General features: G+C 39.0%; 2 protein-coding genes across 5 annotated transcripts; one reads left to right on the forward strand and one right to left on the reverse strand.

The window, feature by feature from the left end:
* Nucleotides 1–308: 308 nt before the first annotated feature.
* Nucleotides 309–67,638, forward strand: DCBLD1 (discoidin, CUB and LCCL domain containing 1). 3 transcript variants are annotated; one of them, XM_032157659.2, is made up of 15 exons: nucleotides 309–528; nucleotides 21,043–21,255; nucleotides 37,277–37,411; nucleotides 38,987–39,038; nucleotides 42,820–42,892; nucleotides 50,000–50,133; nucleotides 54,993–55,033; nucleotides 56,428–56,643; nucleotides 57,063–57,187; nucleotides 58,476–58,623; nucleotides 58,726–58,833; nucleotides 60,926–61,013; nucleotides 62,330–62,379; nucleotides 63,275–63,394; nucleotides 65,741–67,638. In XM_032157659.2, exons 2-15 carry the CDS (start codon nucleotides 21,087–21,089, stop codon nucleotides 66,271–66,273), a joined length of 1,992 nt encoding a protein of 663 aa, XP_032013550.2. In that variant the 5' UTR covers nucleotides 309–528; nucleotides 21,043–21,086; the 3' UTR covers nucleotides 66,274–67,638. The 3 variants fall into 3 exon arrangements, with proteins under 3 accessions (XP_032013550.2, XP_058291495.1, XP_058291496.1); XM_058435512.1 differs by lacking the exon at nucleotides 309–528 and adding an exon at nucleotides 2,617–2,648 and having other exon boundaries at nucleotides 65,741–67,624; XM_058435513.1 differs by lacking the exon at nucleotides 309–528 and adding an exon at nucleotides 21,595–21,751 and having other exon boundaries at nucleotides 21,211–21,255; nucleotides 65,741–67,624.
* A 10,366-nt stretch (nucleotides 67,639–78,004) lies between these two features.
* Nucleotides 78,005–120,380, reverse strand: GOPC (golgi associated PDZ and coiled-coil motif containing). Of its 2 annotated transcripts, XM_032157691.2 has the most exons (9): nucleotides 119,853–120,380; nucleotides 97,030–97,194; nucleotides 95,577–95,600; nucleotides 93,108–93,283; nucleotides 91,392–91,557; nucleotides 88,804–88,899; nucleotides 87,334–87,498; nucleotides 84,617–84,797; nucleotides 78,005–81,127 (listed from the first exon to the last, which is right to left on the reverse strand). In XM_032157691.2, the coding sequence occupies exons 1-9, from the start codon at nucleotides 120,135–120,137 to the stop codon at nucleotides 80,997–80,999; spliced, it is 1,389 nt and encodes a 462-aa protein (XP_032013582.1). In that variant the 5' UTR covers nucleotides 120,138–120,380; the 3' UTR covers nucleotides 78,005–80,996. The 2 variants fall into 2 exon arrangements, with proteins under 2 accessions (XP_032013582.1, XP_032013590.1); XM_032157699.2 differs by lacking the exon at nucleotides 95,577–95,600.
* Between the last annotated feature and the right edge of the window lie 7,136 nt (nucleotides 120,381–127,516).

Here is a 127,516-nt window from a genome sequence, read left to right on the forward strand (position 1 = left end):
CCCGCACCATGCGGCGAGGGGCGGGTCCGGCGGCGAGGTGTCCTGCTGCCTAGCAGGTTCACGTGTACTGGTGCAGGTGGGGAGGAAGGGAAGGAAAGAGCGCAGCAGGGAGCGCCAGATACTTGGAGGGGAGCGCGGGCGGCGCCTGGCTTGCCTCCGGCCTCGCCGTCGGTCACTGCCTGCGAACGCGACTTCCTCCTCTGGGGGCCGACGTGCGGGGCGGGGCGGGGCCGGGCGGGAAACGCCCCCGCAGGGCTGGGCTCAAAGCCGCCCCAATGGGATTCGGTGCGGGGCAGCGACTGCGACCCGTCCCGGCGCCGCGCTCGTCCGCGGAGGAGGCGGCCCGGCCCTGGCAGCTGCGGCTCGGGGTCCGTCGAGGGGAGGCCGAGCCTGCCAAGCTGGCGCCCAGCGGGGTCACCGTGCCCGGCGCCCGCGGCGGCGGCGCGCTGGCGCAGGCTGCCGGGCCGGGCCTCCTGGCCCTGCTGCTCGCGGTCTCCGCCCCTCTCCGGCTGCAGGCGGAGGAGCTGGGTGAGTGGAGCGCGTCCGGCTGGCGGCGGGACCCGGGGCGCCGGGGGCGGGCTGAGGGCTGCGGCGTGGGCCGGGCCTGGGGCCACGGAGCGCGGGAGGAAGTCGGGCTCGCCGCCTGCCACCCGCGGAGTCCGGCTCTACCCGCGGGGCTGGGGGTGAAGTAGGTTACTGCATTCCGTGTCGCACCCCCACCAAACTCCTTCCTTCCCCCAAAACCAGAGAATTAACCTGGCGTCTCTGCACTTTCTCTCCGCCGCCCCCCAGCCCATTTCACTTAGTTTCCAGACTTCCTGACTCTGCTGGCCCCGTGAGAAGTGACCTGACCCCGAGGGTCGCCTTAGAGGACAGCCGTGTGCAGGGCCGGTTCTCTCCAGCCGCCTTTTGACAAAGCCGCTCCTCGGCCGGCGCTGGGCCCTGCCCTCCCTGCCGCCGCTCCTCCCGCGCGGAGTTGGAATCCCGGCGTGTGCGTTCGGGGCTCGTGCGGAATGGCCGGGGCACGTTTGCCGAGGTTGGCCTTGGACGCGGGCGAGCAGGAGGTGCTGCCACCTCCTCCCGAGTGTCCTGCTGGCGCCGCAAGTTGGAATCGTGTGGCTTCCTGTGTATTTGAGCGGGTAGACTCTCAACCAGGCTGCTTTTTCTCTGGAGCTGGTCTTTGACTTGGAGTTAGACCTAATTAACCCACAATCGAGTTTACCCTCTGCCTGTCCAGCAGATTAAAGCAGCAATCCCCTTTACCAGCCCTGGGTGTCCCTATTTCATTCGTCCTCATTAATTAGTGCTTTTTTTTTTTTTTTTTTAATAGCAAGGGCCAGCTTTCTGCCGAGTTGTTTCAGTGTTTCCTCTCCTCCCTTGCTCCTGGCCCTATATGCCTGAGCTTATTTAATGGCGCTGAGTCTATCCGGAGTACTTTGACAGCTCCCCCAACCACTATGCTTTCTGGTGAAACAGGAATCAAAACTAAAATCAATGCTGGCATTTTTTTTCACTGAACTATGCCTCCATTCTGAAACATTGATACTCGAGATGTTGATGGTGGTTCCTAAGTTTATATTACATACCAATTTGTTTAAAAAAACAAAATCCCCAAAACTCTAAAGTTATTTTGTCTGGTACTGTAGCACAATACTAGGCAGATTGTAAAATTGTAATAAATACGTAAGATTTTGTTAAATGCGTAGGACTTTTATAATGGATGTTTTAAATATTTTTACTTTTTTCTCAACTCACTGTTTGAAGGTGCACCTTTAATACTATACGTCTGTGAGAATCAGTCCATCAGTATGTTCCTGTACTAATCTGGCCAAAGCTGTCACTTATCTTTCCCAATAAAGATTTAGATTTTGTATGGTCATCTAGGCTGTTAACTGGGCACTTTGTGAGAGCAGCTCTCTAGGAACAAGTGTGATTGCTTAGATTCTTTTTAAAAAACTATTATCATTATTATTATTATTGAGACAGGGTCTCACTCTGTCGCCCAGGCTGCATTGCAGTGGCACAATCTCAGCTCCCTGCAGCCTCAACCTCCTGGGCTCAAGCAATCCTCCCACCTTAGCCTCCTGAGTAGCTGAGACTACAGGTGCATCCCACCACACCTGGCTAATTTTTGTATATTTTGTAGAGACAGGGTTTAGGCATATTACGCAGGCTGGTTTTGAACTCCTGAGCTCAGGTGATCCGCCCACCCCGGCCTCCCAGAGTGCTGGGACTACAGGCATGTGTGGTTGCTTAGATTCTTAGTGGGCTTCAAATCTTTATAATTTTATAATGTTAGGGTTGTGATAAAATGCTACCATCTGTGTTATAGGCAATTTCGTATTAGACTTTTATTTATTGTGTGGTTTTAGGAAACAAATGTCATAACCGGAATGTTTATAAGCCTAATCAATACAATTAATTAAATTTTTTTGTCAGAGTCTGGTGACCCCATAAAGCTATACTGGGTCCTTTGTAGGGCAACTGCTTGCCTATCTGGTGTTTTTCTTGAATTAAATTTTTTAAAAAGTATCCACCCCTCCCGTTGTTTGCAGCCAGCCAGGTCCCAGGCATTTGGGTTTAGTGGCCAGAGCTTGGGATTATTTCGGCTCCTTATGCCCTGTTCTTCTGGATCCACTTAACTAAAGGTACATATTTACATAGACTGTTTAACATAATTTTGACCTTTCATACTAAGACATCAAGTTGATCATTAGTTTTTATTCCACTTGTATAAATTCATAGGTTTGGATTTAGTCCAGATTTATTACCTTGATATACATTTTTGTAGAATAAAATACCCTTCATTTGTGTAATGAATTTTTGCAACCTAAAACTCCCTGCTTCTCTCTCCACCACAAGATTTGCAAATGGTTATTAGCTAAAGTTTTCCCCCTTGTGATTTAAGTGAAGAATCAAAATGAGCGCTTGATCTCTGAGGAAACTTCTAAGTGTAGATTCAAATCTCGCATACTTAAAAATTGCTTCAAAACCCTCTGCCCAACTCTCAATTTGTTATTTAGAAGGTCTGCTGTTAAAGACATTTATTTTGGGTTAGACATAGGATCAGCTGATAGGTGATGTTTTAGGTGAGTGGCTTTTTTAAAAGTCAGCACAAGTTTATTCTGCCACCTTCTGTACGAGTGTGTGCACTCATCCTTCTCTTGTCTCATCTGAACAGCCAGCCTTGTAGACTGTAAGATCCTGAAGGCAGAGACTGGGACTATATAGTCTTTGTCTTCCTAGTATCTGACAAAGGTACTCAGTGTTCCTTGAGTTGAACTGAGCAATCTCTTTGTGTTTAGGATATATTTTCAAATTACTTCCTAACTAGTGGAAACCAAGTAATAAAGAGCCTACTGACATTCTTTATAAAGGTGTACATCTGCTGCTTCTACTAATTAATTTTGTTTATCAAGCCCAGCTCTCTTGGCATGCGTATTTCTATATGTAAGGATGCCTTTTAAATGAAAATACAGCAGAAAGAAGGGAACATGCCAGCAGAACAATATGTACAATATCTTTTGGCTCTAGTAGATATAATTTGTAACACTCAGAAACAGTAAGTTGTATATTAATATTTCAGAGAAGAAAGAGGTTATGTTAAAAAATTCATTAAACAAATCAAATGATATGTTTAAAGCAGAACTTGAACTCTGAATAATGTCCCAAACTGCTTCTATTAACTTACATGTTACAATTTGAACTCTTTAACCTTGTGGAACTGACACAGACTTGAAAATCATTTGTAAAAACCACAACTTGGAAATTAGTAAGGCATCTGACATTTATGAGGAATTATGTCTTATTTTTAACACACATGGGGGCATTAATTTAATTGCAGCATTTAGCAAAGGTTTTAGTTGTGTTAAAGCAGGAAAAAAAAGTTTGTTCTGGGAAATACACCCCATAGCGTTTACACCTATTTCTACGTGTGTCTTAAAGCATAAAGTCAACTCTGTACATATTAGAGCAATTAGTTGTTTTTCTTCATTAAAACAAATCAATAAATGTTAGCTATCTTAGTATTCATTAATGTTTATTACTATTGATTTGACAAATATTGAGGCCTCTTTGTTCTGTCTCCTCCACTGCCTCTCCGACCTCATTCCCTGAAATGCTCCCCCATACTCAGGCCTCTCTAGCCGTTTGGTTTTTTTGCTATTTCTCCAAAATGACAGGCACTGTTCTACCTCAGAACCTTTGCACATGCTGTTCTCTGCCTGGAATAGTCTTGCCCCAAATATCCACAAAGCTTGCTCCTCCTTCAGTGTTTGTTTAGATGTTGCCCTCTCAGGGAGAACTTTCCTAACCACTTGAAACCCTCTCTTCATTCCCAGAACTCCATATTCCCCTTCTTAGCTTTCAGTTTTCTCTAGAGCAGGGAACCCTAAGCCCTGGGCTGCAGACTGGTACCTGTCAGTGGCCCGTTAGGAGCCGGGCCACACAGCAGGGTGTGAGCAACAGGTGATGGAGCATTACCGCCTGAGCTCGCCTGCTATCAGATCAGCTGGGCATTAGATTCTCATTGGAGCTTGAACTCTATTGAGAACTGCATGTTTGAGGCATCTAGGTTGCCACGCTCCTTATGAGAATCTAATGCCTGATGATCTGAGGTGGAGCAGTTTCATCTGGAAACCATCCCCCTCTAACCCAGCCCCATACACGGAAAAATTGTCCTTCATGAAACCGGTCCCTGTTGCCAAAACGGTTGGGGACCACTGCTCTGGAGCACTTACCCTCTTCCAACAAAGTGTATAATTTACACTTTAAATTGTCTGCCTTCCTCCTACTAGATTATAAGGTCCATGAGTTTTGTGCCTTGAACAGTGGCCATATTGGGAGCTCAACAGGCGATGGGTGCTTAGTGAGGATGGGGTGAGAAGGCAGTGAAAACACAATTCCTGCCCTGTAAGACTCAACCTCACTCTAGTTAAGAAATCAAAACTGGCCAGAGGTGGCTCACACCTGTAATCCCAGCACTTTGGGAGGTTGAGGCAGGCGGATCACTTGAGCTCAGGAGTTTGAGACAGCCTGAGCAACATAGCGAAAACCCATCTATAGCGAAAATACAATAAAACTAGCCAGGTGTGGTGGTGTCCTGTGGTCCTGGCTACTCGGGATGCTGAGGTGGGAGGATCTCTTGAGCCTGGGAGACAGTGGTTGCAGTGAGCTGAGATTGGGCCACTGTACTCCAGCCTGGGTGACAGAGCAAGACCTAGTCTCAAATAAAAAAAGAAAATTAAAACCTGGACATGGCAAAGTAATGAACTTGTATGTCTAATCCAATGTTGAATGTAAAAGTCTGTAACTATGTATGTAAAATAGAGAAATTCATTCTAGCATATTAGAAATTTGGCATTGAGGGTGAAGGGAAAAATATAGCCAGAATTTCAGATTATTTTTTTCATTAGACTGAGGAGTAGTTTTGCCATTTTGCAAACTGAGGAGTCACGTGGATGTCATCTTCCAGATGTTCATTGTCTGCTTTGTACGTTAAAAAAATAGTTGTTTGCCTTACTGGGTGAGGGAGACTTAGTTTATGGGAAAAATAAAACAAACGCACGTGATGACTTCTTACCCGATGTGGAAATAGAGTCGTGACTGTGAGCCCTGGTATGCTGAACCTAGAACCAACCGCCAAACTTGCCTTTCAGTGGGAGTTGAAGAGGAGGGGTTTTGGGGGATTGTGGGGTAAGCATTGGAGGATTCCCTAAGATCCATGAAAGCAGAGATGAATCTCAGCCTCTTCTTTCACCACCCAGTACGGTGCCTGGCACATAGCAGGCTCCAGATAACTACTAGTTCCTGAGTCAGCATATGAATGCTGTGGTTGAGGTTTGAAAGAATTGAAAGGAGAGTAATATTCATGTTATTTTAAACAGAAATTGTATATATGACTATTGTGGAGCATTGGGAAACACTGCACGTATGTAAGAAAATAACTAGGCTGGGCAGGGCGGCTAACTCCTGTAATCCCAGCAGTTTGGGAGGCGGAGGTGGACAGATCACTTGAGTCCAGGAGTTCCAGACCAGCCTGGGCAACATGGCGAAACCCCGGTCTCTACAAAAAATACAAAAATTTGCCGGGCGTGGTGGCACACGCCTGTAGTCCCAGCTACTCGGGAAGCTGAGGTGGGAGGATCCCTTGAACCCAGGAGGCAGCTGTTGCAGTGAGCTGTGATGGTGCCACCGTACTCCAGCCTGGGCAACAGAGTGAGACCTTGTCTCAAAAAGAAAATAACTAAATTCAACTCTGAAAAGAACCGGGAATCTCTGAGACGCTTTTACAGGCAACAGCAGGAAAACTGCCATGAGTGAGGGGCCGGCAGTCTTGAGATTAGAGGGGGGAGCAAATGATCCACTGATTTAGACCAGGGATCCCCTATGGTCTGCTAATGCTTACACATTTAGGGTATCAGGGGCCTACTTCACCTCAAAGATCATTTGGGGACAGTGTCTAGGCATTTGTGACATCAGCACTGTGTTAAGTCATATTGTCGTGTATGACTTTACTGCCATTTCTACTTGATTTATTAATCTGGTTCTTATTAGCTATTTCTTCAGGAGCTACATGCTGTGTAATAATATACCCAATATTTGCAGAAATGTCTTGTGTCTTGTGTATAATTATATATGATTGTATTAGTTTGTTCCGTGTTGCTATAAGGGAATATCTGAGGCTGGGAAATTTATAAAGAAAATAGGTGTATTTGGCTCAAGTTTCTGCAGGCTGTACAGGCATAGCATAAGCATCTGCTCGGCCTCTGGTGAGGGCCTCAGGAAGCTTGCAATCATGACAGAAGGTGAAGGAGAAGCATGTGCATCACACAGTGAGAGACAGAGAAAGAGAGATGCTCTTAACCATCCAGCTCTTGTGTGAAGTAATAGCAAGAACTCACTCATCAGCAAGGGGATGGAGCCAAGCCATTCACGAGGGATCTGTCCCTATGATCCAATACCTCTCACCAGGCCCCACCTCCAGCATTGGGGATCATATTCCAACATGAGATCTGGAGGGGACAAAACATCCAAATCATATCAACAATAATTTTAGGCTAGGTAGATTTTTTTGTAGGAAAAGCTGCAAAGGATAATACTGAAATAAGGTAACAGCTTAAGTAGCTCTGTGTTACCCCCATACCACCCCCCTTTTAAAAATAGAGTTGTGCTTGAGCTTCTTTTTTAAAAAACAAAAAAGAATAAATTTCTCTTAGGTTGGAGCTTTCTTCCCTACCTTCCCTAATGCTTACAACAGAAGCAGAACAGTTGTGAAACAAAGTAGGATGTCAATAAATAACATTGCCCTGATATATCATAATCATGGAAAATGTTACACATAGAACCATTGAGGACATGTTTTGATTCTATATATTTTTATGTAAACGCGCACACACACACACACACACACCCCCCTATAGCAAATATATGTGTGTACACACACATTTACTATTTTTATTAAATATTGTGTAGACACAAAATTATAGACTATAAATAAAGGTATAAAGAACAACAATAAAACTAATACCTGGGTTCCCCCCTCTGCTACCTAGTCTGTGTGTGCTTTTATATTCTGCTTTTTTAAACCTATGTTTTATTAAAAGTTTTTTATTATATTACTTGGAAAAATTCCATGTTTATATTTATTTTAGAATGTGCCTTGAAGTAAACCAAAAACTTATTTCTAAGTCATTTATTTGCTACTGAGAAATATCTAATGGGAAAGTGGAATTTTTGTCCAGGCCAACTTATAATTGATGTGTCTTGTCAATGTTTTTGTTTTATATTATTCAAATTACTCTCTCTTACTAATGGAGTCAAATAATTTGCCTATTCATACTTTATTTGAGAAAAGTACATAAGTTTAAATATACTAAGTATCAGAAAGGTAAGGTGTATTTTTTTAATCCTTCTTTGGTGAGATTCTTAATTTGTATTGAATGGATCAGGCTTGTTCATTATTAGACTATTTGGAGTTTATTGAGACCCACGTTAGTTTTTATAGTCAGCATCTTCAAACTCATTATAACTGCTATTGTAGCCTTTTTATTCAGTGTTCAACATATTTACATTTACTGAAAAAGAATAGTCTTTGTTTTCTTTCATCACAAAATTAAAATCCTTGAAAACTAATAATATATATATAGCTCCCTTTTTGCATTTGAGCATGTTTAGTGGTTGTGCTTAAAGGCTGTGTGTAAATGATTTTTATGAAGCACGGTATTCTTGAAAAACAAAGGAAACAAAAACTTTCTTTCACTATTATTTCTGACAAAAAAACAAGACAAAAGGATATTAAAAGTGTGATGTCCAGTTAAATTTGAATTACCAAGGCATAAAATTTCCTACAGGGAAAATAGATAAACATCTATGCGTTTGTTGCCTAACTTTTAAATGGCTGAGTGGTTTTAATTCAGCCTTTTTATTGCTTTTCACAAAAGCAAGTTTACCTCATATTAAAATGTGGTTGATTGCAGCCCAAAAGAGAAAACTGTAGGGGCTTAATGACCCATGGGACCACTGGAACATGAGATTCATGTATTGAATTGCTTCCATTCTGAGGATTTTAGAATGGAGGCTGCTTGTTTTGAGAATAAAATGAACCAAGGTTTGCCCCCACCCCGCCCACCATTTTTTTGGGATCCCTGGAAAGCTCCTGCTTTGCCAAGAGACTAAAATAGGAGATGGCCTATTGCAGACAGAAAAATGGCCCTGTACCTACTGTCGCTGCCAGCTCAGAAGGGTCTACAAGTCTTTTGAGACTTCAAAATCTATTAATAAACTAAAAATTTATTAAGGATTTCTTGACTTTTTTCCTATTTCATTTGAATCTCTAAATATTTTCTTACATAGCCACAATGTTATGAGCACACCTAAGAACACTAATAGTTTTTCTTCAATATCATCTAATACTCAAGTCATATTCAAATTTCCAAAGCTATCCTAAACATGTCTTTTAACCTTTGGTTTGTACAAACAAGGATCCAAATAAGGCCTACATATTACTTATTATGTCTCTTTAGTCACTTTTAATCTATCACTGACCCCCACCCACATACTTTTTCTTTTCCTGCGAGGAAACCAGGTTCAGTTGTTCTGTGCCACAGCTCACGTCCTAAAGTGTACTCATCGCTTCGGAGTAGTTTATCTTTTACTTGGTGCGCTATACCTGTATTTCTGTATAAGCCCGAAATTTGACCTAAAGACTCGATTAGATTCAGACTCAGTGTTTTTGGTAAAAGTACTCAAAGGTGCTGTGTACTTCTAACTGTATCACAATAGGACGCATATGTTATTATTGTTGTGATTATTGCTCTACTTTTAGTGATGCTCAGAATCACCAGTGACTTTAGGAAGTGATACATTGATCTCTCCATTATAAAACCGCTGTTTCTCTATGACTTACAAGTAATCTTTGGAATGTTAGTTTCTTACTCAGTAAAAGTATTTCCTCGTCAACAATTCACTGTATGGTTTAAGCATCCAGTTACTGTTGTTGCTTGTCAAGTCTGATTTTTCATATAGACAAATTTTAAACTTCTATCTTCGTATGTATTTTGAATCGTTGTATGTTTTTTACATCGAATTTAATCCCAACAATTCTGAGAGCTATTGAGGGAACTGAGATTCAGAGAAACAATTATTTACCTAAGACACATTTACTTTGTGTGCCCAAAGTGGGACCCAGGCACATATCTTACAATTCTGAATGCCTTGAAATGGTTTCCTGCCCTTTGTCTCCAAGGATACCCATCATATGTTCCTATCCAGGGGAGAAAAAGTTAGAAAAGAAGTCATGGGGGAACACAGTTTGAGGGGGTTACTTATGCAATTAAGCCTGAAATTCATAGTCTTTGGTTTATATTTGAGGTGATCACATTTGCCATAGAAATATTAAGATTTTTTAAAGTCCTAACTGGTAGCTAACCATTGCTTTTATAGCATTGCAATACATCCAGCAGTGCAGAATATGGAATGTGCAAAAGCAGTACGATTTTCAGGACTGGACTGTGATATGAGTTTTATGAGGTTTATTTTTTCTCTCAACTCTCATGTTTCATACCTTATTAGATGTATGATAAGATACCATCTGTCACCCCACTGAGATTTGCTATTTTCTTGTCAGGAAACATTGATTGCTTGTTCCGTGGATATGGTGCATAAACCTACGCTTGCACAAACCTTCCCATCCTATTTCTTTGTTTATTTTCCACAGTATGCTGAAGTAATTCCTGAATTGACACTTTTATCCAGGTTTCAGAAATGCCATTTTGGCTTAACTATAGATCCTGGAACTTATTGTTGCCTGTCCTAGACTTATAAATGAAATCTGGAGTGAAAATAAGCATCAGATACAGATGTGTTCTAATTTTAGGAATAGATATTAAAATTAAGCCATACAAAATTTTTATCTTGAGGATTTTCTTTCACTTTAAAAAATATTCATGGCAATATCCTTCTTAATAATGAGGGCTTTTTAAGCCTGTTGCTACTCAGAATATATCTTACAGGATCCAATAGAATAGTCACTAATAAGAGCTTTTTGGAAATGTAGAATTTCCAGACCCTGCATTTTGACAAGATCCCCAGGTGATTAGTTTGCATACTGAAGTGTGAGAAGCAGCACTTTAATACACTGACATCTTCTTTTACAAAGCATCTTTCAGGAGCTAAGCAAAGTGAACAACCTTTGTTGGAAGTAGAATAGGCACCTCTCATTAGACCTTTCCCTTAATAGTCTAGTAAAGAGTACTTCGATAATTAAAAAAGGGGGATGGCAGAACTTCTCATATCATAGTTTTTACAAAAAAAAAAACTCCTAATTAAACATGACTATATTTCTCATGTTAATTTTGAGACAAAAAGAGTATGACTACAAAAAACTAAATATCAGTTATGCTGCTCAGCAGTAATGTGAGGTTGGGCAGTGTCTTAAATATCGCTCCCTCAGTTTTGTCAACTCTAAAATGGGTGACTTAGGCAGTAGTGGCATTAGAGCACGTGATTCCATTCCATCGTCTTTGAAGTCAGACTAGCTTCAGGTTAGGATCTGATCCCAGCCCAGCCACATGGGCTGAGTTATGCTGCATCTCAGAGCCTTGACTCCTTCACACACAGAATAGAGATAATAAGAGGGATGTGTGGTGAAGAAAGGGTATTGTGGGCTTCAGTTTTGTTGTATAGGAGATGTCCTATCTTATAAGCTACTGGGTATACACTTTGATGTTTGTGAAATTACTCTTTGTATATGTATATCTCTATATATGTGTGTGTATATATGTGAAATAATTTGTAATCAATTTTTAAAAACTATCATTATCAGATATGGTTGTCATGAAGGCTAAATAAGGTAATATAAAGTCCTTAGAACACTGTATCTGCTACTTTTTACAATGAATGTTTGGTAAATGCTAGTTTTTAGTAAGGGCCCTTTCATAATTTTATTTTTTTCCTTTCCCAATAACTTTTTGGCTCTCAATTTTTAAAAAACTATTATCTGTGAAAGTGAAAGCTCACATCTATGTGCGAAGGAGAAATGTTTACAGTTTTAATTTATAAAACTCAGTTTAACTTTGTCTTTACTTGGTAATATTGGATTTTCTGGGCTCCAGAGAGAAAAGTCAGTATCAGTATTACACTTTATCTGAATATTGGCAGTATGCATGTTTAACATGAAACCAAGGTGAGAGAAAGCTAGCATGTTCTAGTGGCAGGAAAGATTTCTTGACTTATCTTCAACTGAAGCAGTGGCAGCTTGGATATTACATCAGCATCCTGACATTATTAACAAAGGTCAGCAGCCTCTTTTCTCTGACTTCCTTATTCTAAGCGTCTATTCAACAGAGATAAAACAGTTGTCTTAGAATTGTTTTACTGTACAGACAAGTTTTTTTTTTCTTAAAAATCTTCTTTGAAATTAAGAAATTTAACCAATGTGTCCAATTTGTTGTAGATGCCCACAAAGTTCTTGTAACTTAATAACAACAGTGAGAAAAGTCTTGCTTTTGAATCAAGTCACATTATATAATTTCAGTATCATTTTTAGAACTCCAGAGGCCAAAGTCCACTTCTCCACATAACATCTTTAATCCCAGAAGCGCTATCATGGGATCTCTCTGTGTGTCCCACTTGTGAGAGTCTAACCTAGGAGTTCACCAGTAGTATGTCTCACATCCCGGGAGATGCCCCAAGAGGAAAGAGTTTTCTGGGAAATGCTGTAAACTGCAACACGCATCAGAGCTTCACTATGCACTGTAAGGGCTTTGAGATGTTCTGTGGTAAAGAAAAAAGTGGGATTCTGCGAGCTTACTGACCTTGCAGCTCTTTTGAGGAGGTTCAAAGCATAACCTCCTGGTAAACCGCCCAGACTAGTACCACAGTGTCTACTTCAGGACATGCTGACATAGCAGTAAGTGGGCATTAGATAAATACTGGGAAATGCATTCTAATTAGACTTTCTCAGCCGATTAAAGCACACACACACAGCCTTATTCATCTTCACCACACCCAGTTATGGTTGGTAATTTTACAGATGAGGAAAATTGATACACACTAAATGGGGGATTTCTTAGGATCATACAGCCAATGGGTGATGGAATTTGGACAAAGTCAGCTAATTCAAAGCAATATTTTTGATACTTTAATAATGTGTAGAATTTTAAGATAAAAATAGTAGCAGTTAATATATTGAATTTTTACTATATGGTTGCCTCTTTGCTTGATACTTTGTTTTTATTAGCATTCTCCCGTTTAATGCTCATGAAATTAGGCACTATTGTTGTCTTTGTATTACAGATGATGGAATTCAGTTTTACCTTAGAGAGGTAAAAAGACTCACCCAAGGCCACAAAGCCAGTGTTAGGCAGGGCTGTGCCAGAATCAAGGTTGTAACCATTATGCTCTGTCACCTCCCAAGTTTATGGAAATAATTTATGAATTAGGAAATGATAGGTGTGTCAACTCTCCTCCCCCACATCCACAAGCCTTCTAATGATCTTTTGCTTTTCAGCGGAAGTCTCAAGACTGGAGAGTGACCAAGAACTGCAGTGTTCACTGATTTTATGTATAGCACATTAAAGAATAGCATTGGCTAGATTTTGAGATTTTTTTCCATTGGCAGCAAATTATGAATCTTTTAAATATCTTAACATGGTAATTATTGATGTCTTTGGACACTGATGGAAGTAATCCCACATTATATAGGAATCATAGAGGAATCATAGGATCTCTTGAAATGATTTGGTTCATTTTCATACATTCAGACTGATTTATTTTAAGTGGTACTTTTAGCTGATAGGAATGTTGAAAGTTTCCACAGAGAGACTTTTGACATATTCCTTGTGTTTCCTTTTATTTTACTTTCAAATGTTTCATCTGCTGAGTCAACAGCATTATCATCCTTATTAGATCACTAGTCATATCATTAGCATCTATTTTATATGTGGTGAGAATAAAGTTGAGAGAGATTGTCCAACAGTTTTATAAAACATGGTCATGTGTTTCTAGTCGATAGCTGTAACTTCTTTCAGCATAGTATTATCATCAGTATTCCTTTCAGAAAAACTAAAGATTTTGAATATTTTGTTTTATCATTACAAGTTCTGTTTTGCCTTTGTTCATTCTCACATAGCAACTGAGGCCCTTTTACTCCTGTTTTTCTTTTGCTTCTGGCAGCCTACAAGGTAAAAAGCTAAGCACAATTGAAGAAGAGCAAAGCTGCTAAGAGAATAAGGCTGAGAGTGGAATTAATGATATCTTGGAAAATCGGTTTGCCTTACCATCAGACAAAACTGTAATAATTGCAGGCTCTCCTTTGTGGTTGAAAAGATTGTAGTCATCAAGAGCTCACTTGATCTTAGACATGGGAAGAAATTTTCTCACACCCACACATGGATGATTGTATATGTGTTGAGACCTGTTGTAACTTGAATATTAGAAGAGCAAGGATACAACTAATGAAATCACGTTTCTAGAAATGGCTTTACTCTTGTGATATTTTAGAGCACTCTTTCCCAAGTTGCAGGTTAGGACCCCTTAATAGGTAATGAAATCACTTCAATAGACACAACCAGTATGCTTTAACAAAGACAAAAATGAAACTGAATAGAATAGGAAATAATCACAATGCATTACATGTAATAAAGTAATTGTATCATTTAACTTCTGTTCATTGTTTATGCATGTGTATGCATATGTGATTACTTGGGGTGTGATAAAAAAATCTGTGTTCTAACTATAGGCCATAATAATAATTTTAAAAAAGCTTGAGGTTTCTGTCTTGCTCTAAGGACTAGTTAATAATCAATCTAAAAAGTATATTTGATTAGCCGGGCTTGTTGGTGCATGCCTGTAATCCCAGCTAATCGGGAGGCTGAGGCAGGAGAATTGCTTGAACCTAGGAGGCGGAGGTTGCAGTAAGCCGAGATCGCGCCACTGCACTCCAGCCTGGGTGACAGAGCAAGACTCCATCTCAAAAAAAGAATTTAAAAAAAAGTATATTTGCACTATTCATTTTACTCCACCCAGATCATTTTCCAACAAGTGCAGTTCAGTTACAAGTTTTCTTTTAAAGTCTAATCATGCTTTCTAGTATTGCAGAACTTAGTCCATACCAGGTATATCTTATTTTGCTTTTCTTTTAGTGGAACATGATTTCTTATCAAAGGGAAATAGTCTTTTAAGGAAGTTATTGTTTTCCTTTCGTAGTGGATGGAATTAAAGTAGACTAAATAAAGGATTGGCTTGTGTATACAAGCATCTAGGATTTGTTCTAAGCTTATTTAGAAAGTAGCTTGTATATCGACAACTCCTGAATAGCTAATGTTAAAGGCTAAAAGGTAGAGACCTATCCATTAATTTCAGGCATTTGGAGAATAGATACTGAGTCCATATCTCTGTTTTTGTAAGTGTCAAGAATTTACTTGTTAATATATCTTTCTTCTCTTGACTGTGGACTTCTTGAAGTGAGAACTACAGTGTACTGAGTTCCTAGTTGTTTGTTTCCTGAATTTTTAATGACAGTCTGAGACTTCTTCCTATCTGTGTTATGAGGCTGATGTTAAAGTAGCCTTTAGTGTTACAAAGAATGTTAGGTGAATTTGGTAGTTTCAATTATATTATTTTTCTCCTTTATATGTATTCATATTGTAGAATGTTTAGAAGAAAAATGTATAAATAAAATGAAAATCATTTGTAAACTTACACCATAGAAGTAAACACTTTAAATATTACACATCTATGTGTGTACAATATATTCTGTATTAAAGTGTTTTCATGTTAAATATTCTTCTAAAACATGAGTAACTTCCTTAACATCACACTGCTTGGAGATAACAGTTTGGCTATTCTTTTCTAATTTAGATTGTTTCCAGATGTTCAGAATTAAAATCTGTATACTTAAATTCTGTACATAGATCACTTTGGGAGTTCCGAAATATTCATGAATACTGGCACCTTTTTCCAGAATCTAAGCTTCATGCATCTAGTTTTGTTCTTGTAAATTGTTTTGAGGAAGTGGTGGTCAGTGTCACAAACCAGCTGTGGCTCCAAACAGACACCAGGATTTAGGCCCATTACAGAGAGACCACCCTGGAAATATTCTACAGTCAAGAGGAGCTTTCAGTCTAGAAGAGGAGGAAGTGATACTTAGTTTAGTCATCATGTGCTTTGGCAAGAAATTACAGTCGAAAGGAAGGAACAGATAAACATTGTGTAGTAGCCACTTTGAAGAGTGGTCAAATTCCCTATGGCAAAACTTCCTCCTCCCCTCCTCATTCCCCATTCCCCCTATTTTGATGTTAGATAGGTGGCACTTTACTGTGTTACTCCCCGCCTATCCTCCCCACAACATTACTTGGAGTTTAATCATAAGATCGTGGTTTTATTTTTTTCCCTTAAAGATGGATCTTTATTTCTTTTAATTTTTAATATTCTTAGAACTGTGAGCCCTTATCATCCAGCTATAGCAACCATCAACATTTCTCCATATTTTTTCATTTATTCTGCATCTCCTCTTTTTTGCCAGGTATTTTAAGGCAAATCCCAGACCTTATGTCATTTCAGCCCTACATATGTCAATAGGCATCCCTCAAAAAAATGGCATTTTCTTATGTAGCCTCGATGCCATTGTCTCACCTAATAAAATTAATAATTATCTGAAATTATTTAATATCCCAATTATCTATTTAAGAGATTTTATAAGGTTGGTTTTTCAAATCAGGTTTCAAGCAAGTCTCACTTGTTATGGCACATAAGTGTCTTTTAAATCTAAAATAAACACTTTTTTATGTATGCCCCTTCATTTAATTCATTGCTGAAGAAACTAGGTCAACTGTATTTCACAGAGATCTTTTTATTGCAGATCTGTTTAAATGCTTTAATTAAAAGAATTTTAGGCTAGGTGCAGTGGCGCACACCTGTAATCCCAGCATTTGGGAGGCCAAGGCAAGAGGATCACTTGAGCCTAGGAGTTCCAGACCAGCCTGGGCAACATAGTGTGGCCCCCATCTCTACCAAAAAAAAAAAAAAAATCAGCCAGGTGTGGTGGTGTGGGCCTGTAGTTCCAGCTACTTGGGAGGCTGATGTGGGAAGATTGCTGGAGCCTCAGAGGTCGAGGGTGCAGCGAGCTGTGATCGTGCCACTGTATTCCAGCCTGGGTGACAGAATGAGACCCTGTCTCAAAAAGAAAAAGAAAAAAAAAATTAAGAGAAAAAGCGTACAGGATAACAAAATGCAAAGAGTATAAAAAAGTACAAAATAGAAAAAGTAAAAGCCTCCTCACTTCCATCCCCACCCAGACAAACTTGATTGACATTATTTTTTCAATTCTTTAATTAACCTTTTTATTTTCAGATCATTGTAGATCACATGCAATTGGAAGAACTAATACAGAGAGATATTGTATGCCTTTTACCTAGTTTCCCTCAATTATAACATCTTTGCAAACTACAATACCATATCACAACCAGGATACTGACATTGATACATGAGACAAAGAAGATAAACTGATAGTTTTTTAAGTAACTTTTGTCTTCTTTGTCAGTGATTGTTAATTAGAGAGTCAGGCTGTGAGAGGTAGGCTACCTGAGTGTCAGAATGAGGTAATAAGAATAATGCTTCTCCTCATCTCTACTAAAAATACAAAATTAGTTGGGTGTGGTAGCGCATGCCTGTAATTGCAGCTACTCAGGAGGCTGAGGCAGGACAATCGCTTGAACCTGGGAGGCGGAGGTTGCGGTGAGCTGAGATCATGCCACTGCACTCCAGCCTGGGCAACAAAAGCGAAAGTCCGTCTCAAAAATAAATAATACTTGTCTATTTTCATGTGTATGCATCTGCCTTCTTCAACACATGACATTGTAGGCGTTTTCTCTCCCTAGCAGTTTTTCATTTTACCCTTTGGCATCTTTCTACTTAATCCTTTGAAATCACCCAAACTGTGGAAGCACAAGAGAGTGAAAATTCCTGATGTAGTTAATACCCATGGAATAAACTTACTATATTAGTCTTGCCACAGAAAACTCCATAGTCTACTTCCATAGGTTAGAGTGATATTAGAACTTCTGATGACAGTTTGCTTTTTAATAAATTAGTACTCAGCACTTCCTTTGCAATTCAGATTCTTTGGCAGAACAAAGACTCATGGGGTTTTGTTCTGATAGTTAATGGAAGAGAGAAATTTCCCCAAGGAGGTACAGATCCCCAGGCAAAGTAACGATGGGAATGTTGACGATTTGAACTTGCCTGCATTGTGCCAGCATTGCTGGGTGAAAGAAGTTTCCTCTTGGGCCTTAGAGTGGAAGTGGTCGGAAAGAAATACAATTAAAGGGCTGAATAAAAGTGATACCCTGGCCGAGTGCGGTGGCTCATGCCTGTAATCCCAGCACTTTGGGAGGCTGAGGTGGGTGGATCATGAGGTCAGGAGATCGAGACCATCCTGGCTAACACGGTGAAACCCCATCTCTACTAAAAATACAAAAAATTAGCCGGACGTAAATGCACCTGTCGTCCCACCTACTTGGGAGGCTGAGGCAGGAGAATCGCTTGAACCCAGGAGGCAGAGGTTGCAGTGAGCTGAGATCCTGCCACTGCACTCCAGCCTGGGCGACAGAGCGAGACTTCGTCTCAAAAAAAAAAAGTGACACCCTAAGATTTTCCTTTGCTGACACATGTCACTTTAAAAAAAAATAAAATTTAGAATATGATAGTCACATGTAGGCTGACTCATATAATTGCTCCTTATTTTATATTTAACTGTGTTTTCTGAAAAAAAAAATGTTTTTCTCTTCCTTTTCTTTTATGAAAGGAGAATTTCATAGTCCTAAGAAAAGTGACATTTAAATATTTGACCAGGAGATTTCTTGGTGGCTTGGAGAGGTTGTGTTGTGTTTATATTTAGATGCATATTTGTCTGTACTAATTACCCTAGGATTGCTTTATGAGGGTGCTCAAAATAAATGCTTACAAAGGTAGGGCAGGTAACAGAAATGAGTAACAAGGACCTGGTGAAGAACTAGGATGTTTGGCTCCTTTCAAGGGACAGCCACTGTATCACTAGCCCTGTGAGAATGCCTGATCATGTGGTTGTCAACGTCTTTCAGTTGTTGTTGTTGTTGTTGTTGTTGAGATGGAATCTCACTCTCTTGCCCAGGCTGGAGTTCAGTGGCATGATCTCAGCTCACTGCAACCTCTGCCTCCTGGGTTCAAGTGATTCTCCTGCCTCAGCTTCCCGAGTAGCTGAGATTACAGGCTCGCGCTACCACGCCCACCTAATTTTTGTATTTTTAGTAGACACAGGGTTTCACCATGTTGGTCAGGCTGGTCTCGAACTCCTGACTTCAGGTGATCCGCCCGCCTTGGCCTCCCAAAATGCTGGGATTAGAGGCATGAGCCACTGCTCCCAGTTTGTCCTTCAGTTTTAAAGAGAAACTATAAATTGGATTTTTTATTAAAGCCCTTTAAAGCCGACAAACCAGATTTTAAATCAAAGCCCTGTGCACTGTGTGCTCCTGCACACTGTGCTTCTCTCTAATATCATTTTCATTTAATTCTTGGCAATTTTGTGTTTACCAACTGCCAGGGAGCCCAAGGAATTTAGTTGTCACCTCAAACTTAACCAACCTTACAACCTTTGTCCCCAAACCTCCTCCCTCTCTGGACTCTTTTCGCTGTCTATATTGGCCTCTGTGTTGCAATCATTTCTCGACTGAACAAGGCCTTGGTGTTTTCTCTCCTTTGTTCTTCCCACTATAGTTCCCCCAAACCTGAGTCTGTTGATTTTGTCTCAAGAATTTGCCTGTTTTCTGTTCCCTTCCTTCCTGTTCCAGCTACCCCCATTGCTAGCCTGCCTACTGCTCCTGTGATCCAGATTCTGTCCCCATTCTAGTTCCTGTAGCATGGTCCAGCCAGGTTGATCATCTTTTTCTAATACCTCTTTCGTTATCTTCCTACTCAAAAAATTCTATGTGTCCTTGTTGCCTACCACGTAAATTTCACTAATTCTGCCTGGATCTCAGGGCTTCATAGTAGTTTTATCTTGGCTGTCTGAAGTTCCCCCCGGCACTCCTTAACCCATTGGTCCATTAAAGCCAGCTCTATTTCCCCAATTCAGCCCCCTGTCAGGGGCTGCCAGGAATCTTGTGGGAGTTTCTGGATAATGGGTAGATCCTTTCCCTAGGTCTTGGCTGTTGAAATGATGTAGATTCTAGAGTTTTCAAATCTTTTTCTTTTTTTTTTTTTAATAAACCTCTATTACCATTTGGCCCTGACACCTCAAGGCAAGAAGGAAGTGGAATAAAGGAAGACTCCTCAATCCAACTCTAACTGGGGAAGAGGCTGGGAGGGAAGAGGGCTGCTTTGAGGTCCTCAGATTCACAGTATACCCAAGTTGAGGCTTCTCCATCAGAGACTTTGGGATGGAGAGGCCTTCTTTTACTACCTTTGAGAGTTCCTTCTTCAACAGCTTTCTGCTTCTCTCCCTCCAGCTGAGACCAGAAATTTTTGCTTTGTTTATGTGAAGCTGTACTAACCATAGACATTTTGCAATCTGAATGCAACGTATGCTCATTCTCCTTGCAGCCCACCCAGTTGTGCATGTCCTTAGATAGTTGTGTGATTGACTAAGTCACTTTAATCAACTAGAGCAACCTGTAGGTTAATAGGTAAACTTCCCTATTCAGAAAAGTCTTCAGATAATTTCTTGTTTTGATGAAATGCTGGTAATTCGCTGAAACATTCTTTCTTGCCTCTCTCCTTTGCATTTTGTTTAGACCCCTGATGTATATATAACACATAGCACCTAGAATTATAGTTATTTGAATGTGTGACTATTTGCCATTTTACTCTGAGTTCTATGAGACAGCAAGTGCTGCTTTTGTGTTTCCAGCTTTTAATACCATGTCTGGTTATGAAAAGCACTCAACATAGTAGATCCTTGACATTTTCTGATTGTACATCCCAAGTCTATGAAGAACCTTAGAATCTGTGACTGTCATTAACTAAGACATACATTTCAAATGATTATTAGGTTCAGTCCCCAGCTAAGTGACTTGTAGCTAAACAAAGTTATGTCAGCTTAAGCCTCAGATTCTAACAGGAGCATTTTCTATACATTATCTCATTTAATCAGCACAACCACCTTCTAAAGTGAGTAATATTTTTTCTCCATTGTGAATTATTACATGACACTGACTTTGGGAGTGGCTTGGCAAATGCATGCAAGGCCTGCTGAGCAAGTTTGGACGGGTGAATAGATAGATGATTAGAAAAAATAATGATTAAATGATTTGTTTCCTAAGGGCTTTCCGTTCTAATATGTGAAACATTTTGGTCAACAAGAAGATAAAACTGGAAAACAAGAGATGAAATAACCTGAAACAATAGATATTGTTTAATAATTCAATCTTCTTCTTTTGTTTTTTGGTTTTCCTTCTCCCCAAAAACAGTAAAATATGTAACTTGGCGATTGTATTGGACTCTCAGTCCTCAGTAAGAATTAATTACCCCTTCTTCTTTTATTCTTCCCTTCTTTTTTTTTTTTACCAGGTGATGGCTGTGGACACCTAGTGACTTATCAGGATAGTGGCACAATGACGTCTAAGAATTATCCCGGGACCTACCCCAATCACACTGTTTGTGAAAAGACAATTACAGTACCAAAGGGGAAAAGACTGATTCTGAGGTTGGGAGATTTGGATATCGAATCCCAGACCTGTGCTTCTGACTATCTTCTCTTCACCAGCTCTTCAGATCAATATGGTAAGAAAAGAGAACTAGGTTTCTCTGAGCATCAAAATTTTCGATATTTTCAGAGAAGGGCAAGTGGTGTGTTAATTATGCTATATCCTGAGAAGATTAGAAGAGAAACTTGCTTGTGTAAACTCTGGGGGTAACTTAGAAGGATACATTTGCTTCATAAGCTGAAACAGCAAAAGACATCTAAGGAGATGTGAGCCTTGTGTGTGTGTCTCAGAACCTTTGTTAGAGTTTCAGTGCTGCTGGGAAGAGAATTAGAGATACGTGACATTTGGTAAACCATCTACAGTTCATTATTCATTTGACAAATATTTATTGAATAGAACAGTGACTATGTTTCAGGTACTCTGTCAGGAACTGGGATGTAACAGTGAAAAAACAAAGTTCCTCTATGAAACTTGCATCTGCGGGGAGAGGAAGGCAGAAAATAAGCAAATGCGTCTGTAGTATGAGAGATGGTGAGAAAGCAAAGGAATAATGAAAACGAAGGCATCCAAAGGTGAGGTAGAGCCTGTTTGAGTGTTTTTGTGCCACTTCAAATGGGATGGTAGGGAGGCATCATCAGTAAGTGGACATTTGAGCAGAGACCCAAAACGAGGTAAGGGAATGGACTGTTCCGGTATGACTGAGGTCAGAATTTTCTGGGGAAGAAAACAGCAAGTGCAAAGGTTACTTTCCTAAATAGCCTTTGAAATTTAGTGTTTTATGCTTTGAGATGTGCCGTTAGCGCACTGGAACCTGAAATCAGAGTAACAATGACCCTTTGATCCTAAGCACAAGGAAATAGCTCGGGTTGGACAACTTGAAAACGATAACAAAATCTTACATACATTTTTTGAGTATAGAGATTTTCTGAAATTCTCTGTGCACACAACTTTAAAAATGATATAGGTTTTAGGTAAAATCCTGTCTGCCTGCTAGCTCTACTGATAATTTCTCAAACACACACAGCTTTCTCACCTGTCTTGACCTTTGCACCCAGAGTTGCTTCCTCACTCCTGCTGCCTCTTCCCACAGTTTAGAAGCCCAGATCAGCCCTGAGACGATTCAGAAACCTAAACTAGCTCCCATGGGATAAAAAGATCTAAGATTGTTTTTTAATCCCTAGGAGCATTGTCTATTTAATGATGGTTGAGTTACTCCGACAAAGTCAAGATGGTAGTTTCCATATAATTGTTGGTAACTTTTTAACTGTAGTTTGACTCAAATGGGCAGGATGACACTTCCAGGGATGCTGAAGGCCCCTGAGAACACTTATTGTTCCATTACCTCTGGTAATCTAATGTGTATTAACTTATGGAGGCATTTGTCAGGAAGACCCTCATTAGCCAGGAGATTTCTTTGAGATTCTGAGGAGGGGATGAGTGTCAGAGCTGCAGTGTGAAAAGTGATGCAAAGTGCTGCAGGGCCGGAAGCAGCTTTTCCACACGGGTCTCTTGGGGGAAGCATGTGCCTTGCCCGGAAGATGAGCATTTCATTCCACCTGCTGATATAACAGTGGAGGAATCATTTTGTTGCATAAGACTGTCATGTCAGAGGCTAAAGTGAGAGCAACTAAGGGAAGCAAATCCTCCCAAAGCAGGATGTGGCTTTCCCACACCAGGGAGTTTCCTCCATCATCTTTGAGGTATATTCATAAATATACACAAAGGCAGAAAAGGTCAGGGGCGGTGGCTTATGCCTGTAATCCTAACACTGGGAGGCATAGGAGGAATGATCACTTGAGCTCAGGAGTTCAAGCGATCCAGCCTGGGCACCACAGTGAGACCGCCATCTCTACATTATAAGAGAAAAAAGGCAGAAAAGAATGGAATTAACTACGCATCTCAAGCTAGCTTGCAAGGTGATCATGGTCTGCCTCAGGGTGTTATCCTCCCCATTTCTAGATTCTTGAGCTGTCAAGCTTATATGCATCACTAGAAGATGAATAATGAATTGCAATTCATTTGCAGCAATAAAGCCAATTAATTTTTCTCCTTGAATTTTTTTCTGTATAAATTGAACGTTTGTCTTTTGAAAATAAAATGTATGCTCATCTTTATTATAATTATCATTCATTATTATAGAAATAAACATATTCAGTGCCTATTGTATGCCAGGCACCTGCTTGGCTCTTACATATATTTTCTAGAATCCCCTAATCCACCTTCCAAGGTAAATATTATCAGTGCCTTTCCACAGATAGGGAAACTGAGGCACGGTGTGATTAGGTGAACATGCCCAAGATCCCAAGAGTGTACAATTAGGGGTGAAAGAGAGATTTATATCTGTGTCTCTGTAGCTGCAAGATACCTACTCCCACTGCTGTTGTCTCCTGGTTAAAACCACATTGCACTATCATCCTTCCCGGGTGGACTGGCCCATTATTACATTATACAGCAATTTCGTCTAAAACACAAGAAGTGGGTAGTATTTTTTATTGAGGATGTGCTTAAGATAAACTATGTAATGATGCTCAGAATTTCTGTTGTGGCTACCTTAAAGATTTCCTTTGACCAAAAACACTAACCAGACCTATATTTTAACTTAGTTAAATAAACTCCTGGTCTGTTTGAACATCCTCCAGGAATGCAGAAGGAGGAGGAGACAGAAGTGCTTTGTCTTTCAGTGGCTGGCGCTCAGAGAGTGGACATTGCTGTGCAGCTGTTGCCCAGCTTCCTGGAAGGGTGGAAGGGTGGGAGGCATCTCTGCAAGCTGATGTGACCACAGGATCTGGCATGGCTGCAGAGGCAAGGCCCTAGTGCCATTGCAGGGTCCCAAGGATCCAGAGCTATATTGCCTGAAGCAATAAAAGAAGGGAATGTCTGCTGAAATTCAGCAGGGAGAGAATGCATGTTCTGGAATACCACCTTTAATTCCAAAATATGGTGGCTTCTAATGATTATATGTGTGGCTGAAACAGAAGAATCGTTTTAGTTTATCCTGCCCGATATTTTTTATTAACCAACTAATTGTTAAAACCCACTGCCAAAGGATTTTAAAACTTAAAACTATCAGAATTTGAATATGGAGTTAATATTTTGAAAAAGAATAATGTTTTCTGGCATTAATGTTTGCAATGTCTGCCAAGAGTGGACATACTTGGAATGTGATTACATTAACCATTGTGAATATGCTAAAGTTGTATAGTGTTCATCATTATGCAGTCAATTTTTAATGGTTCCCCACCGTGTCAATTTTGTTTTAAATATTTGGTTTATATACTTTGGGTATTTTGATAATTCACATTCTTGCTAACAAAAATGCATTGTAAACAAGTGTAAACACCCACAACAACTTTCACAGTAATCCAGCAAAATATGCACTTGATCTCACTGTTTCCTAATACAGACAAAATGGGATTATTCTTCTTCTGTTTGTCATGTATTATAATTACGGCTGATCTTTCAGATTCAAGAATCCATTAGAAGAATGTACTTGTATGCCTATGGCTGAATTAAGACACTGAGATATGTGTGCTATTAATATTATCCTGGCCAAAACAAAACAAAAAATCTTTAAGAAGTATCATACTTTTCTTAGTAGACTTCATTTTCACTATAGCTAAGGGAATTCTAGGTTTTTGTTTAACAGACCAAAGTAACTGAGACTCCCTTTGAAAAAATGCTAATATCGCTTTTCCAGTCTGTGATCCAGTTCAGGATTATAAAGCAGTTAATTGTCCTGACTTCTCAGTCTTCCTTTATCTTTTGAGAATACTGACCAGTTATTTTACAGAATGTCTGTCAATTGAGTTGATTTGATGTTTCCTCGTGATTGAATTCAGATTATATATTGTGGGCAGACATAATACTACTACATTTTAAAGTAATATTTAAAAGGCTTGCTTATAACAGTTTCTAACGTTAGAAATTATGAGGTCATGTGTCCCTTCAAGAATGAGAACTAAATCTGCGTTACATTTCTTTGCTTCCCTCTTGACTATTTGATTAAATGACTCTTCTTTTTTTCAATCAAAACTGCATTGATTTTTAGGTTATTTCAAGCTGAAGTGTCTTCCTGGAGCAGTTCTTTGTTCTTCAAAGAGGCCTATGTAATATGAAACTTTGAAAGGACTCAAATATAAGGTGTTGCCTTTTTGTAGAAGACAATTTTGGAGAAATTTGGGCACGTGAGATAATAGAAAGTTGATTAAGGTAACCTACCCAGGCTGTTCTAGGATTGAACACACTTTGAAACCTGGACTTTGGAGATTCAGACAAGTGGTTTATTAAATAACATCTCTTTAAATTTAAACATATTGTGTAAGACATTTAAGATGACTGCCTTGGTCTTGTTCTCAGTTCCCCCCTCCCTCATTTTACATATATGTGGTAAAATAACAGGAGGTTAGTTATATAAAACACTGAAATATCTTACACTTTGAGGAAAAATAGCTGCTGATTCAGGCATTGTGTCACACTAATACACACAAATTTAAAATATTAACTATATAATGTTTATTTATAACACCGAAGAGGGAAGGCTTTGCATTCATACTGAAGATACTACTCTTAACTTTACAGCTCTTTAGTGACCGTGTAACCTTGACTTGCCCTCTGGGTAAATTCCATTTCCAGTCTTGCTGACCAGAATGGACTTAGAGATTTGAATTCACTCAGAGGTTTGTTCCCCCCGCCCCAGCTCCGCCTGTAGGGACTCAGAGGAGGTCATTTCTGTTTTCCTGGTCTTTCAAGAAGGTTGGGTCCGAGTTTTCCCTTGAAAGGTGACCTCCACACTGGATGGAGTTTGGGGTGGTTCCGGGACTGCCTGAAGAGCTGTTGGAGCAGTCTTGGCAGGAACCAGACACTGGCCAGTCCTCACAGGCATCTCAGGGTCTCAAAGGAGGTTGTTCTGATGGAGACTTCTAGACTTTACCACCTGGATCAGTGTAGATCAATAAAACCAGGCTGGCCTTGAAAATGGATTGAAACTTTTGTTGCTGCCTAGATATTACACGTGTGTTTAAGAGCAAAAACTCTGTAATTAGACTCCCTTGCCTCAAATTCCTGCCTACTCACAGGTGTGAGCCGCTGCGCCTGGCCCTGACTGCTTATTTCTAAATTGCTTGACCTTGAGCAAATTATTTAAACTTTCTGTGTCTCTATTCCCTCATATTTAAAATGGGCAGGCCAGGTGCGACATCTCGTACCTGTAATCTCAGCACTTTGAGAGGCCGAGGCGGACGAATCACTTGAGCTTAGGAGTTTGAGACTAGGCTGGACAACATGGCAACCCCCCGTCTCTACAAAAAATACAAAGATTACCTGGGCGTGGTGATACATGCCCATAGTCCCAGCTACTTGGGAGGTTGAGGCAAGAGGATCACTTGAATTCAGACGGTCAAGGCTACAGTGAGCCATGTCGTGCCACAACACTCTAACCTGAGTGACAGACGGAGACACTGTCTCAAAATAAAACAAAATGGGCAAAATAATAGTATCTACCACATATAGGTGACTGGCACACTTACATATGACTTTAAAGGATGATACCTGGTACACAGTAAGCAGTTAGTAAACGTTAGCCATTATTTTTCCTCCTCCTCCCCTATCCTCTGCCCCTCTACTCTTCCCCTCCCTCTTCCCAGCCCCCTCTTCTTCCTCCTCCTCCTGAGGTGTCTTGCATACTGTTAATATTGTTTGTCTAAGATGTGCCCTTGTTCCCCTCGTAATATCCTGAGCACTCTGTTCACCAGGCAGAGGCTGAGCTCCAGCAGCACACCCTACCCTACTCCTCCTGGTGGATTCCTGGTAATCCAAGAGTTTGCCCAAATCATGCCAAGCTGGTGGCAAGGGTTCACTGAGCCAGAACTAGCTCCATATACAGATTTTCTCCAGCCTCATGGGATGAACAGAGAACACATATTCTCCAAGCCACAGTATATTCAGTTTGGTTGTTTTATTTACTTCACTGCCACTGCCAGTCTACATCGTCTTTGCATCTTTTTCTCCTTGAAGAACCTCTTGATTTTTCTCCTCTCGCCTTTCACCAGTCTCAATTCCTTCCAGGCCATCTAATGTTGTGTAATTAAAAATAGTTGCAATAATTTCTTTCCTTAGTTCAAAAATTGTTAATTGTGCCCCACTGTCTACAGAAACTTGCTAGCTTAGCGTTGACGCATCGTCTTGCTTTCTTCTTCACTCATTTCTAGCCTCATCTCTGAGTCCTTCATCTCCATGCCGTTTCCCAAATGCATCATACAGTTTCATGGCCTAGTACGTTTTTACAGTCGCTGATGTTATTCCTTCCACGTCCCCCTCTTTTTCTTCTTTTCCTGCTTTTTCTGTCCCTTCTAACACACACAGACACACACACACACACACACACACACACACACGTAAAAGTAAACCCTTCAAGTTTCAAATTCAGGGCTGCCTACCCTAGAACCTTTTCTGATGTTCATCAGTTTGTCCCTTTTCTGTGCGCATGTTCTCTTTCTAAAGTTTCAGTAGAGCATCAGTTTCGGGTTGCGATAATTATTTTAGCTTCTCTGTCAGATACGGGGTGCCCTGAGCCAGGAATTACATTTATTCATCCTCTTTTATTCACCTAATATTTAGTATAGTCTTACAATTGCAGATGTTCAGTCAGTGTTTAAGGACTGAGATTATAAGTAGCTTGATTTTGGCAAACATACTTAAAAATCTGGATTTTTACAAAAGATAAATTGGTGTGTCATTATTCACACTGTAGGGAAATTTACACTAAGATTCCTCTGTAAACATTCCCTCTGCATTTAAAGAAAGCTTTGGTTTACATAAAATTTTAAAACTATGCTTATTGTGTGGAAAAGACCATGTAATAATGTGGAAGGTGCCTGTGAGTGAGCATTCAACTATGTGCAATGCACTGGGCTTAGTACCTTAGCGTTACTAACTCATTTAACCCTTATAACAGCCCTGTGAGATAGGTCCTGTTACCAACCTTTACACATAAAGAAACTGAAGCTCAAAAAAGGCCAACTAACATGCTTATAAGATCACTTAGCGGGACCTGGGATTCAAGTCTGGGCATTTGAGGCCCTGCTCTTCAGCACTGCACCATCCGATTCAGTGTTTGTGTTGAAAGCCATCTGTTCCTGTGGCTTGTGCATAGGAAGACCTGAGGTGTAGTTCTTGTTCGTCACTTGCTGGAAGAAATGGAAACTTCTCCAGGCCTCTCTGCAGGAGTATCCGGAGAATAAAGTGGGAGTCTGAGAAATCACTTACATAGAGTTCCAGTATAAGTTTAAAGTTCAAAAAATGTTTCTTAGTCAAAATGCTAAGAGGAGGCATGGTGGCCAGTGATAGAAAGAAACTCTTTACTATAGGATCCTAATTGTAGTCAATTAAATTGGTTGTGTTCTGCATAATGATTTACACCAGGAAGTTCAAAAATTGTTCTCCTACGTTTTATGTACTTCCACTTCCAATCACAGTATTTTTTTAAGCATTGTCAGTGACTTAGAAGTACAATCATGTGAAGTCAACCGTTAATGTTTATGTAACACTAGGAACGAGAGAAATAGGAATAGTTGGAAATAATACTAAGTGGTTAGACTCATCATCACAACAGGTGTCTGCATGTCATTTTTTAGAATGATACATATCTGACATATTGCAATGAGATCTAATAATTATATCTCATCTGTTGAAGTTTTTTAAATCCCAAAGAGGGAAAAGCACAAGATTGACAGTCTCTGTTTTACAAATGGTTTGTATGTCTCTCAGACGTATTATGAAGTAGAATGAAAAATTTTTATGGCTTTTAAAGATAAAACAAATAGACTTCAAAGAAATTTCCAGCTCACAGAGAGCTGTTTTGGGCTGCAAACACCCTAGAAGTGCGTCCTCCTCTATGGTTGAGGCTACTTTGGTGGAAATTATTGAGAAGGACTTTTTCTTTGTTTGTTTTGTTTTGCCTTTTATGCCAAGATAGAATTCAGAAAGAATCTTTTTTTTTTTTTTTTTTTTTTTTTTTTTGAGACGGAGTCTCGCTCTGTCGCCCAGGCTGGAGTGCGGTGGCGCAATCTCGGCTCACTGCAAGCTCCGCCTCCCAGGTTCACGCCATTCTCCTGCCTCAGCCTCTCCGAGTAGCTGGGACTACAGGCGCCCGCCACCACGCCCGGCTAATTTTTTGTATTTTTAGTAGAGACGGGGTTTCACTGTGGTCTCGATCTCCTGACCTCGTGATCCGCCCGCCTCGGCCTCCCAAAGTGCTGGGATTACAAGCGTGAGCCACCACGCCCGGCCTCAGAAAGAATCTTGAACATATAAAATGTTATATCAGCCAGAATGCTTTACTCTAGGTATTTTTTTTAACACAACCATAAGCCTCAAGGAGAAAAAGCTATTGGGTTCCTCCTCCTCTTTCCCCATAAATACTTCCCTGGAGACTCACTGTGATTCAGTTTCAGTAATTGCCATCTTTCATTGGGAGAGAAGTAATGGCTTAAGTGGGTAGTGAACTCCCAGCGTTGACACACTTCTTGACCTGGGTCCTGTAGCCCCAAGGAAAGCCACACCTTTGTCTAAGAATTCGCCTGCTTCATTTATCATCTGTCACTGATTTTTGTGTGGGAATAAGCGACAAAAATTCTCCAGGGATACCACTTACTGTTACGTGACTATGCTTTTAATGGCACAGTCCAGGAGTATCCCTTTTTTATGCTAATTTCTCTCCTTTTCAAATAAAATGGCCTTGAAAATTCTGTAATGTTGTACAATGACCCTACTGCAATTAGCAAGCAAGGACAAATCTGCGATTTGACTGCATCAAAAACAAATCGAAAATGGACACAAATCTAATGGTGTTTGCAGCTTCAGCATTTCTGGAGATTGTTTTATCAGCATACCTCTGAGCACAGATCTGGGCCACAAGGAGTACCACTCGCCTGGCAGCCAAATTTCCATGTGGCTGGCTCCACCCACATGTACTCCCAAGGAGGGTCACTTAGGTCAATCAGGCATGTTTTTATCTGTCATAAGAAAGAATGATGTGCTTCAGATGATGCTCCAGAAGGTTAATGAGGGTTTTTTGGAGGTTTCGTGTTGTTGTTGTCGATTTATGACAGACCTTTCAGGAGTTAGGTTTTTATTTGATCTCTCAGTGGTTTTTACCACTGACAGTATGGTAGTTAAAAAAAAATCAGAAGTAATACTACTAAGGGAAAGAGGTTTCTTTGTTTCTCTAATGACATGCATACTATTTTTTAAACACGTCCCTTCTATATATAAAACAATAAATTAGTTTTATCAGTTTTAAGATCAAAACCTTATACCCATCTCAAGTGACTTGGAACAAACAACTTTTAACCAAACCATCATTGTCTTGTAATTCCTGGAGTCTTGGGCACACAGTCCAGGAGAATAGAGAAGTGCTATACATTGCTTACAAATTGTCAGATTGCCAGAGAATCAAGAGGATTTCAGACTTGGCTTGTAGCAGACAGTTTATTCTTCCTTATTGGACAGCTTTCTTTTATTCACACATGGAAAGATAAAGGGTTTCCCTTGCAGCTACTAATGAAATAGTAGCCCCAAACAGGGAATGTGCTGAGAGGAACTGGCCTACTGTGCTCAAAGAAGGCAACTCCTACAGTTCCTGGCCCTTTATTCCCTTTGTCCAAGGAATCAGCCCATTGTCTGCTGGAGTCTCATGTCTGGTGCCAAATGCCACAGTGCTGTTCCATTTGGTATCTCTGATAGCTCTTCCCACAATATAGGGCCGCCAGTTACATTCCACAAAAGATAAAAGTTTTTCTTTTTTCCTGATTTTTCTGCCTACTTGATTAACTGCTGTGCCCCGGTGTGATGGGAATTTGTGACTGCAAAGTAAGATGGAACCTGCCTTGCAGACAGGGATAGATAGAAGTGAGAGAATGTAGGAAGTTAGGTGGCAAGTCCAAGTGCTATAAAACACGTAGCACTGCTGGTTCTGAAGCAAACATCCATGCAAAACTGTGCGTCCTATTTTTAGGGAGGGGTTGGATTTCAGTCTGACTGAATTGAAGTATGTTTGCCAATCCAAGAACACTGCCTGAGCCCAAGAATATAACCACAATCAAAGTTAGAAGTCACCGAGCTCTCATGTGGGTATCCAATGAAATTGTCTTTGTAAACATTTAAATGTAGGTGTTGATCCTTTTTAAAAGTCAGGAGACCTTTGGAGAGTACCAACAGTGAAGTATATCACGTGGGCAGGGGTGAGTGGAGAAGGATTTTCTTTCATAAGACAAGAGATTATCCTTGAAGGAGTCTGGCGGAGCACTGAGGACATTGCTTAGGACAGACTCCCAGGGTCTTTCCATGGTTTCCCATTAATTATTTTTCCCTCTCACTGCTATCATATTTTTCCGTTTTTCTCTCTTGCCTTTTAACTCTAGGAATGTAATTATTAACTTCTAGTCTATGAAAGGAATTTTCATCTGTCAGACCTTGAGACAGGCAATAATTTGGATGCTTTGCCATAGGCAATACTACAGCCAGTATTCAACTGTTATCCCCCACCCTGAATTAAAACTCATTCTTGCCATTCTGATGTTTGTGATTATGATGAAATGATCAAAATAACTCTTCAGACCAGGCACTGTGGCCCATGTTTGTAATCCCAGCACTGTGAGGAGGCTGACACGGGAGGATTGCTTAAAGCCAGGAGCTTGAGACCAACCTGGGCAACTTAGTGAGACCTCATCTCTACAGAAAAAACCAAAAAATTAGTTGGACATGGTGGCACACACCTGTAATCCAGCTTCTTGGAAGGCTGAGGTGGAAGGATTGTTTGAGCCCAGGAGGAGCCATGATCACACCACTGCACTCCAACATTGGTGACAGAGAAAGATCCTGTCTCAAAAAAAAAGAAAAAAATCCTCTCAATGATGATATTTATAGAGAGAGAGTATCTCCTACCCCTCTAGTTACAATTTTGCAGCACAGTAATAAAAATATGAAGGGGATTGATGTCTGTGTGGTAAGGGTAATTAAAGGGGTATGTGTTTACATTTTCCTTCTTTGATCTGCGAAATAGTTACATGCCTATCATAACTGGGAGGATGAAACCAAATTAGAGTTTTACTCTATTTATATGTTTTTGGTCTAGGAAATCATATATATTGCACAACAACTTAGTATGATGGTATACACTCTTATTTGTGTAAAATATGTATACTTTTTGCAACTTTTCCTTTCAACTGTTTCATAAAATCTAAAAAAAAAACTAAACAAGTTCTCACTGGTAATCAATTTAGACTTGCTTACCTTACAGTTTTGGGGTTTTGTTTGTTTGTTTGTTTGTTTGTTTTGAGATGGAGTCTTGTTCTGTCACCCAGGCTGGAATGCAGTGGTGGGATCGTGGCTCACTGCAACCTCCACCCCCCAGGTTCAAGCAATTCTCCTGTCTCAGCCTCCTGAGTAGCTGGGATTACAGGCACCCACCACCATGCTCGGCTAATTTTTTTTTTGTATTTTTAGTAAAGATGGGGTTTCACCACGTTGACCAGGCTAGTCTTGAACTCCTGACCTCCTGACTCCACTCACCTTGGTCTCCCACAGTGCTGGGATTACAGGCGTGAGCCACCGTGCCTGGCCACCTACAGCTTTCATTAGAACTCATTGGAATGCTATAGAAATTTAAGGAGAGATTACTATCATCATCACCGTTTGGGGAGGGGTGTATTAGTGGGTTAATATAAAAAATGTGATTTGAAAACATTCTAACTTATTAAAAGCAACAAGTTACTAGTTACGTCACAATATTCATCCTTAGGTTTACAAAGCAAGTGTCTTCACCCCTCTTATCTGTGCAAAGAACAGAAGAATTTCAAACAACTAAAACAAACAGAATTAGTTGGAAAAGGCAAGTATAGCAATCTGACTCACCTTAACTTTGCAAAAATGCTTATCATTCTACTTATTTAGTCTGAATTGCCTATCTGCTGTGCTTGTGAAAAAGAGTAAAGTTTATAAAAATCCGTATTATTCATTACACAAATTTTTTTCTTGCTTCTTTATACTTCGCTTCCTGACTTCTCCATAGTATTTAAAAGTGACAAGATTAAAAATATTTTATGAATCTCTTAGTTGGATTTGGCTTTTAGAAACTGTTGTAAAAAGAGCATTTCAGTTAATTCAAGCAGTTTTTGGGAGGCCGTCACCTGCCAGGTACTATGCAGTCTGTTGGAGATAAAGGGATGGATATAAAAGTTCCTTGCACTATGGAACACAGTCTGAAGAGAAAATAGGTATTACTTATTTTTTAATGTATTCATTTTTAACAAGCACTTATATAGCTCTTACTATGTGCTAGGTACTATTCTAAGTAATTTGAAAGTATTGGCCAGGCGTGATGGCTCATGCCTGTAATCCCAGCACTTTGGGAGGCTGAGGCGGGCAGATCACGAGGTCAGGAGATCGAGACTATCCTGGCTAACATGGTGAAACCCCATCTCTAATAAAAAAAAAAATACAAAAAATTAGCCAGGCATGGTGGCAGGCGCCTGTAGTCCCAGCTACTCAGGAGGCTGAGGCAGGAGAATGGTGTGAACCCGGGAGGCGGAGCTTGTAGTGAGCCACGATCGTGCCACTGCACTCCAGCCTGGGGACAGAGCGGGACTCCATCTCAAAACAACAACAACAACAAAAAGAAAGTATTAACTCATGTAAGTAATTGCATATTATTTACATGAGTGTTTCTAAAGAGGGAAGTGAACATTTTTTATTTAGATTTCACTATAATTTATTAATAGGAAATGCTAGAAATTTGGCATGTGAGGGTAAGCATATAGCATTTCTTTCTTATTCTGTCACATGTTCAGTATGTGAAACTTGGAACAGAGAGAAATTGGATCCTTTATACCAGAAGGGCAATGCTTAGTTGTGTCATGATCGTCTGACTCTTTAGCATGTGTATTAGTCCATTTTCATGCTGCTGATAAGGACATACCTGAGACTGGGCAATTTACAAAAGGTTTAATTGGACTTAACAGTTCCGTGTAGCTGGGGATGCCTCAAATCATGGTGGAAGGCAAAAGGCATGTCTCACCTGGTGGCAGACAAGAGAAAAGAGCTTGTGCCGGGAACTCCTTTTTTTAAAACCATCAGATCTCATGAGACTTATTCACTATCATGAGAACAGCATGGGAAAGACCTTCCTCCATGATTCAGTTACCTCCCACCGGGTCCCTCCCACAACACATGGGAATTCAAGATGAGATTTGGGTGGGGACACCCAAACCATATCATTTCGACCCTGGCCCCTCCCAAGTCTCATGTCCTCATATTTCAAAACCAATCATGCCTTCCCAACAGTCCCCCAAAGTCTTAACTCATTTCAGCATTAACTCAAAAGTCCACAGTCCAAATCTCATCTGAGACAAGGCAAGTCCCTTCTGCCTATGAGCCTGTAAAATCAAAAGCAAGTTAGTTACTTCCTAGATACAATGTGGGTACTGGCATTGGGTAAATACAGCCATTCCAAATGGGAGAAATTAGCCAAAGGGGCTGAGGCCCCATGAAAGTCCGAAATCCAGTGGGGCAGTCAAATTTTAAAGCTCCAAAATGATCTCCTTTGACTCCATGTCTCACATGCAGGTCATGCTGATGCAAGAGGTGAGTTCCCATGCTTGGGCAGCTCCACCCCTGTGGCTTTTCAGGGTACAGACTCCCTCCCCACTGCTTCCACAGGCTGACATTGAGTGTCTGCAGCTTTTTCAGGTGCAATGGATCTACCATTCCGGGGTCTGGTGGCCCCCTTCTCACAGCTGCACAGGATGGTGCCCCAGTAGGTACTCTGTGTGGGGGCTCTGACCCCACATTTCCCTTCTGCACTGCCCAAGCAGAGGTTCTCTATGAGGGCCTCTGCAGCAAACATCTGCCTGGGCATCCAGACATTTCCATACATCTTCTGAAATCTAGGTGGAGGTTCCCAAACCCCAATTCTTGACTTCCATGCACCCGCAGGCTCAACACCACATGGAAGCTGCCAAAGCTTGGGGCTTGCACCCTCTGAAGTCATGGCCCGAGTTCTACGTTGTCCCCTTCCAGCCATAGCTGGAGCAGCTGAGACACAAGACACCAAGTTCCTAGGCTGCACATAGCACAGGGACGCTAGGCCTGGCCCAGGAAACCACTTTTTCCTCCTAGGCCTCTGGGTCTGTGATGGGAGAGTTTGCCTTGAAGACCTCTGACATGCCCTGGAGACATTTTCCACATTGTCTTGGGGATTAACATTCGGTTCTTCATTGCTTATGTAAATTTCTGCAGCTGGCTTGAATTTCTCCTCAGAAAATGGGATATTCTTTTCTATCGCACTGTCAGGCTGCAAATTTTCTGAACTTTTATGCTCTGCTTCCCTTATAAAACTGAATGCCTTTAACAGCACCCAAGTTATCTCTTGAATGCTTTCCTATTTAGAAATGTTTTCCACGTGATACCCTAAATCATCTCTTTCAAGTTCAAAGTTACACAAATCTCTAGGGCAGGGGCAAAATGCCACCAGTCTCTTTGCTAAAACATAACAAGAGTCACCTTTGCTCCAGTTCCCAACAAGTTCTTCATTTACATCTGAGACCACCTCAGCCTGGACATTATTGTCCATATCGCTATCAGCATTTTGGGGAAAGCCATTCAACAAACCTCTAGGAAGCTCCAAGCTTTCCCACATTTTCCTGTCTTCTTAGCCCTCCAAACTGTTCCAACCTCTGCCTGTTACCCAGTTCCAAAGTCACGTCCACATCTTCGGGTATCTTTTCAGCAGTGCCCCACTCTACTGGCACCAACTTACTGTATTAGTCCGTTTTTATGCTGCTGATAAGGACATACCTGAGACTGGGCAATTTACAAAGAAAGGTTTAATTGGACTTGCAGTCCCACATGGCTAGGAAAGCCTCAAATCATGGTGGAAGGCAAAAGGCATGTCTCACATGGTGGTAGACAAGAGAAACGAGCTTGTGCAGGGGAACTCCTTTTTTAAAAAACCATGAGATCTCATGAGACTTATTCACTATCATGAGAACAGCATGGGAAACACCTTCCCCCATGATTCAATTACCTCCCACTAGGTCCTTCCCACAACACATGGGAATTTGAGATGAGATTTAGGTGGGGACACAGCAAAACCATATCAAGCAGTTTTGTCCCTATTGGTTCTGGTTAATATAACCCCAGTTTTATTCATATTGACTTGGAGCAGTCTTTTTCTTTGATTCTTCTTCCTTGATCATGATTGTTGTTGCCACTGACTATTTCCATACTGTTTTGAGAGAAGTTAATAAATAATACCTCTCTTCAAAATTTGCTAATCCCCATTTCATAGAGATTGTCTTGCGTATGTTACTTCAAAATGACAATTTAAAAGCTAAACTTTAGTTTGAGTAGTCTTAGGAAGAGTTTTTGTTATTTTAAGCTCCAAATGTAATTTTGCCCTTTGAAAGTTCATTGAGATCCCTATTGCTTTTCAAGCAACTTATTTTAGAAACAATGTTTTACCCTTAATTGTCTAATTTTGTACTATAATATTTCAAAATGTTTTAGAAGTTTTTCTGCTTTTGTACACATTTTATAAATCAAAATGAATTTGGGGGATTAACCAGAAGTTACTGTGAAGGAAAATCAATGTGTATGCTGCATGTGAATACAATTCTTACCATGCTTTGCAAAGTCTTTTAACCTTAAAACTTCCCTGAAAAAAAATGATTTTTTTAGTTTATTTGAACAAATTTAGGAGGCCCCTAGAATAACATTTTTGTAATAAAATTTTCTTTACTACCTAATGTGTTTGACCTTTGTCTTCTTTTTAAAAAAAACAAAAGCTATCTCTTGGGTTGCTCACAGTTAACTAGTTCCAGCCTATTGCTTGTCTAGAGTAAGCCACTTTCCCCCTTGGCTTAGTTCACAATCAGTCAGAAATTATCAGTCTGAGCGTCAAGCTAAATTTCAGTTGGTAAAGATTATAATCATACATATGTATTGTCTAGTAAATTTGGCCTTTCAAGGAAAAAAATGCCATATACCAATCATTCGTGCTAGTATAAATTTTGAAATGTGCCACAAGTGTGCTTTGTTTTTAGGTCCATACTGTGGAAGTATGACTGTTCCCAAAGAACTCTTGTTGAACACAAGTGAAGTAACCGTCCGCTTTGAGAGTGGATCCCACATTTCTGGCCGGGGTTTTTTGCTGACCTATGCAAGCAGCGACCATCCAGGTATAACAGAAGAATCAACACAAATCTCTAAACGTTATCTAAGAATTCCTCTTGCCACTTATCCCCATCCCTGGACATAATTGTGGACTCAGATGCAGAATTAAGATATGAGGAAGAAGAGGAACATTGTATCTTTGTAAATGGTTAGGTCTGAACTGAATCATATTGTGACACAGGTGTGTCCAATCTTTTGGCTTCCCTGGGCCACATTAGAAGAAGAATTGTCTTGGGGCCACACATAAAATACACTAACAATAGCTGATGAGCTAAAAAAAAAAAAAATTGCAAAAAAAATTTATAATTATGTTTTACAAAACTTTAGGAATTTGTGTTGGGCTGCATCCAAGGCCATCCTGGGCTGCATGTGGCCCAAGGGGCATGGGTTGGACAAGCTTGTTAGCATGTTAGATTGATCAGTTGACTTATATGGGATAGGATTCATCTCATTTTTCCTAAAAACCTTGGATAGCACACCTTTGTGTTCCCCTCCTGACCCTTCGAAGTCCTCACTATTCTCTGGAGCCCTCCCCCATCCTCCTTCCTAGCTCAGGGGCAAGGCTTTTCACCAGTGAGCCCCTCCCCAACACACACCAGTACACCAGCACGGGAGGCATGCACAGTGTGTGCAGGATGAGGAAGTCAGTGTCACACAGTGTAATAACTGTAAAGCTGAAACTCATATGGGAGAGAAGGGAAGGGAAACACGAACACTGATGAGAGAGAGAAGCATGGGCTCCTGTCCTGGGCTCTTGTGCTTCAGAGTAATTACTGTGCAGCCCATACCATGTCTGGCTATGGTCGTAGAGGTTTCTGCTCTCAGTCCTCTCTGGCAGAAAAGCTCTGGGAATGAGGTGCGCCATTCATTTTCCTCTTAGCCAATCAGCTCTGACTAATCACAGCAGATGCCTGCATGGCCAGTGTTCACCATATACTGCTCCCAAAGAACTATTACAGTAAGTGTGCAATATTTTGGAAACCATCTTATGTTGATCTAAATGCATCAAGATTCACCGTATCTTAGCCTTTATTGCTGAATATTACTTTGGTTCTGTAAATTACTCCAGAGAGCACCTTCTTTTTTAAAATGCTTTATCCTGGTTGATGAAAGCTTATGTGCTGTAGGTTTTCTTGGTAAAGATGTGCTTCTCTGTCATCAGATGCCACTGGCTAAATTGTTGAATTAAAATGTTTGTGGGAACCTTCCCTATGAACTATGTTGGGCTTTTGAAATTATTTTCTTCCTGCCGGGGAACATTATACACCTGGTCTTTGTAGGCATATAGTGGATAGCAACTAGAGTATTGTTTTTTTCTGTTAACTACAGACTCTGCTATCATTTACTAGATGATTATGTTGAAAAACTATCATTGGTGGCAGAAAAAAGAAATGAAAGGAACTCATTAAATACTGGAGACAGTGATTCTCAGTGTTTATTTTTAAAAGGAAAATTCTGAAAACTACATAGTGAATAAATGCTTTTTTAAAACTCTCTTTTATTTTAAAAGAAAGCTTTGCAGCATGAGTGTCCTAGTTTTTATTCATTCTGTTAATTGCAATTATCTTTATTTATGACAGATTTAATAACGTGTTTGGAACGAGCTAGCCATTATTTGAAGACAGAATACAGGTAAATATAGGTATCCTAACTGTGTTGTAGTCGTGTATTGCTGAACATTTTGTTTTCCTTCACGTTAAACTAGATACATTTGTACTTAAAGCTCTTTTTACCATTCATGTTGTAACTAATGAGGAATATCTGAAATAGTTTCTTATATAGCAGGAAGTCAGCAAACATTTTCTGTTAAGGGGTAGATAATAAATATTTCAGGTTTTCCAGGCCATACAATCTCTGTTGCATTTATTCATGTAATCTCTGTTGCTGTTGTAGCAAGAAAGCAGCCATAGACACTATGTATACACTAACAGACATGCTGTGTTTCAATAAAACTGTATTTACCAAAACATCAGTAGGGCGGATTTGGCTCACAGGCCATAGTTTGCTGACCCCTGAGTTCCACTATAGGGCCAATGAATCATTACCAAGTCTAGACTGTACTTTTTTTCCTGGCTGGTATTTGGGAGTGACTTTTAAAATTCTTTCATTTGGGAGGAGGTGCATTTTGTCTTTACCACTAGAGAAAAACCTACTGCAAATAAGAAGATGAAAGTTTTCAACCCAGCTTTAACTGGAAAAACTACGTAGCCACTTTGATGTACATTTCCTCATCTATCAAGTAAACAGTCTAAAGCAGAATTTCTTAGCCTTGGCACTATTGATATTTTGGGTCAATAATTCTTTATATTGCAGGGCTGTCCTGTGCGTTGTTAGATATTTAGCAGCATCCCTGGACTCTATGTCCTAGATGTCAGTTGTGATAACCAAGAATGTCTCCAGACATTGCCAAATGTCTCATGGTGGGCAGAATCGCCCCCAGTGGAGAACCGCTAGTCTAGAGATCATTGTCAACAACACTAACAAAAACTATGACTGTTTTTTTTTTCTCTCTTTTTATGAAAGAGGGTCTTGCTCTCTTGCCCAGGCTGGAGTGCAGTGGTACAATTATAGCTCACTATAGCCTCAAACTCCAGGACTCAAAGTATGCTCCTGCCTCAGCCTCCCAAGTAGCTGGGACAACAGATGTGCACCATCATACCTGGCTAATTTTTAGATTTTTTTAGAAATGGGTGTCTTTCTATATTGTCCAAGCTGATCTCTAACTTCTGGACTCAGCTTCCCAAAGTGCTGGGATTACAGGTGTGAATCATGGCACCCAGCTATGACTCTCTAGAGTGCTTTCCTAGTGCCCAGTATAGCTCTCTGCACTTAGCACAGAGTAAGTAGCTCTTGTGAACGTTTCAACATGTCTGCAAGGAAGGTTCTGTTACATCCTAAAAACCAAAGTACAAACCAGTTAAGACTTGCTGAGGGCTACACACCTCATAAGTGTAGCCAGGAAGTCAGGCTTAAGAGCCCGTGGTCCTATCTCAGACATTTGGACATTCTAATGAATGAAATTATTTTATGTGCAGAAACAACTCTAGTATTAACTAATATTATGTCTAATGGGGGAAAAATGAAAATGAGCAATAATTAAATATTGCTTTTAAAGTTACTGTTCATCCAATATACACATATGCCAGTATTATCTATTCTAGCTATACCTCTACAGTCCCAGTTGGTGATAGGGCCTCTGGACATCAAATGGTCATTTCCTCTTCTCCTAAAGAAAGGGAATATATCCAAGCTTACAGGGTGTCATTATGGTGCCAGATTATCTCAGCTTTAGCCCAGCCATTTTGTAGTGTTTAGATTAAAGATAAGGCCTGGTGACTAATAAAGGTCCACAAGCCCTCATCCATAATTATGAAGTATAGAAAGTTTTGAAAGCCTTTTGTAACTCATTTGGTGGTGATTCTTGATTAATGTGACCTTAAATTCGTTTGACAGCAAAATTGGACTAGATTAACATGTCTTTACATATGTTGTTTAATATGACTATTAAGGCATTTGACACAAGTATTTTAATGTTTTTTATTAATGTGTGCAGACCCCACCAGCATATTACATCATATACATCATTAGAACTGTTTTACTTTTCTAGAATCCAAGAAATTCTGAATTCTGAAATACAGCTGATTGTAAGGGAATTGGCTCTAGGGAATTGTTACCCTGTAATGGGAATTCCCATTATTTTTATTTCCTAATTCCATGAGTACTGCTGCAATGCAGGGACTCCAAAAGGTCAATGGGAAAAAATTATGGAATATTTATTTGGATAGTTTTGATAATTAGTTGTTACATATATAATTTGCCAAGTCAGCAAGAGGACACTGAGAGGAAATGAAATAAAAACAACTTCTATTCTGGAATCTGTTTGGGCTGGTACATTCTTTTTAAACAAACCAAGTAAACATTATGTAAAGTGGTGTATATATAGAAGTAAGGGCACATGGCATGCATCTTCAAAGCTGACAACATTTTTATAATACTTTGGCTTCCTTTTTGTGTGTTTTTTATAGATGTTTATAGCTGTCTTCATATCTTGTTGGTATGTTGACACTTGAAGGGACTCGAGATGAAGAAACAATCTAAGAGAGATTATATGCAATATCAGGGTCTCACTGCTAGCTAGGTAGTGCCGGAGCCTGTGTCACTCTGCTCCTAGCACTGACACCCTTCAGCTGCACCACATGCTGTGACATGTTTCTGGAAAGTTTCTTGAAAGATGACTGTTAAGTAAATTGAATCCTATTTTTTTTTTTTTTTTTCTTTTTTGAGATGGAGTTTTGCTCTTGGTCCCCAGGCTGGAGTACAGTGGCATGATCTAGTCTCACTGCAAACTCCGCCTCCCAGGTTCAACCGATTCTCCTGCCTCAGCCTCACAAGCAGCTGGGATTACAGGCATCCGCCACCACACCAGGCTAATTATTTTTGTATTTTTAGTAGAGACGGGGTTTCACCATGTTGGCCAGTCTGGTCTCAAACTCCTGACCTCAGGTTATCCACCCGCCTTGGCCTCCCAAAGTGCTGAGATTACAGGCGTGAGTCACTGTGCCCGGCCTTGGAATCCTAATTTAAAAATATATCCTTTTTTTCTGATTACAAAAGTATTTCATAACTAATGTAGACCAGACCATCTAATATGGTAGCCACTAGCCACGGGTGGCTAATGAGCACTTGAACTGTGGTGAGTGCAAATTGAGGTGTGTTGTATAAAATGCACCCCAGATTTTGGAAGTTAACAAAAGAGAAAATATCTTATTGGTATTTATTTCTGTTTATTACATTTAGAAATGATAAAATTTGAACATGCTGGATTAAATAGAATATATTATTAATTTTGCATATTTCTTTTTACTTTTTAAAAATGTGACTACTAGAATATTTAAATTTGTATATGTGGCTCCCATTCTATTTCTATCAGACAGTGCTAATATAATGGCAATATTACAGTATGTATAACACGGAAAGTGAAAGTTCCTCACAGTCCTACTCCCAGAGAGAATCTAGGGATATTCTTCTTTGTCTTTTTTATCCATAGAAAACAAAACTGTTACATATTTTAAACATTTCTTAAAGAAACAAGATTATATAATGTTTAGAAATGTTCCTATTTCTGAAAAATATTTATTGGAAGTCTTAGAAACAAGTACAATGCATTAGGGAAGCTCACTGTTTAATAGACTTTATGGTGAATCCTTATATAAAACAAATAATTATTGTGTAAAAGTTGCCTTCAGATGAACATTGTAGATCAATCTGTATTTTCACAAATCAGGTTTCTAATTTGCTATTAAAGCAAGATATTATATGGAGGGCAGAAAATACTTTAAAAATTTAAGTACAGTTTAATTTTTTTGGTTGTGTAATTTAATAAAATATAAATTATTTATTTTTCTTTTTCCAGCAAATTCTGCCCAGCTGGTTGTAGAGACGTAGCAGGAGACATATCTGGGAATATGGTAGATGGATATAGAGATGTAAGTAATTGAGGGTAATGGCAGAGAATGAATTAAAAGGAGTAAGTGCTTTACTCTGCCTAAATTAATTACTGAGTAATTAAATGAGATATAAAACTCTAGATAGATGCATGAGTCTCTCTCCTCTGAGAATAAATGAAATAAGTATAAAAACCAAGGTTACCCATGCATTCATTCCTATTTCTAGCATTTCCAGCTAAGCTTACTATAAATGAAATGAAAAACAAAAGTTCACCATCTGAGAGTATCATTCCATCCACTTTTTGCAAGAGGTTATAGATTTGCATCCTTTTTGTCATGGTTTATTTCTTTAACATTCCACCTGGTTCCTGTAATACAGCAAAGAACATGAATATTCATATCATAGAATAGTGACATTGTGTCTGGGGCCAGTGAAGCCATCCACCCTGCTCTTATTCCCCACTCTCTTTGCAAACCAAGTTCTTATGTCTAGTAAGACTACCTGGGTTCTGTAGTAATACATTGTTCCTGCATGTCCTATCTCAGATACATAATCCTCCACTTGTTTCTATTTACAGATTTCTGTCCTGGAAATCTAGTGTCTGATTTTTTTAAAATTTACATTGCTATTTGAAGTAGTTGGGTTTATAGCCTAGTTTTTGGGAAGTACCTGAGTTATTAGAAATCTATAGCAAAAACCTATTGTTGTGAAACTGTTCTTAAAGTTATTAACGTGGGAAAACAACCTTTATCTACTTGTTCTAGGTGATTGATAAATCCTCTGTGGCATGAGGAAAAAGTTTGACTGTGATTTTTTCTTTTAGCACATTCTGATTCTGGGAACAGCAGATTTTGTTGTTATTTTGCCTTTCGTTCCCCTTTTCTGTATTTTCATTTACAAGATTGACACAGGATACTCATTTGACCTATAAATGGACTCTTAAAATGTTTTACACTGTTTCAGTTTGAAGATTTACCTGGCTTAGGCAATTCTTAAATGACTACAGGGAATTAAGAGAAATAAAAAGTTGACATTTTTTCCCAGCAATAGAAAGTTTTTATTTATTATTTTCCTGTTCTATGCAAGAAATGTAAGAATTATGTACAATAAGAGAAATAGCATAGTTTTTTCTTACTGTAGATGTTTATCTTACCTCCTCCTGACAGAGCTATATTTTTTAGCGTAACAGGTAAATGGTTTCCTGCATGGTAGATGGGAGTACATGATCCCTAAGTGCTGGCAAACAGGTTTCCTATTTGACTCACTAACTGATGGTGCACTATTCGCTTTTAGAATGATTTTATCTGCAAGGAAATTTTGTGTTTTGAAAACTACTCTCTTCAAAGAACTCGGATTAGTGCCTTTTTTGTATATGTCAATGTCGTGGATGTATTAGATATTTATTGCTGCATAATAATATTACCATAAACGTAGAGGCTTAAAGTGGCACATATTTATTATCTCATTTTCTGTGGGTTAGGAGATTGGACATGGTTTAGCTTGGTTCTCTGCATCAGGGTCTTATTAGGGTGCAACAAAGGTGTCAGCTGGGTCTGCAATCTCATTGGAGGCTCAGCTGGGGAAGGATCTGCTTCTAAGCTCATGTGGTGTTGACAGCATTCAGTTGCTTGTGGGTTATTGGAATGAGGGCCTTGGTTTCTTCCTGGATTTTGGCTGGAGGCCATCCTCAGTTCTTGCCATGTAGACCTTCCCAACGTGGCCACTTGCATCCTCAAAGCAAACAAGAGAGAGTCTTTGAGCAAAGGGATCTCCTCGCAAGATAGATTACACTCTTATATAATGTTATCATGGGAGTGGTATCCCATCACTTTTGCCATAGTCTTATAGACTTAGAAGAAAATCTCAGCCCCCACCCACACTCGGGGATTCAGAGGGATTCCACAAGAGGGGATACAGGGAGCAGGGATCATGGGGGTTATCTTAGAGTCTGCCTCCACAGTGCTTCATCTTGAGAAATGTGTTCAGTTGTAGCAAGTCTTTTCAGAAGAATCTTTGCAAAACCAAAGCATATCCTGTAGGTCAGGATAACAGAATATGTAAAATAAATAACTGGAGGAGCTGTTGAAGAAGGAGGTACCCTGTCTCAGGGAAGAATATGTTGTCTTACAGAGCTATTGTAGAAAAGGCATTGGTTTATTCTGTGTTGCTCCAAAAGGCAGAACTGGGATCAGTGGATAAAAGTTATAGGGCTGCCAATTTCAGCTGCATATAAGGAATAATTGAACAATGCAAAATGGGATAGGCTGTCTCGAGAAACAGTGATTTCCTAGTCACTGGAAATGTCAGGTGTAGATGTTAAAACCATTTGTCAGGGATAGACTGTCTTTGTGTGGGAAGGGTGCTGTGGAGTGGAGACGGGGGTGGTCTGTCAAGAGGTATGAGGGGAGAACTTTAAAGTCCTTTTTGAATTTTTGAGATTCTGTAGTTCTGTCTCCTACTGACAAATTAAGGCATCCAAATTGGTGTATATTTCCAATGCCAGTGAAGGAATATGGGCTTCTCTTAAGATCTGCCTCACCTGCCCCCAGAACAGTTTTTCTCTTGGCACCTTCTCCCCAGCCTGCTAACTAAACCATCTGTTTTTAAACAGAACACATCACTTAATTAATTTGTTTCAGCAATTCTCCTCGCCCCAAAATGTTCAAGAAGTACTGTAAAATAGAGACAGTAAACATGTAGTGCGCTGCAGTTTAGGAGAAGGGGAGAAACTGGGCCTCTTGTACACACCCAGAAAAAGCCAGAAGGAGATACATTATAATGGCAAGTGATTATCTCTGGGTAATGACAATATGAGTGATTTTTTTTCATTATTTCCAACATTTCTATAAAGAATGCACATTTTATGAAGAAAACATTATTGACATGCTAATTAGGAGGACTGTAACAGCACAGAAATAATTCATATGATGGAAAGGGACATACATTTGATAATTTAACATTTTGCTATCATTCCACCAACATTTTTAAGCATGTGCTTTATTCTACCTTACTGGTTTTGGTTCATGTTTTATTAAATGCAAACTAAAATGTTTACTTTTTTATTACACTTCCTTTTAAAACATTGTCAACACTGTTTTAGTACAAGTTGATTTTTCCTAAACGAAGAGTTAAGAAAATTCTGGGATGATTTGATAGTTGCTTGAAAGTTTTTTAGCCTTACTTCACACTAATCTGTTTGGCCATCATTTGTGGCTTAGTGAACTTCAGAAATGTTTATTATAGATAATGCCATCCACCTGCAATTGCCTGAGCCATGAAGGTATTCTCTTCAGCTGGCCATTGCATTCCCTTTCCTAAAGAATTATTACATTTACATTATTCTGTTTAAGTATATTTTGTTTAAGATAATTTACTAATTAAAACCATTTGTCAGGGACAGCTGAACGTCTTAGAATCAAGTAAAATGTATTAGGGAAGCTCGTTGTTTTTTGTTTGTTTGTTTGTTTTTTGAGACGGAGTCTCATTCTGTCGCCCAGGCTGGAGTGCAGTGGTGTGATCTTGGCTCACTGCAAGCTCCACTTCCTGGGCGACAGAATGGTTCACGCCATTCTCCTGCCTCAGCCTCCCGAGTAGCTGGGACTACAGGCGCCCGCCACCACGCCTGGCTAATTTTTTGTATTTTTAGTAGAGACGGGGTTTCACCGTGTTAGCCAGGATGGTCTCGATCTCCTGACCTTGTATCCACCTGCCTTGGCCTCCCAAAGTGCTGGGATTACAGGTGTGAGCCACTGTGCCTAGCCAGGAAGCTCATTGTTTAATAGACTTTATGGTGAATCCTTATATAAAACAAATAATTATTATGTAAAGTTGCCTTCAGATGAACATTGTAGATCAATCTATATTTACACAAATCAGGTTTCTAATTTGCCATTAAAGCAAGATATTATATGAAGGGCAGAAAATACTTTAAAAATTTAAGTACAGTTTAATATTTTTTGGTTGTGTAATTTAGTAAAATATAAATTATTTTTCTTTTCCAGCAAATTCTGCCCAGCTGGTTGTAGAGACATTCTGCTCTACAGAGCAGAATGTGCATAGGCTAGGTACATTTGCTAGGTAATATGTACCCATGTACATAGGCTAGGTAATATGGCTTTCCAATATTTACATTTCAGTGAGACTTAGACTTCAAAATAGCTAGAAAATAAAAGTAAAAATTGTACCATCTGTTCAAAAGAGAATTTTCAAAAATCAGGTTCAATAAATGTGAATTTAAAAAATCAATACCAAAAAAGTGACAAATAAACATCAATTTCCTTTAAGTTGGATGGATGAGGGAGTGACTATTTGAAAGAAAATAATCCTGGAAAATGTTGGTAATTGTATCATAATAATGTGACAGACTTGATGGGTAGTCTTTTGGAGATGTATCCTATAGCCTACAATTAATATTAAAAGAAATGGCAAAAACCGCAATTACTTTTGCATCAACCTATTATGGAAAGCCATAGCTGCAATTAAATAAAAATTTTATAAAAAGGGTATTCATCATTGAATTCCTTCAATACTGGGTACTGTGAGAAATGAGAATATTTGTTGGCCAATGATACTGTTAGATCCTGTTGCTCGTTGGCCTGTGAACCTGTCGTCTTACAGCCAAGGAGGCCCTGGGACATGCCAAGTCCAGTGAGAGCTCTCAATAGGCAGGGTTCCTAGAATGAAGACCAGTGATCCCAAGGACAGTGGGAATAGCTGCTCAGCAGACCACTGAACTGATTTGGTTTTCATTCTGGGGTTTAGCGAGGGAGACAGGCCTGCATGGGTCCTATAAAATGTGCACTGGGTACCCTTTAGAATCACAAGGTGACAGACCTTCAGAAAAGACACTAGACCAGCAGTCCCCAACCTTTTCCACAGACAGGGTGGGGGATGGTTTCAGGATGAAAGTGTTCCACCTCAGATCACCAGGAATTAGATTCTCATAAGGAGCACACAGCCTAGATTCCTCACATGCGCAGCTGTCGTAGGATTTGCACCCCTGTGAGAATCTAATACCTTGGCTGATCTGACAGGAGGTAGAGCTCAGGCCGTAATGTGTGCTCGCCCACCGCTCATCTCCTGCTGTGTGGCCCAGTTCCTAACAGGCCACTGACCAGTACCAGTCCACAGCCTGGGGGCTTGGGGACCCATGCACTAGACAACATCCAGTCCAGGCTTGTCATTGTACAGAGGAATGGGAAGTCAGATCAAGAGCAGTGGAATGACTTGCATATACTTTGTGGAGTTAGAGGCAAAGCCAGGATGACAAGACAAGTTGCTAAATTTAAATTCAGGACTTTTCCTCTTCAACTGGCTTCTCCATTTTGTTTGGACCCAAGAGTCCAAACTGATGATAAGAAAGCTTTTTAATGAGGCTGGGCGCGGTAGCTCATGCCTGTAATCCCAGCACTTTGGGAGGCCGAGGTGGGTGGATCATGAGGTCAGGAGATCGATTCTGTCCTGGCTAACACGGTGAAACCCGATCTCTACTAAAAATATTTAAAAAATTAGCTGGGTGTGGTGGCAGGCGCCTGTGGTCCCAGCTGCTCGGGAGGCTGAGGCAGGAGAATGGCGTGAACCCAGGAGGCGGAGCTTGCAGTGAACTGAGATCGTGCCACTGCACTCCCGCCTGGGCGACAGAGCGAGACTCTGTCTCAAAAAAAAAAAAAAAAAAGCTTTTTAATGAAAGAAAATTCAGGAACAATATACAGAAAATTCAGGAAAGATAAAAATGCAACCTGCATTCTTATTAAAGAGTACGATCTTTTTCTCTTCTAATTTTAATTCTTTTTTTCCTCCAAAATTAGGGGGGTAGTATTTGCATCTCTATTTCAGCATTCTCATTTTTTTCTTTCTGTCGTGAAATCTTTCCTCTCTTTTGTTATGATAGCAGTTATTGCAAAACTGACTCACTTTGCCAAACCTAATCTAGTTTGGGAAATATGAACTCTCTAAATTGAAGATCACAAAGTTCTCAACTTTATTGCAACTATATTGCAAAATATTATTTGTCTCATTAGTCCTTACACTGTTGTAACTTAAGTCTAAGGGAACTTTTCCATTGTAAATAAGGTAAGCGGCATTGTCATTAACAAAAAGAGAAATTCTTGAGTCCAGTTATTGAGACACAATTTCATGAGCTGCCTTTCTATGTTGGCATTAATAGTCATGAAGAAGTGGAGCATAGCTAAGGTTTATTTAGGAAATTATGTTTCTTATCCCCTCACTCCTGGGTCTGAGTGCCTTATCACCCTTCCACAGAGGTCTGTACTTGGGGACCTACAGGCCTGGGCACCCCATAGAAAGTTATAGTCTTTTCTGTAGCCCCACTTCCTGACAGAGCCGATTCCAATCCCACAACAGCCTGTAAATCAGAGCCAGTCTGCTGCTCCTGCTGCATCTGTCAGAACAGCCAGCAGCCTGCTGACACCTCACACTGAACATCGCAGGGCTGAGCTGGCACTGGCTTTTTGATGCCTCCTGAGGGGATTCAGGAAGTGAGATGGAGGCTGTCAGCCCTGAGTTGCTCATCATCCCTCTAGGAACTTCGTTAAGCTTTCTGTTCCATTTAATGTTCTGTGGCTGTCATTACTATTGTGGTTTTGGTACCTTGATAAATCTCTAATTTAAAAATGAACATGTGGAATTGAAAGTTCAGCTTCTTAAATGATAACTTGGCATGTGTGTCTAACAGCCTAAGTATAAGAAACTGGATCTGTTATCAATTTCTGCTTAACAAGCCACTCCAAAACTTAGTGGCTTAAAGTAGCAGACATTTTATTTGCTGGTGAGTTTGAGGGTGAGCAATTTGTCTCCACCCACACTGGATTGGATTAGTAAGCTCCCTTAGCCTGGAATCACTCTTGTGGCGGCCATGATATGGCAGGTTAACTGGGGCTCAAGAGTCTAAGGTGGCTTCACTCACATATGTAGCAGTTGGCTAGGCCCTGTTATCTGTAGCAGAACAAAGCAAGCCACATGGTCCAGAGTCAGTGAGGGAGGTGACCACTCCAGGGCATGGCCATTGGAAGGCTTTATTCACTGGGGCCACTACTATAAATTACCACAGAAACAAAACAGAAAACTCCAACTATATTTTAACTGTGTTCTTTTAAGTTCTGCATAATGATGTTGCTGTGTTTCAGACCTCTTTATTGTGCAAAGCTGCCATCCATGCAGGAATAATTGCTGATGAACTGGGTGGCCAGATCAGTGTGCTTCAGCGCAAAGGGATCAGTCGATATGAAGGGATTCTGGCCAATGGTGTGCTTTCAAGGGAGTAAGTACTTTTTTTCGGTACCGTTTGTTCTGAGTAGAAGGTAATCCTGAAGGATAATTAACCAGCTCACAACTTTGAAAAGACAGCAGGGATGTGATAGCAAGGGTTTGTCAACTGGAAAAATATGCATGAGTGCTTAGAGCAGCATTTCTGGTCTCTGCATGGATGATAAATGTAGCAATCAGAAAGCTCACTGGTTATGCTGACATGTAAATTAAAATGGCGCACTCTGAAGCCCTGGGGCAGAGGAGTGTTTTTACTCTCAGGTGCTTTTGTGGGAGAAGATAAAGGCTTAATCCTTTTTGGGTTTTTACAACTTCTGTAAATTACTGGTTGTCTCCAATATTACCATCATCTGAAACTCTTACAGAACCACTGAGCTCCCTAGAAGACTCCTAGAGACAATCGTTTAGTGATGAGTTTGGGAAGTGAAGAAAGATGGCCTTTGTTAACACTGTGTAAAAATATGGCCTTTGTTAACATTATATTCTTCGTTTGTTTTTATCCTGTGCTCTTTTAGCTTCATGAGAAAAAAAAATGTGTTAAGTGCTTTAAATGGTTCAACTTAAGCTTTTCATATTTTCAGATTTCCTCAGCCACTAGAAGGTGTAAAACTAGAGCTGTGTAGAACTCAGTGTCAGCCTACCCTGTGGTCCAGACGTCCACATATATAAACAGGCAGCTCAGAATGGCCAAGTGGGAGACACTCCTGGAGTGGAAACCTAGTGAGAGAAAAGTGCTCCTCAAGCCACTGTATTTCTCTCTCTCATTCTCTCCTTCTGCCTTCTGCAACTCTGTTTTTTGGACAGGTTTTCACATGGCCTGGGTTCCAAGAATAAGGCACAAGACAGAGGTTTTAGGCATTTTGGGATCCAGAAGTGGGGAAAAAAATGTCAGGACCTATATATTCTATCACTCATTAATCTGTATGACATTCTTCCCCTGCCCCTGCTATTTTGTCCTAGCCCCCTCTTGCATCAGAAAGAACATGGTCATATTTTGCTGTTCCATTTTCACAATGGATGGTGGGCCATCTTGTCTTGGATAGGTTCTCAAGTTAGTCAGCATAGATATGGTGACTCTGATGTTATTTTGATAATTGTATAGTAGTATTTTCCTTCCCCCTCCTACTTTTTATTTCAGTGTATTATAGTTAGCAATGTCATAGGTCAAATAGGTATCCTGACAACAAGTTATAACATTGCTTTTATTGGAAAATGTGTCTTAAGTTCTGAAGAACCAACTTGTGAACTCACATATAAACTTTGGGACTAACACCCATTTTGTGATTGAGGCTGTTGGCCCGTGTTCATAGGCAGTGGCATTTAGAAGCAGTAACTGAAGTTAAGGGAGAGGTGGTTAGGTCATCTTCACGAAGGAGGTGAATCTTGTGTTTGATGGAAGGCAGGAACGATGCTTAGAGGGATTACAAGGGTAGAGTCAAGACTGCGGAGCAATGTTAGAGAGGGGTGGTGGTGGCCATCGGCACACCATGCTCACAGCCAGGAGGCTGGCTGGTGGGTGTCTGTGGAGAAAAGGCAGAGCCTCTCACTGGCAACTCTGAGTTCAGGGGTCGGGGTGGGGGTAACTAGAGAAGATGTTCCAACATAACTCTTTCATAAGCAATGCAAGTAGTACTGTACGTAATCCACAAAAGACTTCCATCCACCAAGGACAGCAGTGCATGCCGTGCACTTGGGCATGCAGGCTTACCTCATGATATTTGTGTTCTCTGCCTACCATGACCCTCCCATTTCCTTTCCCCTTCTGGATAGATTTTTAGCTATGAGAGGACACAAAGTGTTTTTTTCATATTACCTGAACATTCAAAGACAAATTAGTCTCTAAATTTGTGCCAAGGTTTAAGATCCAAAAGTTTAGTAACAGTATGCTATTAGAAATTAAAATCTTTACTCAAATGAATAAAATTATACATATATACACACACATACATATAACATTTTTCACATAAATATTTGCCACATTTTCAGAACATCAAATTTTATTTTAAAGTTTACATCCTGATTTATAGTAAAAGGGATCACTTATGCACAGTAAACCTTTAAATGCCAACTTGACCTTGACTTTTGTGTTTTTTGATGGTTTCTTCTGTTGATACGAGGGTGCTACTTCAGGAAGATAACAGGCTCTAGCCTGAATGTGTTAGGTGCTACCACCTCCAAACAGGAACAAAGAACTTCCCTTCGGCTTTCAATCTGTTTTTTGGAATCATTTGTCTGTATTTGTATACATTTGAATGCTCCTTTTGTAGGAAAACAGGGTAACAAAAAGCTTAACTTGGATTTTGTCTTACTTTAGAACAAACATTATTGAAACTATTGAATAAATGAGACTGTGTTCTCAGTTAACTTCTGCTACATCAACTGGACTTAATATATACATATATAATATATTTTATATAATTTGAAAAGTATATATTATATATTTTATATAATTTGACGTTAAACTTCCATGCAAAAAGTAGAGTACAGAAATCTAAACCATTAGTGAATTAGAAAGGGTTTTGCTTCATATTCCATATAGTTATTTGTACTAATTGTCTGATTTTTATTTTGGGGGGAGTAGATAGAAAGTTCAGAATTATATCAAGATCTCTTCTTATTTCTAGATCTGTGATTTTGCACTGAGCAAATAGTTAACTGTATGTTCACACAGCCTCTTCCACTCATTTAGATTTGAAATCTTCAGGGAGCAGTTGTTTTTGTCTGTGTTGTTTTACTCTTGGGGAAACACTGTACATGCGGTCATTGAACTTATGTTCCCACACATGATTGTTTGGCATTCAGGAAAAACCAGAGAAGGAAGTATTGCAGCTGAGGAAGAAGGAGTCCCTAAAGTAAATATCCAGGGCTCTTCTGGGATTCATCTCCGGTCAGGTCATTTCCTTGATTTGAAGAGACCAGAATGGCATCAGGAAGAGGGACTGACCTCATACAGAGGACGATGGTGCTAACCATCAGAAGCGAAAACCTTCTTTCTGTTTCCATCAGATTATTCTTGATTGCTTCTGTAGCCCTCTGGGAAGGCTCCTTATTCGTGTAATCTGATTGAATTCATTCACTCTAATGTGTGAATGCTTCAGAACCCTAACCTCCCTAGGGTGTTTTTATTTTCAAAAGAGTAGGCTTATTAACCTGTAGAATTCTTTAAGTGGTCTGTAGTTAATTCCTTCAATGGAATGAAATGGAAAAACATTTTCCAGTTGATAACAGAGGAAAGCCAGGCAGAGAGCTGTTAGAAGCAGAGCTTTTCCTGGTGTCTTCTCAGGATTAACTCCAAAGTTATCCTTTCCATACTTTTTGGTCAACAACAAAACTAATGTTTCGTGGCAATGGGAGTGAGCTTAGTTTCTTAGGATTGCCGCAGCATTATTTAGGCTTATTTGAGTCACATTTCAAATTTAACAGCATAGGAACATTAGAGAAAATGGAAAAAGAGACAAAAGAGAGGCTCTACATAAATCTTAATACAATTTTAATGTGATTAGCGCCTTTCTTTAAGTGTCGGGAGAGTTGAGTTCTCATCCAAGCTTTTTTTGCTAACTGTGAACTTAGGCAAGTCCCAGGACCCATGTGGGTCTGAGTTTTCTCACGTAAGTAATGATTGGTGCCTGCATTATATTCAGTTCAGAGATCATAGAAGAAACTATATGTGGAATACCAGGGTTTATGGAGTCTGCCAAGCATAGACAATGTGAAAGAGAAAATCTATTCTAGAGAGTTTTACTACCCATTACTTCTAAAAAGAGCTTTTGATGGGAAGGTACTTATACTCTTGGCCAGAATACTTTGGGGTTCTTTGTGGATTTCATGTTTTAGTACTCTCTGTGTCCATTATTCCCATCTATAATTCAGAATTAAACATTTAAAATAATAAGCAGCACTCTGAGATTGTAAAATAGTTGTAAAAAGTTGGACACAACAGGGGCATCTACCTTTTGGTGTTTACCTCTAGTATCTAATACTGTGCACATAAAGCTAATGTTGAGGCCCCCAAATTTTCCATTCGTTCTCTGTATTTTTCATACCACTGACTTTGTGAGGGATTATTTTAAAGGTTGATCTGGTCTTCAAAGGTAGATAAGGACATTCCTGTGGCCTTAGGAATCTCTTCTGCACTGAAGGAGACAACTGCAGAATGAGGCTGATGCGATCATTTCTCCTGTGATAGCGATAGAAGCGGCAGTAAGGCCAGCTCACTGACATGCTGTGTGTTTTCTCCAGCTGTACCTTGTCATCCAGAAGCAGGAGCTGGTTCAAGGCTTGGTGCTGGTTGCTACAGTAGGTTAGGAGTGTGGCCGTGGAGAGACAGGGCAGAGACTGTCCCCAGAGTAACACTGCTGAAACATCCTCAATGAGAGTCGAGAGATCTGTGGGGAAGGCAGATGGAAATGAGTGGGACACTTTAAGGTGACTGCTGAAACAAAGGGAGATTTCAGGGCAGTCATCTTTCCTGTCTTCATCATCTTGCAATAATTAATTGAGATGTAAGGTTATTCCTGAGACTGTGTATCTGTACATTCCTTTCCAATAAATTCAGCATGGTGGAAATAGCACGGGATTCAGATTCAAAAGCAGTATCTCAGAGTTCTAGCCCCTTTCCTAGCCCTTTGTCACTTATATGAATTTAGGGAAGTTGCTTACCTTCCGTGGGCCTAAGTTTCCTGTTCTATAATATACTGATGATGAGGATAATAGCAGTAGGTTTGCAGGGGTGTTGTGAGGATCATATAAGGAAGCACAGGTGGGAAAGCTCTGTGAGCCCTGGGATGTAGCTATATTAGTCATTAAGATCTACGTAAGCAACTCACCTTCTCATGTTTGTCTTTATTGTTTCAGTGGTTCCCTGTCAGACAAGCGATTTCTGTTTACCTCCAATGGTAAGGATCATGCTTTCCTTAAGAATTTGATATTTTCGGTGGCTCACGCCTGTAATCCCAGCACTTTGGGAGGCCGAGGCAGGCGGATCACGAGGTCAGGAGATCGAGACCATCCTGGCTAACACAGTGAAACCCCGTCTCTACTAAAAATACAAAAAATTAGCTGGGCGTGGTGAGGGGGTGCCTGTAGTCCCAGCTACTCGGGAGGCTAAGGCAGGAGAATGGCGTGAACCTGGGAAGCAGAGCTTGCAGTGAGCTGAGATTGTGCCACTGCACTCCAGCCTGGGTGACAGAGCGAGATTCCATCTCAAAAAAAAAGAATTTGACATTTTAAAAGTCTTCGGTAGTAGTTTATTCCTCCATACCTTCAGATTATATAGTTTAAAAGGTTGGGGTTTTTTTTCTTTTTTCTCAGGTTACATAGCACCTTTTTTTTTTTTTTTTTTTTTTTTTTTTTTTTAAGGAGGCAGAGTCTCATTATGTTGCCCAGGCTGGTCTCAAACTCCTGGGCTTACGCGATCTTCTTGCTTCAGCCACCCACACCAAATCTTCTTGACTTAACCATCCACAGGACAATAAGCCTAATTAACATTAAGCAGAAAATATGTTTCTTTATAATCTAAACTCTCTCAAACTTTTGCCAAAAAGAATAAAAAGTGAAATATTTATTTTAAAATAAATCCCTTTATCTTAGATTTTAAGAGAAAAAGCTTTCAAATATTGCAATTTTTGGCTTGTTATTATTTTGAATAAAGTTACTGAAAATGAGTATATAAAATAAAGGCATTTTAGCTTCTCCATCATGGAATGTATTCTATGTAAATATTCTCCCTTAGCATAAACCATTTCAAGGAAAACACTACAAATATTTCTTCTTTGCCTTTATTTCCTGCCTTCACATTGGTATATTGGGCATGGTATAGTTAAGGTCCTTTGGATGAATATTGGGTACAACTTACTGATGTTCAGAGGACTTAGACACATCTGCTTTACAAGTATGTGGAAAAAATGGGGTTCCCCTCTGATTCTAAATCTTTTAAAGTGAGAAGGAACACAGCATTTTAAACCTTTAACACAGATTGCACTTTGTTGAAATCAGGATGAATTTAGAAAGTTAGAAAGTAAAATCTACAGTGGGAACGAAGAGATGTCACTTATAAAGGATGTGACTTGGTCTATTAAAAAGAAAAGCAGTAACGGCTTCAAGGCATGTTAGTACAAATGAGTGAAATGCAAGTCAGGACCATTTAAAAGCTGGTAATTAAACACTTGATTCCATATCAGAATAAAAGTCAATCAGTTGAATATTTCTAGGTGAGATGTGGTACTACTTTTTTTTTTTTGCTGTTATTTTATGTCTGTATCTAAAATATCTTACTGCACTCTTTTTTCAGGTTGCAGCAGATCCTTGAGTTTGGAACCTGACGGGCAAATCAGAGCTTCTTCCTCATGGCAGTCAGTCAATGAGAGTGGAGACCAAGTTCACTGGTCTCCTGGCCAAGCTCGACTTCAGGACCAAGGCCCATCATGGGCTTCGGGTGACAGTAGCAACAACCACAAATCACGAGAGTGGCTGGAGATCGATTTGGGGGAGAAAAAGAAAATAACAGGTGCAGAAAATAACACAAATGCAAAGTGCAGGAGTAGTTTCATGACTGTAAATGACTCGCAGTTGAGAATATGCTTATTGTTTACATAGGTGCCTTTCTACCTACCTCCAAGTTCTTGAAATATTCGAAAATGTAACAAATCTTTACAATCTTTCTGTGAAAAGAATCTGTATGCAAGTCGTAAATATGGATATATGGATTAGAGAGATAATTCTTCAATGGTGAAATCTTTATATGGTGTACTGTTAGTGTGAAAACATTAATCTGTGAAGAGATTTTTAAATGCAACTAATATAAGTTGGCTTGTGAGATGATTTGAGGTTTCAGATGAGGGAGAAAAAAATGAAACTTGAAATTATAATAGATGTTATATTTAACAAACTTTTAAAAATGGCCTGTAAATATTATTTTCTTACAAGGAATTAGGACCACAGGATCTACACAGTCGAACTTCAACTTTTATGTTAAGAGTTTTGTGATGAACTTCAAAAACAATAATTCTAAGTGGAAGACCTATAAAGGAATTGTGAATAATGAAGAAAAGGTAAGAGGTAACCCTAGAGGCAAGAGAACTCAGTAGGAGAACAGGCCTCTATATATTTTCGTCAGTGTGTTTACATTAAATATCTCATTAATAAAAGACAGTGAGGCCAGGCATGGTGGTGGTTCATGCCTGTAATCCCCAAGCTTTGGGAGGCCAAGGCAGGAGGATCATTTGAGACCATCCTGGGCAACATAGCAAGACCCCACCATTACAAAAAAAATTTTTTTTTAATTACCCAAATGTGGTGGTGCACACTTGTAGTCCTAGATACTTGGAAGGCTGAGGCAGGAAGATCACTTGAGACCAGGAGTTCAAGGTTATAGTGAATTATGATTGTGCGATTGCACTACAGCCTGGGCAACAGAGTAAGAGCCTGTCTCTAAAATAAAATAAAATTTTTAAAAAGATGATGATGGGCTAGTCGCGCTGGCTCACACTTATAATCTCAGCACTTTGGGAGGCTAAGGCAGGTGGATCACCTGAGGTCAGGAGTTCGAGACCAGCCTGGCCAACATAGTGAAACTCCATCTCTACTAAAAATACAAAAACTAGCCGGGCGTGGTGACTGGTGCCTATAATCCCAGCTACTTGGGAGGCTGAGGCAGGAGAATCGTTTGAACCTGGGAGGCGGAGGTTGCAGTGAGCCGAGATTGCACCACTGCACTCCAGCCTGGGTGACAAGAGCGAGATTCCATCTCAAAAAAAAAAAAAAAAAAAAAAAAAAGATGGGGCTTTCTTGGCATCCAAGAATAAGAAATGTGTCAATAAAAACCTTGAGAGATCTTTGTGATTTAATTCTTTTCTACTTCAGGAATGAAATACTTGTGATTTTCTTGGGAAGTGAAAATTGGCCGTTTGAAATGGCTGCTTCAGTATAAGTATGGTGGATGTTTGAATTGGACATTTGTCTTGGGATCCTGTTAGTGGCAATGAGAATTCGGAAGGAAGTTGCAAAAGTGAGAGAGCTGAAGCCTTGTGCTCTTGAGGTTGCTTGTTTGTAGCACCAGTTGAATGTAGAAATATTAAGGTCAAATAATACAACAAGGCATTTTTAGCTTCTTTATCCAAAATGAAATTTAAATCAGTAAACAGATGAGCAGCACCACCTTAGTTAGATAAATTGGCCCTTGTTTGCAAAGCCTCATATGTTCAATATCAAGAGTGTCTAGAAAAATGCAATAGACATAGAATCCTTGCCTCGATTTCATATAACCAGGTATAAGTGGGATGATAAACAGCTAAAAACTCACTAATAGAATCTTAAGTTAAAAATAACTTCTTTCTGTAGGTGTTTCAGGGTAACTCTAACTTTCGGGACCCAGTGCAAAACAATTTCATCCCTCCCATCGTGGCCAGATATGTGCGGGTTGTCCCCCAGACATGGCACCAGAGGATAGCCTTGAAGGTGGAGCTCATTGGTTGCCAGATTACACAAGGTAGGGCTCAGGGCAAGCCAGTGAGTTACTCAAGTTTGGTCATATTTTTTTTCGCCTATCATTGTTACTAATGTGGTTTTCCCGATGTTCCTCCTCTCTCAGGTAATGATTCATTGGTGTGGCGCAAGACAAGTCAAAGCACCAGTGTTTCAACTAAGAAAGAAGATGAGACAATCACAAGGCCCGTCCCCTCGGAAGAAACATCCACAGGTAGAGCAGTGATTGTTTTGTGGTTTCCAAAGAGCATAACTGGTAACCCACCCAATATCAGTAACTTCAACAAAATTTCTTTTTCTCTGTCATATAAATACTGGAGGCAGATGATCCAGTGGTATTGGCACATATATAAAATGATGTATGTTTACAGCTTTTCATTGCAGTATTATAAATAGAAAAAAATTAGGAATTAACTTATGTGCCCTTCAAACACTAGGTACATATTTTGGGGAAAAATAAAATATTAGCACATCCATGCAGTGGAACACTCTGCAGCCATACAAAAAAAATTGGTAATATAGAAATTGGTAATATAGAAAGCTCTCTGAGATATAGTGGCAACTTAAAAAATATAAGCAAAATACAGAACTATCAAAGTAGCATGCCACCTTTTCTGCAAAAAGGAGAAATAAAGAATAAATATTCATTCCAGTATCTCTAGAAAAATTTCAAGAAACATAATGCGGCTTTCTGTGAAGGAGGAACAGAGGTAGGAGGGACACATTCCATTCCATACTTTTGTATACTTTTTGCGTTTTGAACATGTAAGTGTATAATCTATTCAAATAACATTAAAAGTACATTTTTTCAGAATATTAAATAATTTGCATATCAATTTTATAAGAATTTGGAAAGACTAGGAAAACACAAATAAGAAAACAAAAATTAGTCATAAATCAGTGTCCACAGATAATCACCAAATCTCACTGTTTCTAGTCAACTATATTTATATTTCTAACTTTAAGACAAAAATGGTAGCGTATCATATTATTCTGTTCTGTAGCATATATTTTTCATTTAACATTGTGTTATGTGCATTTTCCAATGTTATTGGAAGGTTGAAAACCCCAATTATTAATGTCTTTATAGTATTTTTTCACATGGATAAACCATTATTTACTTGACCATTCCCCTGCTGTTGGATGCTTAAGTTGTTTGATTTTCCCCAAATTTTCACTCTTAAAAATAACACCGCTGCCGGGCACATTGGCTCACACCTGTAATCCTAGCACTTTGGGAGGCCGAGGCGGGCAGATTGCCTGAGCTCAGGAGTTTGAGACCAGCCTGGGCAACATGGTGAAACCCCATCTCTAATGAAATACAAAAAATTAGCTGGGCGTGGCAGCATGCGCCTGTAGTCCCAGCTACTCGGGAGGCTGAGGCAGGAGAATTGCTTGAACCCAGAAGGCGAAGGTTGCCCAAGCTGAGATCACAGCACTGCACTCCAGCCTGGGTGACAGAGCGAGACTCCATCTCTAAAAAAAAAAAAAAGAAAAAAAATAATAATAACACTTCTGTTACTTATACACAAATTTTGTTTTCATCTAAGTCCGTTTTCCCCTTCTTCATGAATTGCGTTTTTCCACTCTTAAGCGTCCCTTTATTTTCTTCCCAGGGATCATAGAAGAGAAAGATGAAGAGCAAATATTTTTCCTTTACTTTGTGTATTTTCTACAAACTTGGGGCCTGCCTTGGTGGCTGTCAAAGTGTCCTTTTTTTAGAGCAGAAAGAGTTGCAGGAAAACATGATGTGGTGTTTCATGCAACATAGTGGAAATGCTGTTTGAGGTCATCAGCCTGCACTTCCTCTCAGTCCGCAGCCCCAGAGCTCTGTAACGAGGATCCCAGTTTTCCAGGCTGTTGTTATGGTACAGGTCCAAACCCACCTGCCATCTGGGGAAACGCGTTGCTTGAGCCAAAGTAGGAGCTCCACACTGTGCTTAAATCATTTACCTGTCTCAATAGTTCTCACCTGAGGGGTGGGGGAGGGGTTAAACTCCCCCCTCATTTCAGATTTTTGGAGTTTAATATGGGCTAAGCAACAAGCCCAGTGTACCTGTTAGTCCCTGAGGAACATTGGAAACTGTCTCTGGGGGGCTGGGGGAGAAATTTTATTTTCCCAAACTTTAGCCAGGATTTTGAATCCTTTCTTTTTGCTTTCCAATATCAGTAAATACCTAACATGTATTCATTTTCCCCCCATATTAAATACTTAAAGACTTTTCAATTCCATGTTCAGTTTTAGATCATGAAAAGTGGTTGTTGGTCATTTATGTTGTAACGTGATGGCTTTCCCTCTTCTTTAGGAATAAACATTACAACGGTGGCTATTCCATTGGTGCTCCTTGTTGTCCTGGTGTTTGCTGGAATGGGGATCTTTGCAGCCTTTAGAAAGTATGGTGACTTTACATGTTTAAATTTCTTCTCTAATTATGCAAACAATAAAAAACCAAAAAGTTTATTCTTCAGAAATGCATATGTACAAAAGCAGCATGACTTCTTTCAAAATAAAATGTTAACTTATATTTTGCAAACCAGTTAGATAAAAGTAGAAATGATCAAGTATTACTTTATTAATCTGTTTTTATAGACAGGGTCTCCCTGTGTCTCCCAGGCTGGAGTGCAGTGGTGACATTGCTCAAACTCCTGGGCTCAAGCAAACCCCCTGCCTCAACCTCCTGAGTAGTTAGGATTTCAAGCATGTGCCACCATGCCCAGCTAATTTTTTTATGTTTTGTAAAGATGGGATCTTGCTTTCTCACCCAGGCTGATCTCAAACTTCTGGTCTCATTTGATCCTCCCAAAGCACTGGGATTACAGGCATGAGCCACCGCACCCCACCATGTATTACTTTATAAGCAGTTCTTGTGATTTAGAGACCTTTGATAAAGACTTAACCTTTGAGTATTGTAGAAGTATCCTGAAACTGATATATTGCTTTAGAAGTATCTGTGCTTCTCCTCCCTGAAGAGTAAAAGAAATATTAAATAGGCTGCTTGGGGTATCACCAAGCTGCCCTGTAACTCACCCTCCCCAAGCCTGTTTCCTTATGTATAAAATATAGTTTACCCAGATGAGTTCTGAATCTCTTCCAGAACCCTAAGATCTATGTTTATTTTAACAAATGTTAGATGTTGGATCTAAACAAAAAATGGAAAGTATTCTGAAGTTTTCTCTTTTTATATTTTAAGCAACTTCAGAATCTATAATGTGTATATTAGTACAAATAGAATGAAGAATAGTTTCTGCCATCATGAGAGAAGGTACAAAAGTCTCTGGTTCAGGTAGATATTCATAAGTTAAAGCATGCCTTAGTGTAATGTGCTTGTATGAAATGCTTTTAAAGACACCCACAGTTTTGGACTGGAGTATAGTAGAGATGAAGTGAGACCATGTGGTCATAAGGAATTGCTTCAGGATGACTGCATGAGCTAGTGATAAACTAAGTAAGGCACTGATTTCTAATATGCAAAACAAGATTAGTATATATTCTTCCAGTGAAATCTTGTGACTTTTCTTATAAATGAGATACATTTATAGATAATTCTACATATTTGTATGATTTTCTAAAGCACATGGCAGCTGCCATCTCATTTAATTCTCACATCAACCCTATGAGGTAAGTACTATTATGATCCTTATTTTATATAGGGAGAGAGAGGCAGATACATTGGCTTATAAATATTCAGTAGAACTTTTTGTCTTGATAGGAAGAAGAAGAAAGGAAGTCCATATGGATCAGCAGAGGCTCAGAAAACAGGTTGGTTGAAAAGTCTATCTACAATTTTATCTGTCTTTGAGGAAGGGACAGGATCTGCTGATTGAAAGCATAAGGAGGCCAGTGGCCCACATTTATTTGATTAAAAGACATAAACCCTGTAGCCTTTAAAGTAGAATATCTATAAGGAAGGAATTTATTGTGTCCTGTCTCTTTATTTTAATGGCCACTTTACTTTTGTTCAATGTCCTCCCCTATCATTTGTCAACATCCTTTTTTTCTTGGCCACTGGAGTTTAGGCCACGACACTGTCTGCCATCAAGGAGGTATGACAAAAGCCTTATCAGTGAACTGAAGTAGGCCCGTGTTGTTAGCATCTGCAGGCCTGTACTTTCCACCCTGAGAAAGTGAGAAAAAGACCAGGCAGGGCTGGTGTGCAGGTTTCAGATAATCCTGCACACCAGCCCTGTCTGGTCTTTTTCTCACTTTCCCAGACACAGGCGCCCATGCAATGAGTTAGCCATGGTCCAGAGAGAGAGAGCAGTGGGGCAGGACCCCTCAGAAAGCTCAGGGACCATTTGAGACTCCACCTCCCCAGGGTCTAAACACCAGCTGCAGTGTCTCCTCTGCATCACAGATGCCATGCCAGTGCAGACTGTGGGAGACCATACCCAGATGATCTCACAAAGGGAGAATCTGGGACCTGATGAGGGCAAAATACCTTTTAAAGGCACAGTGGAAAGCATGGTTAGAGTAGTGTTTGCTGTTGTGGTTAATGACCTTGGCATGCTGTTCTTAGCACACACACCTGAGGAGGACATTTATCACTGTCAGCTGTCAGAGGCAGCCTGACCTCTGACTCATCAAGGAACATGTTCTGGAGGACGCGCATTACATTTCTGACATATTCATTTGTTTTATGTTACCTTTTTTCCAGACTGTTGGAAGCAGATTAAATATCCCTTTGCCAGACATCAGTCAGCTGAGTTTACCATCAGCTATGATAATGAGAAGGAGATGACACAAAAGTTAGATCTCATCACAAGTGATATGGCAGGTAAGGGTCATATTTCTAGGACTGTGCTGTTAGATTGGAGGTGCTGCTTGTGGGGGAGGGAGACAGGAGAGAAATAAGGCAAAATCCTTTTCTATTTAGATAGGGTCCAGTAAATCTGAAATGTGTTTTTTCTGCATTCTGCACAGAATTACAAACTGACACTGAGATGTTACTTAAAAGCCCTATTCAGCCAGTCTTTTCACCTGCAGGGGATATAGTGACATCCATAGTGATAGCCCTGATGTACTACTTGTATCTGGAAGCCCGGAATCTATTTTTGTTACCAAAGCTTTGATTAAGGTACTGGTAAAGAGGGACTAGAAGGAGGAATTAAATACAGTTCCTGCCCTGAGGAAGGTGAGATAGGAAATAAAGGAACTCTCTCAGTATGAGAAGGGCCTCAGTGTCCCTGACAAGCCACATCAAGAGTCGAGCTTCCCAAACCATCTATGGGGAAATGCTTTTTGTTTCTTTTTTTAAAATTTCTACTCCGTCATGAATGAGTACACTGTAAAATGCAATATAAAATACTAGTAATAAGGAAATTTTAAAGATACAAAATACAAAGCTCTAATTTTTTATTATTAGATTCAACAGGCATAAAATTACTCTAAGAGTAATAAAGAATAACTAAGAGTAGTTTCTTGACACTTAATCTCAATTTCTGCACCTGTCTCTATGGCGCTGCTAAAAACAGTTCTCAGATACATAGGACTCTGTGGGGCATGCTCTGAGTAGCACTGCGCTCTGGCTTCTCCCTCCTCACATGCAGCCTGAGGACCCGCAGTATAGGCATCACCTGGGGGCTTGTTAGAAAGGGAGGCCATAGAACTGGAAGCTCCCAGGTGACGCATGTGCACATCAGTGACTGGGAGTTGTCAGTGTAAGGGTTGGTTGAGCCACTTTGTGGACAAGGAGAGCATCCTCTGCAACCAAAATCCATCCTCTTGTTCCTTGGAAGTGACATGAAGGGAGAACCTATTTTCTGTTCTCTTATGCCGTTCATTCTCCTTCAGCTTCTAATTCAGTCTCTCCTCCTTCTTCCCTGAATGGTCCTTCTCAGGCTCCTTAAATGTGCAATGACCCGGGTTCTGTCTCACCCCCACTCACCACAGTCTCTCCCCTAAACAGTCCCACACCCTCCCCAACTTCCAGCAGTGCCCTTCCCTGCATGTTTGTCCATGCTGCTTCTCACACCCAGACTTCCCTCTCAGTCCCCAGTCCATAATTCTCAGCAGCCTGCTGGATGCCTCCACCTACAGATGTCACCCGTTCCTCAGCACCATCAGGAACAATCGAATCCATTGTTCCTAACCCTCACCACACATGGTCTGTGCATTCCTTGTCTAATGGCTTCTCGACTGCACATCCTAGCCTTATCCAGGCTTACCCTCTGGAAAGGGTCCTTGCCTCCCATCTTTCCTCACACCCCACCTCTCATTGGTAACAAATTCCTGATTCCTGTCCCAAAGGGTCACTTTTCCTCTTTCCTAGTTTGTGACCTCTATGTGCATTTCTCTTTGCTTTTTTACCTCTCACTTTTTGATCTTTTCTTCTTCAGTCAACCTCCACAGTTACCTCTGAAAGTGCCAGTCTGTCGTTTCCCATAGAATTAAACCAGACTTCCTAGCAAGACAATCAACGCTTTTCCATGTTCTAACGCGTGGCTAACAGCATATACTCAGGATGTGCGTTTGAATCCTACTCCATCGCCCCATTGTGTGACCTAGGAAAAGTTAGTCTCTCTCTGCCTTGGTTTCCCATTTGTAAAATGGAGTAACAGTCCCTTCCTCAGGGGATTTTTTTGGAAGATTATTAACATCTGGCTGTTGGAATAGCGCCTGGCAAAGAGTAGGAGCTCTAGAAGTGTGAGCTCCTGGCATCATCCTCACTGTCACCACTAGGCCCTGACCTATTGCTTTGGTCCTCATATCCTATGAAACAAACTGCTCTGTGTCCCTCATACTCTGGCCATATCAAACTCTATTTTCGGGGCTGTTTTTTTCTCCATTTCCACACTGTGTGACTTCCACTTCCATAGCTTCTCCAAAGCCAGTTTCAGAGCCACTTCCTCCCTGAAGTATTTCCCCATGCCCCAGGACGTCGTCATCGCCCCCATCTCTGAGAAGACCCTGCGAGGCTTCCTGAGCAGGCGGTGCGGTTGTGTACTGCCTGTGGATGGCTTCTGTGGCTTTCACATCAGGGTTTTCCGCAGTGCCTGGGACACCTGAGGGCACTCGCGGGGAGAGTCAGTCACCACAGCCTGAAGCAGAGTATCCCCGTCTGCCACTGACAGGCCGGCCCGTGTGTGGTGCCCGCTAGCTGCCATCTGTCTTGTGGTTTCAGATTACCAGCAGCCCCTCATGCTTGGCACCGGGACAGTCACGAGGAAGGGCTCCACCTTCCGGCCCATGGACACGGACGCCGAGGAGGCAGGGGTGAGCACTGACGCCGGCGGCCACTATGACTGCCCACAGCGGGCCGGCCGCCACGAGTACGCGCTGCCCCTGGCACCCCCGGAGCCCGAGTACGCCACGCCCATCGTGGAGCGGCACCTGCTGCGCGCCCACACGTTCTCCGCGCAGAGCGGCTACCGCGTCCCGGGGCCCCAGCCCGGCCACAAACACTCCCTCTCCTCGGGCGGCTTCTCCCCCGTGGCGGGTGTGGGCGCCCAGGACGGAGACTATCAAAGGCCACACAGCGCACAGCCTGCGGACAGGGGCTACGACCGGCCCAAAGCTGCCAGCACCCTCGCCACCGAAAGCGGGCACCCTGACTCTCAGAAGCCCCCAACGCATCCCGGGACGAGTGACAGCTATTCTGCCCCCAGAGACTGCCTCACACCCCTCAACCAGACGGCCATGACTGCCCTTTTGTGAACACAATGTGAAAGAAGCCTGCTGTGGTACTGAGCGTCGGGCTGTCGCAAGCCACTGGAAGAAGGGAGCCTGTTGGTCCAGAATGTGCGTGTGTATCGGTGTGTGTGTACACTTGCGTGTGTGTATGTGTGATCCAGTAGGATCCTAGAGACAACCTGTCATACTGTTTACAAAATTGTGCAGCTGGTTTCGTGCTGACCCTTAGGGTGCGCCTATTGGGTTTCGTTGAGCTAGAAAAATGAAAATTTTCAGATGGCGTTTTCATTCCTCTGACTGTGATATTGAGCTGCTTTGGTATTAAAGGTGTAATCTGTACAGAGTTGTATTTAACAATAATAAAAGTAATAAGTTTGCTCTATCAGATTTTAGTTCTGCACAGACGTTAAGTGGGAAAATGCAGCTGTTGCAAAACGTATATAAATAGTAGGTTCATTTTTTTCAGTATATTATCTGATACTGTGTTAGCAGCAGGTCTGCTTAAACCTAATCTTGTTGTTATTGAGTCATTTCCTCTCCTTTGATAACTAGAACTAAAAGCATTTTTAACATTCTTCTCCTGGAAGAGATGAATTACTTGAAGCATGAAAAGCACACCAGGGTGGTTGTTTATTTAGCAATTATGACTGTAGATTTAGAAACAAGCAAAGAAACAACACCTCAGCAGCTGCCCGTTTCCTTAGTCTCCACTTCAGAGGAGGATGCGAAGAGGTCGGCCCAGCTCCCGTGACCATGAAGGTGGCACAGGAATTACAGTGTGAATGGCTGTGTCAGATGTTTTCGTACCTCAGATTAAAAATATTGCTGAAGTCAGATGCCACACTTTTCATGACTTTCTTCAGAAGTAGCACATTTTCGTGACTTCCATTGTCCTCTGAAAAACAAAGTTATTTGGAACATGTTCATACAAAAGTGACTCTGACCAAGTCTAAATCGAGCTTCTCTACTGAGATGAAACTGTTGGAAACTGATCTCATTTTATAAGAAATGATTTTCCCCTCAAGGAGGTGTCTGTAATTCCAGAACAGTCCAGACCTCAGCTGTACCTCATGTTCAGTAGTTTTTATTTGGGTTTTTTTTGTGAGTTAACTATGGGAGATTTAACCTCTTTTGCCAAAGAGGAAAGTGTGTGTGTGTGTGTTTTTAATAGAAAATATGGGCCAAAAATTTTTTTCCCTGAAGAATGTATTATAACCCTATTTGTATGGTTATTACATCCTGTGAAATGTATATATGTTAAAATAATGGGGGGTGCTGGAAGGTCATGGCTGACTAGCTGCTGGTTAGTGTGGAGGGGAAATGGTTTACTTTGTGGAGTTTACATGGTTTTATGTGCACACTAATTGTAATAAACTATGCCAAACCAAACTGCCCCTGACTCTCACTGGTCAGTCCTGCTCACTGGGGTGTTAGAGGCACTCAAGGCTCAGCCTCCATAAAAAGGCAGGTGCCACAGTGGAAAGAGCAAGAGCTTGGTGCCAGATTAGGCCAGACCCCAATCTACCACAGAAGAGAAGTCTGGCTGCTTATATAATGATGAGACTCAGTTTCCTCATGCTTGAAAATGGTGTTGTCGTGTTTTCTTCCTCCAAAACTTACTGATAAAAATTAGTTGAAACATTTATCAAAGTGTTGTCTATAGTAGGTCGTTTTTTCTAATGTAAGCCTTCAGTGGGCTGTTTACAGGATTTTAATATTGGAATATTAGACCATAAGTATAGGCTTAGATCTACAGCCCTTCTTTACAATAGAGCTGTCTTCATCTATCACGGTTCTTCCGCGGCGCTAGTGATCTAATCATGACCAGTGGGAGAACAGGACTTTTTTTTTGGATGATCACTTCCTCAGGGTAGACTCTGTAGAACAGGTTGGATGAGTGGAAAGGTCTGATAAGCCCTACACAGCTAAACCTAAACTAGAGGATAAGGGCAGAAAAATACTACATCCTTCTTTTTTGGTGTTTTGCAATATCAGCACATATGATAAGGCGTGAATGAGACAATTCTAATTGTCTGATTTATGTTATCAAATCCTACTGGGAGGCAAAGATTGTATTTTGCCACTTCTTACATTTGTGGTTGAAACACATTCGCTATGACAAGCAAGACTACACTTATACAGGCTCCTGAAGCTTTGCTCTGGGTTTTATTATTGTTATTTAAATTTTCATTAACATTTATCATCAGCCTAGAAAATAGAAAGGATGTGAGAGATTGTTTTGTGTTATTTTGTACTGCTTTGGATTCTTAACATGAAATCACATTTATAGGCACAACTGTATATACCATGAATAGCTACGAGGCCTTTCCCCACTGACCAGTCACAGCAGTCCAAGTGTGGCCACCAGGTTGACCTCACTATTCCTAAAATGCTTATCTTGCTTTCATGCACGTACCAAATAGTTACTGAGGTTCTGAGAGCAGTGTTTACCCTGTACTTTCTTGAGATGAAAGAGAGGATGCCTAGTCTCTCCCCAGATATGACAGCAGTTGAATCCTTCCAATGAGAAGCTAGGGTGAATACAAACACCCCAACCTGCAAGTATTTCCTGCCCAAAACACAGCCCATGCAGTCACCCCATGCCATGTTGCACACCCACCCACACTGCTGTGTTCACATGCCACTACAGATCCCGTCTCCCACTGATCTCGCTCCCAGCCTCTCCTTGTTCTGGGATAAATTCTTCTAGAGGCTTTAAAGATTTGTATTTAGTGTTTGGTATTCTGCAATTTTACTACTATGTGTTGAGCTATGAATTTGTTTCTGTTCACATTGCTCAGGACTTGTGCCTCTTGAATCTTAGGATTTATCAGCTATGAAAATGATCAGCCCTCTTTTTTGGTTTATTTTCTCCTGGAAATCCTATTGGATGCTCATTAGAGCTTCTCATCCTATCTTTGATTCTGATACCTGAGTATTTCCATTATTTATTTTTTATTTATTTATTTTTTTAGACGGAGTCTGGCTCTGTCGCCCAGGCTGGACTGCAATGGCACTGTCTCAGCTCACTGCAAGCTCCACCTCCCAGGTTCACGCCATTCTGCTGCCTCAGCCTCCCGAGTAGCTAGGACTACAGGCGCCCACCATGATGCCCAGCTAATTTTTTCTATTTTTAGTAGAGATGGGGTTTCACCGTGTTAGCCAGGATGGTCTCGATCTCCTGACCTCGTGATCCACCCGCCTCGGCCTCCCAAAGTGCTGGGATTATAGGCGTGAGCCACCTCACGCAGCTTCCCTTTATTTCTTAAGAGATTAGCTAGGCCTTCTGAAGAATTCTGATTTATTTGGTCTGACATTCCTAGGAATTCATAACAGACAGGTTTTCTTCTTATTTAGTCTGCCATCTTGCTGGAATGATGCCTCCCCAACAGGAACAAGAAAGCATATTTATTAAAATAGCAGGCCAGGCACGGTGTCTCACACATCCCAGCACTTTAAGAGTCTGAGGTAGGTTGATAGCTTGAGCCCAGGAGTTCGGGGCCAACCTGGGCAATGTAGTGAGACCTCCTCTCTACAAAAAAATTTAAATTAGCCAGTTGTAGTGGTGCAAGCCTGTAGTCCTAGTTACTGGGGAAGCGGGAGGATCGCTTGAGCCCAGAAGGTGGAGGTTGCAGTAAGCCAAGATCACGCCACTGCACTCCAGCCTGGGCAACAGAGCAACACTATGTTTTTGTTGTTGTTTTGTTTAAAAAAAAAAAAAAAATAGCACAGGTTTAGAACCGTATAGAACTTGAGTTTAACTGGAGATTTAATCTTTATAACTATGTGATTGCAAGCATATTACTGGTGCTTTCTAAATCTACTTCTTTATTCCCAGAGTGGAAATTATTGTAAAAGGGCTGTTGTGCAGACTGTATTATAGTGTTTTGTATACATTAGATGATCAATCAATATTAGCTCATTTTCTCTCTGCCCAATCTGAAGTCATCCAACACCATTTGCCTTAGAGTCCTTTTTATTTTTCAAGTGGAGGCTGCCTGTCCTCCCAACCAATGCACTTAACTGAGGCACACACCCTCCTTCCAACAGACCACTTTCATGTCCTTTTTTACTTTTTCACCGCCATTCAAAGCTCTCCCTTTTTTCTCACCTAGCTCTACCACCTTTTCCTTTTTGCTGTGACACCTAATATCTTCTAGGCCACTTTTTTCCATTCATTGAGGACATTCACCTAGTTCTAGGTCTTCTTCATTCCTCCTTTGTAATCATGCTAGAGAATGAAGTGCCCAACATGGTCATTTTTATGGTTTCTTGACTTCCACTCTAGTAACCTCCTTTCCATTTAAACCACTCCCACACATGTCCACATTCTTGTCATCAGCAAGAACCCCAGCACTGTAAACCTAATCTCCAGCAATTCTCTCTCAGCTCAAAACCCCCTGAGTTCTTCAGCTTTCCACCTACTTAGTCACTGATCTCATTTAGATACCAAACCCCTAGATCCCATCATTTTCCTCTAGTTGTTAATCCTTTTAGGTTGCATTTCCTTCCCTATCCATCATTGAACTGTTTTGTCTCAGCATTTTCACTCCGTTTTCTTTCCAGGAGCCCCAAACCATGAGACCCCAACAACATAATTCCCCTTGAGAATACCATCTCTTCATCTTCGCAGCAGGGGAACATTGCAAAACTATTCACACTGTAGCTGTTACAAAAGCTCGGTTTCCAATTTACTGGGAGCCCATCACTCCTCAACGCTTTTATTTGTCTTTGATCCCTTTTTCCATACCCCTCAGCAATTATTCCAAAGCAGTGCCACTTTTCACACTCTCCCTTACTCTGATCTTGCCACTTCCTTCACCTAAAAATGAAAGTTATTAAAATCAGAACTAACAACTTCCTGCTGATTCCTCTTCTCACAAAACCTGTATCCACTTCATTCCTTTCCTCCTTCCTTCCTGTGTCAATGGAAAAAGTGTTATAAACCTTCACCTGTGATCTTAAATCCCACTGCCTTCCCCTTATCTCTTTGCTCCTATTATCCCTTTTTCCTTTATCTTCTTCCTTTTATTGGAGGTGTCCGCCTCAGCCTTTAAACTTCCTCAAATCTCTCCCAAGTATAAAGAATTCTCCCTTAATATCCTAAGCCCTTCTAATTACCTGTTGTCTTTCTTCGAAGAGTGATCTCTTCTTGGAATTTTCGTATGCCTTATTTCCCATTCATTCTTTTTCTAATGTAGTTTTTAGTCAGTTATATGGGTACACAAAACATAGTATCCCTTTCCATTTGTTCAAGCCCCTTTTGCATCCTTTCAGGGGATTTTAAAGGGTGCTCACATAAGTACTGCACATTTTTTGGTTAATTTATACTTAGGTGTTTTTTGTTGTTGCTGCCATTGTAAATTGTCCCCACCTCCTCTTTTATGTATCAAGAACCAGTATGGCCTAGGGGTAAAAAGCATGGATTCTGGGGCTTAGGCTGCTTGGGCTGAAATTCTGCCTTAGTTGTGACCAAGAAGGACTTACTTTCTATGACTCCATTTCCTTATTTCTAAATGGAGATAATAATGGTATATACCTTAGAGGCTTGTGGTGAAGATTACAAGGATTAATATATATAAAACCCTTGCAACAGTGTCTGACCCATGATAAGTGCCACGTGGTGTTAGCTATTATATGCAGTCTTCCTGTTTGATTTCTGTGACTAATTTGTACGCTGCTCCTTTACTAAATGTCCTTATTATTCCTAGTAGCTTTTAGTTGATTCTCTTAGGTTTTTCTGGAATTTGATCACTTTTGCAAATAGTGCTAGTGCTATCTCCTTTCCAATATTTATGTGTACATTTAATTCTATTGGCAATACTTCCAGTACCATATTAAATACTTCTAGTAGCTCCCACCTTAGCATGATGCTGGCTTTTAGGCAGAGATAGATTTATTATGTTGAGGTAAACCTTATTATGTTAAGAAAGCATCTATTTATTCCTTTTTTTTTCCCCTCACAAGGAATGTGCTTAATTTTGACCAAAGCCTTTTCAGCATCTATGGAAAATATGATTTTCCTCCATAGGACTCTTCCCTAGAGCCAGTCAGATGATTAGTTACATAATTAGATGTCCCAATGTTAAACATCTGGTTATAGTATATGAATCCATTACTGTATTAAATTTGCATGGATAGGATTTTACTTAGGATTTTTACATTAATATTCATTTGTGGGCCAGGCACAGTGGCTCACGCCTGTAATCTCAGCACTTTGGGAGGCTGAGGCGGGCAGATCATGAGGTCAAGAGATCGAGACTGTCCTGGCCAACATGGTGAAACCCTCTCTCTACTAAAAATATAAAAATTAGCTGGGCGTGGTGGCCTGTGCCTGTAGTCCCAGCTACTCGGCAGGCTGAGGCAGGAGAATCGCTTGAGCCTGGGAGGCGGAGGTGCAGTGAGCCGAGATCCAGTCACTGCACTCCAGCCTGGCAACAGAGCGAGACTCAGTTGCAAAAAAAGAAAAAAAATCTTTTGTGAATCAGGGCTTTTCTTTCTTTGTGGCAATCTTGATCAGATATTAGCCTGACAGAAACAATTTAGAATTTTTATTCCGTTTTTTGGTTCTCTTGCTAGGCGTTAGAATTAGCTGTTGTTTAAAAGTTTAGTAGCATTGCCCTGTGAAATCATGTATTTTGGTAATTTGTGGGGAGAGCACTTTGACAATTTCTTCTATTTTTCCTATGGAAATTGGTTTGTTTAGATTTTAAAACTTCCTTGGGAACAGTTTTGGTAAATTACATTTTCCTAGAAAAGTTCTCAAATTTATTCCTATAGAATTGAAAAAAGTAGTCCATTATTATCCTTTTAGTTTTCTCTTTTATGGGTATTTGTCTCTTATTTCTTGTTTTGTATATTTGCATTTACTCCCTTTTTTCATGACTAGTTTAGTCAGCAGTTTACCTTTTTCCTCTGAAAAATCAGGGGTTTTTTTTTGTAGTTACTTCTACTGTTTCAGAAGCCAACAACTCATTTGTTACTACCTTAGGCAGAGGTTAAAAATGCCCTCAACCATGGTGAACATGACAGTAGAGGGAACCTAGTGAGCATGACACATCCTCAAATGTCACAAAAGGACACAAATATCCTTGTTGCAGTATTGCTTCCTAAAGAATATGGGGACAGTATGCACACAAGCAAGAGATAACTTATTCTGTACGTATTTGGTGGGGACAGGGGAATGCTATAGTCTTGACAATCTAGAATTCTACTATGTAACTCAAGGAGTTCTCTCATTCTATAGTCACTCCACTACAGCCAAACAGTTTCTTGTGAAATTCAAACCCAGCACAATTATCATTTTTGGAAATCAAAATTGTATCAAGCCAAGGGTCCATCAAACCTTGCACCTTTTAAGAAAAATTTTTTAAAATTCTACTGCAGTTGGCAAGCATGGAAAAAATAAAAATAACTGTTGGAACAGGAAGACTGAAAGCTGACAATTTTATCTATATTTCCCCTTTCCTTGTTTGTGGCCTATTAAAGTAGAATTAAGAGAGGGATTTGAGTCTTGGCTCAGACACTTAACTAGCTGTGTGATCCTGGAAAAATCAGCCTTCAATTTATTGATCTTCATAGGAGTATTTTATTTGATGACTTTCAAAAAGCCTTACACCGCTAATAAAAGTAAAATTAATAATGCATCTGGAATCTGCTGCCCCCTGCTGGCAATTTACCAAATTGCAGATTCTACCTTTCCAACGCATAGAATCCAAGTTTTAGTGTCGGCCTATATTTTATCTAATTTTCCTTGTTATAGTCCATTACCTATCTTCCTTTTTTAAAATATATTTTTATTTTTATACGTTTAGGGGGTAGAAGTGCAGGTTTCGTACATGCATATATTGCGTAGTGGTGGAGTTTGGGCTTTTAGTGTAACTATCACCTGAATACTGAACATTATACCCAAGAGGTAATTTTTCAACCCTCGCCCTCCTCCCACCCTCCTATCTTCTGTAGTCTCCAACGTCCATTATTCCACTCTATATAAGTCCATGCGTACCCTTTATTTAGCTCCCAGTTATAAGTGAGAACATGTGGTATTAAACTTTGTTTCTGAGTTAGTTCACTTAAGATAATGGTCTTCAGTTCCATCCATGTTGCTGCAAGACATGATTTCATTCTTTTTTTTCATGGCTGAATAGTATTCAATGGTATATATTTACCACATTTTCTTTATCCAGTCATCCATTGATGGACACTTAGGTTGATTCCATACATATCTTTGCTATTGTGAATAGTGCTGTGATAAACATACGAGTGCCAGTATCTTTTCAATATAATTTCTTTCTTTGGGTATATGCCCAGTAGTGGGATTGCTGGATCAAATGGTAGTTCTATTTTTAGTTCTTTGAGAAATCTCTGTACTGTTTTCCATAAAGGTTGTACTAATTTACATTCCCACCAACAGTGTAAGTGCTCCCTTTACTCTGTAGCCTCCCCAACATCTGTTTCTTGACTTTTTAATAATGGCCACTCCGATTCGTGTAAGATGGTATCTCATTGTGGTTTCAATTTGCATTTCTCTGATTAGTGATGTTGAACATTTTTTTCATGTTTATCGTCCACTTGTATGTTTTCTTTTGAAAAATCTGTTTTTTGCTCACTTTTTATCTTCTTACTTAGATGCCAGAGGTATTTCTTTTACAACCAAATGCCCTCTTAAAACTTTAAATCAAGCTTGTTGTTCAAATCTTCCTTCTTTCCTAATTTCCCTGAAAGTTTTGTTGCAATCTCCCACTATGATGATAGATTTAACATTGTAGCAAATTGATTCTTTAAGAATTTAAGTAACCTTTATCCCTAATGATTTTTTTCTTAAAGTCCGTTTTTAAAAAATGTAACTGTATCCATGTTCTTTTGGAGAAAGTATGCCCAGTGTATATTCTTTCTCCTTTCACTTTCAAATATTTTATGTCCTTATGTTTTAGGTATGTTCCTTTTAAACAACATATTGCTGGATTTTTTCCAATTTAAATCAAATGTTTTCCAATTTCAGTTCTTTCTTTTAATGAGTTTAGACCCTGATCAAGCACTCTCAAAATTCAATTCTAGACTGGGTGCGGTGGCTCATGCCTGTAATCCCAGCACTTTGGGAGGCGGTGGATCACCTGAGGTCAGAAAGTTCAAGACCAGCCTGGCCAACATGGTGAAACACCGTCTCTACTAAAAATACAGGCACCTGTAATCCCAGCTACTTGTGAGGCTGAGGCAGAAGAATCACTTGAACCCAGAAGGTGGAAGTTGCAGTGAGCCAAGATTGCACCATTCAAGGTGAAATCCATCTCAAAAAAAAAAAAAAAAATATAATATATATATTACAAAATTCAATTCTAGGAGTACTCCTTTGGCTTTTGCCAGAATATGCTAGCTAATTCTTACACTTTTTGTGTAGTTTCTTCTCTCCTTTATCAGGCTCAGCACATCTCCCATCCTGGCTTTACTAGGATTTAGCCCTAGTTACAGGCCTGGCAGCAGACTAGGTAGGGGCAGGTATTGCCTTAGGGATGTGGTTGGTAGCAGCCTCCGTAACATCTTGGAGCATAGACAAGGTACAAGGTCTTATTAGAGAAGCATGGGCTACTTCTTAAGACCAACGGTCCAGTAGAGACTGCAAAGCCTCTCAGGTGCATCCATCCAGATCTCCCCATGGTTCTAGGTTTTCCTCACCAGGGCCTTGACTTTTACAAAACAGAAGGGGTTTGGCTGAACATTCAAGTGTCTGAAACTCAGCAACTCTAACACTTAGGTGTTCAGCCTGAAGCTCAGCTGTTTCAATCCCTCCATTGTAGGAGGTAAGGCCTCCTTGGGAGCCACCCCACCCCATCCATTTCTGTAGGTCATCAATACAATCCTGCTGTAACCGGCCAACTCTGCTATTCTTGTAGATGTTGTTCTCCCCATATTTTTCAAATGTCTGCATCATTGACCCTCCTGGAGAGTTCTCCTCTCCATAAGCTACTATCTGTGTCCCAATTCTCCAAAACTCCCCCCAAGTTGAGTGGTTTGCTAGGACTCATCAGACTAAGCAAAAAGTTTTATTCACAATTATGATTTATTACAGAGAATACAAAGCAAAATGAGGAAAGGGAAAAGGCATATGGGCAAAGTCCCAAGAAAATCAGGTACAAGCTCCAAGATTCATTTCCCAATGGAGTCACACAGGACATGCTTAATTCCTCTAGCAATAACGTGTAACAATACATCAAGTGTTGTCCACCTAGGAAGCTTGCCTGACTGAACCTAGGAGTCAAGGTTTTAGGGGAGTCAGTGTAGGTAACCTCTGCGTAGCATGTACCAAAATTCTAGATTCCCAGAGGAAAGTAAGTGTTCAACAAAAATCCTATTGTTTGTACAAATATTTCAGGCACAGTAAACCATACTTACCAGCAAGGGGATAATGGGAATACTCCTGATATCCAAGTTGCTGGATGCTAGCCAAGTTCCAACCTTGCAAGCAGACCTAAAGCCAACAGGTTCAGGCCTGTTCTGTTAACTCTTTTCTGCACACCATTTGTGAAATAGCCACTGAGCCATGATTTTGTGCCAAGGACTAGATAAACCACACTTACCAACCAGACGTCATTGTCTTTACCCTTTGGGTGGGTTCCTAATGCCCATCTTATTACCTGTTTCCTCAAATCTCACTCATGGTCACTTGTGTTAGTCTAGCCTCTCTAAGAAGCAGACACCAACACCAAAAAGGGATCTGCTGTGCCATGGATTTATTAAGGGCAATGCCAGTGAGGAAAAACAGGTAGGGAGCTGGAGCTGATGGGAGGCTGGAAGGCAATGAGATCACAATGGAGTGAAGACCCAAGGTGAATGAAAGGAGGAAGGAAGGTTGGGTGAAAGCAACTTGGACTACAATGTAATCCTAAGGGAGTTTGGCAAGACCATCATGGAGTGCTCCAGCTAAAGTTGAGGAGTCATCATATAATATCCCTGTCATAATCAGTCATTGACTGGCAGCAGCGTGGAGAAGCATAGCCTCACCATGTACACAGGGATGGATTTCAGACCACAGCAGCTGAGCCTTCAGTAAGCTATGCTCCCTCCTGCACGAGAACTGACAGATGCATTCTCATGGCTGCCGCCATGGTGGTTATAGCTCTCAAAACACACCTGAAAAAGGTTCATTATTAAATATTCAGCGCCAACAGTATACGGTAATTTGCAATACTTTTAAAGTTTTTTTTTAAGGTTACAGTTATAAAACCACCTAAAATAAAATACTGATTAACAATGAAAATGCAAGTTCTCTTTAAAATTTCATAAACTGACCAAAAAAAATTCATAAATTGACCAATATCCTATGGGGTTGTATTCTGAGGAAAAGACTTCTTTTCAAATCACTTGGTGAATTGGGAGCTTAAATCAACACATAGAAAGCATATATGTATTAGCACTAAATCAAGGTTAGTCAGTGACAAAAATGTGTTTCTAATGTTCATAACATTTCTAAATGTTCATAATTCAAGTAATTCATTTACAAGTATTTTCCAAATATTATTTTACATATAACTTAGGAACTTCTAAATTATATATACTTAGATGTCAAAATGGAAGAATATCCTTTTAAATAGTATCTTAAAAACAGGATTGATTTTCTAACTTTTATCAATGTTTTCCTCATAGATAACAACAGCTGGCGATATTTATAACACAAAATTAAGCCAAGTCCTTTGCACAGACTTTATGACATGTTGGTACAAATAATAGAAGTACTAGAAATAAATAATAAGCCAAAATATTTAATGTCAAGGAAACAAAATGTTTATTTAAAAAAATGAGATCAATATCACTTTAATGTAGAAGATGCCATCTTTATTTACAGGCTAATAAAAAAATATTAAACTCAACTAGATATACTACAGTATCATAAATGTAGTAGATTTGAGGCCAACCATAAGTGTAAGACTGGATAGATGGAATAGGGATTACATAATCAGGTTGTCAAATACTGTGCATCTTACACATGAATCACATTAAACCTTTTTGTTTCTAAACATGAAAACAGCATAAGTCCACTGTGGTGGGGAGAAAAACAGCACCACAGACAAGTTGTGCTAACTTTCGATAGCTGTTGACTTGTAATTATCAAGACTCACAAAATTTTCATCTTTCTCAAATTTATTTTAACAATAGTCTCACCACCAAAATGTTGCTTTTCCATCATATTCATAATAGAGATACTGTAGAAGAGAATTTTAGAGGTTAAGTGTAAATATATACACGCACACATACAACCCTCACTTTCTATTAAAATATTTTCTCAACCATTCTGTTTGTGTATACATGTGTGTATTTCTCCTTCTGTCCCTTTCTCGATGAAATGGCTTTGCAACATTTCCCTCCTTACTTGTTTGGTTTTGTCCTAGAAGTTTCAGGAACATATGAATTTCTTTCCTACAAATGTGAAAATATTAAAATTCGTTCTCAGTCCTTTGGAACTAATAACTAATTCTTAGTTCATCCCCAAAAACCATACATTCTAAAATGAACTTTTAACTAGTTACTTTCTAACACCGGACAGGAAGCTCACAGTAGCATCTGAGCAACGATGCTCTCCCGTAGGCTTACAAACCACAGTGAAGCAGGAATGAAAAGGAAACTGACCTGTGGAGTTTTCAACTACCTGGAAACTTTTCATTCTATTTATCAGTCCTTAAAAGGAATTTATATCATAACAATCTCATACAATTCTTCAAATTACACAGTAACCTCATAAAAATTCCAACTTGAAGTTTTAAAAAACCACCTCTTCATACGCTTATTCGGTAGTTCTTGAAAATCAAAGGGTTATTATAGCTTACATTTCCAAAGGATTCAGTCATAGCAGATAAAGGATGTTCTCTGAAAAAAATGCCATGGCCATTCCATCCCAGGCTGTTTTAAGAAGATAAGAATAACATGGTTTCATGTCACAGCAAAAAGGTTTTCGGGTCTGCTACAATGGACAATTTTTTTGACTAAATAAATACGGTGGCTAAAATCCAGTTTGCAGATCTCATGTCATGCATGGAAGGTATGTGTTTGGCATAGGGGATTCATAAGAAAAAAATAAGTTGTTTTTTTTTCTTTTAAGAGGCCTACCCTGTCAAGAGCAAACAATAACATGTGACTTGCTTATTCATTTGTACAATTAAATACCAGCTTTTGCTCAGAGACAATGCTATAAAGTATTTTAATGTCAGTAACAATATACACTATGAAGTGCACTTCTATTACAAATTAACATGGTGATATACAGATGAACAACACCACCCAAAACAAACCATAAATGAGCAACAGTTAAAACATTAAATTTATAAATAGCAAAACTACAAAATAAAGTATATACATTTCATAGATTTACCCTTGAACAAATATATAGTGTATCTGGGAAAGACAAAAAAAAATGTGTTTTATCACATAACATCTGAATACCAGAAATGAAGATAATCATAATACTCTAAAAGCCTTGTAGGCTTTCTCTCACTTAATATTCCTTTAACTGTACATCCTTTAAAACAGTGATATTAGCAAAACTATCACCTCTTTAATGCAATGTTTTGACTTTGCCTAGCAGGTTACAATGACCTGAAGAATATTAAATCAGAGAGGAGGCACTCCATGTTTAATCATGGGACAAGAGACCTAATAAATTTATAAACCTGCATATGAAGAGAGCTTCAGTCAAACATAAACTGACATGAAAACCCAACCAAAACAATTACTGTATCAAAATGTCTTTATCTCATCTTGCCCACCTTTTAGATGATTGGAAATCATTTACTTAGAAAACTGATGTTTGATTTGAATGAATGTACTGTGTTTCATGACATAGTAATAAATCTGAACTTTTACTACCAGAAAAATTTATCTTTAAGTGCCAGGACGATCACAAGACAAACTTTATGAACAACTCAAAATGTATAAAACTGTCTTTTGTGGACCCCAGAAAACAAGCATTTGAGACTCAACATGAATGGGTAAATGCTCCAGTACTGTGCACACAGATCAACATAATTGAGAACAGATGTTTTACACTCATCTGCATTTCTTTTAAAAAACAAAAAAAGTAAAATGTTTAGTAACTTTTGAGAATCTATTTCTAGTGCAGCATTGATTGATAAAGGACTGCTTAAAGAAAACTATTTCGTACTGCATTGAATAAAGCTGAAATGCAAACTCATTACAATAAATGATCATTAATAATTGGTTTAGATTTCAGGATGCACAATAAATTTTTTTACGTCTAAAGCCTTTCTTTCAGTTACAAAAATTAAGTCAAGCATATATTTCTACAATTCATTGAGTCAAGCTCTGTCTTCTGAAACACCACAGTTAACATTCTAGAATATAAAATATGAATTCACTTACTCTCTGTATTTTAAAGGGTACTCCTTATAAAATTCCAGTTAGCACTGTCCTCCTACTAAAGGGAAAAGGAAGCAAATAAAACACTAGGGTTTCATTTGGTACTTAAGAGCCCAGTAATACCCCTTTGGGAAACACATGCTTTGGTGCTTACAAGTTCAAGAAAATCAAAATTGCTTTACATGCAATAGCTAATTATGGTCTACCACAGAAAACAGGGTGTTTTATGCATTTAGAATTGTTCACATGAAGCCCTGAGGTACCAGCCTTTCAGTTAGGCAACAAACAGCCTCCCCAGATTTTGTAGTCTTTGTCACCATCTTCCCCAGTGCCCCAAATTCAGAATAGTCTGATTAACAATCTTGTCTGGAGATATGGTCAATTTAATAAGATTTTTTATGATACAGAGTGTGCAGATCATCTAATTTTGAAGCACCATCATCTAGTGGAGTTTCACTTGCAGTGCCCAGGTCTCCATTTTCATGTGTGTCAGTTACTGCCTTCTTATTAAATCCTGAAAGAAAGGAGAAAAAAAAAGCAGATACTTTCTGGTTTAAAAAGTTAGTTTTGGCCAGGTACAGTGGCTCACGCCTGTAATCCCAGCACTTTGAGAGGCCAAGGTGGGTGGATAACCTGAGGTTAGGGGTTCGAGACCAGCCTGGCCAACGTGGTGAAACCACGTCTCTATTAAAAATACAAAAATTAGACGGGCATGGTGGCACATGCCTGTAATCCCAGCTATTTGGGAGACTGAGGCAGGAGAATCACTTGAAGCCAGGAAGAGGAGGGTGCCGTGAGCTGAGATTGTACCACTGCACTCCAGCCTGGGCGACAGAGTGAAACTCTGTCTCAATTAAAAAAATTAAAAAAAAAAAAGTTAGTTGTGTAAGTTTATTGAGTGAAAAACAAAGGAATGCCCACTGTAATTAACTTTAGTAATCTGAGGCAAAAACAATGCCTTATATTAATCAAATCAGTAATTCCTAACAGGGGAATTCTTCCCCCTTATGGCAGGTATCGAATATTATACAGATTTAAAAATACTATATTGGACTTATCTAAAAATTGTATTAAGTTTCCTATCAAGTTTTCTTTTCCTTTTTTTTTTCTTTTTTCTGAGATAGGGTCTCACTCTATTGCCCAGGCTGGATTGCAGTGGCATGATTACAGCTCACTGCTGCCTTGACCTCCTAGGCTCAAGCAATCCTCCCACCTCAGCCTCCTGAGTAGCTGGAGCTACAAGCATGTGCCACCATGTCCAGCTATATTTTAAGAATTTGTTTGAAGAGACAGGGTTCACTATGTTGCCCAGGTTGGTAACTCCTGGCTTCAAGGGATCCTCCTGCCTTGGCCTCCCAAAGTGCTGGAATTACAGGCATGAGCCACCATCAAGTTGTCTGTAAGACTTAGAAGTAATATATATAATTGTAAAATTCAGTCAATTCTACTTATATAAATATCTACTGAACTGTGAATTATATTTTTATTTTTCATTGTTGCTTTCATATTATATTAACATCAGTTAACTGAGGCATATACTAGTTAATTCCTTAAAATGTAATTTGTTGGCAAGATGATGTCTAGCTAAAATTTAAAATGAATTCTGATCATCCATAAAATAAATAACAGGCTTATAAATAAATAAGTGTTGACTATATCACCTATTTATTGAGCTATAAAGTATAGATGTGTGTGAAACAATAACCAATAGATACTTTTTTTAAGTGAGTCAGTTAAAAGTAATATATACACACAAATTTTTAGTTATTTGAGTCACATTTTAAGTGTCTGCAATTTGCATAAGTGACAGAGAAGCCTTCTAGCCACAGTTACAAAAAAAGGAAGAGACAGGCCTTCTAATCCCGACAGAAAACAATAAGAAGTGTGAAATACAATGAAACCATATGGAAAGCAGCCCAACAGTGTGAGGTTTTGACATATTGCCACAATAGTTTTGCTCAAGATGCACAGTGAAAACAGTAACTGCTACTGCTATCTTTGTGCAGACAGTTTACAACACACAAGTTTATCAAAAGTGCAACAGTTTATCAGTTCACCATAAAACTCCATGCCAGGAATTCAACATTTTGGTCTCAGGAGGCCTTTATACTAAGCATTGAGGACTTCAAGAAGCTTCTATTTATGTGGATTATAGCTACTGATGTTTCCCATATTAGTAAGCAAAACTGAAAAATCTAAAAAAAAATTCATTTATTTGTTAAAAATGACAATAAATCCAGAATGTTAATATAAATAACATTTGTCTAATGACAAATAACTATGTTCCAAACAAAAAAATTCTAGTTAGAAGAGTAGCATTATTTTACAATTTTACAAATCTCTTCAATGGCTTTATAGATGATAGCTGTATTTTCATATATCTGCTTTCATTCAATCTGTTACAAGTATATGAAGAAAGTTCAGACTCACACAGATATGTAGTTGCTAAATGGAAGAGTATTTTAATAGCCTTTTCAGATAACTGTCAGTATTGTTCTCTGATATTATACAAAAATTTGACAATGTGGAATTTGAAACCTTATCAGTGAACTTTTCACACTCTGTTATATTAAAATCCATGTGCCTATCTTGCATTTTGAATGGATCTTTTACCCATGCAAAATTTTATAACATCATTTACTGGTGATTTGAAAAATATTGGACCATGAAGTTATGTAGCAATTCCAAAAGTTGACACATTTCACTTCACTGTATCAAAAAATCACATTCATTAATATCATCATCAATCTCATCAGAAAAGCTTAAGTGTTAGGAAGCTGTCAAGCTCATGGTGATCAATGTATGTTTTACAAAGTTCTAACTTTCACTTGAGAGCTCACATTTTATCACTGGCAATAAATATTATCAGTTGTCTTTCTTGAAGTGTTGGACTTTGTTCATTTTTAAGAAAATGGCTTCCAAATAGTCTGAAAACCCATACTTTGTTAGTCATTCTTTCAAGTAAAAATTGTCTTCCATGAAGAAAAATGGCTAGTTCAGTCACTTATGTACTTTCCCTTGAGACCAGCATCTTTGTTCAGTATGCAGAGTAATGCTGCATACTTCCTATCTCATCACATATGCATACTTCCCATCTCATCACAAAGAATATTAAAAACACAGGTACTCAAAGGTCAATATTTAAAAATTAACTGTTACTGCCATTTCATCAAAGATATTTTTAAGCAAAATTGTTATCTTCTTCTTCTTCTTTTACTATGAATGGATGGCAAGGAAGAAAACAATGATTACTAGTACAGTTACGAGTATTAGCAACACTGCCTTGATTAGTGCTAAGGCACCAGCAGTTTTACCCCAACTGCTTTTGCATCAACCCAATACCATCAATGCAAATACCAACATAGCAAAAAAAGACAAATGATGTCTTAGTATTATTTTGAAAAGCTTTGACCTCATGAACTCTGCTAAAATATCTCAGAGACCCTCAGAGATCCACAGATCACAATTTGAGGACCACTGCCCTATGTAAAAGGAAGTGCTAGAGTTTTTCCTTAAAATATGTGTAAATGATAGCAAAGGAACTAAACCAAACATCCCCAAGATAATATAAGTTGATTCTAATAGCAATCATAAGGTTGACAGTATACTTCATACTTACTCATAATTAGCTTAAAATTAATTGTGAGCAATGAATTTGCATCAAGACAGAGAGACAATGTAGTCTACAAGATAGATCTACTGAAAATAGTATGTTGGTCTTTGTTTCAGAGTCTAGAAAAAATTTTATTTATTTTTCAAGGATCACTTGCAGTAGAGTAACTGGTAATGTACTTGTCTTAACAGTCCAAGATGAATATAGAATAACATATATGGTAAATAAACTGTTAGCAAGTGTACAATAAAACAATAAACAAGGGGAAAGCTCTTCATTCCTTTGATTTCCTCACAATTAAAACAGTTTTACTGAAGAAATTCTGAGGGCTTCACATTTTAAACATTTAATAATAATGAATATGTTAATAATTTTTAGAGTGATTTTTACCTTGTAATACTTTGATTTCCCCACTTGTGTCTTTGCAACTAGCACCAGGGTTACCACCTCCTTCTAACTCATCAAGGTACAAACGGTAACGATGTCCACTCTCATCTTCATACTCTACGTTTTCATCATCAGAATCCACTTCAGGAGCCACATAAACTACTTCAAATTCAATCTCTCCTCTCTAAAACAGGAAATGAAAATGAGAAAGTCAAGTTATTGTAATTGTAATTTAAAAAGGATTTCCAAATTCTTTGTGGGAAGGCTTAGGGGTAGAGAGATCTAAGAGATAGCTGATTTCCAGAAAACAAATAATAAAATTCTAGAATCTAAAGAGGTAGTGAGGCCATCATGTCTAGATCAGCCTCGTGAATCCTCTCTATAGTTCCTTTAAACATTATAGTAGCTCTTTCTATTGACCATAATCTTTTTGCTAATAGATCTAAAATTTAAGAGGATGCTTAATTATTAAATTTACAGCATTTTGGAACAAGTATTCGGTTTTAAAGTTATTTGCTATTTTGTACTGCACACAGCAATTCAGCAAATACATCTAAATAGTCAGATATTAAATAAGGATATCATACGAACCTTTCCTTAACTAATTCAAGAAACCCCTACAAAATGATTTTTGTACACTGCCATAAGGACATCATATAAATCTTTCCTTAACTAATTCAAGAAACTCCTACAAAATGATTTTTTGTTTCTTATTCAATAGGTCTTGAGTAAGAACTTACACTGAGTACCAGACATAGACATAGTGTTAATCAAGGTATTCTGTCTTGTACTAATAGTAATTACTATATTTATATATTTACTATAAATTATAGCCTTCAATCCTCAGAATAATGCTATTATAGTCTCTTTTACATGAATGAGAAAGCTGAGTGAGTCCTGGAGAAAGCAGATAACTTTCCCTACATAATGAACAAGAATAAAGAAAGACAAAAGTTTGACTCTGAAGTCCTTAATCTTTATATTATGCTAGACTAACTGTGTAATATTTGTACTGTCATTCTTTAACAATGAAACATTCAAGTAAAAAGTTACAGATCATGCCAGGCACAGTGGCTTACACCTGTAATCCCAGCACTTTGGGAGGCTGAGGCAGGTGGATCGCTTGAGCTCAGGAATTTGAGACCAGCCTGGGCAACATGGCAAAACCCATCTCTACAAAAAAAAAAAAAAAATTAGCTGGCCATGGTGGCAGGCATCTGTAGTCTTAGCTACTTGGGGGGCTGAGGTCGGAGGATCTGTTTGAGCCTGGGAGGTTGAGGCTGCAGTGATCCGTGATTGTGCCACTGCACTCCAGCCTGGGTGACAGAGTGAGATCCTGGCTCCAAAAAAGAAAAAAAAAGTTACAGATCATTTTATGTTAAAAAAAAAATTCCAAGCTATAATTGTCATTTAATAAGAGACTCCAACCACTACATATAAGTGTGGTGTTGGCAATTCTGAAAATTATGGCTTGCCTTTGCTCAAAAGAAAACACGCCATTTTTGACTGCTACTCACTAAGTTAGTCTCTTTGGTGCTCTTCTTTCCCAGCAGTTTGTTATACCTCAGAATTTTAATATGTGCTTAGTTAGCATTTCCTTAAAACTTATGACTGCCCATTGATAGCTCCTTCACCAGTTATCCCACTCTTTTGCTACTGGATGACAGTCAAGATGGATTGATAAAACACTAACTTAAGAGAATAGCGTAGCATTCTTAGATCTCTCTTGTCAGCTAATGCTTTAAAAATACCATTTTGCAGAAAGAGACAGATGATGCAGTGGTCTTCAGCAAAGTTTTAGATGACAGAATTAGATATATGAGTAGCTGTCATGGAGACATAGATTTCAGGCTTAATATGAGAAAAAGCTTTCTAAAAATCAGTACTGTATAACACTGGAATGGACTGGTTGATATCTGCAAGTCTTCCCTGTAATATAATTATTGAAGTAGTGATGTTGCAAAGATTTATGCATCATATAGAATTGAACCAATGAACTATATTCACTTTCAACTCTGAGATTCAATTCTACAGAGGCATACCACACTGATAACCCAAGAAACATCTCAATGTACTACCAATGCCTCTAATTCCCTCAACTCTATTCTTGAAAGAAATAAACAAAATAAAAAAACATTTTAAGTACAACTGTATGACAAATATGACTCCTGAATATGAATCTCAATTCTATAATTTATTTGCTCGGCAACTTTGAGTAAATCCTTTCACCTCTAAGAACTTTAGTTTACTCATTTGAAGAAAGAGAGTTGGGCTAGATAGTTTCTATGTGTGATTTCAATTTTAATATTCCATGACTAAAATCAATCTACTTCTAGCACTGTCTTTTCTGTAATACCTTATATATAGTGTTCTAGGCATTAAAGAGGTTGTTTTTTCAGTCTCAGGTCCTGTTCTGAGTACTTTATATGTATTAACATACTTAATCCTCATAGCTTTCTTTCAATCCCTCCCACACGGGTGAGGACACTGAGGGAGAGAGGACTTAAGTAACTTGCTCAAAGTTATGAAGTAAACAAAATGGAATGGTCCATTTTCAGTAAATCTGACTGAATGTCATCTATAAAAGCATTAAATCAAAGGAAACAAGAACTATGTGTAAACACTTTACTACTTTAGAAACTTCATAGGGAAGTATACAGTGTTCAATAGATTCATAACCAATTGATAGATCCAGTTCTAATTATATGAAGGGAATTTACCTGCTGAGAAAGAATGGTTACAGCTTCTTTATGCTTTGTGTCCCTTAGGTTAACTCCGTTGACTGCCAAAATAGCATCCCCAACGTGCAGCCCTCCGCATCTATCAGCAGGTTGCCCCGGATGGATCTCAGAGATGAGGATTGGAACACCATGTTCTTTCCCACCCTAACAACGACAACAAAGGGGAGTAAATTAAAGTATTCTTTGTAAGGTACAGTTACAGATTAATCTAGAGATAAAATATTTTCTTAAAAATATATTTCATTAAACAACTATGCTGGCTCTATAAATGCTGGGTAAAATTTTATTTGCTACTTAAGTAATGGTAAAAATTATCAAAGAGTATTGAACAGAAATTGGCTAAATTCTTAAATGAAAAAAACTTAAATTAGCTGGGCGTGGTGGCAGGCGCCTGTAGTCCCAGCTACTCGGAGACGCTGAGGCAGGAGAATGGCGTGAACCCGGCAGGCGGAGCTTGCAGTGAGCCAAGATTGCGCCACTGCACTCCAGCCTGGGCGACAGAGCGAGAGTTCGTCTCAAAAAAAAAAAAAAAAAAAACAAACAAAAAAAAATTATGTGTTAGTACTCCATAGCACCATTACATTTTATCAGGTCTAAATCACCATGAATGACAAGACCAATTATTTTAGGTGCCACAAAAATAATTTTAAGATTATAAGATAAATTTCAATTTCAGAGAAGTTAAAATATGAAAATATATGCAATGTAGAATTGAAAAAATGCAGTATGTGGTACCTATCACTCTCTAGCTTATATCATTGTTGCGTGTGTGTGGGTGTGTGTGTGTATCTTATTTGTCCTGCTAAAATGTATGCTCTTCGAAGGCAGCACATTAAAAAAGGTAAGTATTCAAGAAATTAGATTAGATGCTTTTTATTATAAGAAACATTTCTACATTAAGCAATACTAAAAAAACAAATGAACTTGCTCAGTGCCTAAGTATTACCAAATGAAAATTAAAGCCACCTTATTCATTAAAGCACTGAGACTACAACAAAATGACTCCTAAAGGCATCGAATTTAAAAAAAGAATATATAACATTTGGACCCAAGAGCCAGTGAAATCTGACAGCTAATAAATGAGACAAGAGAAAGATACACGTACTCCGAGAGAGAACAATACAATTTGAAGCCATTTAACATAGAAGAAAACAGCCATATCTATTCCCAAGGGCCCCTAGAGGCATCACAGTATATGGCACAGAACTATTAAGTGAGTCATAATAAAAATGTTAAACTATGCTTACTAAAGGTACACTTAATAGTTGCTAGGAATATTTATTTCTTAAAAAAATATTTACACAAAAGCAAACATTTATCCCCATGGGGATAAATTTTAGTTATTTAAAAAATATATCCAGAATATTCTGTTCCCCAGTGATGTCCAACAAAGGAGCATGATTATACTAGAAAACTGTAGAAAAGGATACTGGAAGCACTACTTCTTACTGTAATTGAAATGCCAAGGCCTTCGTGATCTTCCTTAAGGAGGAGAACTTTTCTAATTGGACCAACACCTTGGCTTTTCTTTAGGGAATCTTGATCCTTATTCGGAGGAAAAAAGAAGAAAAAGTAGTATCATATAAATAACATACCAAATAGAGTAAACTCATACTATATAACTTGCTTTTAGAAATCTGTATTAACTTCCTGGAAGGGATAAACAGTATAGGGTTAAGAAAGTAACAGATAAAATGGAAAAATGAAAATAGCTATTCTGTTGATGCAAAATTTATAGATGATGTTCTCACCCTTTTGCCAATAATGTTTAAAATATTGATACATTTCTTTTTAAATTGTAGGGCATTATAAAAGAAATTATTTCCAGGAATTAATTGAGGAACAAATATCCTCAAAAAATAAAAGTGTCTACCTTCACTGGATATCTTTAAGATATACATTCATTTTAGCTGAGTTGTAGAGTTGAAAAACAAATTTCCAATTGGACCATTAATTACTTATACATTCCTTGGTGCTCTGGAGTCTGCCTCTTAAATAAAGGGCCTTGATCCACTAATAATCTTCTCTCTGGTACCCTTACTCGTTCTGTCTCTACTAAGCTGTTTTCCTACTCAGCAGATAAATGAATCACAAGCCTCTTCCAGTTTTAAAATACTGATCATGTGCAAAGGCAAAACAAAACAAAAAATCTTTCAATCCTTCACTATCTTCCTTAGCAACTATCATCCTCCCCCTTTCCTTAACCTCCACACGAAGTTCATCCTCATCATATCTGCTTCCTTGCCACTCACATTCAGTCCTCTGGTCTCTGTAATTAGAGTTTTGCCCCTACATGCACAACTGGAATTTTCTTTTCTGTGGTCACCAGTAATCAATATTGTTACACACAATTAATACTTTTTGTCACTACCCTACTTCAAACTTGCAGAAAGTTGATACTGTTCACCAACCCCTCCTTGAAACCCACTCTTTCAGTTGGTTTTTATTACACTGCTTTCCTAGATGGCCTGTATCTGACAGCTCCATCCCAGGCTCCTTCCTTTAGTGATCCTTTTCCTTCTCCTACTCCATAAGTTTCTATCCTTGGCCTCCTATTCTTTTTACTACATATATACTTGGAACTGGCTTAATCAATTCCAAGGTTTCAAGTATAATAGAAGGATAGTTTCCCTAGTATTTCTTCAAATCAGATTTCTCTCCTGAAATCCAGAGTCATATATCCAATTGGATGTATCTTGGACATCCCATTGTCACCTCAAACACTACTTGTCTAAAACTGATCTCATCATCTTTTCCCCAAATCCTTCCTTTTCTTCTATTACCCTTCCCAGTGAATGCTAGACCTCACTCAGTTGCTCAAACTAAAAGCCCAGACTCTTCTTTTCCACTAATTAACCAAAAGCAGTTAGTCACCAATCAAGCCCTCCTGATTATAATCCTCTCAAATCTGTCCTTCTTCTCAAATGCCACTTCTCCTGTCCTCATCACTTTCTCCTTGGATGACCATAGTATCTTTCTAATATATCTCCTTGACTCCAACTTGGTCCTCTTCACTATACCATAATAACTATTAAAAAATGTAAATTTTATGAAGTCTGCCATTTTATTTAAAACTTCCATGATTATCAGGTTAAAGTTAAAATTCCTCTATTTAGTATAAAATAATTTCTATAATCCAGCCACTACCTAAAACCCCAACCTCATATTTAGCTAATTTAACAAGCATGCTTTTATCACTCAGACACATCTGATACAAACTACTTTGTCTTCCTCCTAACCGCTCCATTTCCCAAATCTACTGGACCTAGAAGTTAATGGGGACCACCAGTGTCCTAGAAAACAATGGCATAAGTGCTTATCGCTATCCCCACTTCTCTTCCACCAACTCTATGTACATACCAATTATTCTTACAAAAATCTTTGCAGAGGCAACAAACTATTTTACTATTTAAGGCCATACATTAGCTGGTACTAAGATATGTGAACCCCTGGGAGACATGCTTTCATATATTAAGGTCTATATTATCAAGCAGCTGTTATGATAAAATTCAATAAAGATTTATCCAGATATAAGCTTTTATATAATGGTGGCCACAGAAGCAGACAACTGGCTACAGATCTCAAATTCCATCTTAATCCAAGACCAAACAGGTGTAAATGTTAGTTCAGAATCTACATTTGGATTCAGTTACTAAAAGTTCCCTTAAAGAACTACCCCAAAATATTTGCCAAATTATTAATATGACCACACACTCTAAGCTAAGATTAAAACAAATTTAAGCATGCCCAATCATGATCCAGGAAAAACTGGAAATATGATCCAACATACTAGCAATATGGATTTGCTAACAATGGCTCACTGTCTGCAGCACTCTCAGGGCATTAGTAAGTCTGTGAAGAGCTACTGAAATTTCTATGGGTGTTGAAACTTCATCTACTTTCAATAAGTTGAATCCCATTTTCACTTTTAAATAAAGGTGTCAAACAATAATAGAATAAAGGAAAGAATGGAAAGCAATTGTGATTAAAGAAAGAAAGAAGAGGCTGGGTGGGAAGCAGCAGCAAAGCAAACATACATGGCCTGGTGGTGCTTGCATTGGTCGTTTCAAGTCATTACGTCCTCTGCAGGCTCGGATCACAGTTTTGTGACGATGCAAATGTATTTCAGCTTCTAATTGGTTCCAAAGCTTATCATGAGCAGGTCCCTTCATATCTCGTCCTAGCAATTGTATTTGTTGGACCCTTAATATTGGGAAAAAAGTACAGTGATTTTTCATTATATTCACTATAGTGAGAATTCAGGAAAATTACTGAACATAAGTAGCTTTTGCATGAATCCCAAATTAGTGATAAAACTAATACTCAGGAACTTCATGTCTTTCAGCTATAAAAAAATATGAAAACTCTGAAAAGAACAGGTATCTTCAAGAGAAAGACCAGTAAAAAAATTTTTTAAAGGAATTAATGTGAACTCCTTTAGTCATATACTTAATTCAAATAAATCTAAAAAAAAATTTATGAGATTAATGTCAATCTGTTTTATGTCTTTGCATGCAGTCATTGAACTCAGATACTATTAAATGTTAGCTTTTAGATGAGATTAATGGACAAAAATATTTCTTCTAATTAGAGTTTCTTTTCACAAAATGATTATTTTAAATGTGGTTAAAAGTTACTGGAACCAGCCAGGGCAACATGGCAAAACCTTAAAAACAATTAACCAGGCATGGTGGTGTGCCTGTGGTCTCAGCTACTTGGAAGGCTGAGGTGGGAGGATCACTTGAGCCTGAAAGGTGGACGCTGTAGTGAGCCAACATTGCACCACTGCACTCCAACCTGAGTCACAGAGTGAGACCCCATCTCACAAAATTAAAAAAAAAAAAAGTTACTAGAAAATTTGTACTTTAAGATGATATAAATTATTTTTTCTTTGTTCCATGTTTTTAATGTGACATTAAAAGAATATGCACAAAATGATTTAGTACTAATGATAAGTCACCAAAGTTTGTTAATAATTTACTTAATAAATACAAGCAGAATTCTGTGTATGATTACGATAAAATCATTGTCATTAACTAAATACCAACACGTTTTTTTGAAGGGCAAGAAAGACTGAGTTTCAGTGATCATAAAAAGAATTCCTTATGGAAGTTCTGCTATGCATGTGAATATTGGCTGTACTGGTCTCAAGGCACAAAACAGTTGAAAAGTGCTGCTCTACAGAGTTGTTAGCATTTCACAGTAAGATACTATCAGTGTTTGTGTGTGTAAACTAAACATATTTAGTATGGATAAATAGATCTGCAATACATAATGCTGTCAGTATTAATTTAACAACAGTAAGTTAAAACCAACTGTAAAATAATTCTGAGGAAAAAGATTAATGCTTCATTTACCATAAGAAAAAAGAGTCGGCCAGGTGCGGTGGCTCAGGCCTGTAATCCCAGCACTTTGGGAGGCCAAGGTGGATGGATCACAAGGTCAGGAGTTTGAGACCAGCCTGGCCAACATCGTGAAACCCCATCTCTACTAAAAATACAAAATTTAGCTGGCCGTGGTGGCAGGCACCTGTAATCCCAGCTACTCAGGAGGCTGAGGTAGGAGAATCGCTTGAACCCAGGAGGCAGAGGTTGCAGTGAGTAGAGATCATGCCACTGCACTCCAGCCTGGGCAACAGAGCAAGACTTCCATCTCAAAAAAAATAAAAAAAAAAAAGGAAAGAAATAAGAGTTAACCTCATTAAATATCCAATTTGTCACTTAAGAGTACAATAATACCCATTTTTTACACACCTTCCTGCCAGTTCCTTATCCAAGTACTTGGCAGCTAGTCTCGCCCCATATACTTCAGCCTGGAGAACAGCTATATGTCTACGAAGGGCTTCATTCTCTTTTCTCAAAAATTTCACTTCAGCTTCAAGTTGTGCTTCTTTCATTTTTTCTTTTTTGTTTGCCTCAAGCTCTCTTTCCTATGTAATTTTTAAAAGCATATAATTTAATGAAAATAAAAACTCGTTAGCACTAGACCACGTTCCTGAAAATGCACAAAAGCCTACAGTTCAACAATGTATCATCTCTATAAAATGGAACACAAAATCTGGATCTAGTTCTTTTGAACTAGTACCATAACATCTTGGAACTACTTCTAGATAAAATAATTGCACGCCATGGGTTACCCTGATATGGAGTATAGTAAGAAAAGTAGTCTACTCTAAGCTCATGTTATCACATATTAGTAAAAGTGGCTTCAATGGATAGTTGAATCTGCTATTTACTTCTAAAACTGACTTAGAAAACTGGACTAATATAAAAATAATCATTTTGGTGGTTGTTCCCAAACATTTAATTAACTTTAATGCAACAAGTCTATAAAGTAGACTTGTCAGAACTTGCATATACACTTTATAGCTAATTTATCTTGGAGGACCACAAGAAACTTATAACACACACAAAACTATATGGCCAGATAAAACCCTTTTGAGAGTTAAATAAGGACCCCGATAGACATTTTAACTGTTATTTACAGATCAAAAAAACCACCTAAACACTGAAAACTTGCACTTATCCTGAGCAGAACTGCTTTTACAGAATCCACAAATCCTATGAAAACATGGCATTTGTTCACGATATGTGGAAGACATTATTCCCTATACCACCTTTGTCCCTTTTGTGAGGACGTAAATAAAAACCTACCTTAGCACCAGAGAAATTGTTTCTCTTGAGGAAATGATGAATAGTATTGTTTCTATTGTATGGGCACTGATTATTTTACATAATTATTTCTCTTTTTATTTTGGATATTGAGAAGCTAAGAAACAAATTTAAGCAAATTTTCAGCAATTCATGGAATATATTTTGGAACTAATTTAATGTGTCTCCTTTGGTCTACTGTTTTGAACAACATCAAAATAGATATATTTGAATACTAGTCAATAAATACCATAATCCTAAAAAAATATATATTTACATACACACACACACACATACAAGCTAAAACTAACGACAACTACCAAATGCTAGATATATTTATCACTTCTTTGATTAAAAATATTTGTTATATATATGACAAACAGATGAAAGATTAGCAGACTCTTTCAATTTCTGGGAAAAAAAAGATTAGAACGTAATTTCTAGATACTAGTTTTAAAGGATTCGAAAAACTCAATCTAGAATCCTCCTTTTAACATAATTTTGGAATTATTAAAATCTTTATTTCAGAACCTATGTCCTAAAAAGGCAAGTATCTGTTTCAAAAGAAACCAGTTTGGAGATACGAACAAAAATCTTTCTTATGACATTTTAAAGTTGATGCAACTTTTGAAAAAGCATTCCTAGAAGACCAAGATTTCTTTGCTTATGGGCTAAATAAACTTTAGTTGACGATTACCTACTTTCAATTACTTTAATGAGCTATTTATACTACATTAATGAAATGTGGGAGACATACTAAGCTACTACTCACTGGGGTTTTAATGATTCAAATCCCTAATGAATCTGACCAACTCTTGGGCCTGAAATTAACAGAAGTAAGCAAGAATAAGACGAAGAAAACTGAAGTTAACCATTTCTAGATTTCCAGAAAAAAATTTTCTTGGTTCTTAGTTAACCTGTTTGTTACTAGGTAACACCCAAGATGTTCATTTTACATTTAGATACCAAAGATTATATCTTCAAAAGAGGTAAAGTCATAAGACAAATTGGAACTTGATTAGGTTAGGGTAATGAGAAAAATATTAAAAATGTATTGTTATTTTCTAAAATAACTTCTGCTAAAGCATTTCAAAATTCAATTGTTTCAAAGGCCACATGATTATTCTCAAGACTCTTGAAAAGTTGTAACACATGCAGTAGATGAAGAAGAAACCAACATGCACATTCTTTTCTGGAAATAATTTCAAATAGAAACTTAAGGGGGTTAAAAACTAAGCCTGCTTGATATATCTTCAATACCCTGAAGTGGGAAAACCAATTGCTCTTTGAAGTAGAGGTATGAGCAAGTTACAAGGCTCAAAAATTGTCAAAAATTGACAGGCTCTGCAAATAATGGCTATAAATCACTAACAAAAGAAAAATGTTTAACAACATGCAGTGAGAAAAGAGCAATGGGCCATCCACTGAACTTTTCAGGTACTGGAACATTAAAAAATTGCCATCATTAATGCTATTTTCAAATACAATGAGTGACAACATATAGTATGCAAATAAAACACTAAGAACACTTCAGCGTGACATATTAAAGCAAAACAGAAACAATATACTTACCAGCTCCTCCACAGAGGGGCCAGACTTCAGATATAAGAAAAAAGTTTTATAATTAGAAAAAGATCAAACAAATGATTTTATTTAGTGGTATAATCATTATAAGGAAAAATCCCACATGTTGAATATCATTTGGGTAAAGTTCATTAGAACAAATATATTTGCAATCTATAAACAATAGTAACTGTAATAGCATTAGATTAAAATTTTTTGTTTTATCAAAATTAGTCAACATAACTGGTACAGTGTTCTTTTCATCATACTCTTTCAAATTCTAATATTAAAACTTCAGGTAAATTCTTTTCTAGAGAAAATTTAGATTGTTTCTGAATGTTAATGTCAAATAGCTCGAAGAAGCAGTTATGAGCTTTTATTTCAGTTAAATAAAACCCTTCTAACACAGATTCACAGACTTTGAAAACTTAAGAGTTTAACTTAAAATTATTTTCATGAATTTTAACACATCAGTACTAGGAACTAATTAACCAAATGAAATTAACTGTAAACAAGTAAAACTTATAAATGTATTACTCTCATTATATCATCAACATCATTTCATGTCCTGCCTCTGCCAAGCAATAGCTGTCTTATTTATTGCTGTGTCCCATATAGGAACAAAATATCTGCTATCTCTTACACACTCAAAACATATGTGGTACACAGTGGCAGGAAAAATGCTTACAATATATTAAGAGCAAAAGAAAAGAATGTGCTACTGGTTGGTACCCAATTCCATTTCTTACTTCTTCCTTATTAACAGACTCCGGTTTTACTGGAAGTGGCCATATGGCCAATAGGAGACTGACATGCAGCTGGGGATGGTCAATGAAATGCTGGCAAAAATTACTGAGAAAGATTTAATAATAAGTTCTTTAAAGAAGGCTAACACAATGGAGAAGCATCTTTTTGCCCTTTCCTTAGATTAATCCTTCTTCCTGACTGAAATGCAGACATGAAAAAATCCTAAGGATGGAAACCATGAGCTAAAAATGGCAAAGCACAGTGATGGAAGGAATCTGGATCTCTAATATCTGTGGAGCTGCCGTTATCAACTCTAGACTGCCGGTCTCAGATTTCATTTCAGAGAAAAATAAGCACTATTCAAGAATAATCCCAATGTTACTTGGGATTTCTGTTATATACAACTGAATTTAATCCAACTGATACAGTAGGGCAAAAAAAAAATCTTATATGTTATAATCACAAGCATCTTTTAAACATATTTATACATATATTTTAAATAGGAAAATTCTATCAGTTGATTGTTGATATCACTGGTTATCTATAGGTGATGAGATTGTAGATTACCATAATGATCATAAACTTTATATTTCTTATATTTTCTAAATTTCCCACAATAAGCACATATATTTTATAATTTAAAAGTCTCGTTCAAAATTGTCCTCTACACCCTGTAAAATACATGCAAGGGCATGTCACTCTCTAAACTACTTACCAATTTTGCCTTAATGGTACCAGAGTCAACACTTTGACCAGTTTTAGCATGAAGCTGAAGCTGAATAGAGTGCAGCTGTAAAAGTTGATCATGTACTTCTTTCTCCAAAACAACTTTCTCTGCTTGGGTTTCTGTCAGTTCAGATTTCAGATCCACCAACTGTGCCTTATAAAGAAAACAACAGAAGAAATTAAAGATGCTTAATTATCTCTTTCTTTTGACTAATAATTGTTATTCAAGAATGACAACAGAGAGACTACCTTTGAAATAAATACATAAACATTAGAATAATATTATCTAAGATACAAGACATCCATCTAAACTGACAGAAAATCAATAGTATAAGTCAGATATTTCGGTAGCAAGAGAAATCTACTATAAGCTGTATCTTCTAATAATACAGAATGCTACTTCCATTTTACTTTGCTTACTTTAAGAAACCTTTTTACTGTTTCACCTTTATCTTCAAAGCTTATGAAAACACAAAACTATGAGGTGGTTCACCATGTGGTAGAGACAATGTGTGCTGCGGTGGATCACTAACATTAACAGTATTAGAGAAGATGTCAGTAAGTGAGTTGTGTTCTGTCTTCAATCCAACGAATACTAGCCCAAATCATCCCAATCATTATCTAGTAAAGTTATTTTAGGTGCTAAGGTATCAACTTCTGAGACTATGGTAAGCCTAAAGATCAGAGTTAACTGTAATCTTCAGCTTTAGCATAGCAGAGCAACTCATCAGGACCACTTACCAATTCAGTTTGAAGTTTTCATTTTTGCACAATTGATATATTGTTTTACAACTGTGCACAGGATGTGTCCCTTGTGTTTTTGGTTTTCCCAGCTAGCCAGTAGATTAAAGATCAAGACATGCCTTTGTTTCCTATTCAACTCAACATAATTTTGCTAAGCATCTAAGGGCCCAGAACTATGCCAGCACAATGAGAAAAAAAATTGTGGATAATATTTTTAAAAATCATAGATCATAATTTATGCCCTTGACAAGTTTTCATATCAACTGGGCTAATAAATACACATGTGGACCAACAAAAATAATGTGGCAAGTTATATATAGAGAGAGAACTGACCCAGTCCCAAGGAATTCAAACTAAAGGAAGGCTTAAAGAAAGGAAATAAGAAAAAGATTCATATTGAAAGTGAGTTTAGAAGGGCTTTGAAGGAAAACAACAACATGGACAAAATAGAAGCAGTAATGAAATACCGACATGGGAGGACTAGCAAAGGCAAAGTGGCAGAGAGACTAGAAGCCTCTCTGAGTATAGATAGGAATCAGATAATTGGAATATGTCTCTATATCCCAATTGCACCAACCAGTGCTTAGTGCATAAAAGATGCTCAAATTTAAGTATCTGTAAAGTTGAAATAAAGTCTAATACTAGCCCTGTGATTCTAGATAAAACATTCTGTTTCAAGTTTCCTCAGTTTAAAACAGTGATAATATCCATGGCTTTGACTATTCTCATAAGATTATTAATCTTATATACAAAAGAACTTATTAGAATAGGAAAATGTTATTATTGAGGAGACTAAACTACCTCAAGGGATGGTATACTGACAGACTGGATATGACCCAATAGGAGAAATGAAGCTGAACACAATGAATGGCTTTGGATGATAAACTAAAACTGATATTCACTCTAATAGGAAATCATTCTATGCCCTAAGTGACATTTTTTTGTTTTTATTTTTAATAACACCTTTATTGAGATATAATTTAGCATCATAAAATTCACTTTTAAAATATATAATATAGTGGTTTTTAGTATATTCATGAAGTTGTACAACCATAGTTACTATGTAATTTTGAAGCATTTTCTCTCAATGGCATTTTAGCAACATTACTAAGGAAGTGAAGACAAGGACACAGTAGCAACATCCTATTTGTAGCTTATCAAATGACATGTTATCATGGTAACTTTGTAAATGAAAATAAAGGATTTTACAATGCTGAAAAGAAATTGTTAGCAATACTTAGTTACACTGTGGTCTAGTACAGTGGATGTGCAATGGAAGATTAGGTCAAGAATAATGCAAGTATTTCAAGTTTTGAGAATAATGAAGCCATTGATGGAAATAGTAAGATTAGGATGACAGCTTATACAGACATGAGAGAGAGAAAAAGATAAATTTAAGTTTTAGGCATGCTGATTTTGTGTCAACCATGATATAATCAACAGGAAATATTCCACAGAATGTAGGAAATAAAGAAAATAAATAAGTGAAAAGGTGGGATCTGGATTAACACTAGGAGCACAGAGATGTGAATTCATACCATGAGTTACAGGGAGAACAGAGTATCAAGGACTGGGATGGCCCAAGAGGTAGAAGAAAAGAAGTAGCATGCTATAAATTAACCAAGACGTGGCATAATATAAATAGTGGGCTGCCTCTTGCTTTTTTACTTCCTGGAGATCACTTCCTATTAATAAAGCTTCTTCATTCCTTATTTTTAATAACTTTTTAATTCATATATAAACTTATATCAGGGAAGTACACAAGTAACACATTACAAAAAATACCTATTTAACTATCACTCAGATCTCGAAAAAAAAAAAGGGCAGTGCTAGTTCCCCAGGATCCTTCTTTTGACCCCTCCAATCACTACCTCCACCTTCATCCACAAAGGTAACCATCAGAGTATACACTGACTTCTAACACCATAAATAGTTTTGCCAGTTTTTGAATGTTTGAGTATGCTTATAAGATTTGTTCATAGCTTGTTTTGCATAGCTGCACTTCATTTTCAGTAATACTGTATTCACTAAATAAATATATGACATTACTATTTTTCATTCATTCTACTTTCCCTCAACTTAATTCTACTTCTCATTCTATTTCATTCTACTTTGGATGGGCATTGTGTTGTTTTGAATTTTTGACATTAAAATGATGTTGCTATGAATCTATCTTTTGATACATATTGCATGTATTTCTCTTGAGTATATATCTAGGAGGGAAGCTTCTGGGTTACAGAGTATGTATGTGAGACTTCAGGAGAAGAGGTCAAACACTTTTCCAAGTGATTGTAGCAACTGACATACCCACCATGTATAAGAACTCTGAGAGCTTCATATCCTTGCCTTCACTTGGCATTGTCAGTATTTTTCATTTTAGCAATTCTGGTAGGGATGCAGTGGTATTTTGTTGTGGTTTTAATTAAAATTTCCTCATTGCTAATAAGGTTTAACTGCCTTTTCATATGTTTACTGACCATTTGAATACCCTCTTTTGTGAAGTACCTGTGTTAGTCTCTTGCCTATTTTTCTAGAGTTGTCCATATTTTTCTTACTGTTTTGTAAGTTCTCTCTCTCTCTCACTCTCTCCCTCCCTCCCTCTGCCTCCCTCCCTACACACACACACACACACACACACACACACAAGACTCAGCCAGTAGAGATGAGAAGCAGCTGGACTTCGGGCACAGGCAGCGTGACTTCAGAGATGGTAGCTGGACATCGGAGAGAGGCAACTTGACTTCAGGGGAGAGCGACATGCCCTTCCCATCCCCTTTCCAGCTCCCCTCTCTGCTGAGAGCCACTTTCATCACTCCATAAAATTCTCTGCATTCACCATCCTTCAATTCATGGATGAAGGATGGTCAATGCAGAGAATTTTATTGAGTGAATGAAAGTGGCTCTCAGCATGAATTCATATTACCTCATTCTTCTTGGGCACCAGACAAGAATTCGGGACCCACCAAGTGCAGGTACCCAAAAAGGCTATCACACTGGCCCTCTGCCCTTACTGGTGGAGGGCAGCTGCCCCACAAAAGGCAAAAGGTGCAGTGAGCTGATAATACACTTCTGTCCAGCAGAGCTAAGAGAACCTTGTAACATGCCCTCTGGAGCCTTGGGATCGCAGGCACCCGGACCTGGATGCTGCCAAAGGGCCTGCATGGAGTTTGCTCCTGCAGGTACTAAAGCAGCTAGCCAGTTCCTACACCTGCTTGCCTACACACTCCCTCCCATGAGGGGTGGAGTGCAGCGGACCCAAGTGAACCAAGTTTGCTCCTGCCAGTGCCAAAGTGGCCAGCCAGTTCTCACACTTGTTTGCTCGTGTGCTCCCTCCTGCCAGGAGTTGAGCAGGGTGGGCTGAGTAAATAGGGCACCCCTGTCGTGAGTACCATGAAGGGGTCAAGAAAATATCCTGCATCAATATGAACTCCTTTATTGGGTATGAGTTACAAATACCTTCTTCCATCCTGTGGCTTCTTTTCACTTTATAAATGTGTATTTCAGTGAACAGAGTGCTTAATTTTAATGCAGCTCATTATGTTAATAGTTTCCTCCCCAACAGTAAATGCTTTTTTGGCATGAGTTCTACCTCATCTGTTATCAAGTTTGCAACTCCTGGTTTCATTTTATTTGCAATTTACTCAGTATAATTTTGTCTGATCTTTTATTTTTAGCCTTTCATCCTATTTGTCATGTTATATTTGTATATAACATAACACACATGTAAAGTCTTCATTGCTGTCTCTGGTGGCTTTTAAAATGTACCTTTTTTAAATCTTCTGGAAGCTCTGTATCTTTGTTCTAATGACTACTGTGACTTCATATCCTAATTTCCTCTTTTGACTGTATTTTAAGGTATTATCTTTAAGGTATTATCCCTTCATGAGCACTCATGAAATTAGCTAGTTAACATCTCACTTCCCTCACTCTTCTCAAACATTTAACAAAGTGTTATCCTTCTATTTCCAGCTAATAACTATGAGCGATCATCAAGCTTATTTCACATTTTCAGAATACTCTTCTCCCATTTTGAGAATTGAAAACAAAATCTATATTGCAGCGCATATAGCATTCAATATTATTCCATCATCTTTAACTCCAATAGTCTTCGTTCTGCTATTAAATATATTCTATGCTCAGTACCAGACTTTAATCAAAGCTACTCCAATGATTTCACCTCATTCCCGGGAATAGATTTATCAGAAAGGTTTCTTTGGATGAGTGGGAAAACAACCACAACCTCAAAGTGTTTTTCCTATTCTCTCATTCCACAATAATCATCACAGAAACTTCTGTGACCGAATGTGGGGGATTTCACCCCACCAACAAACAAGCAATCAATTTTGCAGCAGACATCAGTTGGGTGTCCTCCAATTCAATTTTGACACTATCTACCTGGAGATACTGTCAGATCCCACAGACTGAGGGCTCTGTCCCACAAGACTGCCCCATTCTTTTCAGACACTAGTTGCAAGCCTATGCTTCCAGAACTTCTGACTGAATGGCTTTAAGTTGGGGTTCCTACATTTCCCTTTTTAGGTTCAATTAGTTTGCTGCAGCAGCTCACAGAACTCATGGAAGCACATTTACCATTTTATTATGAAGGATGTTACAAAGGATACTGATAAAGCGATGCACAGGATAAGGACTGGGGTAAGGGACACAGAGCCTCCATGCCTTCCCTGGGGGCACCAGCCTCCATGAACTTCCATGTGTTCATCTATCCAGAAGCTTTCCTAACCCTGTCCTTTTAGGTTTTTATGGAGGCTTCACTACACAGGTGATATGGTTTGGATGCCTGTCCCCTCCAAATCTCATGTTGAAATATGATTCCCAATGTTAGAGATGGGGCCTGGTGAGAAGTGACTGGATGGATCATGGGGCAAATTCCTCATGAATGGTTTAGCACCATCCCCTTGGTGGTAACTGAATTCTCACTCAGTTCATATAAGATCTGGTTGTTGGAAAGTCTGTGACCTCCCCCACCTTACTCTTGCTTCTTTTCTTGCATGTGATCCATCTGCTCCCGCCTTCACCTTTCACTGACTGTTGGCTCACTGAGGACCTCACCAGAAGATGCTGGCATCATGCTGCCTGTACAGCCTGCAGAACTGTGAGTGAATTAAAATTTTTATAAATTATCCCCATTTGATATTTCTTTATAGTGACACAAAAACAAATTAACACAAGAGGCATAACTGGTTAAAACACTGGCTACTGGTGATCAACTTAATTCTAAGCCTCCTTCACTCTCTGGAGGCCAGGCACCAAAATCAAAGTAATTTTTTTATTCACAGTTTCCTTTTAATCCACTTGCCTAAACTTTAATCCTCTACCTATATTATTTTCTAAGAATACACAACAACTGCACAATTTTCATTTTAAATATAAGCAGGTTCTTATTTTTTCAACTGTCTTATGGATAAATACTCCAATTATTTTACCTTAAGCACCCCTCAAAAGCCTCATGTTTTGAAGGAGGAGCAAACTAAGCCAAGAAATTTGTGAACATCAAGTTGCACAGCAGGAAAATTGGATGCAGCTCAATCATAACTTTTAGCATGCCATAGAGCTCTTTTGATAAAGTTTTAGAAGGTCCAAGCTAACAACCTAAAACATCTTTATTTTACACATGAAGAAACTGAAACCTAAGCGATTATGTGAGATGCCCCAAATTACAAATTGCATGGTATTAAAACTCAGACCTCCTCCTGACATCCTTTGTAATTCTGGCAATAATAGAAAAAATGGGGAAGATGTAGTCCATGAGCTCCAAATGAGAGCATATTCCCCAAATATCAGAACTAGACAAAGCTTTAACTAAACAGGAGATTCTGAACCCCATACACACACCCCATACCCATACACATGCACAAAGACAGGCACTGGTACTCATGAGCATACACAGGTATGAATACACAGACACACCTGCAGGCATGCAAACAGGAACAGATGCAGGTACAGATATGCAAGCAAACAAAGCACACATTCCCCAAGTTGTTTAGGAATTACAAAGAAAATAGTTGACTCCACATGGCAATTTAACTATAATGAACTATAGCACAAAAAGCTGCTGATAAAGATGTAAATATTATGTCACATAAGTCCTTCTACACCTTTTGTTTTAAAGTATGTGTACAAAAAGTAATCACTTCACCTTTTAAATATCTGTATTCTCTTTATGTTTTAAAATGTAATTTAGGATGAAAGTACAGATTGGAATTTAAATCTCTAGCAATTATACCATTTAGTGCCAATATCCCAAATTTATCATAGACATCCATCTACTTTTGAAAAGGCTTTAAACCTCATATAGTCAAGAAAACAAAAATGTAAAAAATAAAAATCATATAGAGATGGCAAGATAACACTATAAAAAATACTAATGTATTAGTTATTGAATACTATATTAAGTTTAATATAGTAAATTGAGCTTCTAATTAATAAGAGAATCTTTACAGATTATATAAATCCCCTTTTCTCAGAGGAAGCAATTCCATTTTATCCGGCAAAACTGTCTTTCTTCCTGGAACTAAACTTTTAAAAGAATGCATCACAGAGATTCTTTTTCTTTTTTTTTTTTGAGATGGAGTCTCGCTGTGTCACCCAAGCTGGAGTGCAGTGGCGTGATCTCGGCTCACTGCGAGCTCCACCTCCCAGGTTCACGCCATTCTCCTGCCTCAGCCTCCCGAGTTAGCTGGGACTACAAGTGCCCACCACCACACCCGGCTAATTCTTTATATTTTTAGTAGAGAAGGGGTTTCACTGTGTTAGCCAGAATGGTATCGATCTCCTGACCTCGTGATCTGCCCGCCTCAGCCTCCCAAAGTGCTAGGAACAGAGATTCTTACATAAAAGATCCTAAGCTACCTGACAGACAACAGAGGCAGAACCATTCTTCATAAGATCTTTTCTCTTGTGACAAAAGTCAAGAAGAAAATGTAACTAATGAAAGCCATTTTGATCCATTCCTTTTCTTGTACACCTTCAAAATATCATTTAATTTAACTCATTCACTTTATTATAAAAAATCTCCCTCTATTTTTTCTTTCTTCTATGTGCCTGAGGTGGTCAAAATCACAGAATCTAATGAGTCTTACTCTAAAACACAAGACTATGACCAAACAGAAAATATATTCAAAGGTCAAATTGAAAATCTCTGCCATCCCTCAAGATAGGAAATAATACTCCTCCATACTTCGAGTCATCTCTTGAAGCAGTCATCTGGTCTATGAAAGTTCTGTGAGAAAGCTGTATCTGTTCACTCTATTTTTTTTCTATCCAACCATAATGACCACTAAGTTCATCTGCCATTAGTTCTCCCCCAAAAAATAACATTCTACAGTCTAGACAAGCAAATGTAATCCTCATAATATACTCTGAGAGATGCACTTTTTATCCAGATACGACAACTGAAGTACAGAGAGGTTAGGTAACTTCACCATGGTCATTAAAAAGCCAGTAAACCAGGCATATATAACTACTAGAGAAGCTAAGACAGGAGGATCACTTGAGCCCAGAGCTTGAGGCCAGTCTGGGCAACACAGCAAAACCCCCGTTTCTTAAAAAAACCAACCCCCCAAACAGTTATATATATATATATATATTACAAATTGTAATGAGCTGTATGAAAGAAACTAAAAGAATTAGCAGAGTGGGAGTGTATGGCTATTCTTCTGGGAAGAGTTTTGATTATTACTAAAGCAGCAGGTCCCAAGGTCTATGGGACGTTTTCAGGGGATCTGAAAGGTCAAAACTATTTTCATTATAATAAAACATTATTTGTCTTTTTCACTATGTTGACATACTGAAGGTACAAAAGTAACGATGAGTAAAATGTTGGGATTTTAGTACAAGTCAATGCGGTGGCACCAAACTCCATCAGTAGTCATTGTAGTCTTTACTGCTATGCACTTGTAGTTTTTGTCACTGTTGATGTTTTGTTTTAGTTTTTTTTTTTTGAGACAAGGTCTCACTGTGTTGTCCACGCTGGGCTGCAGTGGCATGATCACAGCTCACTGGGGCCTTGGAACTCCTGAGTAGAAATAATCCTCCCACCTCAGCCTCCTGGGTAGCTAGGACTACATGAGCACATGGTCATTTTTAAATTTTTTTGTATTTTTTGTATTTATTTAAAAATAGGTCTCACTATGTTGCTCAGGCTAGTCTTGAACTCCTAGTCTAAAGTGATGCTCTCACCTTGGCCTCTGTATTAGTCTTCACTGCTATAAAGAAATACCTGGGACTGGGTAATTTATAAATATTATAATTATAAACAAAAGAGGTTTAAATGCCTCATGGTTCCACAAGCTGTACAGGAAGCATGGCTGGGGAGGTCTCAGCAAACTTTTTTTTTTGAGACATTGTCTCACTCTTGTCACCCAGGCCAGGCTGGAGTGCAGTGGCATGATCTTGGCTCACTGCAACCTCCACTTCCCAGGTTCAAGAGATTCTCCTGCCTCAGCCTCCTGAGTAGCTGGGATTACCATTGCCCGCCACCATGCCCAGCTAATTTTTGTATTTTTAGTAGAGATGGGGTTTCACCATGTTGGCCAGACTGGTTTTGAACTGACCTCAAGTGATCTGCCCGCCTCAGCCTCCCAAAGTGCTAGGATTACAGGCCTGAGTTACCGTCTGTTAAGCCAGGAATTTAAAGGTGTGAAAAAATATAAAATAATGCTATTCTTCTAAAACATTTTTTGGTTTTAGAAAATATAATTACGTTTTAATTTAAAATCACTTATATTAACATGTAATGAGTTTATTGTAGTTATTTTTAAATGATGTAATAAAGTTTTCTCAGTTTAATTTCTAATACAATAAATTCTACATTTATACTTTTTTTATATTTTATATTTTTATATATTTATACATATAACCCACATTTAAAAAAATAAAAAAAGAGCTCTTTGGGGTTCTCAAAATTTGTAAGAATGCAAAGGGGTCCAGAAACCAAAAAGTTTGAGGACCTTAACTTAGACCTTCTGAAAAAAGGCTCATGTGGCTACACCATATAGAGTAGGGGTAGGCAATCTTTTGGCTTCCCTGGGCCACAATGGGAGAATTGTCTTGGGCCACACACAAAATACACTAACACTAATGATAGCTGTGAGCTAAAATTAAAAAGAAAAAACAAATCACGCAAAAAAAAATCTCATAATGTTTTAAGAAAGTGTACGAATTTGTGTTGGGCTGCACTCAAAGCTGTTCTGGGCCACATGCAGCCCACAGGCTGCGGGTTAGACAAGCTTGATATAGAGTAAGAGGAAAGAATGGTAAGATACATCATAGGAGGGATACCCAAATGTCAGAACATGCAGAGCCTGTCTGCCAAAATTAAGAGTTTGAATTTTATTCAAAAAGCAATTGATGAATTTATGTTTTCTTATTTTTTATTTATTTATTTTTTTGAGATGGAGTTTCGCTCTTGTTGCCCAGGCTGGAGTGCAACGGTGCAATCTCGGCTCACTGCAACCTCCACCTCCCGGGTTCAAGTGATTCTCCTGCCTCAGCCTCCCCAGGAGCTGGGATTACAGGCATGTACCACCATTCCTGGCAAATATTTTATTTTTAGTAGAGACAGGGTTTCACCATGTTGGTCAGGCTGGTCTCGAACTCTTGACCTCAGGTGATAACGCCCACCTCAGCCTCCCAAAGTGCTGGGATTACAGGCGTGAGCCACTTTGCCCAGCCCTAATGTTTTTTTTTAAAAGGCAGCTATATGTAATATGAGAGACAACATGAATGAACTGGGTTGGGGGATGTGAAATGGAAACCAGTTGATAAATCTGACAAGTAATTTGCCGTAAACCTCAAATGAAGATCCAATCAATAAAAAATGTTTCCATTTTAATTTCAAAGCACTCAGTTGCTCCATGATCAAACTGGAGATGGGGTGGGGAAGAGAATCAACCTACTCAATATTTTAGGAATATCACAAGTACTAAATCCATACTCAATATTCTTATTTAATGATGTTTAAAGTTATTTCCAATCAGTTTCAATTTTTTCCCAAAATAAGATACCATGAAATATTAACTCACAAATTATATGTTTGTGAATTACATACCAGGGGAATAAATGAACCTGAAGATCAGTCTTTCAGCAATGGAGCAGGCACTGTATACATGAATATAGAGTCAACAAGACAGATGCCATCCTAGCTCTCATGAAGTTTATATTACAGAATGATTGTGGGTAATCTTTGAAGATTTATAGCAGAACACCAGATGTGTTTCAAAAAATTCATTCATTCAAATAAACATTGAGTACTCACTGTGTACTACAATCTGGGGACAAAAAGATGAATAAGACATGGATTCTAGAAGTTCTCTATTAGGAAAAGATAAGAATGTATTTCCAGACTGGGCATGGTGGCTCACACCTTAATCCCAGCACTTTGGGAGCCCAAGGCGGGTGGATTGCTTGAGCTTAGGAGATCGAGACCAGCCTGGGCAACATAGTGAGACCCTGTCTCTACAAAAATTACAAAGAATTAGCTGGGCGTGGTGGTATATGGCTGTAGTCCCAGCTACTCAGGAGGCTGAGGTCAGAGGATCACTTAAGCCCGGAAGGTCGAGGCTGCAGTAAGTCATGATCATGTCACTACACTCCAGCCTGGGCAACAGAGTGGGACCCTGTCGCAAAAAAAAAAAAAAAGATAAAAAGATTACATTTCTAATTGTGATGCAAAGTGTGGTAAGCACTATTTGAAAGACATGTGATGTACCAATTCAAAAAGATGTAAGGGGAGGTAGTCAGAAAGAAGTTCTCTGAGCTTTGAATGGAGATCTGCTAATACAGGGAGTGGAAAGGGAAAGGTGAGATATGAAAACACCTGACAGGTGAAATAGGGAATAACTAGATCAAAATGGCTAGTATTTAACACATCCGTTCCAAATTTTTTTTTTTTTGGAGAAGGAGTCTCACTCCGTTGCCCAGGCTGGAGTGCAGTGGCATGATCCCAGCTCAATGCAACCTCCACCTCCCAGGTTCAAGTGATTCTCCTGCCTCAGCCTCCCGAGTAGCTGGGATTACAGGCATGCACCACCACACCCAGCTAATTTTGTATATTTAGTAGAAATGGGGTTTCACCATGTTAGCCAGGCTGATCTCGAACTCCTGAACTCAGGTGATCTGCCCACCTCGGTCTCCCAAAGTGCTGGGATTACAGGCGTGAGCCACTGCACCCGGCCCCAAATTTCCAATTTTAAAAAGGGGCCAAATAACCAATTCTGTAATCCATATATAAACCAATCTGATATCTATACCAAAGGAATTACTCAGCAATGTGGTTTGGGAGCACGGAAGCAAAGAATACAAAAAACAAACAAAAAGCTCCTAGAAACCAAAATAAGTTCACAAAAAGATAATGCTACCTTCTAAATCAGCTTCACAAAGCATTTGATGGTTCAAACTATTTCCCCTAAAACATGGTTCTGACCTTCAAACAGCTTACATTCTAGAGGTAGAAAGATGTGGTAACAGCTAATTATAGTACAATGTAACAAATCTAGCAGTACAAATAACTTCAAGGGCTTAGGGCAGCCTCTGCCTATAAAGAGCAGAGAGGAGTGGAGTAAGGAAAGCCCTCACTGAGACAGTGATGTAAGTGGAGTCTTGAAAGATGAGTGTGTGTTTGATACTGTAGAAAAAGGGTACAGAGATGGCATTATCGACCAAAGCCTATGTGAAAGTACAGGTGCCATAAAAGAGCAAGGCCTATTTACAGAACTAGAAATAGACCAGTTTTATTGAGGCAAAAGCAGCTAAGAAGGGGTGATAAGAGATAAGGAGAGACAGACAGGCACACTGATCACCCGGCCAAATAATTTGAATTTTAGAGAGATACAGAAAGAAGAATGACAGAATTAGGTTTGTCTTTTTAAATACAAACCATTAATATGAATCACTCTAGAATGATCAGGCAACAAAAGGATGGTCTGGAGGGAATAATGATTAGGAGACTATGTTAGGAATATGCAAGAAGAATATGGACCTTAATTATGCAGAATATCCTAATCTTATCTCATTATCTTTCCCAGACCTGCTCCTCCTTTTCCTGTATTCCTTACTTCAGTAAACAGTAATGTGTTAACTTCCTAGGGCTGTTACAAAAAATTAGCACAAGGCTGGGCACGGTGGCTCATGCCTGTAATCCCAGACTTTGGCAGGCCGAGGCGGGAGGATCACTTGAAGTCAGGAGTTTGAGACAAGCCTGGCCAACATGGTGAAACCCTGTCTCTACTAAAAATATAAAAATTAGCCAGGCATGCTGGCTGGCGCCTGTAATCCCAGCTACTCGGGAGGCTGAGGCAGGAGAATTGCTTGAACCTAGGAAGCAGAGGTTGCACTGAGCCGAGATTGTGCCACTGCGCTCCAGCCTGGGCAACAGAGTGAGACTCTGCGAAAAAAAAAAAAAAATTACCACAAACGTGGTGGCTTAAAACAACGTAAGTTTATTCTTTCACATTTCAGGATGCCACAAGTTTGAAATAAGGTATTGACAGGGCTGGCTCTTTCTGGAGATCCTGTGCCTCTCTCCTAGCTTTCGGTGCTGTTGGCAATCACTGGCATCCCTTGGCTTGTAGATACATCACTCCAATCTCTGCTTCTATCATCACATAGCCTTCTTCTCTGTGTCTGTGTGTGGCCTTTTCTGTCTCCTATCAGCACACTTTCATTGGATTTAGGGCCCCCTCTAATCCACTATAATCTTACCTCCATCTTTACATAATTACACCTGCAACGACCCTCTTTCTAAATAAGGTCACATCCTGAGGTTTTGGGGGTGGGTATGAATTTTGGAGGGATACGATTCAACCCACTACAGATACTGATCAATCATTTCCCAAACAGAAATGTGGTGTTATCCTTAACTCTTTCTCTTATCTTCTGCATCTATATAATTATCAAATCCTGTCAATTCTCCTTCCTTAGTCTTCAATTTATCTCCTTTTCATCAGCCCCACTACCACTTTCACTTCAATAACACACTTGTCTGTATAACAAACTCCTTTGCTATAACATTGAATAAACCTAGTTATTACTCTCATTACCGTGCCTGTACCTAAACAGATATGCATTGCTAGAGAAAGTCACACAACAGTACAGACCGGTTGCACCATAATTTATGGTAACTAACCCCAAGCCAGTCCTCAACAATGCCTGGCAGTCCTGTTTCCCTGGCCAACTGGCTCTCCCACTCTTTCATAACTATTTCAAACCTCTTCTGCTAGCCTCATGCTCTTACTCTCACCTACTTTCAGCAACTGACCTGGGCTCTTATTTTACAGAAAAAAAAAAGCCATCAAACAGAAACTTCCACAACCTCCTACTGTCCGCTCTCATTCTCTCCCGCTTCTAAGTAGCTGTTATTACAGAATCTTACTAATATTAATTACCCCACTCTTTTCCTATATTTGGCTTTTCTCTCAAGTAGATGCTTCTCATAGACTTATGTTTTATTTGTTTTTATTTAAAAACAAAATGAAAACAAAATCTCCCTTGTACCCTACAATCTTACTTCTTGCTATCTATTCAGCCACACTCTCTTTCTGTCTGCTTTTCTCTCCACCTCCTCCATCCCCCATCAGACATAAATAATGTGTTTGTGCAGAGACTGATTTCTCTAGCTCCGTAGCCTCAGGCCTCTTACTTAATCCCTGTAAAGGTAGAGTAACTATTCTAATAAACCTGTTTCACAGGACTGTTGTGAGAATTGGATGAATCAGTCTATGTAAAAGACTCAGAAGAGAGGTTGGCCCACGGTTATTGATCAAAATAAAATGTTGGCAATATTGTTATTGCTAATAATATAACACATTCATCTATCTATTCAGGCAACCAGCTGCACAAGATTGTCACTTGTATTTATCCTGAACTCCCTCATCCCTCTGTTCCAATCCATCTCTAGATTTTTTTTATTTTTACCTCTCCAGTTTCGCTTGTTCTGAATACTTTCTCCTACCTCTATTATCTTACTCCACACTATCATAATCTCACATAAACAGAAACCTTCTAAACAATTTTCTGCATTCATTCATGTCATTCTCCCCAACTTTCTCCATACCATAGCCAGAGTGAACTATTCTAACTTCATATCTGAGGCTACGAACTGGTTTAAAAGACCTCCCACGATTATGATAAAGCCCCAAATATTTTTGCATGGCCTATAAAGTCATGTAGAAATAGTCCCTCCCTGTCTGTTCAAACTTATCTTGCATCTTGCTTCTTTTGCCCTCTTCTCTTGTAACACATACCAACTGTCTTTCAAATCTTCAAATGCACTATGCTCTTGCCCATCACAGGTGCTTTTCACTTCCCATTCCCTCTACTGCAATGCTGAATGGCATTCCTATTTCTCTTAGCTTCATTCATTCCTATTCACACATAATTCCTTTATGTCTTAGCTCAATAACTTCCTCAGGGAAGCCTTCTCTGACATCCCAAAATAGGGTCTCATTTACTCTTATGTACCTTTCACAGTATTCATCAAAGTTGCAATTTCCCATTTACATGATTATTCTCCCAACAAATTCCTCCAATATAATCCAAACTCCATAAAAGCCATGACTACATCCCTTTTTTGCTCTCCATTGTATCCCAAGTGCCCAATACAGCATCTGGCACATAATTCGTGTTCATAAGTGCATACTGGATCAATATTAAACTTCAGCTTCAATGTTGCAAAACAGCCTGTTTAAAAACAGGACAGACTTAAAGCAGCAAAGGGACAAGCATATCACCAGTTCATTATCAATGTGGCTCTAGATCAAAGTTAAAAGTTTCTCTGCTGATGGCTATGAACAGTAAATCACTTCAAAGAGATACTAACGGAGCAATTGCTGACGGAAAGGAGGATGTGACAGGTGTATTGTGCTGTTACTTAAAAAAAGGAGTAATAGGCAGAATGCTATTTCAAGGCAGAGGTGAGTTTTTTAAAGTATTGGTTCACAACCTTTATTCTATTCCACACACCTACTACTGCTACTATTACTATTCCTACTGTAAACCTAAAAGGAAAAGGCTGAGGCACAAAATATACTTTAGTTTACCTGAGCCAAAATGAGGACAGCTACCCAACACATATTTCCCAGATGCCTGGGGAGTGCTCTGGCACCTGAGTTACAAGCAGATTTTAAAGGGAAAAAGGAACAAGGCAGATACAAAGTTGCTTGATAAGAATTCTCATTGGTTTACAATCACTGATTAGTGACTGGCTATTCATTGTTGCACTATAAGGTATGACTTATGGTGTCCAGCATACGGTATTTTATGGCTACTTGGCGTCAGTTAGTCTAAATCCTACATAGAAGGTGGCTTCAAGAGATAATTAGGTCAAAAGGGAGTGCCATAACTGCGGTTTCATTCCAGTGCCTCTCTGGGCCTCACAATAGAAAGGAATTCAGTTGTGTTTTGTTTTGTTTGGGTTTTGTTTTGTTTCATTTTGTTTTTTCAGTAGGTTTCTGGGGAACAGGTGGTGTTTGGTTACGTGAATAAGTTATTTAGTGGTGATTTCTGAGATTCTGGTGCACCCATCACCTGAGCAGTGTACACTGTATCCAATGTGTCGTCTTTTATCCCTCATCCCCTTCCCACCCTTTACTCCAGATCCCCAAAGTCCATTGTATCATTCACATGCCTTTGCATCCTCCTAGCTTAGCTCCCATGTATGAGTGAGAACATACATTTGGTTTTCCATTCCTGAGTTACTTCATTTAGAATAATGGTCTCCAATCAATTCCACCCAGGTTGCTGCAAGTGCCACTATTTCATTCCTTTTTATGGCTGAGTAGTATTCCATGGTGTCTGTATATATACACACCATATTTTTTTAATCCACTCATTGATTGATGGGCATTTGGGCTGGTTCCATATTTTTGCAATTGTGAATTGTGCTAGTATAAACGTGTTTGCAAGTATCTTTTTCATATAATGACTTCTTTTCCTCTGGGTAAATACCCAGGAGTGGGGTTGCTAGATCAAATGGTAGATCTACTTTTAGTTCTTTGAGGAATCTCCACACTGTTTTCCATAGTGGTTGTACTAGTTTACATTCCCACCAACAGTGTAAAAGTGTTCCCTTTTCACCACATCCACGCCAACATCTATTTTTTTTTATTTTTTTGATTATGGCCATTCTTGCAGGAGTAAGGTAGTATTGCATTGTAGTTTTGATTTGCATTCCCCTGATCATTAGTGATGTTGAGCATTTTTTCATGTTTGTTGGCCATTTGTATACCTTCTTTAGAGAATCATCTATTCATGTCCCTAGCCCTCTTTTTTGATGGGATTGTTTGTTTTTTTCTTGATTTGTTTGAGTTCCTTGTAGATTCTGGATATTAGTCCTTTGTCAGATGTACAGATTGTGAAGATTTTCTCCCATTCTGTGGGTTGTCTGTTTACTCTGCTAATTATTTCTTTTGCTGTGCACAAAGTTTTTAGTTTAATTAAGTCCCATCTATTTATCTTTGCTTTTGTTGTATTTGCTTTTGGGTTCTTAGTCATGAAGTCTTTGCCTAAGCCAATATCTAAAAGGGTTTTTCCAATGTTATCTTCTAGAATTTTTATGTTTTCAGGTCTTAGATTTAAGTCTTTGATCCATCTTGAGTTGATTTTTATATATGGTAAGAGAGGAGGATCCAGTTTCATTTTTCTACATGTGGCTTGCCAATTGTCCCAGCACCATTTGTTGAATAGGGTGTCCTTTCCTCACTTTATGTTTTTGTTTGCTTTGTCAAAGATCAGTTGGCTGTTAGTATTTGGCTTTATTTCTGGGTTCTCTATTCTGTTTCATTTGTCTGTATGTCTGTTTTTATACCACTATCATGCTGTTTTGGTAACTTTGGCCTTATAGTATAAAGTCGGGTAACCTAACGCCTCCAGATTTGTTTTTTTTGCTTAGTCTTGCTTTGGCTATGTGGGCTCTTTTTGGTTCCATATGAATTTTAGGATTGTTTTTTCTAGTTCTGTGAAGAATGATGGTGGTATTTTGATGGGAATTGCATTGCATTTGTAGATTGCTTTTGGCGGTATGGTCATTTTCATAATATTGATTCTACCCATTCATGAGCATGGGATGTGTTTCCATTTGTTTGTGTCACCTATGATTTCTTTCAGCAGTGTTTTATAGTTTTCTTTGTATAGGTCTTTCCCTCCTCAGTTAAGTATATTCCAAAGTATTTTAATTTTTTTGTAGGTCTTATAAAAGTGGCTGAGTTCTTGATTTGATTCTCAGTTTGGTCAGTGTTGGTATATAGGAGGGCTACTGACTTGTGTACATTAATTTTGTATCCTGAAACTTTGCTGAATTCATTTACCAGTTCTAGGAGCTTTATGGATGAATCCTTAGGGTTTTCTAGGTATACTATCATGTCATCAGCAAACAGCAATAGTCTGACTTCCTCTTTAACCATTTGGATGTCCTTTATTTCTTTCTCTTGTCTGATTGCTCTGGCTAGGACTTCTAGTACTACATTGAATAGAAGTGGTGAAAGTGGGCACATTCTTCAGATAAAAAGTCTCTTTTCTTTTTTTTTCCTTCCACAGTGCTACTACTATTCCAATCAATGCCTGTGATTCCAGCATAGCCATGATCAAGTGGCTCACAACAGCAAAAACTCACAAGCACGTGGAAAGTGTGAGAGATGTGAGCAATTTGAAATGGCACCACCTCAAAATATACTGATATTCTCTGCTATTCCATTCTCCTCAGATATGACTCTTCCCAAATATTGCTATGGCAAAAAGCAGTCACATGGATATCATTTGTATTTAATTTTAAGATGTAACCTATGTTCTCAAAAAACAAAAAATAGAACATATACACTAGGGATATATGCTCCCTAAAATCAGTATGTTGAACAATATGTGCACTCCCATGTTTATTGCAACACTATTCACAATAGCCAAGATATGGAAGCAACCTATATTTCCACAACAGAGGAACAGATTTAAAAAAAAAAAAAGTGGTATATATACACAAAGGAATACTACTCAGCCATAAAAAAGAATGAAATCCTGCATTCAAGACCACATGGATGAGCTTGGAGGACATTAAGTAAAATAAGCAAGGCACAGAAAGATATATAATGGATGTTCTCACTCAAATGTAGAAGCTAAAAAAATTGATCTACCAGGCATGGTGGCCCACACCTGTAATACCAGCATTTTGAGAGGTTGAGGCAGGAGGATCTCTTGAGCCCATGAGTTCAAGACCAGCCTAAGCAACATAGTAAAACCCCATCTCTACAAAAAAAAAAAAAGAAAGAAAGAAAAATTAGGAGCTCATGCCTGTAGTCCTAGCTACTTGGGAGGCTGAAGCAGCAGGATCAACTGAGCTGGCAGTTGGAGGCCACAGTGAGCTATGATTGCACCACTGCACTCCAGCCTGGGTAACAGAGTGAGGCCCTCTCAAAAAAAGAAAAAAAAAAGTTGATCTCGTTGATCTCATAGAAGTAGAGAATAGAACAGTGGTTACTATAAGTTGGGAAGGGTGAGGCGGGTAGGAAGATGTTGGTTAACACAGCGGTCGCCAACCTTTTTGGCATCAGGGACTAGTTTTGTGGAAGACAATTTTTCCACAGGGCAGCGTGGGGATGGTTTCAACAAAAGACATTAGACTCTCATAAGAAGTAGGCAACCAAGATACCTCACATGTGCAGTTCACAACAGGAACAGGATTTGTGCTCCTATGAGAATCTAGTGCCACCACTGATTTGACAGGAGCCAGAGCTCAGGCTGTAATGCTCTCTCGCCCACTGCTCACCTCCTGCTATTCAGCCAGTTCCTAAGAAGCCACAGACCATTACTGGTCCACAGCCTGGGGTAACAAAATTATAGCTGAATAGGAGGAAAAAGTTCTAGTATTCTACAGCACTGTAAGATGATTACAGTTAATAGTAGCTTAATGTATATATTCAAACAGCTAGAAGAGCAGGTTCTGAATTGTTTCTAACATGAATAAGAGTGAGGTGATGGATATGCTAATTATCCTAATTTGATCATTATTGATTATGTGTATCCAAATACCACACTGTGCCCCCTAAACAGGTACGATTATTATGTCAATTAAAAATAAAAAAGAATAGCCTTAATAGCCTATTCAAGTAAAAAAGTAACCTATGATTTTTTTGCAGCAAAATTTAATATTTTAATAATATAGTGTTTAATGTTAACTACATTATAAATTACCCAAATTGGAGGTATCTGTTTCTTCATTATATAAAAATATTTTATTACAGTAATATGATTTAAGGTATTAACCTCTGAAACCACTGAATGTCACGTTTGTCATATCAAACCATTAAGTGGTCTCAAATATGTCTTAATGTCCATATAATTAAAACAATAGAACAAATTCAATCCTTTTACTAAAAAGTAAAAAGGGGCAAGAAAATATGGAAACTGTTTCAAGATTTCAAACAATATATGGAGCAACCACTGAAATTCTGTGGATGGAACAGCAGCAAGTCTACTTTGAAAGGCACTGCTGACAATGAACTTCTTTCCACAGCAACACACAATCGATTCCATGAAAACGGCAGAAGCTGCTAAACGTGTACAAATTAACATCAACGACAAATAAGTCGACTGTAACTGAAAAAACACAAACAAATGAACAAACAAACAAAAATCATTAGGATTTTTCCCCTCCCCATTTTCCTAAGATCTTTAAATCAAGAGTTTCAAGCATGTTTAAAAAACATGCTCACACACTGTGATATGCTAGCATTTCTTATTTTGAGAAATAATGCAACCTCCTAAACCAGGACATAAAGTCAGAATGTGTGATTTTAATTTCTGAAAAAAGAATATGCGTAATTTATTATAATTCTGAATACTCATCTAAAATATTTAAAGACAAAAAAAATGGAACACAACCTCCTACTCAGAAAATTATCCTTCCTCCCAATTTCTATTTTTATATCTGACATAAAAAAAAAATCCCTGTTTAAAGTTTCCTTAGGTCATTTTAAAAATAAATAAAATATTGTTTCTTTTTTAAAAAGTTGTTAATGCCCAGTTGATACTGCAGTTGTAAATGATATGAAATTTCTCACGTGATGTTTTAGTCCACTTTCTGTCTCTTATAACAGAATACCAGAAACTAGGTAATTTATAAAGAAAAGGAATTTATTTCTTACAGTTATGGAGACAGAGAAGTCCAAGGTCGAGGGGCCAGATCTCGAGAAATCGAGAGCCTTCTTGCTGGCAGGGGATCTGTGCAGAGTATGGAAGCAGCATAGGGTGTCACATGGCAAGGAGGCTGAGCATGCTAACATGCTTACTCAGGTCTCTCCTCCTCTTCTTATAAACCACCAGTTCTACACTCCTATGATAACTCATTCATCCATTAATCCAATAACAAATCAATCTATAAGTGGATTAATCCATTCATAAGAACAGAGTACTCATGATCCAATCTCCTCTTAAAGGCCCCACATTGGAGATTCAATACTGTCACATTGGGGATTAAGTTTCCCATACATGAAATTTGGGGGACACATTCAAATTATACCATGTGGTAAAAGCTACTCTTGATCTTTGTTGTTTAAAGCTAGAGAACTAATGGCCAGGCACAGTAGCTCATGTCTGTAATCAAAGCACTTTGGGAGGCGGAGGCAGGAGGATCACTTGAGGCCAGGAATTCAAGACCAACCTGGGCAACAAAGCACTCTATCTCTTTTTTTAAAAAAAATAATAAGATAAAATAAGATGAAATAAAGCTAAAGTACTATTTCCAGAAAACATTAAATGCAATTTCACTATCTGAGAAAAATAGCTTTGCTGTGGACATTACTACCAATAAAGAAATTGAGAGATGTTTTCATTTACCTACAGTAAGAAGTGATTACTTTCATATTAGCACTTTCTAATCTTTTCAAAAAGGATAGAGGAAATTAACAGTTCTCGCAGTGGAGAAGAGCCACAATTCTTGGATATGTAAATCTATGTTAATCAAAGATTAATTATGCCACATATTTCATGGCTAATAGGAGAGAAAGAATGCTGACCACTAGGCAAGGAGAGGATGTTTATCTGACATTCATATTGATATAGATACAATGGGCACTCTCAATGACAACGAGTAATGATGATTTCTTAGGAAAGCATGTTCAGAGTTTTGCACATCACTGATTATCCCATTTTTATCTATTATACTTTTTGAAAAGACCCATTCTCTTAAATTGCCTAGTTAGAAAGTACTCTTTATGCAATAATGTTAATTTATCTTGATTTCTAAATATTTTAATAATGCCCTTTTTAAATTTTCTGCACAATATGATAGTTTTTTTTGTTTTTTTGAACCACAGCCACTCCACCCTCACCCACAATCAGGATCAGAGATTAAAGCAAATGATTCTTTATACTCTCTCAAAAATAAATCCAGACTTTGGAAAATTACACAGTAATGTACAAGCATATAAAAACTCAATGTCAGAAGTAATTTCAATAATTGCAGGGAGGTCTCTGGAGCTATCTGCCTGTAATTTAAGGACCAACTATGGATGTAAACCGAGACAATGATACTATCGTTATGCACTACGAAATTTTCCTAAGAGCTTTGATCAGATTCCCCTAAATAGTTTATGCATGTCTCTGTATGCAATCATAGGCGCTGACCTGGAATAATTAAAATGAAAATAATCAGGGCTGTATCTGTCTTAACATATACAAACTCGGTTTATCAATGTGAAAGTAGATCTGCAAAACTCAATTGTCAAAAGGTGGCCTATGGTATTTTCATGACAGAGAATCTTTGCTAGGTTTGTTAATGTAACATGTGCAAGGGAGGCTGGTGTATGTAATTAGTTTCCTCCTCAGAGAGATGCTAGGAAGGTGGACGACAGTACTCCGGGAACTCACACGTCGGTCTAGGGCCCTTTTTGTCCCCCACCCTCACCTCACTCCTTTCCTTCGCACACACAGACATGCAATCTCCCATCACATTTGAAGCCCTGGTGGGCAGTTTTCTAGGGTCGTTTCACTGGAGCGTCAAATGGGATCTGACGCCACCGGGCAGCCTGGGGTTGGATGCCATAGCGACCAGCACCCACGGCTCACCTCCAGCTTGTGGTTGATTTGAGACACAGACTGGGCTTTGTGGCAAAGCTGTGCAAAGCAGGAGCTCAGGCTGGTCATCTTCTGCCGCCCCTCATAAGTGATGTCCGCCTGGTCTGGATCGATCTCGCCCAGGAGCAGATCCACATCCACAAAAGCCTTGTCGAACTCCTTCTCCAGCACCTCCAGCCACCGGAACATGGATACCCCGCCGGGGGCCCCCACGGAGCAGGAGGCGCCCCCTGGGCCCCCTCCGGCTGCTGCTGGGCATGGACTGCCCGCCGACATGGCGCCGTCAAGGGCCTCTCCCGACTGGTGAAGACCCTCGCCGCCCCCCGCGCACGAAGGGAACTGCTGGGACTGAGGGGACCCCCGCGCGCGCGCGCACGCTCCGTCACCTCCCTTCACCTCGCGCCGTTAACGCCAGCAACACAGCCACAGAACCGCAGGAGTAACGAGGCTGAAGCTGAGGCGGCAGCGGCAGCGACACACGGAAGACTCAGTCCGTCCCACCTCCCAGCCTGCTCCCGCTGCGCATGCGTAGCGAAGAGCTGGGCGGACGCAGCCAGGAGAGACAAAATAGGCGGGGACAGGATGCGACCTTGGCCTATGAAAGGCCTCAGCTTGGGACCGGCCTGTCAGCGGCCATATTAACAACTGGCAAACTACGGCCTGAATCCCTGAGAAACGGAGGCGCGTGGTTTCTGCATCCTGGTTGGAAAGACCCGAGAATGAGAAAGGTGTCCACGTCGCAGAAAGGAAGGATTTCCGCCGGTTTGACTTAACAGTTAGCGGGAGCCGTTCCAAAATCCTCCCAGAAAGTTGCTGCGGTGGCATCTAGGGTCAGGGAGGGGAGAGCAAGGAAGGGCGGTGTGAGCATGCGCAATAGCCACGTTTTACCTTTTCGATTCCAGTTCCTGGATAGGATGGAGTGGGTGTACACACTGGCTGTTCTTGGTAAACCAGACCCCAAATTCCAGGTGTGGACTGCCTAAAGCTGCGCTTTGAAGCGGCTGGCCAGATTTTGCGGAATTAATAGAAGACTTTTTGTCTTGTGATTAAGAGTCAGGTAGACCTGGGTTCAATTCTTACCTCTGTCACATACTACGTGTGTCATCTTACATATATTAGTTAACCTCGAAACCAAGTTTCCAAATTTTGCTTAACTCAGTTGTAACGTAAAACGCTTAGCGTCACTTCTTGGCACACGATATTCCTCTTAATACACCATAGGTCACACATTTCAAAAGCAACTACAGTAGTGCTTCACTTAAGATGGGGATATGTTCTTAGGAATGTGTCCTTAGGTTAATCATCCCTAAGGGAACATCGTAGAGTGTATTTAAACACAAACCTAGATAGTATAGCCTACTACACACCCAGGCTATATGATGTAGCCTATTGCTCTTAGGCTGTAAACCTGTACAGCATGTTGCCATTCTGAATACGGTAGGCAATTATAACACAGTGGTAACTATTTGTGTACTTAAACATATCTAAACATAGAAAGGTACAGTCATATACTCTTATAGGATCACCATAGTTTATGTGATCCATTCATGGCTGAAGCCTTGTTATTTGGCACATAACTGCACTTTAAAAGGTGTATTTATTTGAAAACTGGTAGTGTCCCCACACGTGACATTTCAGAAAATCAAAATTGTGAACTCATATATTTACAAATATATTGAATGCAGAACTCTGTTGCGACATGAAGACACAAAAATGAATGAGACATGACCCTTACTCAAGATAGGCTAGTGAGGCTACTAACTCTCAACTATAACTTTAACTTGAATTTTTCAGTGCCTTTAAAAGTATCCAGCAACTCCTCTCTTTACATTCTGCCTACTTCCACTTCAAGTGTAGACAGTCCTAGAAAGGGAAAGAGAAACCTGTGTGATTAGAGTAGGCTGGTGGAAACTCCTGCATTACCTAGAAGCCTATTTAGCTGAGTGCAGTCTGCTGTTACCTGTTTTTGGGACAGACCCTTCCAGTTAATCACCACCCAAAGCCTGCACTGTGTGCCCTTCGCCAATGCAAGGCAACTGAGGAGCAAGAAATCACAATTTTATTTTTGCAGTCTTTGTACTGCAGGGCAGACTGGTTAGCATGAAGCAATAAAGTCCTTTGGCTTGAGCAAACTTAGCTAATCAAAATGGATCATGAAATCCTGACCTTAGACTTAAGTAGAGACCTTCATACAGGTTTTAGTACACAATAGATAATGTAAAACTAAAATTTTCATCTTTCCCCATTCCCTTCCAAAATTAGCTTTATTTTCATCTACAATATTTACAAAAACATCATTGCTACAGCTGTCAAGCTCCCAGCCACTTTATCTACACATAATACAGTTAGCAATCATTTTCAGGAACGCGAAGTAAATAATTTAAAATTAGCAGGGCAGGGGGAGAATACATTGAACCACAATTATAATAGCTTTCAATTATTGAGTCCTTACTATGTGTTAGGCATTATGCTATTTTCTTTACTTCTTTGATCCTTACAAAATCCTGTGAGGTAGGTATGATCACGTCTTTTATTGTTGTTGTTGTTGTTATTGTTGTTGTTGTTGTTGTTGAGACAGGATCTTGCTCCGTCGCCCATGCTGCAGTGCAATGGCACGATCACAGCTCACTGCAGCCTCACTTTGTTGACCAGGCTGGTCTGGAACTCCTGGACTCAAACAATCCTCCTGCCTAGGCCTCCAAAAGTGCTGGGATTACAGGTGTGAGCCACCACACCCAGTAATCACTTTTTAACAGATAAAGTCACAGACAGCTTAAGTGTCTTGGTAAGGTCACAAAACTAGAAAGTGATTGAGGTAGTATGTCAATCTAGGTGTCTTTTTCTCCTAAGTTGTTGCTGTTAACCATGGAATACAGAAGAATGAAGGAATCTATTTCTTCCTGTATAAGTTAGCAGTATAATAAACTAGCAAGTCAGTTCCAAAAGTTCTTTTTAATTTCTTCCTAGTTAGAAACCATATACAAATCTATTAACATATAAGAAATATTACCAAAAAATTGTAATAACTCATTTTCTATTACTTGTAACTCTATATGAATCACACTTGAGTATAAATTTCATTTCTTTAAAAAATCAACTTCAAGCTACATTGTGTGGGTGCAGCTGAGCGACATTTTAAGTGTTTATGTTTCCAGTGCTCTAATGGTTTGTGGGTACCCCCATTTTCAAGATTGCAGAACCCAGCTTCATATCTATTACAACCTTTACAACTTCAACAAGTCATAGACTCATGTGTGTCTCAGACGAGTTTCATGTCATGTTGTCCCTTCTCATTACCATAGTATGTAGACATAATCTTTTGCCCACCTTGATTGAGGTTATGCAAATCTGCAAGTCACAGCAGCACATGGATGTGAAAAGGGGGGCTTATCATCAGGGCTTGATGTTCAAGTGCTGCCATCTGTTGTCGGTGTACTCTATCTGCACTTACTACCTTATCCTTACCTACTCTGGAATTTGAGATTGTATGTAATGTCAATACTTGAGCGATTTGTTTTTCCACAGATATTAAAGTCTTGATACTTCTATTTGCAGTTGGATTGGCAGAAGCTTCCAATAACTGTTTCATGAATCATGCTTATGTGATTTTTAAAAAATATAAATTAAATGTGACACTCTTGTTTTAGGAACTTATCCCTACAGAGTTTTGTCACAAGGCATTACTAAAAATAAATTGAGTGGAGACTGAGGAAATTGGGGAAAGAGAGACGATGCTAAGGATTTCTTTGATAGGTACTGGTAATTAACTGTGGGGTCAGTGTATAGTTTAAATATTTATGGAGCATCATTGATTGCAAGGGCACTGTAATAAAAGGGTGTATAAGACCCACCTTGGACTGGAAAGGGCGATTATCACTTATTGAACTTTACTGTGTTCCAGGCCCTGTACTAAACTTCACATGTTTCATTTAGTTTCCAGTAACCCTACCAAGAGAAGGGGTGAAGTATATGCTGTTAGTGGCTATAACAAGTTGTATGTATGGTGAATAAAGAAAGTAAAAATCCACTAGCATTTTACTTAATCAATGTAGGAAAGGTTTGGAGTGTTGTATTCATACATATTATTTATATTTATTAAATTTATTATTCATATTTACTAACAATTTTGAAATTTTCAGATACATATGCTAAAGAAGTAAGTTTAGGAATCCAAGGGGATTTGTTAGCCTTATTCTCCTGATTATTTCTCTTATATAAACAAAGGGATCTGGGTGTGGCGGTGTGCACCTGTAGTCACAGCTACTTGAGAGAGGTGGGAGGATTTCTTGAATCTAGGAGTTTGAGACCCTCCTGGGCAACATGAGATCATGTCTCAAAAGCAAACAAAAAACAGGACAACTGTTTGCTCTCTTGTTTTTAAAACTTGAGAATTTTGGTGCAGTGATTTGGAATTAGCTCAGACACCTCCTTTTCCAGGAAGCCTTCCTTCTTCCTCCTCATATAATGCCATGGGCTCCATCCCCAATTAGTTTCCTGTAAATATCTTTTACAGGGTTTATCATATTATTTTGGAGCTTGTTGGACTGTGAGTTCCTTGGCAACAATAACTGTGTCTTACTTACCTTTGTATCCCAGGTCCTAACACAGGACCTAGAATGTGGTAGGAATGCCGTAACTATTTGTGCAATAACTTCAATAATGAAGTATTCGAGCATTCTACCTAGGAAACTCTAAAAACAGTCACTTCACTTTTCAAGACATACTTGTGATACATGCTAGAGAGCATAGCTAAATATTAATATATTTTTATATTGCCTCAGAGATTAGGATATCTATAAATTACATATTAGTCTTTCTTTTCCAGACCTAAAGATAAAGTTTTATTTTACAATGATCTGGCTTATTTGACTAATAAATCCATTATAATTTAGGCTTCAAGGATTCTTTTGCTTATTCCATTGTTAAAATTTACTAGATATTACATTTTGTGTAGTATATTCAACCTAAAACCAAAACATAATAAATTTTTTAAAAACCCTTGTTATTATATTTTTATTTCCTTACACTATCAAAGATAGACTATAACTGCTTTTCCCCTTTTCCCCGATGTACATTCTTCATCTGCCACTTCCCACAGCTCCAGGTTTGCTTCAGCCTTGTCTGAAACCACCGTTTATCAACAGTAGTATCAGAGTTTCCTATTCATGTTTTCTTCTTCTTTCATCCACTGTCAAGTCACTGTTTATTTCTCAAGTGTCAGACTTTATGGATCAAACATACTTTCCTTCATCACCCTCTGTTATTTATGTTTTTTATAAATTAGTCTACTAAGGGCCTCCCAAACAGTTGTATTCCAAATACCCTTCAACAATAATTATTTTTTCGAGTTTTGACTGAAAAGTGTAAGTTATCTAATTAGAAATTTCAGCAGGGTGCCGTGGCTCATGCCTGTAATCCCAGCAATTTGGGAGTTCGAGGCGGGCAGATCACCTGAGGTCAGGAGTTCGAGACCACCCTAGCCAACATGGTAAAACCTCGTCTCTACTAAAAATACAAAAATGAGCTGGGCCTGGTAGCACGCACCTGTAATCCCAGCTACCCAGGAGGCTGAGGCAAGAGAATCACTTGAACCTGGGAGGCGGAGGTTGCAGGGAGCTGAGATCGCACCATTGCACTCCAGCCTGGGCAATGAGAGCGAAACTCCATCTCAAAAAAAAGAAAATGAAAAAGAAACTAAAAGTCAGAAAAGTGTAGTGAAACTATTACACAAAAAGCTCTGTCACAACAATTGTTGGAGATAGTATTTGTTTTGTCCCCAGATGATTGTAACTCACTTAGAATTTGTTTGGCTTTTGTGGCCATGGTGAGCAGAGGGAGTTAGGACGAAAAGACTTCTATAGTGAAAATTTGTCACTACACATGGGATACTCTCCATATTTGAGCTCCCTTCCTCTAGGGAATTTCCCATTTTATGCTACGTGGTGAGAGAGAGACTCCTTCTTCTATAATGAGCTGAAAATGTCAGATGGTCACTTTCCTGACTCTGTAACAGGTAGATCACAGGGATGTGACCTAGACTCAGCTAACTAGAATTATACACCTGAAATTTTTAACGTGGAGATAGTGAGGCAGGATTGGGAGAATTCCTTTTGGTAGGGATTGGAGAGGGAGTGGAGATAGCAGTTTCAGCAGCAGCCATGCTAGTGATGGTGCTGTGCTAGATTCAAGTTCGTGGTAGAGGCTGGTGCACTCGTGTTCTGTAGTGGCAGCAGGAATGATGTCCTCACTCAACTGAGGTGCAGTTTTGCAATTTTGCTTGTGATTCTGACTATGCAGCCTTCCTTTATTCTTGGCCATTTCCAATTCACATTCTCCAGGCATTCTTATACTTCATTGTGCTACCCAATTTTCTTTCAGTAATTCTTTTTCTGCTTTAATTGGCCAGAATTTGTTTCTGTCGCTTGCAATCCATAACTTAAACTGATACACCAACTATTATTTGTTGAGATCCTACTTTTTGCCCATCAACTTGATAAACTTTAGTTTGCTTCATCTATTCCTTTCTGTAAAGTGGAAATTATTTCCCCCATTTTATCTTGTAGAAGAACAAAAATGAGGCTTAGAGAAGTTAAGTAGTAGAAGAATTTAATTTTCTGTGTTACTTTAAACGTATGCTGTTTATGCAACGTGCTTCAGGAGCAAATATATTTAAAAATAATCATATACATAATTTGTTTAATCTTTAAATGTCTTTTATCAGAGACAGGGGTTTTCTTTTTTTTGTTTTTTTTTTTTGTTTTTTTTTTTTTTTTGAGACGGAGTCTCACTGTCTTCCGTGCTGGAGTGCAGTGGCGCGATCTCGGCTCACTGCAAGCTGCGCCTCCCGTGTTCACGCCATTCTCCTGCCTCAGCCTCCGGAGTAGCTGGGACTACAGGCGCCCCCCACCTCGCCTGGCTAATTTTTTGTATTTTTGGTAGAGATGGGGTTTCACTGTGTTAGCCAGGATGGTCTTCATCTCCTGACCTCGTGATCCACCCACCTCAGCCTCCCAAAGTGCTGGGATTACAGGCGTGAGCCACCGCGCCTGGCCAGGAGTTTTCATTTTTTACAAGTCTTCTGTTTAGCTCCTGGCCAATTGGTTTTATTGCAGGAATAATGAGCTGATGCTTGTAATCCAGATCAGGGAGAATTTGGGTTACTTCATTTCCTTTTTGGAATTCAGTTTCCTATGTACAATGGAAAATGTGGTGTTGATTAGATTATGTCTAAAGTTCCTTTCAGTGCTGACATCCTATGAAAGTAATAAAAATGATCAACACATCAAAAACAAAGTTAAATACTCCTTCCTTTTTTTTTTTTTGTTTTTTTGTTTTTTTGAGACTGAGTCTCACTGTGTCACCCAGGCTGGAGTGTAGTGGCACAATCTCGACTCACTGCAACTTCTGCCTCCTGGGTTCAAGGGATTCTCCTTGCCTCAGCCTCCTGAGTAGCTGGGATTACAGGTGTGTGCCACCAGGCTCGGCTAATTGTATTTTTAGCAGTGATAGGGCTTCGCCATGTTGGCCAGACTGGTCTCGAAATCCTGACCTCAGGTAATCTGCCTGCCTCAGCCTCCCAAAGTGCTGGGATTACAGGCATGAGTACCTGGCACGGCCAAATTCTCCTCCTAACTACAATAGAAGTTTCCGCATAT

The sequence above is a fragment of the Hylobates moloch genome, unplaced genomic scaffold (genome assembly GCF_009828535.3).
Source record: "Hylobates moloch isolate HMO894 unplaced genomic scaffold, HMol_V3 SCAFFOLD_2, whole genome shotgun sequence".
Lineage (NCBI taxonomy): Eukaryota > Metazoa > Chordata > Mammalia > Primates > Hylobatidae > Hylobates > Hylobates moloch.

What these genes read in the sequence shown, in the direction of transcription:
- DCBLD1 (XM_032157659.2), top strand. Translation starts at nt 21,087, where the DNA reads ATGACGTCTAAGAATTATCCCGGGACCTACCCCAATCACACTGTTTGT. An exon ending in TATTTGAAGACAGAATACAG is followed by an intron (nt 39,039 to 42,819) that starts GTAAATATAGGT and finishes TTCTTTTTCCAG; the next exon opens with CAAATTCTGCCCAGCTGGTT. An exon ending in TGGTAGATGGATATAGAGAT is followed by an intron (nt 42,893 to 49,999) that starts GTAAGTAATTGA and finishes GCTGTGTTTCAG; the next exon opens with ACCTCTTTATTGTGCAAAGC.
- GOPC (XM_032157691.2), bottom strand. Translation starts at nt 120,137, where the DNA reads ATGTCGGCGGGCAGTCCATGCCCAGCAGCAGCCGGAGGGGGCCCAGGG. An exon ending in GCCTTGGCATTTCAATTACA is followed by an intron (nt 87,499 to 88,803) that starts GTAAGAAGTAGT and finishes TGTCGTTGTTAG; the next exon opens with GGTGGGAAAGAACATGGTGT. An exon ending in GGAAATCAAAGTATTACAAG is followed by an intron (nt 81,128 to 84,616) that starts GTAAAAATCACT and finishes CCTTTCTTTCAG; the next exon opens with GATTTAATAAGAAGGCAGTA.